We start from the raw sequence: 134228 nt of genomic DNA, 5'->3' as shown, positions 1-134228 counted from the left end.
ATCCATGTTCTCATTCTGTTTACGCCAAATTCTGACTCTACCATCTGAATGTCTCAACAGAAATCGAGACTCATCAGACCAGGCAACATTTTTCCAGTCTTCAACTGTCCAATTTTGGTGAGCTCTTGCAAATTGTAGCCTCTTTTTCCTATTTGTAGTGGAGATGAGTGGTACCCAGTGGGGTCTTCTGCTGTTGTAGCCCATCCGCCTCAAGGTTGTGCGTGTTGTGGCTTCACAAATGCTTTGCTGCATACCTCGGTTGTAACGAGTGGTTATTTCAGGCAAAGTTGCTCTTCTATCAGCTTGAATCAGTCGGCCCATTCTCCTCTGACCTCTAGCATCAACAAGGCATTTTCGCCACAGGACTGCCGCATACTGGATGTTTTTCCCTTTTCACACCATTCTTTGTAAACCCTAGAAATGGTTGTGCATGAAGATCCCAGTAACTGAGCAGATTGTGAAATACTCAGACCGGCCCGTCTGGCACCAACAACCATGCCACGCTCAAAATTGCTTAAATCACCTTTCTTTCCCATTCTGACATTCAGTTTGGAGTTCAGGAGATTGTCTTGACCAGGACCACACCCCTAAATGCATTGAAGCAACTGCCATGTGATTGGTTGATTAGATAATTGCATTAATTAGAAATTGAACAGGTGTTCCTAATAATCCTTTAGGTGAGTGTGTGTATATATATATATATATATATATATATATATATATATATATATATATATTAAATATTACTCAATTCAATTTGATGGAATTTTGTTTGTATGAAATTGAATGAATATTGAAATGTGTTTATTTAAATCTTAAAATTAATTTTGAGAGTGCTAAGGACAATCACCTGTAATACTTGTTAAGTACAACACAAGTCTGAACATTAATAGGCCTACTCTTGCTATAGGACACGGGTATTTTCACATGCCAATGTCTTGCATTATATCAAAATTATGACATTATGTCCTGCATCACAAAACAAAGTCTTTTAGCGTCCCCTGCTGTTCATGTTTACATGAAACCTTCATTAAGAAGTTATGCAGTTCCACGTTTTAACCACCATAAGATGTCAACTTTCTTTCTTTCTTCCTTGAGTTTCAAAGAGAAAGATGAGGAGTTGGTTGATAGTGAGGAGGAATATTAGCTTGGTAAGACTCGGCAAAATATGAATATTTTTCAAGCACGCCAGGTGTATATATATGTATATATATATATATCATAGCATATATATATATATTTTTTACTTATATATTTATATATATAGAGAGATTTTTTACTTTCATCTGTAATTTAATTTCACTTCAACAGACAGACAGAGAGACAGACCGACCGACCGACCGACCGACCGACCGACAGACAGACAGACAGACAGACAGACAGACAGACAGACAGACAGACAGACAGACAGACAGACAGACAGACAGATAGATAGATAGATAGATAGATAGATAGATAGATAGATAGATAGATAGATAGATAGATAGATAGATTGATTGATTTTATTTTATTTAACCTTTATTTAACCAGGAAGTCCCTTGAGACTAAAATCTCTTTTCCGAGGGAGACCTGGCCAAGACGGCACACCAGTTACAATTTAAATATATATACTACATAAATACAGCATACAAATAGCAAATACAAACAAACAAGCATCACACATAAAAGAAAGGAGCAGGTCACATATGACAGTTACATTATTGAGTTATATGGCATTTTAACATAGCCTTAAATTCATTTAATGGGACTAGATAATTTAGATGTAGCGAATTTAGCAAATTATTCCAAGACCATGGCGCAAATTAAGAGAAGGCTTTTTTCCCCAGCTCAGTAAAACCCCTTGGAACCTGGTAAGAGAGCCACCTGGTGGAGCAGAGATGAAAACTGGGGGAATTCTTCTTGAGGAGATTACATAAATATGCCGGCAATTTACCCAACATGGCCTTGTATAGAAAAATATGCAAATGTAAGCCTAGTTGTCTACGTAGACTTAGTGACGGCCAGCCTATCAGTTCATACAGCGTACAATGATGAGTATGGTAACCAGAGTTAGTAAAAAGCGTAGAGCACTATGATACACAGAATCTAATAGGTGAAGATTGCTAGAGGCAGCATGCATGTAGACAACATCACCATAGTCCAAAACACTTAAAAAAGTGGCATGCAAAAATTTTTTTTAGCTAACTAAAAGTTTTTTTTATAGATAGATAGACAGACAGATAGACAGAAAGATAGACAGACAGACAGACAGACAGAGAGAGAGATAGACAGACAGATAGAAAGATAGACAGACAGACAGACAGATAGATAGATAGACAGACAGATAGACAGACAGAGAGAAAGATAGACAGACAGACAGACAGAGAGACAGATAGATAGACATGCGTTCCTGTTCCTCCTAGTAAAATAATGTTGCTACACACTCTTCTTTTGCACAGAGAGCAGGATTACAACAACCTAGGGAGACATTTGTTGCATTCAGAGATCATTTACTGTAGTTTTGAGGCCTAAACTCTTCAGCTACTTGTAACTGTCCTTAGGTGATTGCCATTCCAGACTATACAGCAGATTTGAATCTGCCATTGGACGAAAAAGAGTAGGCATCATACTAAACTGAGAAAAGTTTTGGTAGCACACAATTGGATTGCGTGTACATTTGTCTTTAAAAAATCGTGGCAAGAAAGGACAAAGTTTGTGTAATTTTAAGTATAGGCCTACTTCTTTTTTGTGTGCTTTTGACAAACCTGTGTCGAAAAGATAAAATACGTTTTACGTGCTATACGTTTTGTTCTATTTTTTTTTTTTAATTTATTTATTTATTTTATTATATTGCCCTTTTCTCCCCAATTTGGAATGCCCATTTCCCAATGCGCTCTAAGTGTTCGTGGTGGCACCATGTCTGAGACGTCAATCCGTCGTTACCGTGGAGATGTAGAGTGTGTGGAGACTTCATGCTCTTCCCCGCGGCATCCACGCACAACTCACCACACACCCCACTGAGAGCGAACCACATTATAGCGACCACAAGCATACTAACCCATGTGACTCTACCCTCCCTATAGCAACCTGGCCAATTGGTTGTTTAGGAGACCTATCTGGAGTCACTCAGCATGCCCATGGATTCAAACTTGCTAAAACTGTCAAACTCTCTGACTTATCAGAGATATTTTTATGATTCATTTATTAAAACTGCTCAAATAACATCAAAAGAATCAGGTAAAACTTTACAATAAGCTTCATTCCTTAACATTAATTAATGCATTAGGTAGTTTTGTTCATTGTTAGTTCATGTTAAAGTGGTTCTATTATGCATTTTGGGATTTTATCTTTACTGATGTGTGTAATATAGCTGTCTGCGCATGTAAACAGTCTGCAAAGTTAAAAAGCACAGCCTATGCCAAAGGGAGTTACACTCTCCCACAGAAAACACTGCTCCTAAATGGCCTGAAACTCCTGATTTGCAGTCCAGTCATTACTTACATGACATAGCTACATCACTATGTAACACATTTGCATAATGCCCGCCTAATGCCCAGGAGCTGAAACTTGGTTATGGTAAGGGGCGTTACACAGTGGCAGTTCTGGGTTACTTGGTGCCCTAGCCGAGACCCAATGTGGTGCCTACCTTAATATAAACAACAACAACATGAGAAACATATCAATATTTAAGTCCTTTTTATCCTCTAAATCTCCACTTTCATATCTTAGTCACATTTGATTTGATTTTTTATATTTTTTCAAGAAGACAAACGAGCAAACAGGAACTGGTTACTCAAGGTATTCTGACTAGTGTAGTACACTTACATTTATGCATTTGGCAAACACTTTTATCCAAAGTGACTTACATTGAAGGATTTTTTTTTTATATTTATTTTTTTATCCGTTTCAATGAAATTTCAGTGCTTGTAGCCTTTTGACTTGTTATTTTAATGTGATTGTGGTTTAATACAGATAAGCCTAATACTGAGGGAAGTGGGAAAAAGAAAGAGACAGGGACAGAGACATCGATCTTCAGTGAGCAACAGGAGCCAGGCAGAGGGTCCCAGTGCCACAAGCAAATGCAAGTAGTATACAGCCAAAGTATACATGGCCAAAAGTATTGGCAGTGACATACATTTTGTGTTTTGCAAAGTTTGCTGCTTCAGTATTTGTAGATCATTTTTTCACATGTTTTTATGGTATACTGGAAAACAATGATAAGTGTTTCATAAGTTTTAAAAGCGTTTATTGGCAAAAACATTCAATATGTGCAACGAGTCAATATTTACAGTGTTGACCCTTGTTTTTCATAACCTCTGCAATTCGCTCTGGCATGCTGGATATCAGCTTCTGGGCCAAATCCTGACTGATGGCGAACCATTCTTCACTTACTAGTGCTCAGAGTTGATCTCAATTTGTGGGCTTCTGCTTGTCCACTCGCCTTTTGAGGATTGACCACAGGTTCTCTATGAGATTAAGATCCAGGGTGTTGCCTGGTCACAGATCCAAAATTTCAATCTAATGATCACCGTGCCACTTCATTATCACACTTGCCTTGAGACATGGTGCTCCATCATGCTGGAAAATGCACGGATCATCACCAAATTGCTCCTGGATCGTTGGGAGAAGTTGCTCTTGCAGGACGTTTTGATACCATTCTTTATTCATGGCAGTGTTTTTGTGCAGAATTGTGAGAGAGCCCACCCCCTTGGATGAAAAGCAACCCCACACATGGATGGTCTCAGGATTCTTCACTGTTGGCACTTCTCCGGACTATCGATTTTCCAGATGTCCCAAACAGTCGGAAGGGGGCTTCATCAGAGAAAATATCTTTGCACCAGTCTTCTGCTGTCCAATCCTTGTACTTCCTGCAGAATTTCAGTCTATCCTTGATGTTTTTTTACGTGGCTTCTTTGCTGCCCTTCTTGACACCAGGCCATTGTCCAAAAGTCTTCACCTCACTGTGCGTGCAAATACACTCACACCAACCTGCTGCCAGTATTGAGCAAGCTCTGCACTGGTGGTGACACGATTCCGTAGCTGACTCCTCAGAAGACGGTTCTGGCGCTTGCTGGACACTCTGGGTCGTACTGAAGTCTTCTTCACTGCAGTTGAACCTCTCTACTTGAAGTTCTTAGTGATCCGGTAAATGGTTCTTTCAGGTGCAATATTCGTTGCAGCAATTTTCTTGCATGTGAGGCCATTTTGATGCAAAGCGATGATGACTGCACATCTTTCTTTAGAGGTAAACATTGCGAAGAACAACACAATGATTGGAAGAACTTCTTCCCTCCTTTTATAGCAATCAGTCAGCTCTTATAATCCAATCAGAATGATAGAGTGATTTCACCAGACTAGTACTCGTTCACACTTTCCCAGGTGCTGCTGATATGATTAGTGAAATGATGATAGCTGGTAATTTGTGCCAGGGCCAAAAAACTGTGAAATTAGTTTTTTTTTGTGATAAAGTTCATTTTTTTGGCCAATGAAGATTTTTGCAATTATTTAAAATGCATCTGATCACTCTGCACAATAATCTAGAAACAATGTGAATCAACACCACAACATCTGAAGCAGAAAATTTGCGAAACACAAAATTTATGTCACTGCCAATATTTTTGGCCACGGCTTTAGATGAGAAGACTGATAAGTTTGATTATTTTGCTCATCCTCAGTCAAAGGACTGTCACATACTTTTTCAGTTATCATCCTCAACAGCCACCAAACATCACATAGCAAAAGTGTATCACAGAAAAGATGGAACCAACCGCAAGTGGTTGACATTCAATGAAAAAAATGAATTCTCTGTACTGTTCTGTGTGTTTGGCAATTGCACCTGTTGCAGGTGATAGTCTGTTCAGAAATGGAAATATGAATGCATGGAAACATGTTTATCAGAGGATTGAGGAGCATGGGAAAAGTCATGTCCACAGAGATAGTGTATATGCTTACTTTCTAATAGGCTAAAAAGGCAGATGTGAAAAGTCTATTGACTGGCAACCAAATGTCTTAACATTATGAACAAGTGAAGAAAAAGTGCCAGGTAATGGAGCACACAGTAGATGTCACAAAATGAATTGGCAAATGTGGACTTAGTTACAGAGGAGATAAAACAGAGGCTGCTTATACACTGGAAAACACTGCAGTCAATCATGGCAACTTCCGAGAGTTGATAATACTCTTAAATAAGTATGAAATGTGTCTTCAACAGCACTTGAACACCTGTATTGAACAAAGCAAGAAGCACTTTAAAGATTATGTTGTTTGAAAGGAAGTCACAAGAGAGCCTTTAAAGTTGTGGATGTCATCAGCCAAATTATAAATGGCACAATTGCAGATGTGGTTAAACAGACATCTGCACATGTTTTCAGTCCAAATAGATACTACCCAAGATATCAAAAGACCAATGTGCAGTAATTTTGAGATATGTTCCAGATGCCATTCGTGAGCGATTGGTTGCTGTGGTAGACTGGCATTAGACTCCCGGGTTGAAAATGGGTCCCAATCCGGCCCCGAACAGAAGTATATACCTTTCCCAAAATAAAACAACTCCTCTAATTAGCTGTACATTAATTGCCGTTATGTGTTGTGTTTTGGAATGATAGCCATAGGGGAATGTAGTGATGGGTAATTTATGTTTGATTTACATGTCACATAAATGTAAGGATGCATAAAACATAGTTATTAACTATTTAATTGAACTATTTTTTACCCAGCCTTTTATAACACGAAATGCACTTATTTAACAATAAAATCTTTAAATTAATTCAAATGTAGTGATAAAGTGAAAGTCAAAATCTGATCAAATTTAGTTTCTAACTGTCTCAAAGTCAGTGCCTGTGTTTTTTGGTTTGTTTACATGTTGTTCTGGGTTGTATGTTGTTGTCAGCGCTCTTAGAGCCGTTCACGTTAGAAGCTGGCGGGGTCGAGACAGGTCAGTTTTTTAAGTAGGGTTCAGGTTTGTAATTTATGAAAGAAAAAAAATAATTATATATATATATATATATATATATATATATATATATACACTCACCTAAAGGATTATTAGGAACACCTGTTCAATTTCTAATTAATGCAATTATCTAATCAACCAATCACATGGCAGTTGCTTCAATGCATTTAGGGGTGTGGTCCTGGTCAAGACAATCTCCTGAACCAAACTGAATGTCAGAATGGGAAAGAAAGGTGATTTAAGCCATTTTGAGCGTGGCATGGTTGTTGGTGCCAGACGGGCCGGTCTGAGTATTTCACAATCTGCTCAGTTACTGGGATTTTCACGCACAACCATTTCTAGGGTTTACAAAGAATGGTGTGAAAAGGGAAAAACATCCAGTATGCGGCAGTCCTGTGGGCAAAAATGCCTTGTTGATGCTAGAGGTCAGAGGAGAATGGGCCGACTGATTCAAGCTGATAGAAGAGCAACTTTGCCTGAAATAACCACTCGTTACAACCGAGGTATGCAGCAAAGCATTTGTGAAGCCACAACACGCACAACCTTGAGGCGGATGGGCTACAACAGCAGAAGACCCCACCGGGTACCACTCATCTTCACTACAAATAGGAAAAAGAGGCTACAATTTGCAAGAGCTCACCAAAATTGGACAGTTGAAGACTGGAAAAATGTTGCCTGGTCTGATGAGTCTCGATTTCTGTTGAGACATTCAGATGGTAGAGTCAGAATTTGGCGTAAACAGAATGAGAACGTGGATCCATCATGCCTTGTTACCACTGTGCAGGCTGGTGGTGGTGGTGTAATGGTGTAGGGGATGTTTTCTTGGCACACTTTAGGCCCCTTAGTGTCAATTGGGCACCGTTTAAATGCCACGGCCTACCTGAGCATTGTTTCTGACCATGTCCATCCCTTTATGGCCACCATGTACCCATCCTCTGATGGCTACTTCCAGCAGGATAATGCACCATGTCACAAAGCTCGAATCATAATGAGCTCACTGTACTAAAATGGCCCCCACAGTCACCAGATCTCAACCCAATAGAGCATCTTTGGGATGTGGTGGAATGGGAGCTTCGTGCCCTGGATGTGCATCCCACAAATCTCCATCAACTGCAAGATGCTATCCTATCAATATGGGCCAACATTTCTAAAGAATGCTTTCAGCACCTTGTTGAATCAATGCCACGTAGAATTAAGGCAGTTCTGAAGGCGAAAGGGGGTCAAACACAGTATTAGTATGGTGTTCCTATCCTTTAGGTGGGTGTATATAAACATATATGCCAGTCAAGGTACAATTATTTATATATTTACATTATATATATATATATATATATATATATATATATATATATATATATATATATATATATATATATATATATATAGGCCTGGCCATGCGTGTCTCAGCATGCATTTTTGAAACCTGAAGCTCTTATTAACTTGACACAGCGTCTAAAAATGTGCTAGTCCTCTGTGAGACACTGGTGGAACATCGAGACTCGGTGCAGCATGTATGGACGTTCATCCAGCGCGTTTACATAGAAAAGTAATGGCAAGACAGAGCAGACGCTGGCAAAAACACGTTCGGTGTGAACGGCCCCTAACTCATCCGTTCGTGCATATCTGTGAGTGAGAGCGTGTGCGCTCAGCAGAAGAAAGAAAGTCATAAATATCTGGGATGGCATGAGGGTGAGTAAATGATGAGAGAATTTTCATTTTTGTGGGAACTGTCCTTTTAAAGAAGATGATTTATAAAAAATAAATAAATAAATAAAAAATCTTTTGTCATCCATGGAAGAAATAAAGTCAGACAGGTCTGGAACAAGTGAGTAAATAATGACATAATTTTGGTGTGAACTATTCTTCTATGTAGATGTGCATTTTGAAACATATTTTAATAAATTGTTCTTTAATTTTGTCACTTTTTTCTATTTCTGCATTTCAATGCTGAAGATTCAGAAGAGCCAAATGTTGGATATTCACCAGTTGCCCTGTTAACAGCTGTCAGAGAACTCACAGATGCTGCAATTCACTACAATCTGGTCAGAAAGTTAATTGATCTTGAAAATGAAGTCTTTACAAACCTGCCCAGGCTTTTCAAATTTCTTTTTACATTTGGACTGATTTATGCATTGGATCTGAGTTACCCAAAATAGTTTTAAAGACAGGTGGCCTTATAAGGTTTTAACATTGAAGGATATGCAAAACGAATGCAGCTGTAAACAATGTATCCTGTTACTGACAAATGTGTTTTTTATCCAGTGTTGTGCCTCATGTTTTGTCAATAATTGTACCTAGTCTTTTTTATATTAAATATGTTTACTACATGCAGTTTGATTCTTTTTAATTTTTTTATCTAATTTGCAAAATTTTCACATTTAAGAAAACAAGGCAGTTGCAGATTTCAAAAACATATAACATTTTAAGTTGTGTAAATATATTAAGTTGGCAGAACTTTACATTTTGAAAAAACAAGTTATACATGCTTGAGACTTAAGTTTTGATACTTGTAAACGTAAAGGCAATCAGTTGCCTAAAAGGTTATTAGAACTTATATAATTTTACAGTTTTTAAACCCTATAAATTGGCCCCATTTACTTCCATTGTAAGTGACTCACTAAAAAAAGGAAGGACGAATTAAAGTAGTTTTGTGGTAATCAACACTGACACAAATGCTTTTGATTGATCTTAACTTGTATTGAACCTGTATTCCCTTTAGCTTTGAAAGTGGTCTGGACAACAGACTTCAGAAATGTTTCCAGTAAATGAGTTAGTTTCATACTGTCTGCTGCCTCTGTAGTCTCGTTTGACAGTCACTGAAGAATGAGAAAATAGAACTGACATTTAAAACTGGCATTATACCTTGTTCTAGTAACTTGACCTAATCGACTTCATCTAATGTGATAAACATGTAGGCTAAACAAGACAAGAAGGCTTAAATGTAGGAGAACATAAATGATTCAAATTAAATGAAAACCATTCATTCATATTAAACGAATACCATTCGTTCAAGTTAAAAAACACAATTTATTCAAGTTGAACTAACAACATTTATTCAAGTTAAACAAACACCACTTATTCAAGTTAAACTAACACAGTTTATTCAAGTTAAACAAACACCATTCATTCATGTTAAACGAACACCATTCATTAATTTGTGTTAAACTAACACCAATTATGCAAGTTAAATGAACGCCATTCATTCAGGATAAATTAACATCATTCATTCAAGTTAAACTAACACCGTTTATTCAAGTTAAACAAACACCATTCACTAAAGTTAAACTAACATGATTTATTCAAGTTAAACGAACAACATTCATTCATGTTAAACGAACAACATTCAATCAAGTTCAAAGAACACCATTCATTAATGTTACACAAACACAATTCATTCATGCTATACGAACACCATTCATTCAAGTTAAACAAACACCATTCATTCAAGTTAAACAAACACCATTCATTCATTTGTGTTAAACTAACACCAATTATGCAAATTAAATGGATGCCATTCATTCAGGATAAAATGAACATCATTCATTCAAGTTAAACTAACACCATTTATTCAAGTTAAACAAACACCATTCATTCATGTTAAACGAAAATCATTCATTAATTTGTGTTAAACTAACACCATTCATTCATTTGTGTTAAACTAACACCAATTATGCAAGTTAAATGAACGCCATTCATTCAGGATAAATTAACATCATTCATTCAAGTTACACGAACACCATTCAATCAAATTCAAAGAACACCATTCATTAATGTTACACTAACACCATTCATTCATGTTAAACTAAAACAATACATTCAAGTTAAACTAACACCATTCATTCATGTTAAATGAACAACATTCATTCATGTTAAACGAACAACATTCAATCAATTTCAAAGAACACCATTCATTAATGTTAGACTAACACAATTAATTAATGTTAAACAAACACCATTCATTCATGTTAAACTAACACCATTCATTCAAGTTAAATGAACACCATGCATTCATGTTAAACTAACACCATTCATTCAAGTTAAATGAACACCATGCATTCATGTTAAACTAACACCATTCATTCATTTTAGTTTCACATCATCTTGGGTTTTTACATGGTTGGGTAAGTGGGTTTAAACTGATTCAGTTTTGTTAAGAGATCTTGTTTCAATCACGTGGAACCACTGTCCATGATTGAATCATGTTCAGCCAAAGTGCTATTTTGTGTGTGCATGTGTGTAATTTGTAATGTTTAAATGTTCAAACGTTCCATCGCAGGTTCATTCTGTTTTTAATATATGAACGTGTGTGTGTGTGTGTGTGTGTGTGTGTGTGTGAGTGAGTGTGTGTGTGTGTGTGTGTGTGTGTGTGAGTGTGTGTGTGTGTGTGTGTGTGTGTGTGTGTGTGTGTGTGTGTGTGTGTGTGTGTGTGTGTGTGTGTGTGAGACCATGTTTATACTACATTGTGGGGGAACAAATGTCCCCACAAGGGTAGTAAAACCTGAGAAAAACTACCTTGTGGGGACCAGCCAGCGGTTGTCACGGATCCACCTGACCTTCCCACCACAAACACTCAACCTTCCCGCTCCCCTGAATATTAATCACCCTCACCTGCTTCCAATCACCGTGTCAAGCAGCTCTTCTATATACCTCTCCACTCTCACTTCATTCTTCGTCTGGTATCATCGCAATATGCAGACTTACTTACCGCCTACTTACCTGACTCTTCAGACGCCATTCCAGCGTGCTCCCTCGACGATTCCTCTCCAGCGATATTCCTACGTGCAACACCATCTTCGAGTCTGGGTTAGGCCTACTGTCACAGCGGTTCCCATGAGGGAAATGGATTATTAAACAAACTAAACTAGTTTTTTTTTTTTTTTATGGTAATGGTAATTTAAACCTGGGCTTTTGCAAAGTAAAGTTACATGTTTTTTGTGTTTTATATATAAATGGTCTTAGATTTACATTAGGCCTATATTTTTGTAATAACAATAGTAATTATCTGTACTTTTCTAGGTCATTATTTTTAAGAAATGATTCTGTGTTTTAGAGGTGTAGGACTCTTCTAACAATTAATATATGTTAAAAGTAAAACATTTCATGGAATTATAGGGAGATTTCTTGTAGAATTACAGTAATTGGATGTTAATTATGGTAATGCTAATTATTGTGTTGTTATTATTTTATTAATTTTTTTATACAGTTCTTCTATGTTTTTAATCCAACAGTACTTGTCTGTTTGACAACAGACATTTTTTTTTATTAATAGTGCAAAGAATGTTTTAAGAGAGCTTATTTTCTAGAAGTCCATGGGGCCAAAATTGCCCAGAGTTAAAGAAACTCCAAGACAAATTCTGTGAGCATATAAACAACACATATTCTGGTTGAGGGAAGGCAAATCATTCTACAGGGCAACATTAATGTATGCAATCCAAAATGTTTCAATTAGATCTGACAAGAAAGGCACATTTAAATTGCCATGAACGGAACAGTGATGCAGTAAGTGTTGGAATAATATAAATAAATAGCATTTAAAAAAGCTTTTCTTATTAATAAATCACCAGAAATTATTCTTAAAATGTAAAACAGTCTGTGAAGTTGCGAAGGGCTCTGTATAGGCTATTTAATTTTAAACAGAATAATGAGCAGTCTGATACATTCATGACGTGTTCCAAAAACAGTGTTTGTGGTGGTCATAGTTTTCAATGGGTGTTCACTGTCTGAATTCTATGATAAACGGTGATAAAACCAGAATAAAATATCTCATGATCCCCATCTGGCCATTTCATCATTTGAAAAAATGATCTCCAAGAATTTAATTAGAAAAACGGTTCAAAATATAGATTAGAGTAGCCTACATGACACACAATATTTGATCAAACTTTACAATAAGGTTGTAGTCGTTAATATCATGAACTAACAATGAACAATATACTTTTACAGCATTTCTTAATCTTGATTAACGTTCATTTCAACAGCCCACTATTAGCCTACATATTTTTACTTCAAAAGCTGTGTACAGTAGGCCAATGTAAGAATTCGTTTATGCATTATGAACTAGCATTAACGCATAACATTGGTATTTTCATCAATTAACTTAAAATAAGATTAATAAATGCTGTAAAAAGTCATTATTAGTTCCTTATACGTAATGCATCAAGTAACCAATGTTCATGAATAGAATCTTATTGTGAAGTGTAAACCAATAATTTCATGCCTTATTTTCACTGGTTCAAAATCAAATGTGTTCGTCTCCACAGAACGTACAATGATTAGCTATAGCAAGACATATCCGTGAGATTCATTGACCTTACATTTACCCGGATAAAAGGGTCTGCCAACAATGAACATTATAGACAAAAAACAAAACACGACCAAATAATGTAGTTCTGTGACGTTTATTGAGAAATTGTATTCAGACATCACACATGAGTTGGTTAGGGTGAGGTGCCGCACAGTGTTGCATGCTGAAGATACTCTCCTCTGGACGTTTAGCGGTATTTCTCAGCGAGAGCCAGGGCCAAGTTCTGGAAAAACTTGTCAACTGACACATGAACCTCTGGGGGGAAGTCCGCAGGGAAGAGCATGCCAATGACAACTATGAGGTTGTGTGCGAGGATCTAGAAAAGGATGAAAGAGAAAAGAGTCATGACCTAACTGGGCTATCAAAGTGATACCAGATGTAGAGCACTTGGGTTGTTTTGGTGTACCTTGAAGTTGGACGGGTCAACACGCAGCTTAAACGCGTGAAGTTCGCTGAGGGCCGCCAGACCTCCAACAAGGTCGTCTAGTTTTCCAATGGCCTCGCCGACTGCACCCATGATCGTCTTGCCGTGCTTCTTCACAGGAGCAGAGCCAGGGCTCAGGTCAGCCCAGTGAGCGAAGTAGGTCTTGGTCTGGGGGTAGACGTTGAGCATTCTGACCAAAACAAAAATGTTGAAAATATTAGAAATGACCAGCAAGATAATAAGAGCACTTTAGAGGAAAGTGAGTTTGGACATAAGAAATACTAAAACATTTAATTTAGCATTTCACTATGATTTCTTTGATAAAGTATTGTTCGTATGAAATGCATTTTACAAGTTTCAATATAGTTTTGTCTTTTAGAGATCCTCGTGAAGAATATAAATCATTAGGCCTACCTGCCGAGGGCTTCAGCACCGATTTCATCAGCCCTGGGGCTGATCTTGCTCCAGAGAGCCTTGATATTGGCCTTGTCCTTACTAGAGAGACTCATCGCTGCGTCTTCTTTTTCTCAAGTTCAATTGTCCTCAGAAAAAGATGTTGACGAAAACAGAAATTTGTCCCACTTTTTATATTAAACTATAGAGCGACACACCCAGGTAATCGGTGCAAACCACACCTCTTAGACGCATGACTGCTGATGTCCAACTTCTTGTGTCCAATCAAATACTTGCCAATTTCGTGCTTCGTGTTTAATAAAGATAACTAAAGTTTTCCACCCAAATCCTTGACGCGCTTCGAGTAAATGTCATCATTAATACCATGATCCATCAATTTTGCCAAATTTAAAACAACGACTAAGTCCCCTTAGCCTATAACAAAAAATTAATTATAACACATATTATTCAGATATAATACTGCATGCATTGTTCAAGTACACACAAAAACATACAAACAAATATTTTAGCCTAAGATTTACGCATTTTAATTTGATTGCAAAATTAAATCAAACAGAATTGTGTAATGTTAAATTAAACATTAATAAAACTTCAGATATTTAATTTATTAATGATTAATACATTTAATTAGATGGACTTTTGTAGAAAGATATGGGCTGAAATATTTGCATGTCTGTTTTTTAACGTTGAACTTTTTCACTTTGTAAGTTTAAATATATTATAAAATATTGGCTATATCTTTTTCCAGTCTGACTGTCATTCAGTGTGCGGACAGCAGCTTCTGTGATTTTTGACTGTAACAGAAGTTTTGTTTCAGAAAATCTCTCTACCTCACATGATATTTTGTTAAAAAATATTAAATGCTTATATTTTTTTTGTGTGTAAACCAAAATACGTAGGCTATTTGTGTCATGTTTCAAGATTCATGTTGCAAATGCCTAATCTAACTACTATTAATTTCAAAAGAATTTTATTAAATAAAAAAGATTGCACTTATTCTATCTGACTCCCATTTAATGAACTTAAAATCAATTGAATTTAAACAATTGATTTTAAAGCTCATTTAAAGGTGTGTAAATTTACATTCAATTTAATTCTTCTTTTGTCCTTTATTGACTTTTGTTTGTAGCCTACTTTACACTGAAATATATCATACTGATTACCTGAATTTGGGGGAAACTTAAAACATTAACTCGGTGGGGCACATTTTTGGAAAGCAATGTCATGGAGATCAAAACAAAAGTTGGAGCCACAAGAAAATTTCAACTTGTTGTTCAAGGTTTTTTTTTTTTTTAACGATCTTGTTGAAGCTTTAAAAAAAAAAAAACGTTGAACAACAAGTTGAAATTTTTGGACGGGATCCGATCAGTGAGGTCCAGACACGTATGCACGTCCTGCTGAGAAAAATCATCCAATAAGACATTGAATTTTGATATGGGCGGAGACATCACACATCAATAAATTGTGCTCCGGTTTCTTTATTTTTTACAAGCGATTCCTACTGAATAGCAAGTACCTGTGGACATCCTAAAGCGTCAACATGGTTGAGTGGACAGATTCTGAGCGCAGTGCCATCCTTGGCCTTTGGGGAAAACTCAATCCCGATGAAATCGGACCACTGGCGCTGGCCAGGTATCACTGCATCACTCTCGTTATAGACACATAACTGATGATACCAACCGAGTTTATTCATTGTCTTTGCAAATGCTTCTGTTTATTTAGGTGTCTGATCGTGTATCCCTGGACTCAGAGATATTTTGCCAACTTTGGCAACCTGTCAAGCCCCGCTGCCATCATGGGTAACCCCAAAGTGGCAGCTCATGGAAGGACCGTGATGGGAGGTCTGGAGAGAGCCATTAAGAACATGGATAACATCAAGGCCACCTTTGCCCCGTTGAGTGTAATGCACTCCGAGAAACTGCACGTGGATCCCGACAACTTCAGGGTAAGTTGTGCCAAACCCGGCGTGCGCAGGAATAACAAATTACCTCAAACAAAAAGACGGATGTATAGACAAATGCAGGGTAAAATCAGTATCAAAATGGTGTAAATTAAAGAAAACTGTTGAGTTGTGCTCAGATTACGCTGAATGTTGTATTTTTTGTTATAATTATTTATTTATTGTCATTGGAGGACAACCGCCTAATAGATCTATATCTTCTACAGCTCCTCGCGGATTGCATCACTGTGGTCGCAGCCATGAAGTTCGGACCCGCAGGTTTCAACCCTGACATCCAGGAGGCTTGGCAGAAGTTTCTGATGGTCGTCGTGTCCGCCCTGGGCAGACAGTACCACTAGAGTCTCATCCCAAGTGAACACCAGCTGTATTGCAGAAGATCGCACAGCGACGAGCTATTAACTCAAAGAGCTCATTCTTATAACATAACATAACATAAATACATTTGTGTTAAAAGCACTTTCTTGTTGTTTGTTCCAATTTATTCCGCAAAACACACTGAAAATTAGCTACAGGCTACTAAAATTGAATTGTATGGTTCGGGGCAACTTAGGTTCTGCAAAGAACCCTGTTATATCCACACATTTAGACTATTTTTCTTTGTAGGAGTTCTTGAATTAAGGGATCTTTGGAGATTAAAAAAAGTATTAAATCGACAAGACCCAACTGTTACTGAGCTTTTCTAAAGCCAAACTTATACTGTGTTGGACACATTTGCAGACTATGTTGTGTTAACAGCATGAAGTCATATAGTAGTTCCAGTTAAAGAAATGCTAAAAAATGACCACTGTTTTTCTTACTTACTCAAAAGAAAGAAAATGCGTATTCTACACAATATCTGTTGCAAATGTAACACTTCCGAAATAAGAAATAATTAATCGATCAAAATAAATAATTAGATCTTTTACCATGACTGAATGCACATAAATAAATACAAATTACATCACATAGGAATATCACGTAAGCTTATGACACTCTTTCAGGGAGCTTAATAGGTCAAATTTTACAATAAGGTTGTATTCATTAACATTATTTAATTACATTGGTTAAGATAAACTAAGATTGAATAAATGCTTTTACAGTATTTATTATTCTTTATTAATGTTGTCAATTTCAACATATATAATATATTATATTATACCATGTTAACATGGTAATTGCATTATGAACTAATAATTAACAATTGCACTTTTATAAATGAACATTCACCAAGGTTAATAAATGCTGTTAAATATGTTGTTCATTGCAAGTTTATATATATATATATATATATATATATATATATATATATATATATACAACCTCACTCTCATGCCAAGTAAATGGAGCCTCACACTGACTGTCCAACCATAGATGCACAACTGTAAATGACAACTGCAGACTTACACTGAGCACATCTCATCACAAAAATGCATTTATCATGGACATCATGCACATTTCTTTTTAATAAAAAATGTCTAATTTTAATTTGGTTATGAAATTGACATCTGTTTCTAAATCAGCATGCAGAAGGCTCATTATTACACATAGAACTTAAGTGCCCCAAGCCCCGCCCCTTCCCCTGCCTCAACATATGTACCATGATGGGACAGACTTACATAACAAGCCTCCCTTAAATTTAATGTAGACATTGATGTATAATGGTTGGTCATTGCTCAGTTATATACGCAGTGTTAATAACATGCAGTGACACAGACAAAGCCGTGCCTATGGGACAGGCAAGGCAGGCAATTGCCTGGGGCCACAAGCTGGGAAAGGGCCCCAGACAGGTGGCAATTACAGTAGTTCACAGCAAGGACACTTAAAACCAAGATTGGCAATGCTTAGTAGACTGAAATGACATTTTCGAAAACACCCCTAGGGGCCCCCATCCATTTAGCTATGATAAAATTAAAGTAATAGCGGGATGCAGGGATCATGAAGAGGATGTCCGATGAACCAATCTGGGAGTCAAGAGAGGGAAAAAAAAGAGGCAGAGAAGAAGCATGACTGGTACATATTCTGTAATATTTACTGAATTATGCCTTCTTACAAAAATATATCCAACGGTCGTGTCGTGATGGTTATTGTTTACAGCAGGAGCACACATCTGACATGCAAATTCACAATGAGAGTTATGGACATACAGTAAACATGTAATAAAGACACATGTCCATTAAAGTGAGCTCTCATCTTTTTGTAATTGTGAGGCTTTAGCAAACAACATTCATTAGAAGTTATAGTCCAAATATGTGTGCATTTAGAGACAATTTTATGGATTCTCATGATTTCCATTCAGGGACAGATTCACTAAGAATGAATTGCGCCTGATAAAAGCGCCGTTTTTTTGCATGTGCTCTTAGCACTTGTTTAGCTCCCGATTTACAAAATAAAATCATGCCCACAAAATCACTGCTAAACACAATTTGCATGTGCAAATCTGGTCTTGTACAGATACTGAGCACTATACAGCTGATGATAACGCAGACCACCTTATATGACCCACCCTGTACATCATCACTGTGATTCAGGTTTGCAGAAGGGGGTTGCAAAGGGCCCACCTTTGCATCTTAAAACAAGCCATAATACAGACAATTAAATCATTACAATCATCACAAATAATTTGTACGACAATTAAGCCAAATTTCCTAATCATGATAAGCCCAACTTCAACTCAAAATATAACAGATACTACTGAAACATGATACTTGTACATCAACTAAAGCAAAGACAGCACAACATTTTAAAAACAGATATTAGCATCCAACTGTCTCTTATTTTATTTTTACATTTTGTAAAAAAGTGACCATTTTGACTTTTCCTGCTTTTGCTTTCCTTTTGGATGCACCACTACATCAGCGTTTGTGAACCATTTACTATATTTATTTACTATATATATTTTACTCTGTGAAATGTAAGCGCAGTGTATTTCTAGCGGGAAGACTAGCAGCTGTACATCATAACACCATTAGCTAGGTAACTCCTAGCCAATCACATGTAAGCCGTTGCTTTATAAGTCTGCTCACAATCTATCACACTGCTGTTTCAGTGTGCTAACACAGCAACCTCCACCACTCCACCACCACCAGTTGAGTCCCATCCTGCATGGGGGTATGCTCCTCGCCCCTGCCTCCTATCTCCAGCAGGATATGACGGTTCCAAGTACAACTCCCTCGGACCACCAGACAGGGCCTACGCCAAAGAGAGACATTACTTTTCTGTTTTATATTCATCAATTGTGCTCTTATTGGCTTTTGGAAACTTTAAGATATTGTAACATATAATTTAATCAATTTATATTAATTCATGAACACTTAAGGGGAGCCATATATGACCAAAACACACACAGGCACACACTCATTCATGTGAAGAGATAGATGCTTAGTGTAGATATGCTAAAATACATAATTGTTTGTAATATATGATTTATACAGTTCATATAGTTTTTATTATAGTATTAAATAAAGTAAATTTTTGTTAGGGCCAGTGATTATGGTTTACAATCCTCTGGAGGCATGGTGTTGCCCTGAGGATGGGCCCAGGGAACTGTGTGGTACACATTCAAGCTGTTTGTCTATCTATTAATTTTGCATTTGCAGTGCCTTGTTTCTTAGTGTCATGCCTCCACTGGCCTCTCAGCCTGAGGCCCACAAGGTCCCAGATAGTCCACATGAAAATATTGTGAAAATACAGCCAAACATGGAAATGACAGGTAATTTTGTCATAGCACTGAAAGTTAGGCCATTAAATATCACATACTGTTCACACATGCTTTTGATTTAACTTAACTCAGAATATTCCTTAAAGCCATGTTCATAAACCACTGGCATGCCCCTGTGTTTTATTCTATGAGCAGGCAGTTATAAGACTTGTGTATCATGGAAGACAAAATGCATCTTTTTCATTCTAAATTTGAGCTGTTGCTTTTGGGAGTGTTAGATATTTTACCAACCACTTCAAATTCATATTCGTTGACCTATATAATATAATAATTGTACTAGTGTAACTGGTGTAGTCTGCATTTTGAGTTATTATGAGGAATTTAAGTAGATACTGAACATCTGTGGTTGGGTCAACTCATGAATTATTCTGATGAAAATAAAAGACCCGTTTTAAAACAGTGTGCAAACTCGCCCTTTGTAACTTTTTCTCCCATAAAGAGGAGAGAGAGACAGAGAGAGAGAGAGAGAGAGAGAGCAAGAGAGAGAGACAGAGAGAGAGAGAGACAGAGAGAGAGAGAGAGAGAGAGAGAGAGAGACAGAGATAGAGAGAGACAGAGAGAGAGAGAGAGAGAGAGAGAGAGAGAGAGAGAGAGAGAGAGAGCGTTGGAGTCATGAAATGATTTAACAAAGTTAAAATGGGAGAAAGAAAGAAACATACCTGATGCAAATAAAATTAGTCTGGTCTTAAAACCATATACAAGTTTCCCTTTGTAACATTCTGTACAATTAAAATGGTGTGTTTCAATGTGCATGTGTTTCAAGTTCATATGAGAGACAGAAAATAAAATATAGCTGTAATGTATGTGGAAATAATGTCACAAACAAATACATTTTATTTTATTATTTTTAAAGCAAAGATGAAAACAGAAATGCCTGCCTCTTCATTTCAACAAAGCTGAAAAGGAAAAGGAGGAGTTAAGACAAGGAATTGTTCTGCACAGTATTGCAGTCAAAATTAAACCAACAGAGACACAAATACAGGCACACACGGTACACATGAACATTCTGTGTAATTCTACAAATGACAAATACATGTGTAAGTAAGAGATACTTTCATACCGGTTACATTAACTTCTTTTTATTTAGACCATTTATTTAATCACTGTTTTCACTGCATTTTATCCAGAAGTTTTTATAGTAATGGGTTTGTTATTGTATTTTTCTTGAATTTAGTTTTTGTTCTCTGTGTAAAGCATCTTGTAAACCTATACTGTCAATTGCCCTATATAGGTGGGGATCATTAACGTTGTAAACTCATAGGCCTACTGATTTGGTTAATGTTGTCTGAACACACACAGAGAAGAGACATTCTAGGTTGATATAGATTTTATTCATTGCAATTGACATTTTACCTTTATGCTTTTAAGTGGCTCACTATGCAGATACACGCAGAGCTGCAAGAGTGGCAGAGAGAGCTGCAAGGAACTTGCCCACGACCACGTGCACTTCTGCAGGGAAATTACCTGCAAGAGTAACGAGGATGTTATGGACAAAGCACGTAGTTAATGAACTATCAATACTTAATGAATTCATAACTTCAGTATTTCTTATTTGGATGTCTCCACCTCAACAGCCTCTTGAGCATAGTGCTCCATAACAAGAATTGGGTGAGTCAGAGATTGGCGAAACACTAAAGTGAGATGGGAGAATGATATGTAAACACTGCACTAAAATACATTAGCACAATTTTGCACAGAACCTCTCACCTTGAAGTTTCCAGGATCTACTTGGAGCTTAGCAGAATGCAGTACACTCAGGGAATTCCATCCTTCAACAAGATCATCAACAATTATACCCGCAGCATCAGTATGGCTGCCAGAACAGTTTTTCTATCAGGAAGACTCACAGACTTGAGTGAAATAAAACAGAAAAGTAATGTCTATCTTTGGCGTAAGCCCCATCTGGCGGTCCGAAGAAGTTGTACTCGGAACTGTCATATCCTGCCGGAGATAGGAGGCAGGGGGGGAGGAGCCTACCCCAGCAGGACAGGTCTCAACTGGTGGTGGTGGGGTGGTGGAGGTTGCCGTGTTAGCACACTGAAACTGCAATGTGATAGATTGTGAGCAGACTTATAAAGCAATGGCTTACATGTGATTGGCTAGGAGTTACCTAGCTAATGGTATGATGATGTACAGCTGCTAGTCTTCCCACTAGAACTATGCTGCACTTACATTACCATGCTTCTTCACTGGGGCAGAGCCGAGAGAGATCGGGTCAATAAAAAAAAAATATGTTTTGGTCTGAGGGTAGACAACAAGCATTCTACAGAAAGAACAAAAAATCTATTTGTAGTATCCTACATAACTGTGATGAAAAATGTTTCAGAAGACCAAGACGGTCCAGAAGACCAGAGTGAAGATGAGGCAGCAGGAGACCCATATGAGAGCGAAGTCAAAGCAGTTCTTATATGGCCACTGGGATAGGGAATGACCAAGCGGTGTCTAGAGAGTTAATCCGTTTTGGTATTCAGTTGCCCTCAAGTTCAGGTGTCCTAATCTCAGATGTCGTTCACTTATAAAGTGTTAACTTCGTACCTAAAATGATTATTTTTTTTTTTTTAATGTTTTGCTTAAAAGTTTTTTGTGCTATTGTTCTACCCGCTCTGTAAGAGACTCGAACCAACGTGTCTGGCGTGGGAGGCAGGTGCTCTAACAAGGATGCTAAAGGCTAAAGCCTCTAGCATCAGTCGCTAGTGCACCTCTTTGAGGTCAGGAGAGTGAGGTTTACACACTGCACAGCTATCTACCAGCTGGCTCCCGTTACACTTATCTTTCTATTACAATTGACACTAGGTTTGATATTTTCTTTTCTAATGCACTGACGTTCATACATTTTTAAGTGTGGCATAAGTGTCCAAATACATTTTGGGGCTCAAACACTGGTGAGCAAAACGTTGAAAGTCATTAAGTAAACTGTAAAACACATTAGCTGTAATCATTAAATAAAATATTTAAGGTTGTTCACTTTTTCTGGGTCACTACTCAAAAAAGAAAAATTATTACACTTGCCATGTTAACTCCTCTAAGGTCAGATTTTCTTGATAACATTAAAACACACACAAGATTGGAACATTCTCAAAAAACACCAAAAATATTTTAGCCTATTTTTAAGATTTTTTAATTTCAGAACAAATCTCCATCATATCAATATCAAATTAAATAAAACTTCAATATTAAGTTGTTTTTATTTACTTTTGTTAAATACAGCTCAATTAAATCATGTTTTGTTTTTTTTGTGAACACTGGGACAATATTAAGTATAACATTTTTTGCTCAAACTTGTCCATGCCAGCTTAAGTGCATGTTTTATTGAAGTATTTTCCTCTTACCCTTAATGCAAAAACAACACTAAACAGGATCATGGTGGGCAGCTCTCTTTTGGGAGAGGTGTCAGTTTTGGAGACCTGGGGGAAAGGAATATCATTAGTAAATAGAATTAAATTCTATTCATTGCTTTTCCAAACTCTCATTCAGGAAGGAGACACATATGAGGAAGATGAATAATTCTAAAGCAATAATAAAAATATCTTTAAATATAGGAAAATTAATAAATGTTGTACAAAGAGTACTGAGTAATCTTACAAGAAACTTGGTAATATTTCTTACATAAATGTATTAAAGCTTAACTATTAAGTACGTGGACATAGATTATCTTTCCATTATATGTAAAACAGTACAAGCTTTGTGTTGAGCTTTTGTGTTGATAACATCATGATATTCATCCTTATTTATTTAGCCAATTCATACAAGGCATGGTGAATTAGAAACTGTAACATTTCTCCCTGTAGCTTGACTGCTTGTTATGAATCGGTGTTGGCAATTCAAGTAAATAAAAAAAGTCAGCAAGTGCAATGCATTTGTCAATAGGTGGAGTATTTCTTTAGACCTAGTGGTAGCCCAACATTATTTTCTCTGTAACAGAAGGTGGAGCTCTTAGACTGTGTTCACGTTATTCATGGTATCTAGATGACTTTTAACCTTTTGAGATGTTTATGAATAAAACAATAAACTAACATCAAGCCAGAAACAGATATCTAGGGTCTAGGAACACTTCATATGCCTTTCTAACTGGTGCTCACCATTCTTACCTATTCACTGTGGCAGCAGTGGTGTCATTCAGGTTCCTGGGCACTACCATCTCACAGGACCTGTAGTGGGAGACCCACATTGCCTCCACTGTGAAAAAGGCCCAGCAGAGATTGTCCTTTCTTCGCCAGTTGAGAAAGTTCAACCTGCCACAGGCGCTGCTGATACAGTTCTACTCACATTCACCGAGTCTGTCCTCTGCTCTTCAATAACTGTCTGGTTTGAGTCAGCTGCTGAGAGGATTATTGGTTGCCCCCTGCCCTCACTTCAAGAACTGTACACTTCCAATGTGAGGAAAAGGGCTAGAAAAATCACCCTGGACCCCACACACCCAGCCCACTTACTTTTTTAACTGTCGCTTTTGAAAGGTGCCATAGAGCACTGAGCACCAGAACCATCAGGCACAAGAACAGTTTTTGCCCTCAGGCTATCCATCTCATGAACATTTAAAACTGCCCCATTGAGCAATAATTATGTGCAATACACAGCTTAGTCTATTTAAATATATCTAACACATCTACCTCTTCTGCCATTACATTGCCTTGCACTGTATACAACAGATTTGTATTTGTGAGTATATATATATATATATATATACACTTATACTTTCTATTTGTGTTTTACTTTTATTCTATTTTTGTATTATTACCTCTGTCTTATTGCTGTATTGTATAGTTGTGCACTGGAAGCTTCTGTCACCAAGACCAATTCCTTGAATGTGTAAGCACACTTGGAAATAAAGTTAATTCTGATTCTGATTTATATGGACCAGTTGGTTAAAAGTAATTGAAAAAATGGCTCAGAAATGTTAACTTTACAAATGTGGCATTATTTGTTTGCAGACACTACTTGGTTTAATATTTTCTTATTTAATACAATGATATTCATATTTAAATTTTAAAGTTGGGGTCTACCTTATAGTGAGTCAATTTCTCAGAAAGGGCACTGATGGTGATAAGCCTTGAGCATGCTGTCTATCAGACAGACTGACGGGGGCAGGACCATACTGTCTGCACAATCAGACAGTCCATGAGCAGACCCACCCATGTACAACCATGACTTAGCATGACAAAGTGCTGAGTCACAGCTCATGCTCCTGAAAATGCGTGCTCACACTCTTTATCAGTGCCCAGCATGCCCACTCCCTTTCCCTGGTACACTACCCCTGGCAGTAAGCCCCTCATTACTCTGCAAATTTACCAGATGTGGACATACAAAAATGTTTATAAAACATTTTATAGTAGTATTTTGAATGTCAGTGAACACCAAAAAGTAAAAGTTAAATGTATGAAAAAAATATGAAACCAAATGGCACTTTATTTAAAGAAATGTAGCACAAAAACACTTTTCAAGCAAAATGTCTTGCTATAGGATGTTTAAAATGATAAAACTATAGATTTGTATAACTTTCTGGTTGTCAAACTAACTGGAACGTGTCCATAGTTAACGTGATGAAATACACTGGGGTTTATCCTGCTAAGACTTGTGAACTTGAGAGGAACTGACTTCATGCATCTATTGAAAATCACCTTGGAAGTTGGGACCTTTCAATTAAAAATAAAGTAATTGATAATGGCAAAGAAAAGGGAAGTTAGTCCTATGTAAACTCACCTGCTTTGATATTGTATGTCTAATGCAATTTCCAGACAATTTACCAGTGACTTATAAGTCCAAATACTACTTTTTTGATTAATTATATTACACATTATAAATTAAAGTGTAGAACTCTTGACAGGGTCTCGATTAGTAGTTCTCGCTCTCATTGGGGCGTGTGGTAAGTTGTGCGTCCACATGCTGCAAGTATCCGCAGTCTATCACAGTGAGCCACGTGATAAGATGCGTGGATTGACTGTCTCAGAAGCAGGTAACTGATACTTGTCCTCTGCCACCCGGACTGATGTGAGTAACCGTGCCACCACGAGGACCAAGTAGTGGGAATAGGGCATTCCAAATTAGGAGAAAAGGGGATTTATAAAAAAAAAAAAACACCTCCGATTCTAATAGTTGATTAGGAGATTTAACGTTTCATGCCCTTTGTGTAATGCACATTACATTGCTTTTGGAGATTTAAAACTACAAGAAAATTATTCGAATACAAAGCAAGACAAACAAAATTGAAGTAATTCAGATTGCCAAAAAAGTAATAGCTTTTTGGCCTGAGCCGAGCTATACTCATCAATTGAACATGAACTGTTTGTCTGTCTCTTTCATTTATGTTCTGTTACTGCCTCTTACATGACAATGCAGATGCTTCAGTCATCAACTGTATGTATAAACTGTGTCGCCGAATTGCCATAGCCCTGCAGCATGAGGAGCATATCAGTACCTCACCAGAGAAGCCAAGCTCATGCTGGCAGTGCAGGATGAGATCACTACCATGACTGAGAGTAATGATCTTATTTCTCTTAAGATCTATGTTAATATTTACCAAAGCTGTAACATGATTTTCACCATGCTGTTTACATGTTACTGCAGCGGATGGTACCCAACAGTCCCCTTTTTGCAAGATCCTTCCCAAGTGTAAATTAGCAAGAGATCTGAAAGAGGCCTATGACAGGTGTTACCCTTAAAGTAATATTCCAGGTTCAATACAAGTTAAACTCAATTTACAAAATTTGTGACATAATGTTGATTTTTGCAAAAAAAAAAAAAAGACTCGTCCATCTTTTCTTTCAAAAAAGCTAAAATCTGGGTTACAGGGAGGCACTTAAAATGGAAGTCAATACTCGCTTTTTTCAAATTATAACCACAAGACACAAACATATGCGTGTTAAATGAAGTTAACAAGTTAACTAAAGTTTGGGAGCAGGCCACGCCACAACCAATCAGTTACTTCCCGTCAACACACTTATACTGAACCAAATTCCTCAGCTTCGTATGTCTCAGTTTCTCGACGGACTCACCTACCATGGATCCCGAGCTTCAGATCAACCCTTCTGACTCTTCTGATTTATTTAGAATAAATTCTCATTCACCCAGGAAATCATCTCAACATCCTTATCAATGGGTTTCCATCCAGGTATAGAAATAAATCCTGACATTTATTGTTACCCCATAACCTCCAGTCTGCCCTCTCTGAGCCAGGCACCGTTGACACACCGTTCCCCTTTCAAAAGAGAAAACCTCAGGGCCATGCACTTCTATCGAGTTTCTAGGTATCAACTTAGACTCCGTATTTTTCCAATCATCTCTGCCTCCCAAAAAAATACATCGCATATCACTGCTCTTATCAAATTATCTTCTAGCAGTCAGGTGTTACAAAGTAACAACTGTTAGCGCTCCTCTGTCACCTTAACTACACCATCAGAATTGTCCTTTCCAACCTCCTAACAAAAGCAGCAACAATCCCCTTCCTCCACGACAAAATCTCTTCATGGAATGGCATATCCTTCTTTTATAACGACTACATCACTCAACCCGAAGTCATTCAGCTGTAGACAGATGCAGCGCCTGCCACCGGCTTCGGGGGACACTAAAGCGGTTGTTGGTTCGCTTCTGCAGCTCACATTCCTGGCTACCACAATACTGTAGCTGACTCTTTGTCTCGTTATTCCTTCCAGAAGTTCAGAACCTTGGATCCAGAATCAGACATCCACCCCACGCCAGTTCCACCATTTTCAGCCTCCATCTTCAACTAAATCCACAGTTGGATTTCAAATGCTTCACGAGAAGCGATCCTCGATGGCCTCACCCAGAGTACCCTCTCCGCTTACCTGACTGGTTGGAACTGTTTCAAGGCATACCACTCCTTCTACAGACTCCCTTTTACCAGATGTTTGGTCCATTTGAAACTTCGTCACTCATGCCATTCCATTAAAAACAATCTGTGCATCCTCCATTCAGACCTACATATCCGGAATCAACTTTACTCACAAACTCGCTACCAGTAACCCATGCCACTCCATTTCTCATTCTCACATGTCGATGCTCATTAAAGGTCTACGGAAACATGAACCAGTCCCCATCACTAAACGCTTGCCATTAACTTCCGACCTTCTTTGTCAATGCATCCTCATGTTACACTCAGGCTACTTGAGTCCTTCAGTCGACAAAACACTGGAGTCCATGTACCTCCTCGCATTCTTTGGCTTCCTGAGGTGCTCGGAATTCGCCCCATCTACTTACGACATCAACCACGCCAATCATCCCAGCCTTTCAGTCATCACAGCTCATACTTCGGATTCTCTCATATACACACTGAAGAAAAGTAAAACTGACCAACTTGGAGAGTCATTTTCCATCTACATTTTTCACCTCAACTCCTTCTTCAGTCCATACAAGCCACTTTCGGAATACATACTTTCCAGATATGCCAACCATTCATCACCTCAAGAACCACTCTTTCTTGCAGAAAAAGAAAAAAAAAATGGCTACAAGATTCTGGTTTAACAAACATTTTCAAAATATCCTCAGCACCTCCGGCATATCTCCCGAACACTACTCCATCCATTCTTTCTGGATCGGAGCAGCCACCATGGCCGCCAGCACAGGTATCTCGGATGAATCAATCAGAGTCCTAGGTCACAGGTCATCCGAAATATATCGTTCATACATCCGCAATAATCTCAATGATCTCCGTCAAGCTCAAGTCCGTATCTGCTCATTCAAAACCTTGGGGGTCTTCTAGTCACCTGGCTTGCTACCTTCCAAAACGAAGCCCCCACACTGAGTCTCCCTGACCAAGACTCCCGATCAGCCGAATCAACGACCTCAACATCCTTTCCCTTCCTATTTCATCCAAACATGACCATTTCAATAAAATCCTTTACCTTCATCGTTGTGGCGTGGTCCTTGCTAGTGAACATGATTTTAGTGTGACAATGTAATGCTGTAAACCCTAAAACGCCTGCAATATCGACGATTTAAATAACTTTACAGCTCAAATAATGCATGAGTTTTAACAAAATAATTAATGTAAATAATTTAATAAACTTTAAGCTTCACCTTTCTGCCTTAAAACCCTCCAAAAATTGGCCCCATTTACTTCCATTGAGGGGAAATTCAAAATAAGTTTTTGTGGTAATCAACATTAAGCCACAAATTCTGTCAATTGAGCTTAAATTGTATTGAATATTCCATTAATATTATTTACCTAAGTAGGACATGTTCCTATGTCAAAATCCCTATCGGTCATATTATCATATAGAAGGGTTAGGGCTGGAGATATGGGCTTAAACAACATTCTTAACTAATAAATTCTCCCTTATTTTTACTGGTAAATTATGGTTAGGGTTAGTGATATAATTGTTGAATAAGAAAGGTGATACAGCAACATATGCTATAAACATGATATGATATAGCAAATTGGTGTAACTTCAATCCTTAAATCTTGAAACAGTTTTTTTTTTAGTGTTCATATATTAATCTAAACGTGTTGAAGACAAGTTTGCTTTTGTCCATATTCTAGACTAGACAGAGGACTGAGGCCTATTAAATAGCATTATTACATTAAATAACACTAATGATAATCAGATCGTTAGTGTAGGCCCAAACATCCGAATCGCCGTGGTCCCGTTGTGCACACATTATTTGCGCTTTTGCGTTGCTCTGGCGGTAACAAACCTCGGACCACAAGGGGGCGAAAGAGTTTTTAGGCGCCACGAAACCATATTATGGTGGGGTCAACATGTTGACAGTAGAGGAATGTGTGCTTTTGTATTTGCTAAAAAGACGACAGAAAAATATCTTTATATAGGCCTAGTCTAACTTGTTCGGCAAGACTCTCACAGAAAGGAATTTTAAAATTGTGCTTTCCGTGTCTAAAATATATATATATATATATATATATATATATATATATATATATATATATATATATATATATATATATATATATATATAGTCTATAGTATGTATATATGAAGTAACATAAATTAGTTTATGCTAGGAACTGTGATTGAATTCCCTGTAGTAATAATAATAATAATAATAATAATAATAATAATAATAATAATAATAATAATAATAATAAGTCCTTATCCAGTAATCACAAATGACTGGAAAAAAATCATGGAAATTCTTTTGTCAGAAGGTGTGGTCACCTTGCTGTGAGCTTTGGCACTGCATTCTTCCCTCTCTCAGTCTCTCCTGCTTCCCTGCATTATCAAGCGTGTTGTTCTTTCCTGAAAGTAATTTGGACTGCAAGTAGAGTTTACACATTGTGCCCCCTAGAGGCCATATCATGCACTGCTTCAGCTCCCTCTGGACTGCTCTCCTGCTCTCCTGCTCTAGTGTGTTTCATCAAAACCTGCTCCGCCGTGAAGAACCTGCAGCAGATGGCTCAAGACGCTCACCTAGCTCTCCTTCAGGTGAAAGACTATATTCCACTGTTCACTTGTCCATGTTTGATCATACACAGAAAATAGTTAGTTGGTTTGACAAGGACAAGCTGCATTTTACATCTTCAAAAGGCTGTTCTTTCAAATGTGATGCTGCACTGACACTTACAGGACATACGTTTAATAGCATCTTTTGTATAATTAATAGTTATTTTTACAGCATAATTTGTAAGTAATTGTGGTGGCTTTACAAAGTTTTTTTTTTTTTTAAACCCTTTAACGAAGACCAAAATGTCTGACTTTAGCTCCACGAAAATTTTAAACCACATCCAACAAACTTGGTACAGATCTTCAGACTGTTCTGAAATAGTGTGCTATGTCTTTTATGACTGCTCAGATTTACAGTTTTTGCACAGCTGATGATCAAAAATCTAAGAAAAAAAAAATCCATAGACTTATATTGATGGAATGTTCCAATGGAGCAACGGAATGCTTATTAATTCAAACTCCAACAGTCAAAGTTCAAATGTAAACAAACTCGCAAAAAGGCTTTTGAACTGTCTGATGCTTTATCTGACTAATTTTGTGACAGTCTGTCTATCTATCCAGCTAGCTTGCTGGCTGTTTGTCTTACTATAATTTCTGTATAACCATCAAACTTGAAACTTCTAAAACTATTTCAAACTTTCAGGCAAGAATTTGTCTAACCAGCACTAAAGTTTGTGTTGACAAATTTAACCTATCAAGTACAATTTTGTTTACATTTCATTTTTGTCTCTAAAGTCCAAAATGCAATGCTTATAACAATATACATTTATTCATATAAAGTATAAAATTATATTTAAGCATTCATCTTTCACTGTTGAGTTGTTTGTCCAAGACAATGATAATAATTAGCCTCACACTACCATCTAGTGGACAGATTTGATTAAATCCAAACAGTATTGTATTAGAAGGATGTTTTGGGTTCAGTACAAGTTAAACTATAGCAACAGCATCTGTGGCATAATATCAGTTAACACAGAAAATTATTTTGACTTGTCCCTCAAATATTGCAGTTACATTAAAGCACTTACAACTGAATTAAGGCCAGGTGATAAATATTACAAAACACAGTTTCAATTTATAGCCGCAAGACTGTACACATGGAACAAACTCCACTCACTAGAATGCATGAGCAGGCCTTCATTCATCTAGAAAAGTATTCTCACTTCAAAAAGGACGATTTAGACAACTTTACAACTGTCAATCATTACAAGTTTATAACAGAATACTTTACATTTCTATTTAAGCATGTCAAAATTATTTTCTGTGCAATCAACATTATGCCACAAATGCTGCACTTTAAACCCTAATAACTTTGAGGTAATAAGTAACTATGTTTTTTAAGTTAATAAACTCCCCTGTTTACGTTAATAGAATTTACAGATTTTAACTTTGTACAACACATTCATGTTTATTACTCTTAACTTAAAACACTGTCTAAGTTAACTCGTACATTTTTAAGGCATTTAACATTACATTTAACTCTTTGGCTGAGTGTAAAATTAAATTGTAATCTCAATTTAAGTAATTCAAGTAGTGGGAACCTAACTTGGTAGTACTAGTTAGTACATGAAATATTAGCATATTAAATGCATGCTAAACAGTAACACTAGTCATTTCAAATATTTTTAAAAGGAACTTGTCCTCAGCCTAAGCTCAAGCTCCACTCTTCACTATTATGGTAACCCCAAAAACTACAACATTACAGAAACTCTTGTAAATAACACAACAAAACATTAACCACTAACAAGTCTTCACTTGTCTCCATGTCGAACAAGGAGACAAGTAAACCAGGGTATCTATATCCACAGTAAAAACGAGTCCAATATTGACATAACCTGCAAGGAAGAAGCCACTTGTCTAACTGCCATAAAAAAGCCAGACTACAGTTTGCAAGTGCACATGGGGACAAAGTTCTTACTTTTTGGAGAAATTTCCTCTGGTCTTATGAAACAAATTACAACTTTTGATTGAATTATGATGGTCATGATTGAAATGACCATCATAATATTTGGAGGAAAAAGGGTGAGGCTTGCAAGCTGAAGAACACCATCCCAAAAATGATCCCAATCATGTTGTGGGGGGGCTTTGCTGCATGAGGGACTGGTGCGCTTCACAAAATAGATGGCATCATGAGGAAGGAAAATTATGTGGAATTACTGAAGCAACATTCCAAGACATCAGCCATGAGGTTAAAGCTTGGTCACAAATGGGTCTTTCAAATGGGCAATGACCCAAAGCATTCCTCCAAATTTGTGGCAGAATGTATTGGAGTGGCCATCAAAAAGCCCTGACCTCAATCTGATAGAACATTTGTTGGCAGAACTGAAAAAGTGTGTGCAAGCCAGGAGGCCTACAAACCTGACTCAGTTACACCAGTTCTGTCTGAATGGGCCAAAATTCCAGCAACTTATTGTGAGAAGCTTGAGGAAGGCCTCCCAAAACACTTGACCCAAGTTAAACAATTTAAAGGCAATGCTACCAAATACTAACAAAGTGTGTGTAAACGTCTGACCCACTGGGAATGTGATGAAAGAAAAAAAAGCTGAAATAAATAATTCTCTCTACTATTATTCTGACATTTCACATTCTTAAAATAAACTAGTGATCCTAACTGACCTAAAACAGGGAATGTTATCTACGATTAAATGTTAGGAATTGTGAAATAGGTTGAATGTATTTGGCTAAGATGTATATAAACTTCTGACTTCAACTGTATGTTGGTGAAAATAATGAATTCATGCACTTGCATCCAGGGGCATGGGAAGATGTTTTGGTGCGGAGGCGGTGGGGCGTTTGGGGCATGTCATATTTACCACATTGTAAAAAACATATAAAACACAGCAAAACCCCATGAAGAAGAACAAACAATCATATCGCACAGAACACTCATTTAAAGTGGAGCACACATGCATGTATATTTGACTATATATACATTTTTGACAGAAAATATTGAGACAGCTAGCACTTGAAACGTAATGGTCCACCGTAACACGGGAAGTCAACACAAATTGCTCTGTTTCATAATGGCTGGTGGGCTATTTTACACTTTCATGTAAAAAACCAAGCCTGTACAGCAAAAGGGAATAAACAAAAATACACAAAAAGAAATGAACTCTTGTGCCTACCTTGCAGTACACAGAAAGTAGACTTGCACTCCGGAATTATCTCATTTTTGAGAAAGAAATCATAAATAAGTAAAACGATAATAAAAGCATGTGTTTATAGCCTGCTTAAGTTATATTTGAAGCCTTCCTGAAAGTGTTCCTTTGAAAAGACAATTGAGGGAATGCACACCTAATAAATGTAGAAGCTATTGCATAAATATATGAAGGAATCACATTTAAAACACAACTCAAAATGCAAGCATATTTATTGAAACGTTGGCGAGTAAATAAGCTTGTATTTTCAGTTGTGTAGTTATTACATTTTATCAAGGTGTTTTTGTATTATTTTCTTATTTGTGAACCTGCAGAGTTGCGTTCACAATGCATGTTACATAGATAATTTACCCAAAAATGAAAATTCTCTCAATTCTCTTTACACACCCTCATGCCATCCCAGATGTGTATGACTTTCTTTCTTCTGCTGAACACAAAGATTTTTAGAAGAATATTTCAGCTGTGTAGGTTCATACAATGCAAGTGAATGGTGACCAGAATTTTGAATCTCCAAAAAGCACATAAAGGTAGTTTAAAAATAAACCATATGACTCCAGTGGTTTAATCCATGTCTTCAGAAGTGAAATGATAAGTTAATAAGTATTTAAGTGCTTTTGTTTTTACTATAAATCTCCACCTCTGTCCAGCCCGACCAGAATGTTGCAAATTGTTCATACAATGCAAGTAAATGGGTGCCATCAGGCTGCTGGCTGTTTGATGGTCCAAAAGGCATATTTAGGCAGCATAAAAGTAATCCACATGACTCCAGTCAATCAATTAATGTCTTCTGAAGCAAATCGATTGGTTTGTGTAAAAATATCATTTGATAATTAAAACTTTATTAACTTCAAAATATCATAATCCGTGCCATAAGAGAGTTAGTTCATTTCAAACAGAAATACAGCGCTGGGTGGAAGAAATGATTGAAAGTTAAAGATGCAGAAAGGCTCAAATGCCAGTTTTGTTACCTTGTAGACACTAATTCATGCAAATAATTCCAGGCGCATTCTGCACGTTCAAAGACACACAGTTTTAAAAATCGGTCTGCACACACTCAGTGCTCGAGCACTTTGCGCTCAGTGTAAGGTAAACATAATGTCAAATTTCATTACATTTACAGGAAAATCATACTTTTTACATCTAAATTATTTTTAAATTTTATTGTAAAAAATGCTTTTCTTTTAAAATATATAAAAAAAAATGTTACTGTGTATTTTACAGTAAATACTCGTTAATCAATTAACTTTTTTTCTGCTGCAGTTTTACAGTCTTCTACCGTTTGTGTGTGTGAATGTGTGTGTGTGAACAGGCCCAGCTGATTCAGATGGTGGTGTGGATGCTCCAGCACCAACATCTAATTCAACTCATACATATATTTGTCTGCTTGTTCCACCTATTGAGGAGGAGCCTGGTCTGCGGGAGGAAGAGCCATCCCATAGTCACAGGTCGAAGTCTGAGCACACCCAGCACCCTGAGTTTTGGTTCTCCCAGTATGTAGCTGTAAAGGGTTTAATGGAAAGGAGGAGGTGAGAACCGGCTTGACAATATAAATAATAGTTTGATATAAAACTGAAACAAAAAGACAAACACACAAAGGTGACAGACAGCTGTCCGTAAATCTCTCTCTCTATCTCACACTGCAGTCTCCAGTTGGCCTTTATCCCTCTCTGAGGCTTCATTAGTCTGATTAGGGGCCGGGTGTGTGGAATCCCGACCCGGCCCTGCCCTCCGCCCTGCCACAGTAGCCCAATCAACTCCAAGTTGGATCAGAGTAACATTTTACACACAAGTGAATATGAAATGAATTCTCAGGAGTTTCTCTCCATTTCTCTCTGCAGCAAGCAGCGATGACATGACTCTGACGAGTCCCAGTATGGATAACTCAAGTGCTGAGCTATAGACTGGCAGAGACTCTCCTCTCAACAAGAGGATGACAGAAACTCTGCTGGCCAGCCTGACTGAACACGAGCAGCAGGCCTTCCTCCGTGTCCCAGCTGCACAGAACCCAGAGGTCCTGCGCTTGTTTGCCAGGTGACGGAAATCTGACAGAAAGGCTCTCTTATAGTTTGTGCACTTAACTAATCTAGGGCAAACAAGTAAGAGTTGGTAAATTCAATTCATGTCTGTGAATCAAACTGTCCATTTTAACGATTTGACATGAATAACGAATTTCAGCTATTTGATGGCTATATCACTCAAAACTGATCAAGTCCCTGTGTGGCATTTTTCATGTATTAAAAAGTTGAGTAAAAAATTAATTGTATGTAATTAAATATTGCTGTTTATTACTTTTAGTGTTAGAATGGTGCATATACAGCACCAGTCAAAAGTTTGGAGACACTTACATATTCTTGGCTTCTTTTCCTTCATGGAACCCATTTACATCCACAGCAATATGCTGATTACTCCCAAAAATCAGCTTATTTAAAAAGCAGACAAAGTAATAAAACCACATTTACATTAGATTTGAAATAATTGCGTTATCTGCTGCTTTTGACGTCAAACGATGAAGAGGTATGCACACACCACTTGCGTAGATTTGATAAGCCAGTAAGAATGCTGGTTAAGTTGTTTACAATAACGCAAAATCAGGGTAATGGGCAAAAATCAACCCGTGTCTATTGATTTATTCTTATGCCAGTAATGACTTACACACTTTTTGGCATAATGTTGATTACCACAAAATTTAATTTAGACTTTAATTTGTATTTATTTTTTTAAATCAAGGTTACAGTGAGGCACTTACAATGGAAGTCAATGGGGCCAAATTTAGAGGGTTTTTAAGACAGAAATTTGAAGCTTATCATTTTATTAAAGCACTTACTTTAATTATTCTGTTAAAACTCATGTATTATTTGAGCTGTAAAGTTTAAATTTACATTTTTCAGTCATTTTAAAATAAATTTAGATAAATATCAAAATGTATATTAAAATCATCAAGAAGGGTGAAAAATAAAGACTTTACAACAGAAAGACTTCTATCTGAATGACTGTCGCCTCTATTCTGTAATAATATTTGAATGTGTAGGTTTGCAGTACAGCTGAACACTCTCGTGTTCTCTCCCTTTAGGCTGCTGCATTTCTTCAGAAGTCATCATTATCTGGAAGAGATCATGTACAAGGAGAACATGCGTCGCTCCCAGCTAAAGACATTATTTGACAAGTTTCACAGTGTTTTAGTCATCACCAACCACAAGGATCCCATAATCTCTTTGTTCCAATTCCCACCGGAGTAAAAGTTTAATTCTGCTTGCTGTGGGAGTGCTGAACCTAGACCAGATGACTGTGTGATGTGTTTGCTAATCTTCTGTGGGTTTATGGCTGATTTAGGCTTAAATAATTTGTTTAACCTACTTCAGTGAAATGGCTTAGGCTACCACAACATTAAAACCACCTGCCTAATATCGTGCCACCAAAACAGTGCCAACCTGCATCACAGAAAAGCGTTCTGATTTGATCTCAGTGATTTGGACTGTGTCATGATTGTTGGTGCCAGATTTGAGTATTTCTGTAACTGCTGATCTCCTGGGATTTTCACACACAACAGTCTCTAGAATTTACTCAGAATGGTGCCAAAACAAAAAACAAGCGGCAGTTCTGTGGTCTGAAATGCCTTGTTGATGAGAGAGGTCAACAGAGAATGGCCAGACTGGTTCGAACTGACAGAGTCTATGGTAACTCAGATAACCGTTTGTACAATTGTGGTGAGCAGAACATCATCTCAGAATGCTGCTCTGAGATGCGAGTTGGTGCTGTTTGGCGGCACGAGGTGGACATACACAATATTAGGCAGGTAGTTTTAATGTTGCGGCTGATCGGTGTAACTTTTTTGACCAAAGATTTGCCTAATGTCACAAAATGATCATTTTTACCTCTTGCAAAGTTTATTTTAATAAATTATTCAAGGGTTGTGCTGTGCGGTAAATCCTTGGACAACCATAAAATGGATCGTTTAAGTATTCACCAAAGCGTCTCCTATTTGGAGACTGTTCTCCAAAGAGATAGATCATTTCCTCAGACAAACAAGATCATGCCGTGATGATAACTCCAGACCAATAGACTGTTTGGCCTGAAGGCTTCAGAGCAGAGAAACAAGGATAGGGAAGGGAAAGTGAAAGAGGTAAGGATACAAGATTCCAAAGGCTGAACGGAGGTTGTAATTTCCTCAAAGGGTTTTCCAAACATCTGTAAAACCAATGAGCTCCAGGAAAAATATTATTATATGTTGAAGTTTTAAATTGTTACAAAAACCCACATGCTCATTATACATGTTAAAGGAATAGTTTACCCAAACATTCTCACAAAAAACATCTCTCATACTTTACTCACCCTCATGCCATCCCAGATGTATAAGACTTTCTTTCTTCTGCTGAACACAAATGAAGATTTGTAGAAGAATATTTCAGCCCAGTTGGTCCAAACAATACAAGTGAATGGTGACCAGAACTTTGAAGCTGAAAAAAGCACTTAAAGGAAACATAAAAGTAATCCATAAGACTCCAGTGTTTTAATCCGTCTTCTGAAGCGATCCAATCGGTTTTGGGTGAGAACAGATTTTTCACTGTACGTCTTGCCATTGCAGTCTCTAGCAATCATTATTTCCAGCTTGATTACAATTTGTAGTGCTTGATGTATGTGCAGAGCATTAGATGGCGCTATAGGAAGTGTAAATAAGCTTGAAATCATGATAGCCAAAGAGACTGCTGTCTTTATATACAGAGAAAAAGGAGTTACATTTTGGTCTGTTCTCACTCAAAATCGATTAGATCGCTTCAGAAGACACAGATTAAAACAATTATGGATTACTTTTATGCTGCCTTTTATGGGTTTTTTGTAGCTTCAAAGTTCTGACCATCATTCACTTGCATTGTATGGACATACAGAGCTGAAATATTCTTCTAAAAATCTTAATTTGTGTTCTGCAGAAGAAAGAAAGTCATACACATCTGGGATGGCATGAGGGTGAGTAAATGATGAGAGAATTTTCATTTCTGGGTGAATTTTTCCTTTAAAAGGTGTAGTTCACCCAAAAATGATAATTCTGTTATCATTTACACAAGCTTGTGTGTTCCAAACCTATATGTCTGACTTTCTTCCATGAAACAAAAATTAGATGTTAGGCACAATGTTTGGGACTTACAGCCTTAGTCAGAATTCATCTTTTTTTTATAAAATGAAAGTGAATGGTGACTGAGTCTGTTGCTGTTCAGTCCCTAACATTCTGCCTAACATCTCCATTTGTGTACCACGAAAGAAAGCCAGTCATTCAGGTTTGGATCGACTTAATGGTGAGTAAATTATGACAGAATAAAATTATTTCTTAAATATTTAATCACTGAACAGCAAAGAATTTGCTATTTCAGCAGACTGTACTTTCTGTCTCCTTCGGACGAGGGTGTGCAGGGTTGTCAGTACATCTGGCGCTATGCGTCTCTGTTCACCAAACTCACACATGGGTGGCCTTTGAGGTAAAAGTGCAGGGGTTTGAAGGCCCATTCCCCATGAGAATCAACTCTGATCCGAGGGGCCGACATCACCTATCAAGCATTAACAGCGTATCTCTCTCTGTGTCTCTTTCAACCCACACCTCAGTATCAGTGGCCAGATCCCTGCGGTCAAAGCAATGTTTTATATCTAGTGCTTGGCACAACTTGGGCGGGCCATTGCAAAGTTCTTTGTCCTTAAGTATTTTTGCTCCTTCCTTGCATTTGGCTGCTTGCAGCTCCCTCATGACATCCTGACCACTCAAAAGTTCAAATAAGCGTAAAAGCACTGCCGCCCCCTCCCCTGCACACACTGGCATACATTTTCGACCAAAAGTTTGAAATAATGTACAGATTTTGCTTTTATGGGAAGAAATTGGTACTTTTTTCACCAAAGTGGCATTCAACTGATCACAATGTATATTCAAGACATTAATAATGTGAAAAATTACTATTACAATTTGAAAAAAAATTCAGAACTTCTTAAACTACTTCAAAAAATTCTCATGAAAAAAATCCTCCATGTGCAGCAATGACAGCTTTGCAGATCTTGTTATTCTAGCTGTCAGTTTATCCAGATACTCGGGTGATATTTCACCCCACACTTCCTGTAGCCCTTGCCATAGATGTGACTGTCTTGTCTGGCACTTCTCACACACCTTACAGTCTAGCTGATCTCACAAAAGCTCAATGGGGTTAAGATCCATAACACTCTTTTCCAATTATCTGTTGTCCAATGTCTGTTTCTTTGCCCACTCTAACCTTTTCTTTAATTTTTCTGTTTCAAAAGTGGGTTTTTCTTTGCAATTCTTCCCATAAGACCTGCACCCCTGAGTCTTCTCTTTACTGTTGTACATGAAACTGGTGTTGAGCGGGTAGAATTCAATGAAGCTGTCAGCTGAGGACATGTGAGGCGTCTATTTCTCAAACAAGAGACTCTGATGTACTTATCCTCTTGTTTAGTTGTACATCTGGTCTTCCACATCTCTTTTTGTCCTTTGAAGATTGTAGTGTGCACCTTTGTATGAAATCTTCAGTTTTTTGGCAATTTCAAGCATTGTATAGCCTTCATTCCTAAAAGCAATGATTGACTGATGAGTTTCTAGAAAAAGCTGTTTCTTTTTTCCCATTTTTGACCTAATATTGACCTTAAGACATGCCAGTCTATTGCATACTGTGGCAACTCAAAAACAAACACAATGTTAAGCTTCATTTAACGAACCAAATAACTTTCAGCTGTGTTTGATATAATGGCAAGTGATTTTCTAGTACGAAATGATCAATTTATCATGATTACTCAAGGATAAGGTGTTGGAGTGATGGCTGCTGGAAATGGCGTCTGTCTAGATTTGATCAAAAATGACTTTTTTCAAATAGTGATGGGCTGTTTTTTACATCAGTAATGTCCTGACTATACTTTGTGACCAGTTGAATGCCACTTTGGTGAATTAAAGTACCAATTCCCTTCTGACACAGCTAAATCTGTACATCATTCCAAAATATTGGCCACCAGTATATATATATATATATATATATATATATATATATATATATATATATATTTATGGTAGTTAGCAAGGCTCCACGCTGTCTCCTTCTTGTCGGCTTTTGTATGTGTTCTTTATATTTGAAAAAAGGAGTTCATGTAAAGCGCCAACTTGCAACTTAATGAGAAACAGTTGGAGAGAAAAAAACACCACAACAAAACATTTTCTTGTAAAGCTAGCGGTAGGAAATTGTGGTTACACTCTTCCGGCTCGATCTCCTGTAAACCTCTTAGTTATTTATGTGAATGTGATTTAGAGTGGTTTCTGGACTTTTATCTTGGCTTGGGACGTTCAAGCTGAGGTAGATGCTGTAGATGTGATAGACGTAGATGGTTCCATATTCCAAGAACATAGCAGTGTTCCTCTCTGTGCGTTTACCCCCTGCTGAGTGGGACGGGTTGTCCTCCCCACCTAAAATGCCTCGGTTTCCTTCCTTTGAGCTTAGTGCCATCAGATAGCTTCCTCACCAACACCTAATGAAAACAGAAATCTGAAATACAAAAACAAATAATTGACCACAAAATTTGTCCATCTTTTTTTTTTCTTACTTCCAGCAGGTGGTGCAAATGTGCCAATAGATAGAGATTCAAATCCACTAAATCACAAATGCTAAGGCAAGGGTCATCATTACTGTTTGAGCAAACCATTATTTGAACCAAACCATTAAGTATTAAGATTTGAAGCATAACTTCCCCACACCTGAATGTAGGGTTGTCAACTGTCTTGTATTAGTCGGGATGTCCAGTATTTTTTTAATTCTTTATTTATAATAAAACAAAAACAAATATATCCAGAAAAAGTACACATATGCCACAGTTACTGTACCACCGAACAGTTCAAAACATAAATAATTAATAAATATATTTTTGGCTTGGATAAAAGATATAAGGGTGTTTCTTAACCTTGGGGCACTTTCATGTCCCAGGGTTTGATTTATATTGAAACAAACAGTTTTAAAATATTTTGTCTTTTTGGTATGTGAAGGTCATGTTACAATTCACTTGGAAAACATTTTCCAGGCCTTCGTCATTTATTTTTAGTACTTTTCAAATGCCTTTTATGTACATGTTTTAGTGTTTTCACCTTCTCCCAAACCCAGACTTTCAATATTGAAATATAATATGAAAATCCATTATTAAATACAAATTAATACATGTTTAAAACTATGATAATCTTAAAAAAAAAAAAAAAGAGTGAAATAAACCCTTTCAATATTTACTTTGTGAAAATAATTTCTATATATTTTTTACAAATTATGACTGTCCCACAGTGTTGTAATTTTCACCACACCAAATAATCTTATGCCTTATTATTAATATTGTTATTATTTTCAAAAGTTAGTGTACTTGTTTACCAATAAAATTCAAGGTAAATATCACTTGTGATCAAATAATTTTATAAGGAGTCATTTCCAATCAAGTATATCCAGAAACAAATATATCCAGAAAAAGTACACATATGCCAGTTACTGTACCACCGAACAGTTCAAAACATAAATAATTAATAAACATTTCCAATCAAGTTTTAAAATTTTGCCAAATTTTATGTCTAATATTATTTAATTGTGTATTTAGATTATGTCAAATGTTAGCTATGGAAGTATCCTCAGCAAGTCAAAGGAGTTGGTCATATTATTTAAAAAAAATTATAAATCTAATTTCCATCACTGTAACATCCACCACATACAGAATATTATATGTAAGGACACTGTCGTGAAGATTTTCATGACTTTCATAAAAAATGAAAAAAAAAATGCATGTGATGCATGTACTTACACAGCTGAACATTGTTGAAATGTGTGTGTTTGCTTCACATCATTTAACCTTTCAGAGGATGCTCTAAGATGGTACAAACAATCGTGCAGGGAAGTAGAGCAAATACCAGGCTGCTGTGAATGATGTTTGTGTTATGAGTTCAACAGAGTGTGAAAGCCACAAGTTTCACCTCCTCCATACTGACTGAAGGCCGACATGCTGGAGGAATGCTTGGTCATACAGAGGGGGGGAAACTGCCAGGCCAAATGCCCTTCAACAAGATAATTGCATTCATGCTTCTCATTACACCCATTCTTCTCACAGACCCTATATTGCAAACAAACAATGGCAAACTGAACCTGAAATGGAAACTCTGCAGTGTCATACAACGGTTTGGCAAATTTTCTGGTATTTTGGTGGTTTTAATGTTTTCAAAAGCCTTCTTTCCATTTAAAAGCTCATTAACATAGAAATTAGGCCTCCCAGTGTCCAGTTGAGTGTAGTCTATTCAAAACTTGCTGTGTTTAGCTCCGGTCATTCACACTGTTCAATGGGGCTCTGCATTACTTGGGATTATCGTGACTTTCCTACAGTGTGTTCACATTACTGAAGTGATATGTGATCTACATTGAAAATGCAGGTAATTTAAAAACTTTAGAAGCCAAACTGATTCACATATATATATTTTATTAAATAGAGCGCCACATGAACACATTACAATTCATCAGCATTACTTCACTAGCTCCAACAATATTTTGTAGCATTACAGTATATTCAGAGACATTTTCTTCAGAACTGGGGTGCAGAACACTGTTTCTCTTGCCAAAGAATGAGTATATGCTTGGGCTGTTACTCATTTCTGGGTGTCACTTGATGACTTCAACACACAATTATTCCTGCTGTGAATAATGTTTTAGTCACAGGGTAATTTTTGTTTCTTTTCACCAGCTGGATTGCACTCTCAACCCTTTTTCTTCAGACACTACGACAGAAATGAAAATACATAATTTCATCAAAATTAATAATTTAAATGAAAATATAACAACTTCTTGTCATTTCTAACCATGATTACATGGCCCTCTGGAATACTTGACTCTAATTGGTTAAATTAGATGTCCGTTCAATGGACCTCATTCATTCAAATTTAGTAAATATTCTAAATAACTGGGTGCAATTTCAGCATTAATGGAGCTTCCTGAAAACTTAACATGAAACGTGCGAGGACGTGCTTTAAGTGCTACTTAAGAGAGTTGCTGTCTGTGTGACAGTGCTGAAATGTGACCGTATAGTTCTGCTCATCATTGTAACTTTATTATATATATGCAATAACTTCACAATTTATACTTTTCCTTGCTAAAATTTGTTGTACAATTTTTTTTTCCTCCCCTTTTCTCCCCAATTTGGAATGCCCAATTCCCAATGTGCTCTAAGTCCTTGTGGTGGCATAATGACCTCAATCCGGGTGGCAGAGGATGAATCCCAGTTACCTCCGCATCTGAGACCGTCAATCCACTCATCTTATCAAGTGGCTTGTTGAGCGCATTACCACGGAGACATAGTGCGTGTGGAGGCTCCACGCTATTCTCCGCAGCATCCATGCACAACTCAGCGAGAGAGCGAAAACCACACATTATAGCGACCACAAGGAGGTTACCCCATGTGACTCTACCCTACCTAGCAACCGGGCCAATTTGGTTGCTTAGGAGACCTGGTTGGAGTCACTCAGCACACCCTGCATTCGAACTCGCGACTCCAGGGGTGGTAGTCAGTGTCAATACTGAGCTACCCAGGACCCTACAAATGTTTCTTAAATATTCAACCTAATTAACTGCACACAATCTGCTTACATAATCAGGAGTGCATTTGAAATATTTCGTTTTCAGAATATAAAAGATATAAAAGCTTCCAGGATTAGGGAAGACAGTGGAGGTCCTGTGTGTTGATCCTGCTAAATACAAGCATTCACTGAATGTTATTACGTGTTATTGTGGAACGCAAAATAAGGAGACGTTTCGAAGAACATTTTTCACGAAGGGAGAAATGAAAGAAAACATCACTTCCTCTTGTTACTGTAACTGTAGCCAGCTGGTAGGCAGCTGTGCAGTTTGTAAACCTCACTCCCCTGGCCTAAAGAGGCACACTAGCGACAGACGCTAGAGGCTGTAGCTTTTAGTGCTCGCCTGCCAAGAAGAAGGTTGAATAAAAAACAATGCATCGCTGCCTCCTGGAAATGCCGCCAGCTGGACGGCCTCCTCCAACAACGCCGGCCGGTGGCACTGAATCCACTCGGACATTCCTTGAGGAAGCTGGGAGACAAACTGCTCCAGTACCACCAGATCGATGACATCTATGGTGCCGTGGGTTCCCTCGGCCAGCAACCATTTCCGGGTGGGATCTGGGGGGGGGGGTCGCAGCACCAGCTCCCTCTCTGATGATCAGGCTCTGGAAAACCTGCTGGTCCTCTGCTTGTGCCTGGAGCAGGGCTTGGAATCGTAAATTACGATATGTGTGCAACATTTTTAAATTGCAGCATCTGGTTTTTATTATAAAGGGGCATAGCTTTCGCAAATCAGTACTCAATACTCACTACTCATGAGTACTTTTAAATGAGCTACTCTTTTACTCTTACTTGAGCAGTTTTTAGGACAGGTACTTTTACTCAACTCAAACAAAAATTTTTAAGAAGTAACAATACTTTTACTTAAGCATTATTTTTCAGATCTCTTTCCATCTCTGCTCACAACCCACAATTCTTTGCTTCAGCGGAAATGTCTAAAAAGATTGACGCCAATTTGCCCAAAAATATGATGTTAAAATTTAAGTAATGTTAATTCCCAAGTTGAAGATCCTCAGTAGATGGGTGTAGTCAGAGTATTTAATATGTATAATTATAGTAATATGTAATTAAAATAAAGTATTATAGACTTTATATTTATAATATAAAGTATATTTCTTTTCTCTCTACATCATTATACATTTCCTTCCAAAGGGACTTTGCTCCCTTCTCACTCAAAGTGCTTGCACTTGTTAAAGAGTGGCATGCTGTCATAGCAACCATGATAAATGCTGTTTCTGTTTGTCCTACAAAGGCCATCTCCTTTAAATGAGGCTTGTTTAAAGAGCATGCTCGGTATACTGCAGCCTTTAAACGATGCATCCTAGCTACAGCGCTGTACTGTACAAGGGTGAAAATGTATTTGGTTTTTATTTTTCACAAACTCTGTGTGTTTCATTGGGTGTTCGTCTTGCAAAATTGTTGCGGATTTGGTGTGAACAGGCCTTTAGTGTGGGCCAAACATTTGTCTCTCACAGGCCAAATGTGGCCCGCAGGCCGCCTATTGAGGAACCCTATGGTAGGGTGTTACCTTAAAGAGTTTGTTCTGTACTATATATTTCCTAACTGATAAGAATTATTCCTATGGATCAACCACATTATTTTGACTCAATGTTAAGTGGCAACTCCAATCATACATTTTTGCATCGGCTCCAGCGTATTTACCTTCCCTTATGGCATGACCAGAAGCGTTAAAGGGGCTCAAACCAGGAAGTAATCGTGTTTGCATAATCATTGATGAATGCGATTCAGAGGTTGCATTTTTCTTCACTTATGGTTAAGTTTAGGTTTGGGGTTTATATTTGGGGGTGCAGTTTATTGAATATGCATTCTTCTTCAACAGCTGCAGCTGAAATCAACTTGCTTCACAACCTGCTTTTGGCACTCCATGGATATTACACTCAGAAAATGGAGCTCATATGTGTCCATACCTCCAACAGCACTTACCACTTTGGCCACCGGGGGCAGTGTTTAGAATTTCCATCAGCACAGACCAATTTTAGCTAAAGAAATAGTTACTGTTTCCACTTTATTGTGCCTTCAATCTATTTCATTATAGTCAGTGTTACCGCTTTCTTTGATCTTCAGTGTTCTGCAAAAGTTAATTTCTGTACAGCAGTAAATTATTTTGCTGTCATTATTAACAAAACCTCACATAAATACATTTTGACAAATGAACATTGCCATAGAAAATAATAAATTCTGATTCAGAGAGCATGAAAAGCTCAAAGTAGATTTGCTGAATTGTCAGCTTGTAATTGCAGTAAGACATTCTGAGACTTTATGAACACAGTAGAAGGCTCCAGTCATACTGTATGACTGGTCTGGAAAAGCTTTTAATCTATAAACAGCTGGTCCACTTTCATGCTGTTCACAATCTTGAGATGAAATGAGTTAATAAATACCAACTTAAGACAAACTCACCTCAAACTCTGACAATTCCAGATAGTGGTTTATTATATGCACTCTTTAAAAATACTTTCCAAACTCTCCATTTCTCAAAATGATTTGTGTCAGACCTCCAAGTGAGTGTCTGTGGTGAGGAAGCACTTAGAATACAAAGTCTAATGTGGAACCACATGAGGAGGCATTACATTGCTTAACACGATTTAGCAACATTGGATTTTTTTTCAGGATCAACGTTGTTTTTGGTCCTGGAACAACATTTCTGTCAACAATCAGTTTTAAGGGTTAGTCTTAGAGTTAGGCTAATGGACTTTCTTATCAGTCAATAATTTCCCTTTGATTAATAGGGTAGGTAATGTTTTTTTCGTAAGGCTATGATTGTTGAATTATGTTCCTGACCAAAAAAAGATTGTGCCTTTCAGACATGCACAAAGTTTTCAATAAGTGTGAAATATTGATCCCATACTTGTATCCTTATCCAATATTAAATCAAAAGTGCATTTTCAATGAATGGATGGGAGAGTTGGCATGACTTTAAAGGGACAGCATGATACACAGTGGCTTTAATGGGACTTAAAGACTCTATCTCCACAGTCCCAGCTCGTCTGTCATCGGTAACAGCAGGCTGACTCCTGAACACCTGGCTGCATGCCTTTGGCCGCTCCCAGAGGACATGACCACCAGCTGTAAAGTTCAGTAAGATTGAAAAATAGAGGACATCATTGACAAAAGCCTGTCCCAAGTCTTTGAAGCACTCCCAATATGTTACTGTGCTTCAGTGAGGTAGAGGAGAGTGCAGAGTATGACATTATTTCATATTGTTTTACAGCTCTCTGGGATACTTGATTCTGATTGGTCAATGGTGCCATCTAGCGGTCTGATATTTCTGAGTAACAACCGCACATTCACATATAAAACCGCTCATCCAGGTATTGCAAATTTGCAAGTCTTATTTCAAATTTCTCTGATCACTGTGCAATCTCTACAGGTAAGCAATTAAAATACTTTCAATTCTAATCAATGTTTAATGTCCATTTATTTGTTTATTTGGCAAGTAGTCTTGTAATAGGCTGTATAATGAGTCAGATGGCTATTTTCACTGAATAAACACCAACAGAACTACGATGCAAACCAGAAGTGGAATTTAGCTTTTCAGCTATTTCTTTTTTTCTCATAATTTCATTATTTCAATGCAAATCAATCTGGTAAATCCATGTATTTATGTATTTGGTTAGTAGCCGTGAAATAAGCAGGATAATGGTTATCACAAATTCTCTTCAGGGTGATACAAAAACCCTCTGCTTTAGAGATGACTGGCTGACTGTACATTATCTCTTACTTATTACTGTATACTGAGGCCCAGAGTACTCGATTCAGATTTGTCAATGGCGCCATCTAGCGGTCTTGATATTGGTCTGTAACAACCGCACATCCACTTATCAGACCGCTCATCCAGGTTCTGCGAGCCGTCTCCCCTGCTTCACGTAGCACTCTGTGATCCCCCCTAGTAAGCTAATTAAATAATGTGCATTTATTTATAACATATGAACGGTTTTCTTCTGTAAGGTCAGAAACGTTTAAGCAAAAAAATATTGGCACACACAGATGTTTGCCTATTAGCCTGATTTTGCGTTGAATCTAAACAATTTACCAGCATTCTTGTTAGATTATCCAAAGTTTGCACGTGTTGTGCGCATGACTGTTTAGATTTTAAAATCACAAGCTGATGATTTCATGTCCCATCTAAACTCTTTGTTTGTGTAAGTACATTAGGGTTGCCTGATTGTATGGTTAGGGTTACTCTCACTGCAGGTCACCGTTCTGGAAGCCACTGAGAGCTGCGTGCCCAAACATTGCTGCTCTGATGTGTAATGGTAGCAGAAATAGCAAGGGGTTCACTGTTGGCTGGCAATGTGTAAATGAATATGTTTAAGTAACTCAAGAATGCCATAAACATTCCAAGGAGAAATATGCTCATGGATAATGTTTATGGTGCTATGGCAATTGTCCAACAGTAACCTTCACCAGCTCCACCTCTGCTCTTGTACAACACTGCACTTCAGAATAATTCTGCTCAACCTGCTCTGTTCCTTGAGGCACCCAAACCTAAAAAATCACTAGAAGGCACTTTAGAGGATAAATATCATATCTTTTTATTGCTGCTGTGTATTATGTTGCCATTTTTGTGTATTTTTCCCATGTTGTTTCGGTTCCTGAAAACACAACCTGTGTGTTGTGTGTACTGTATGTATTTTGTGATTTAATTAGGGATGTCAAGCGATACAAAATTTAATGAAATGAATACCATGAAATGCTGATTTATTAATATAGCAATATTAGCTTAGCTGAGCATTTGTGAAAGACATTTTGAAAGATTCAGAGACATAATTGAGGCACACAATTAAAATGACGGTCATTGTGGCAGATGAGTAAGCAATGAATAGACATATTCATTAGATAAAAAGTGGCTTTAGAAGTCTATGTGAGTGATTATCACAAAACTTGTCAAGAACATTTCCTAGTCCTATTTTACTCCAAAATTGAAAGAAACAAATGAGATATTAGTGTATATTTTGCATATAAAAAATAAGCCTAATATTTTCATTACAGTTGCGGTCATTTTAGCCCCCAATTTTCATTACCGCAAATGCAAATAAAGAATGCTCATTATGATATTGGTCATAAATTACGGCAAAATGTAAAAAAGTGTTAAGCTATTATTTGAATTGTAAAGTACTAATACAGAGTAGTTCTCCCTTAGTACTGCCATTCATTTTTGCTAATAATTATTTTTTTTTTAAATCATAGAATAACAATAGCATCTTTTTTTATTGTAATACAGTAAAAACATGACTGTGTTGCGGTATTGACTGTTCACATCGAAAAAATGGGAATAATAAAACTTAGATATAACATATATATAACATAGCATCTGCTGCACAGATGGATGAAGTTTGTTCTGATTCATTCATTGTCATCCATAATCTGTGAACATAAATGTGTATTATTTTGCTGATTTCACCTCTGGTAGTTCATAAAGAAAAGGAACTGATGAATGTGTTATATTATGAACTAATCTAGCCTACATTTGTTTAGCAGGAATTAGCATGAATAAAAGATACAGCACTTTTTCTATTGAGATCGGTAACATTCAGCCAAAGGTTACTATGTATTACATTGTACATCTATTTAGAGAACAATGAGAAGGCTACTTGTTACACAGTATCTCATTATATACTGAAGTGTGCTGGGGTGCATGCTGTCTGCGGTGGATCATTGAGAATGTACAACGATGGCCAGACAGATACAAATCTGAGTCTCAGACTCAGAATCAGACTCTACACAGATGTCTGAATTAGAGCTAAATGAATGGACAGCATTTCAAATGGAGTCCATCCACATTTATTTTCAATATAGAACTGATGCAGTTTTATTTGCAAGATAATAAATAATCTTCGAGCAGGACAGAGATCTCAAGTTAAAAAGTGCACCAAAGGTAAATTAACTAGTGTTTTTAAATCTGCAGAAGCCATGCAATTAAAAGCATTTTTGATTTTCTATTTTCTTTTCTTAAGATCATGACTATTTTTTATCATATATTTATAGAATTATCATCAGAAAAGAAGAAATGCACAGCAAGAATGAATACAAGCAACAGTAAAACATGTCTTTTCCCATACAGATATCACAGAAATGGCCATGTATGAACATATAATTAAAATTATAGTTCATATTTTGTACATATTCAAATTCCACAAGTATTGTGAAAATGTATGCTACATACAGTATGTATATGAAAATGGCAATTTTAGAAATACTCCATATGTTGCATATATGTACAATTATGTGAACTTTTATGTTAGTGAAAACCATATATTAACAATGAAAGGCAATGGGGGTCCAAAACAACACTGGACCCCATTGACTTTCATTGTATGGACAAAAACAAAACATTGAGACATTCTGAAATGCTTTTGTGTTCCACAGAAGAGAGAAATGCATACAGGTTTGAAGCGACATGAAGGTGAGTAAATGATGACAGAATTTTCATTTTTGGGTGAATATCCCTTTAAAGAATGAAAGTGGTCTACCAAAATGTGATAAACACATAATAAAGAAATGAACTGTTCTGCATTATTATACTGTTTCTCTGTAAGAAATGGCACTGGCTGCACGGGTCTGATGCATGGGGTGTTTCTGTTCAGGTGTAGTAACAGGTTTTGCACAGCAAGAACCAAAATTAGGAACACTGCTGAGATGAATGTTTAACGATATGTGTTCGCACTCTTAAAGATGTTAAGGCAGTCCAATATATTTATGACTCATTTTAGGGAAGTAAAACTTGAACTTGTTGGTGCAGGAGTCTTTTTACGTGACATTCATATAAAGATTTACCCACTAAATATTTAAACAGGCAGATTGTTCCGCTCTCTAGTATCAGAACAGCACCTGCTTAGTGCAGTGGTTTACAGTGGGACAGTATAGGCAGGAATATTTGGTATAAGTCATAAATCATGCATACCTTGCATCCTGCTATTCCACACGTCTGCCTCTTTGTTCTGTGCACCATCCTGCCTTTGTCCATCAGGACTTAAAGTGATAGTTGAGATAGTGCCACTGTGTTTAGGGAAATCAACCTATTCAATGGCTTACTTATAGCTGTCTCTGGTTATTAAGGTGGGATAGGAGGAAGTAACTTCACTCTTAAAGCGCAAGATTTACAAATTCCTTCTGTGTTGATACAAATGCAAAGAATGAATTAAAAATAAATAAATGAACAGCTTCAAGGTCTTTTGCTGCTTTAATGAGTCTCGTTGAAACAAAACACTTGACATCCTGCCTATAAAGTAACATAGATGCATCCACCAGACGTTATTTCCTTTAGGCAATCCCCTCACTTCTGTGTCAAATGGAAATGGTTATCAATGTTAAGCAGTGTGGGAAAGCTTTTCTAGTCTGTGGCTAAATTATCTCAAACAAATGCTGTGCAATATATGAGTTCAGATAATAGAGACTGTGGGAGTGTTGTTTTCTCTGGCATACTCTGTTTGCCTTACTGAACCTCTGCTAAATTTAACCTGATATCTTTGTCAGCTGATGTGGATCCTGCCGTTACTAATCACCGCCTCCATAGTTTATATAGCTCAGTTTCTTCATACACTCTCTCTCTCACTCACTCACTCTCTCACTCTCTCTCTCTCTCTCTCTCTCTCTCTCTCACTTTCTTTATGACAGCTCATATTGTGTTTTCTATATCACAGAATCATGAAATAATATATTATACATCAATTTCTTACATCCTTGGTTGAGCCCAGCATATCCGGAATTCCCCTTCTGTCGCTCTCTTACGTTGTGTCAGAGAACGACACTAGGGGTCTCTCTTGAGCGCCGATATTCACCTCTGTACTATGAAAAAAGGCCAATGAGAGTTGGCAGCCAGTATTTGCATGTCCGCCCCGGACATACGGGTATTTAAGCGGCGCAAATACGGGAGTTCATTCAGAAAATTTCTTCGAGCCGATGGTCGTGTTTGCAGTCTGCTGCGTTACTACACACCGAGTTCCTGCTATCCTCTGCTGCATGCTGTTGGATTCTGCGGCGCACAACAGTGGCTTTCTCCTGGTTGCACGGCTGTGCACTTCCTGCCCCTGAGCGCATCGACAGTTGCAGATAGAAAGATCTCTCACGCAGTCTTTCATTCATAAAAGAGTGATTTTATTTAAAAGAGTAATTTCCTCTAAAAGAGCAAAAACACAGCGGCGTTGAACGTCCTTTTCAGGACGCGTCTTTTTAAAGATGCCCTTCCGCCCCTGTGTTGTTTCTGGATGCGGTAGAGTACTCTCCGCTTCCGACGGCCACAGGCGTTGTCTCGTGTGTCTGGGCAGCGATCACACCGAGGCTGCGTTTGTGGATGGTTCATGTTGTCATTGCGAGAACATGACCATGACAACGTTGCGGTCACGGCTCGCTTACAACCGTAAGCAAGCCACTCCAGCCGCCCCCCGTGTCGCTCCTTCTTCCCACGGGATTGAGGACGATGCGGCTGGCGATGGAGGTGATTTGGGGATGGCAGCGGGTGCAGCTCCGCCGGTACGCCCCTCGGACCACCCGCGCCCCAGCACGCTCGTTGACTCCGTCCCCGCTCGAGGTGGCGGCGACTCGCCTCACAGCCAGTCTGCCTACCCTCTTGCGATGGAAGCAGATGAGTTCGCCGCGACATCGGAGGGCGTGGGCTCTGACGCTGAGGGCTCCTCTGGGCTGCCGCCGGGCTTGCACGCCCAGCAGGAGGCCGACACGCAGATGTCCGATATGCTTTCCGGGCAGCCAATAGCGTGGGCCTGGATTGGAACCCTCCATCCTCCCCGCAGCCATCACGGCTAGACGATTGGTTTTTGGCGTGAGCGCGCCACAGCCTCGCCCCCAGTACCTTTCTTCCCGGAGGTGCATGATGAGCTGACGTCTTTGTGGAGAGCACCCTCTCCACTCGTCGTGCCACCTGCTCATCCGCCCTCGCCACCCTCGACGGCGGAGCGCCACGGGTACACGGAGATCCCCCAGGTGGATAGAGCTGTTGCGATCCATCTATGCCCCGGAAGCACTACCACCTGGCGGGGCCGCCCTGTACTCCCTTCCCGGTCCTGTAGAGCAACATCCTCGCTTTGCCCAGCAGTTCTCCCTGGTGAAGAAGCAGACGGAGGCCATTTCTCACATCATGCCGCGCCGCAAGCCTGCCGCCACGGCCCAGGCCCCATCTGCTCGCCGAGGGCGTCCTCCTGCGGCCAGAAGACCTTCTGCTCCGCCCCAACCTGGGCCCAGCTCTCAGCCCCAGCGTCGAGCAAACCGCAGGAAGCGTACGCCCCCTGCCTCACGGACCCCGTCGAGGACCCGGAAGGCTCCCAAACGTCCCTGAGACAGCGGACCCAGAGGACGAGAAGTTAGCTCCGGAGATGGTGAGACCGCTCCGTCCCCCGGTGGAGGGCCGGGAGGAGAATCTTGTGTTTTTTCATTTGCCGCAGCCCCCGTCAAATTCTCAATAAAAGAGCTATTTCCTTTACCTCTGGGTCACATGGCCCGCAAATGCCGTTCTCACGGCACTTGTGTTTCAGGCCTCAACAGTCCCGGCGCCCAGGATGCGGTGCTCCCGCCCTCAGCCCCACGACTGTTCCCCGGCCGGCCGGTTCAGACGAGTCCAGAGGACGCCGACATCAGACCTCCTCCTCTGTCACGAACCCGCCCCTGCCGGGTGCGCTGAACAAGGTAAGTGCTTTGAGCTTATTCTCAGCACCAGAGCCTCGACGCCACAGAGCCTCCGACGCTCGTTACCTGTTCCGCACCGCTGCGAAGCCCCGCCGGTACGTCCAAAATACTTGTCCCCTTGGTGCCCCTAGCACAGAGCGCAGAGGCATGGCTTTCTCTGCCCAGCTCGTCACGCTGGCTGCACCGAACATTCGACTCGGTTACGCAATTCAGTTTGCCAGGTCTCCGCCCTCTTCCTGGGCGTTCGTTCCTCCGCAGTGCACGGCGAACATGCCCTCTCCCTGCGCGAGGAAATCGCCTCCCTTCTAATCAAGGACGCGATAGAGCCTGTCCCTCCAACCGAAACGAAGAAGGGTTTCTACAGCCCTTACCGTTGTACCCAAGAAAGGCGGTGGCATACGACCGATCTTGGACCTGCGAAGTTTTCAATCGGACCCTGTCCAAACTCCCGTTCAAAATGCTCACCCAGAAACAAATTCTATCTGGCGTTCGGCATCTAGATTGGTTCGCAGCGGTAGACCTGAAGGACGCGTACTTTCACGTCTCAATTCGCCCTCGACACCGACCCTTTCTACGGTTCGCGATTCGACGGCCAGGCGTATCAGTACAAGGTCCTCCCCTTCGGCCTGTCTCTGTCCCTCGCGTCTTCACGAAGGTCGCAGAGGCGGCTCATGCCCCGCTACGAGGAGCGGGCATACGATACTCAATTACCTCGACGATTGGCTCATTCTGGCCCCCTCGCAGGAATTACTATGCGCACACAGAGACCAGGTGCTCGAGCACCTCCGCCGCTTGGGGCTTCAGGTCAACTGGGAGAAGAGCAAGCTCACCCCAGTCCAGAGCATCTCTTTTCCCGGTTTGGAGTTAGACTCAGTCTCAATGACAGCACGTCTCTCCAACAAACGTGCTCAGTCAGTGCTGGAATGCCTCGCTTCCTTCAAGCCAGGCACTGTGGTCCCATTGAAACGTTTCCAACAGCTCCTGGGGCATATGGCATCCTCCGCGGCGGTCGCGCCACTGGGGTTAATGCATATGAGACCACTTCAGCATTGGCTCCAGACTCGAGTCCCGAGACGAGCATGGCGCCACGGCACGCACGGCATGGAAATTACCACTGCCTGCCTCCAAACCTTCAAACCCTGGACAGACCTCTGCTTTCTTCGGGCAGGGGTACCCTTGCAGCAGGTGTCCCGTCGCGTTCTGGTTACAACCGACGCCTCCAAATTGGGTTGGGCGCCGTGTGCAACGGGCGCAGCAGCCGCAGGCCGGTGGAACCAAGGCCGCTGCGCTGGCACATCAACTGCCTAGAGCTGCTGGCCGTTCGTCTTGCCCTGAAGAAATTTCTTCCGATGATTCGTGGCAAACATGTCCTGGTCAGGACAGACAGCACCACGGTGGTGGCTTACATAAACCGCCAAGGCGAGTACGCTCCCCACATGTCACAGCTCGCCCGTCGTCTCCTCCTTTGGAGTCAGCAGCGACTGGAGTCGCTGCGCGCCACTCACATCCCCGACAACCTCAATGTGATAGCGGACGCGCTGTCAAGACAAACCTTGCCTGGCGGAGAGTGGAGGCTCCACCCCCAATCGGTCCAGCTGATTTGGGACAGGTTCAGCAAGGCCCAGGTAGACCTGTTTGCCTCCCAGGAAACCTCCCACTGTCCGCTCTGGTATGCCCTCACAGAGGCTCCCCTGGGGACAGATGCTCTGGCTCACAGCTGGCCCGTGGGGCTGTGCAAGTACGCTTTTCCCTCAGTGAGCCTTCTTGCACAGGTGCTATGCAAGGTCAGGGAGGACACGGAGCAAGTCACTCTGGTGGCCCCCTGACTCCGGAGACCCCCCTTCGAGCCGCTTGACTCAGTAGGACTCAGGGCCCTCTCTCTCAAGACTGCCCTGCTGATCGCGCTCGCCTCCATCAAGAGGGTCGGGGACCTGCATGCGTTCTCTGTTAGCGACGCCTGCCTGGAGTTCGGTCCGGCAGACACTTTCGTGATCCTAAGACCGCGACCGGGCTACGTGCCCAAGGTTCCTACCACACCCTTCAGGGATCAGGTGGTGAACCTGCAAGCGCTGCCCCGGGAGGAGGCAGACCCAGCCCTCTCACTGCTGTGTCCGGTACGTGCCTTACGTATTTACCTGGACCGCACACAGAGCACCAGATGCTCTGAGCAGCTCTTCGTCTGCTTTGGGGGACATCAGAAAGGGAACGCTGTCTCCAAGCAGAGACTCGCCCACTGGGTTGTCGATGCCATTTCCCTGGCTTATCACACCCAGGCCGTGCCCCCCTTTGCGGGTCCGAGCCCACTCCACCAGGAGTGTTAGCGTCCTCATGGGCACTGGCTAGGGGCACTGCCCTAGCAGACATTTGTAGAGCTGCGGGCTGGGCAACACCTAACACTTTTGCGAGATTCTACAATCTCCGAGTTGAGTCAGTTTCGTCCCGTGTTCTCTCAGGTACCGAGCCCGTGAGAACTCGGTGACACGCCGACGATCTGACCGGGTGGATCGCTTGCACCCAGCCCTTCCCCTAACCAGGGGAAACAGTGCGCCTTCTTCCCAGGAGATCCCAGGCTTGGGACACTGGTTGGCTCCTCCCCTAGCCCTTGCGGGTCGCAGTTCTGCTGGAGGGACTCGCCGACCCAAACCACTGCGGGTACCGCTAGCTACCCTGTACTGGTATAGGGGCCCCACAGGTAAGGCCTCCTGCTCGGACTCCCCTGTGTGTAAAACCACGGTTCTGTCCCCTCACGTGAGTTGACGCCATGTTTCCATTAGGCAGTCACAGCTGCCCCAGGTGCCGTGCTGTATGCTCCCCTCTTTGAGGCTGGTGCTACCACCAGCACTACTGTTCCAGCATAAGGCCTAGGTATAGGCCATGCGATGTATGTGCCACTCAAATTTGCCTCCCCTCGGGTAGGTGTGGCCTCCACGAGGGTCTTCCCCGCCCTACCAAGGGCTAAGACCCCCTTCCCTCAATGCGTGTAAGGGCCCCGGCCGTAGTTGCTCTATGCGAGAAACATAGAGAGAAAGAGGCCCAGCCAGGCTGGCCCGCTCCCATGTTGGTGGCCGTCACCTTGTTCCTCCTCGGGTAACGATAAGGAATCCTGATGGCTTAAATGGGGCATTGGGGAAGGGTACGTGCGGCTGATACAGTTGGTCGTTCTGCACGTAGGAATACCTGCTCGCTCCTGTATCAGCGGATCACGATATACGGCTCAGCGCATGGCGCTTTTAAGTGGACCCCTAGTGTCGTTCTCTGACACAACGTAAAGAGCGACAGAAGGGGAACGTCTAGGTTACGTATGTAAACTCAGTTCCCCGATGGAGGGAACGAGACGCTGTGTCCCCCTTGCCACGTCGCTGAGCCGAGCCCCTGTTGTGGTCGGACCATTTCCGGCTCCTCAGAAAAATCCTGAATGAACTCCCGTATTTGCGCCGCTTAAATACCCGTATGTCCGGGGGCGGGACATGCAAATACTGGCTGCCAACTCTCATTGGCCTTTTTTCATAGTACAGAGGTGAATATCGGCGCTCAAGAGAGACCCCTAGTGTCGTTCTCTGACACAACGTCTCGTTCCCTCCATCGGGGAACTGAGGTTACATACGTAACCTAGACGTTTTAGGGGGAAAGCTTATATTAACGTTAGAGCAGTATTTAAAGGTGAAGTGTGTAATGTATTTTATTTTAAAGCATTAAAGTGATGTCATGTCATAAAGAATCTAAATTTCCTCATTAAAGAAATCATTTAAATGTGAAAACATACTGTAATCCATTAAAAAGACTCTATTGAAACTACATTTATATTAACATTTATTTATTTGGCAGATGCTTTTATCAAAAGTGACTTACAAAGAGGAATAATACAATATAAGGGATTCATCATAAGGAAACATTAGTGCAAAATGTACTGCATTATAGAGATTAATTTGCATCAGAAAAATGCTATCCAAGACAGATTAAAGGGCAACAAGAATAATATATTTATATACGTATACAGCTTTTCTGTACCTCTGCAACTTATTGCTATCAGACAGATGTAGGTGGGGCAGAAGGGGTGATAAACAAGTTAGAAACATGTTTAAAAACGACCATTATTTTTCCAATTCCCATTTGGACAACATGATCACATGGGAAATAACATGCTGCTTCCGAAAGTTTATGTACCCTGATATCAATCCCATTCTCCCGAAACACAAACTAGTCTCATGTCATCCCCCATCAGACATTTCTGCATCAAGTTGGATGTGTTTCCTTTCCCTGTGGTGCGTGATAGCAACTTCTGAGTCACTGGTTCAGGTCCAATGGAAATCAGAAAGTAATCATGCTCACTTGAACATTGGTGAGTGTGTCTCTGGGGTTGCATTTCTCCACTAAAATTAAATTTTTACTCCACTGACATTTAGGTTTAGGGTTGGGGTTTGAGTTATGGTTAAAAAAAAGATACATTCCTGTTTACTTTATTACCTCAATGTGGCGGAGGGTGGGGCCGGGTCGTGATTCTACATGCCAGGCCCCTTATCAGGCTAATCAAGCCTCCGAGAGGGATAAAGGCCAACTGCGGATGGTGGTGCGACAGAGAGAGCTTACGGGCAGCTGTCCGACACCTTTGTGTATTTTCGTTTAAGCTCTTTATTAAAAATATTATTTACATTGTCAAGCCGGTTCTAGCCTCCTCCTTGCCCATCTAAATTCCTTTACAATCATTTACTAAAAATGCAACTCGCTTTTGGCGCCATGCTGTGTATATTTTCGATCACTGGGGGCAGTGGTTCAGATTTGGGTAAGCACAGAGTGATTGAAGCAGACATTGTTGACACACTGTACCATCCTGGTGTAGTTTGTATCTATTTTCCTTTTTAAAGTTCATACTAACTGATTCACTGTGCCTTTAGAGGATCTGCTCTCCAATTTGATGGGTTGGGTGGGAAATTAATTTGGCTTTTGAGATTAGAATAGGGGCTACAATGAATTCAGCCAGTGCTAAAACTTCAGCTTCACTGTTGCTTCAATAAGCACTCAATTACATTCTCCTCTACTCCCAGCAGCTTCATCACAGCTGCATGCATTTTTGTTGCACTGTAATAAATTGGAGGCAGATTTAGGATCTATGTTGATTGTTGCAAAACACTCCACTGTCCACTGCCATAATATTCTTGCTTTGTTCCAGGTCATCATGCCAAAATATATTTTTATTCTTTCTCACTCTCACCACCTGGCATTGTGGCATAATTGCACTTTGCAAACACTCTCTATTGAAAGCCAGTTAAGAAAGCACTATAAGAAGCCCCTCAAGGGAAATATATCTCCCATATCAACTGAATTTAATTAAACCCATCCTAATTCAAAGCTCATTAATGCATAAAAGGACTCTGGCAGTGTTGTGTGGGAAGCTGTCAGATGTTGTGCGGATAGGCGGGCAGCTCTGCGGTAGGGAGAGGTCGGGATTACACAGGGTGGGATTTGCAGCTCATGTGGTCCTACTCTGAACCCAAAACATCTGGCAGACACAGAATGCAGCTTATTCATGGTGTGGGGGGCTCTTAATGGATAGGAGATCCAAAAAAAAAAGAAAACATCACAAGAATGTGGGGTCATATATTACAGGCAGAAATATGAGGTGAACATGACCAGAGAGTTGAGCTTTGAGGAGTAGCCTTGAAAGGAATAGTTTGAAGTTCTTGTCATTTTTTACTCATGTTCTCATCATTCCAAACCCATATGCTGCTGTCCCTCTGTGGCAAACCAGAGGATACAAAGAATTTTCATGTCATGACTGTCAAATTCCAAAGAGGATTTTTCAGTGAATGACGTCCTAAATTTCTGACGGTTCCTTACAAAAAGCTTACGTATGACTTCAAAAGACTTGAAATACAATGCATGAGTTGTATGGCCAAATTCTATGGTTCTTTTATTGTGTGTTTATAATTTCGGAGTTTGACAGCCATGTTAACTATGAACTGTTGTAAAGCTGCTAGATTCTGGATACATTTAGAATCATGTTTTTTTGCTTAGGATAAAGATCACACGATTCTGAAGAAAAAATGCTTATTTCAGTGATTTACAAAACCTGGACATAAGGGTATTAGCGATTCTAGCTTGTTTGGTGTCCTGGGGGAAAACCACTTCAACATGCCCCCAAAGTTGTTGACGTTGGGGTGTATGGGTGGTGCCTTGTGCAAACCTAACAAAGTTGAGTTAAAACTACTAAAGGATGTTGGCCCAATGAAACTGATTTAATTTGTATGAACAAAATTAAATTGCATGTAATGACTTAATTGAGTGTGTGGACATTTTCAGAATTTCCATTTTTTGGGTGAACTACTGCTTTAATACTCCTGAAGTCTCCTGACATGCAGCTGGAGAAGATTATTTGTAGACTGTATTGATTGAAATAGACCACAGTATGCACACTGACACAACAAGGCCTTTCTATCTGACCATGCTGTGTTATGTTTCTGATAACAGCCTCCTTGGCCGCAGTCACATCTGAAGCTGCAATTAAACTGGAAGGCAGAGCAGTCTGGAGTTTACTGATCCTACTCTTATCTCAGAAAGGAACTGGAGGTTTGTTTAACTGACACATCAGTCACACCTTAATCTTTAACCTGTTGTTTGCCAAGTTCCCTATCCTACACACATTGTGCAACTTTTTAACTATTACTATTGTTCTTAGGGTTAGAGTAAGAGCGAAGTATTAAACTTCAGCACATAACTCAATCTGTTTGACTCATTGTGGAGAGAAGTACTTTTAATTTTCTTGGTGATCAGACGTACGATTTTTGATTTGCGGACAATAAAATGGGTGAGAAAATCCCATAGACTTACATTGAAGGAGGAACTTGAGCCTTTCAACCATACAACCATCTGGCAACACCTTAGCAACCACATAGAATCACTCTATAAATCACAAAACACACATTAGCTACTGTATAGCAATACACATGCAACAACCTGCAAAGCACTTGCATCATGGTGGCAAGTTTTAAAGCCCCACTAGCATTTTCCTCAGAAAAATTACAAATCCATTTTTTCTAGGTGTCTTGGTTGTCCTTTGCCTACAAATTGAGACTTATTCCCTTGTTCTACAGAAATTGTACAAGACATAAGATTTATTATTCATGACAATAGATTGTTAAATATGACAACTAGGTTCGGGTTACAATGGGGGTTAATCTCGTAAGAGTTTTACAGCATGATGGTTTGTTCGCACAAATGCCAAGTGACCATAGAAATAGTTCATCACATTAACTTTGGACATATTTAATTATGTTTGACAACCAGAAAATGTCGAAATAGGCCTAAGTTTTTTCTTAAATTGATCAAATATTATTTTATCATTTAAAGCCTATATGCGTTAACAGTGTTCTTGTGCTCTCTTCCTTAAATGGATAGTTCACCCAAAAATTTTAATTCTCTCAACATTTAATCATCCTCATGATATCCCAGATGTGTATGACTTTCTTTCTTCTGTAGAACACAAATTAATATTTTTGGAAGCATATTTCAGCTCTGTAGGTCCACACAATGCAAGTAAATGGTGGCCAGAACTTTGTAGAAATCACATAAAGGAAACAGAAGTAATCCAAAAGGCTCTAGTGGTACAATAAATGTCTTCAGAAGCAATCTTCAGTCAATCTCCACTGTAAACTTTCACATTCTTCTTCTGGTAATTTTGGTGATTTGCTTTATTCCTGCATATCGCCCCTACTGGGCAGGGAGGAGAATTTATGTTAAAAATTGTCTTAAATATTGATATGTTTTTCACCCACACCTATCATATCACTTCTGAAGATGTGGATTAAACAACTAGAGTCATATGGATTACATTTATGCTGCCTTTATGTAGATTTTGGAGCTTCAATATTCTGGCCACCATTCACTTGCATTGTATGGACCAACAGAGCAGAGACATTCTGTTAGACAGATGAAAGAAAGTTAAACACATCTGGGATGGCATGATTGTGAGTAAATGATGAGAGAATTTTCAATTTTGGGTGAACTATCCTTTAAACTAAATCCACTAGATTTGAAATTTTGTCACATAATGCAATAGCATTTGTTCTGTTTAGTTTGTGACTTTAGTGTCCATATACGTTTTGAGGTCAGTGGAAGTAGGGCACCAAAATATACTACATTGGTGCTTGTGAATTAATGGCAGATCATTAAACTTCACTTTGTCGCTCCTTGAGGAAAAGTGCTGAGATGCTGTACTGTGTTAACTAAATCCAGGTTTTCTCATTTTGCATCAATTTGTTTTTAATGTCTTTAATGCAGAGCAGGGTCTGATTGAAATTACAGCTGTAAGATTTATTTTTGATTATTCTTTTTTATGAAATTACCATTTTATGATGTGAATAATTGCAAATTTTTCTATGAATCCTTTTCATTTTAATATTATTCAGATTTCATGATAATTGCATTGTAAATGTGACTGAATTAGCACAGTGGCCCACGCACAGAGAGGAAATGGAGATAGAGGGTTGTTATGAAAAGAAAATGGAAAAATGGAAAAAATGAATTACTTTAATGTCTCATTTTCTGAATGCAAAATACTGTAAATTACTTTATTTGTATTTATAATTAAGGGGGGGCCTAGACTTTGATTTTGACTTTGATTTGCCCTCATGTTCTGTGACTGCACATGCACACTTTTTTTCTGTGCTATGACAGTAAATTCTTCATGTCTGCATGCATGACTCAAACCCTTCGGAGGTCTGGAGCCCTTCATCTTACTCTTTCACCTTTTTCACAACTCTTTTCTTCAATATCTAAGTGCCACATGGATGTCTGATTAATACTGAGTTGTCACTCTTCATGCCTCCTTCCTTTGTAAACCAAGACCAACAGTAACTTTAGTAGGACCATGTTCTTTATGTACACTTCAGAACAGAGATTTGCTCCTGCAGTTTTCAGGACAGTTAAAACCAGAGGAAATACTTTATGGCTCGTCTGACTCTGTTCCTTGTGTTCTTGTGTTCAAGCCTTTTATCTGGGACTGATTGATGGGGTTTCAGCAGAGCTTGAGTGCTCTCCCAGCTTTGCTACTGGAGTCTAATCTGATCCCATGCCCTGGTCTGATCCCTCCCTCTGCATCTTGTGCGACCCATGGGAGTATTTCAGAATCTATTCATAACTGCTGGCCCATGGTAGAGCAATCAGATATTCCCTGTGAGCCACCAAACACAATGCATGTTTATAAGGGGCACATGTACTCTATTTTGTTAAATATCTGTTCACACAAAAACTTTCATTTTCAAAAATTCTAAATTCATCATTTTCTCCCCCTCACACTGTTCCAAACCCATATTTTTCTTTCTAACATGGAACAGGAGATGGTTCAGAGAAAGCCTGAGCTGCTCTTGTGTGCTATATTCTAAGTATTCTGAAGCAATATGATAGCTTTGTGTCAACAACACACTAAAATGTAGGTCTTTAGTAGATGAAAATCTCCCCTTTCGCTATAAAGATTTGAGGTGAAATTTCCACTGTGTGGAGCTAAAAGCAAGTGAAATGTTCTTACAAATTAGTTTCAAATCAACAACACTGACCTCCCTATCTAAAACCTAAACCAAACCGATAGTGTCATAAAAAGCAAATGTGAGGTGAAAAACGCAATCGCTGAAGGGCTTCTATATGAATCTTTTGGCTAACATGGCGACTTGGGTGCTCTTCTGGATTTGTACCCTGGCCAAAATCAGTTGGGCTCCTGTGCAAGTTGATCACACTCAAATAAGCTTGTAAATTATTTGGTTATTGTAACAGGTAAGGACGGGAAAGGAGGATGAGGTAACCAGCTGACCAGTCAACATAAAGTTTTAAACCAAAACTCAAAATAAAACAAACATACACATGCAGCACAGCCGTGTGCGTCTCTCTCTCTCTCTCTCGAACTGGCATCTTCGGCTCTCCTTTATCTCACTCTCCCGCTGATCAGCTGATTCAGTGCCAGCCATGCACCCTCATGGCCCGGCCACGCCCTCCTCCAGCACACGATTCAGGCTTTGGCGCCACCAGACTGACCTACTCCGTCCCATATCTGGAGGGGAGACGCTGCCCTTCTGGCCGTCTGAGATGAGGGAAGGCATGGGGAGAGGGAAAGGGCGAACAAGAGACACAAAGAGAGAGAGAGGAGAGACAACTTGCCTGCCAGTTCCCGGACAAGCAATCGTCCAGTACTCAACTGCTCCTCCGCCCTCTGGCGGACGAAAGCTTGCTCCTGTCCTGGTGGACGAAACCGCTCCTCCCATTCTCAGTGGATGACAGCAGTTCATCCGGCTCTCTGCGGCCGGCAGCGACCCCACCGTCCCCAGGCAGACAGCCGTGGCTGCTCATCCCTGACATCCCTCCTCCCTCCCAGGTTTTGGCACCACTGCAACAGTTAAAGAACTGGTGGGAACCGACTGATCAGTCAACATAAAGGTTTAATGTACAACTTAAGACAACATAAAACAAACATGGACACACACAACGCATGCAGCGCAGCCGCGTGCAACTCTCTCTCGAACTTGCATCTCCAGCTCCCCTTTATCTCGCTCTCCCACTGATCAGCTGATTCCGTGCCGGCCGTGCACCCTTACAACCTGGCCACACCCTCCCCCTCGTCACAGTTATGTAATGCAATTAAAATATATCACCTTACAAGTCATGTGCTAAAGTAAAAGTGTTTAGAAGTCTGTGACACCCTCACAGGAAGGAGGACAAGAAACGGAGGATACAACGTAAGGTAAGGAATTTTTATTCGTCTGTCTGACAACCACTTTATATATACACACACACACAAGCGCACTCAGTTGGCTTGCTCTGTTCCCCTCTGTCTCTGCTCTCCGGCTGTTGGCTTTTTAACCGCTCTCCTCACTCTACTGAAATTAGAGACAGGTGTTAGTCATAATTTGGCCCAGGTGTGAGCGCCCTTACCGCTTCTCTCTCCCGGACGGGCGCTTGACCACGCCCCCGCTGCCACAAAGTCATAACAGAACATTGTTTGAACAGTGCACAAAGTGTTTATGAATCTGCCGTTTTACTCGTGATTTGTGTGAAAGTGTCATTGTTATAGCGTCTCTAGTGGTTATTTCACCAGGAAATTGTTGCCATGCATGCAAGGACCCATGCAAAAATAATTTGTCAAAATTGTAACATGATTCTACGAGACCAGGTTGGATGTTTAATATCATTGACATCAAACCTGACAGAACGCTAATTCTCAAAATGGCCAAATATAGTAGAATTTTCCGAATAATAAACCCTCACTAGATATATATATATAAAAATATTTTAAGATGTACTCCTGCTATTGCTCTCGCACTGATTGGAGTGAGGCAGCATGTACCCCTGAGGCTTTGAGTAATGGCAAACATGCTGATCAGCTCATACTCTCTGGCATAAAGTACAGGTACATGCAGCTCCTCATAAGACTTTGAAACTTGTCTCCTGCTATGAATGTAACTGCATCCTGTAATGTAGTCGTGTAGTAGTGAATGACCTGTCACCCACTGGCAGTACAACAAAAGTTACATGTGGGATATTTGCCCTTGTAGTGCCAAAGCCACAGTGCATTAACCTGCTTGTCACACTGACTGGCCCAAACCCAAATCTAGACTTTCAGTGACACATGGAAAACTCCTGCTGTATGTCCCTCTGAGGTTTAGTGTTTGTTGATGGACTTGCTGTTACCTTGCAGAGTCCCTGTGGTCTCGGTTAGAGGGTATTCTTCAGCCAGGAGCAGAATAGAAATGTGTGCCAAACTGCAATATCCTGAGAAACCTACCTGAATGCCGCATTTGTCATCACCCTTTGAATCCGAAGCATTTCAATAATTTAACCTTTCTACTCAAAGGCCCCTTTGTGAATATGAACTTGCACAGAAAGTATTCTACACCCTAAAGAAGCTTTTTGTGCTGTAAAATCTCAGATTCAGAGCCCTTCACATAAGCACTAATCTAAAATGACATTCATTATTATTGTTTAGTAGTTGTGTAGATTGTAGAGGTGAAATCAGCAGGAACAAGGTGACGCAATATAATAACTAGACAGGTCACGATAAAACAATATTGTGCTTTTTTTTATGTTTAGTGTATTTCTATTCAAAATTGTGATATAATTGTGGCCTTTTACTCACTTATTTCTCATTCATCTTCTGTCAACTCTGGTGCTCTCTGCAGTATTTCATTGTAAAGCTATAGTACCAACGTTGCGTAGTGCAGTCAAGCTGTTTGAAGGATCTCTCATTCAAAATGAAACAAGTTATAGACTTTTTATTGACGAATAGAAATAACTGAGTGACCATTGACCTAATGCCACATTGTCTCTCTTTTTCCTCCAAAAGTATTAATCTTAAAAAAATTAATGAATTGCACAATAAACTGTATGAGCAATAAAGGTTCTGATGGCAGGCACTGATCATGATAAGATACAGATTTCAAATGTCACGTACAATCTGAGCACAATCTTTTCTCATTTCGAACTAGATTTAAAATGGATGAACAATCAGGTCATGAGGCCATGTGGATAAACTGATCACGCAAGCTTTATAGCCATTCTGGAAAGTCCCCGGAGGCAAATACAGGAAGAATGGCAACAATGTCCAATGAGAAAATGAAATGCTATGCATGTCAATACAATCTCTGTTTCTTGAATTTGAACTCTGAACTTGAGGAGCACATCCTCCTGCTCAGAAACTCAACATTAGGGAAGTGATATCAGAATGGATCTTTTCTAAGAAGTCAATAAACTTGAACAACCACAATTGCTTCTTTACTTTGTGTTTAGTCAGTACTCATTGCAGTCATGAAGAACTGAAGGTAACAAAAGCCAGTCTGTGAATTTCATTAATGCTGCCCTGATTAATCATTTACTAAAACATTTTACAACAGCAGTGACGTGTGTGGCTTTGTTAATGTTAGTTAAATTTCAATGCGTCCTTTTAAATACAGACCATACTTTTTAAATCAGTGAATCTCTCTGGTGACTTTGATCATTTAATGTCATATTTTAACTACAGTTTGACAACTGCAGTAATAAGTGCTGCTAGCCAGTGTATGTTGTTACATTGCACTTTAACAATGCTGTAAGTACAGCATTTTTCAAAACGACTTTGTTTTCAAAACAGCCTTCTGTATATGCCCCATCTGCTGTTGGTCAAACAAAAGAGCTAGTACCACACCGGCATTGGTCAACTCACGGCATTGGTCAAGTCAATGTAATTATGTTTGTATTAGGGGTGCACCGATTGATTGGCCACCGATCTAAATCAGCCAATCTTCATCTTAAGTCTGTGATCAGTGATCGGATGCTCGTGCCTAGATTCAGGGTCAATCTTTTTTGCAGCGCACAGGGACTCTATTGAATGAGCGCTTGCTCAGCCCTGGAAGCCTACAGTGTGGCCTAAGGGTGAGTTGTTCTCTAAGCATTTGCTATTTGTGTGCAAATGTAAACTTTCAGATTTGCTGTAATTTAGATGAATGTGCTGGTTTGTTTTAAAACGTGTAAGAATAACATGCGTATGAATATTAAGTTGCCCATTTTCTAGAGTCATTTTGGTAGTAATTCTGACTCGCTGCACAGTGAGCACGGAGCGGATAAAGAGACTGCAAACGGACATAAAAATTAATTAAACAACATATAAACATTCAAATACAAATTTCTGTGTACGTGACGTAATGTCAGTTGTAACAATCAGATGTGTCAGGAAGGTATAGCAGCAGGTCAGTGATCTCCAAATGGGGGGCAAAATCTCCAAAATAGGTCATGGGTTCCCAAAATGGGTGGGGTTACTCAAAGGGTTGTGCAAAAACTCCAAAAGTGGGTGCCACCTCCAAAGACGGTTGGGGTTAGGAAAGGGGTTAGGTGAGGCTCCCTATATCTTTGCTGGCAGTTTGGAGCTTCCACCCCTTTTTGGAGCTCTGTCTGCAGTTATACCCTACTCCACTGTTTGGAGCGATAGAGACTGTTTGAGCGATCATGAGCACTTTCAGCTTCTTTCCCTTCAGCATGAGGGCTCTTGGTGTCAATCAAACAAGTGTGCTCTCCTGGTGCTTCCAGATGCACCTTTTCGATACAGACATCGCCTGCCAGTCCACTCAAAAACACACATTAGCCTATCCAGCCTGAAAAAAAAATTTTTTTTTACTGCGATCTGAGCTAAAGAAGCACAATTTATGATACCATTGTTGTCCGATTTCTCTGCTGATCTGAAATATGTTCTTTGATCGTAATCTTCGCAAACCGTTTTGGAGATTTTGGTGTTTACCTAATCAAGTATGCAGGTGCTGTATTTTTATGCCGCTTGTTTAAATTGAAAATAGCTGCCCGGTACTAGTGTTCCAAAGATGGCCGCCGAGTGCACAAACCTCCCTTTAAAGGGTCTTTGGTTAATAAAGTCAATAAAGGCTATTTATAGCAACCTACCAGAATAATAAAATATTCAGTTTAAAAGATAGTTCACCCAAAGATGAAAATTCACTCAGCATTTACTCACCCTCATGCCATCCTGGATGTGTATGACTTACACAAACAAAAGTTTTTAAACCTCTGTAGGTCAACACAATGCAAGTGAATGATGATTAGCAATTTAAAGCTCCAAAAAGCACAGACAGTTATAATAAAAGTAATCCATATGACTCCATTGTCTTCCACTTCGGGTGAGAAACAGATCAATATATTTAAGTCCTTTTTACTATAATTGTTTACTTCCGGTCGCTTTCCAATGTGCGTTCATGAGAGGACCGAGTTCACACAGTCTCACGTGTGACAAAGGCATGTTGCCATGTTCATGCATGAACTGACACGATACAACCGGAAGTGCAGCTCGTTTTGTTTACAAGAGAACGCTGTTCACAAACTTCATTGGTTTTGCTTTCATTTTTACATGCCGTCACGTGAGAGGCAGCGTATTGGAAAGTGACCAGAAGTAACCAATTATAGTGAAAAGAACTTAAATAATTACCTGTTTCTCACCCAAAGCGATCGTCTCTCTTTAGAAGACATTAACCACTGGAGTCGTATGGATTACTTTCATGCTGCCTTTATATGCTTTTTGGAGCTTTTAATTGCTAATCATAATCTACTTGCAATGTATGATCTACAAAGCCGAAATATTCTTCTGAAACTTCTGAAAGAAACTCTTACAGATTTGGGATGGCATAAGTAAATGATGAGAGAATTTTCATTTTTGGGTGAACTATCCCTTTAAGATGGAAAGAAATCACTTAAAAGTAACTCCTTTACTGAACGCCATTATTAGATAATTAAAGAATGTACACTCTTGTTGGATGGGTCAAATTAAAATAGCATGCTTTTTAGTGTGCTTGATGGAGTTATGGTACAATGTAATTTATTAAATTAATAAATGTAAATTCCTAGAAAAAAAGTGTTTCCATTAAAACCTGTTCCCTTACACAGTTTGATAGCTGAAACCTTTGTCTACAAATATATGCATTTCAAATTAATTTAGTCTAAATAAAATAAGAACGTTCCGGGTTTGGTACAATTTAAGCTCAATCGAGAGCATTTGTGGCATTATATTGATGTAATGAGTAATGATTGTATGGTGAGGTAGTTCTGTTTAGATTAGGTATTTGAGATTAATTGCACATAATGTAAGTACATATATGTACATATATATGGTCATAATAAATCCGCGCGGTGGGCACTGCCATTGAAACAGACTGCAGCGGAAGTGGTTTTACGCGAAGGCCTATTCACGCTGTCAGCTAATATTTTGGCAGTGCAAGACCACATTGAAATAAGTGGGTTTATTGTGAATTAATATAGCTGCCTGGTATTAAGGAAGAAAGAAGCATGTCGGTAATTTCACAAGTGTATCATGTGGTCTCTGAAATTCTGATCATGAGTTCATCCACGCCCCCTCAGCTGCTGACAATACACGCCTTATCTAAATCTAGGTAAATAAGTATCTTTGCATCCCTGTTTATGATCAACGTATTAAATATTAAACTCAGACAGTAACTAAAACCTCTCCGTAACAATATCTCGAAGATTGAAGAAAGCTGAGAGGAATTCCCGTGTGTTTTAACAGACCATCCTCGAGACTTCCCTGTGCTTAGTCACGCCTGTGCGGTCACACACACAGATACTGCCGACTCTCGGTCGACACGGGCGGGGCTCCCGGTCCATGAAACTGAATTACCGGCAGACCAAAACTTAACTTACCCCCCGAGCTGGTCTCTATCTGTGTGTCGTGCGTGGGAATGTACTCGCTGCTGCGTGGGAAATTCACATCGAACAATCACGCGAAGTACTCGAGAATGCCGTATCACTGGATTTTAGCACCGAAAGACTGAGATACTTTGACATCTGCGGCTGTATATTATTTTGCATTTGTTGGCCGCTTAATCGTTGGGCAAAATGAAATAAACATAAACGCCTTCGATTATTAACAGGCATCTGGAGATTTCAGCTGTTAGGCTTTTCACTTCAATTGAAGAGCTTGTGAATCGAATAAGGGTATGTAACATCTCTTTCATACCGTTTCATTTTCAGTTTTTGCTCTGTTGGTGATTAATGCATGCCAATGCAATGAACATACCGGCTTAATTCACCGCAGAGCGTCGTGATAGCAACGCATCTACAGTATCAGCATCAAAATAATGCATTTTTTTAGAGAGAATTTATTTTTATTTTTTTTCTATTTGGCACGCGTGTTATTATGCGTTTATCCGTCCGTCTCAACTCCAAATAATTTTACGGATTGGCTACTTACTGCATAAATCCTTGAACTTGAACTTGACGGTATTGGTGCTGTTTTTAATCACGAGACATCTCGTTGAGGCGCGCGCTGTTCCGTGTCTACATATGTGCAGTCCAGTTAACGTGAAATAAGCTACTCGGCCGAAGGGTATTTCATATAGCATGATTTTACATTACTGTTGGTGTTTTTGCTGCTCAGATATGCGTGTCAAAATGCTGTCATGGATGCATTTATTTATATATATATATATATATATATATTAGTCTCGAGTTACCTTGAGTAATAGCAAGTCACTTATTTTTTCAGCAGATATGTTATTACCAATATTTCAGATGCATGCAGTCTGTTAGCCTTTTAGGGCATCTCTGTGGCTTCGGGCCCTTCTTATGAGACATTTACTGGCCTGCATCTAAATCAGTACCACTGTGAAACATGATCTGTCATGTTTATGCATACATATTTAAAAGAGATAGTCAAAAATATATGCAGTCTTAGTTTATTTAGAGAGTGGGAGCTAATGTTCTGACTTATGCTGCATGTAGTTGTGAGAGGTGCCCCTGGCTCATTTCCATTTGCAATGCTTTCAAAACATTATCTCACTCTGGGTATCATCATTCATGGTGATGTAACAAGCCAGATTAAGCAGGCCTGGATTGACTGTCGTCATTATACATCGCAGGTGTGCTCCAACTGGGCTGTAGGTCGGCCCTGTGTTTCAGAAAGACAGGGGAGGTTGGTACTGTACGTGTTGCAGGTGCCTGGAAGAAATTGAGAAGAGTGACCATGTGTGGATGAGTCACAGGGCTGTGTGTCTGTCTGTCTGTCTGTCTGTCTTGCCAAGAGTGGATCACTTTCATTACATTTCTATCAAGCTTCCCCTTTTAAAGATATCTCTGGCATAGAAATAGTTTAAAGACCCCATGAAATCATGCAGTTTTGTGCATTTTAGTTAGGGGTGGGAAATGAGAACCAGCTCTTGATCAGACTTGGACCCATTGAAATTTAAAAAAAAAAATCTAGGAACCAGATGATGCTCATGACTTTGACAGTTGACTGTTCTCGAATGTGCGTTGTTCTGACGTTGTGGATGCAACACTGCTACCATTCAGCAGCACTGCAACACCGCTACTAAATCAGCAATGCAAAATATATAATACAGTGTACAGACTACATATGTTCTACAACTAATGTAGTCCGATTCACAAACAAATTAATATTATGAGTCATTCTTTTGAATTTAGCATGTGATTATACAGCGAGACCAGTGTAGACTGATTCCCAAACAAATTACTCTTAAAGCCTCGATATACCTCTGTAGAAGTTATTCTTCGTTCAGGGGTTCTAAACAGCCGAGCAATGGTATACTGTTTCCGAACATAGAGACACCCGCCACACCGATGTGGGAGACATTTAGAAGTACATTTAAATATGAGGAAGCTACATGTAAAACTTTAAAAATGTGTTATCAATGGCATGCCTCATTAGTAGAATTCACATGAGGTCGGTAAAAAAAGCTGTTTTAACCACTCAATGATGATTTAAAGTAATATAGTAGAAAATGTGTAATTTGCCTTGTTTACATTATGAATTCATGACACTAACGTGCTAACATGCTACACATGGCCATAATATGTGCCGTTTACACTCTGTTATTGTAAGTTGACCCTGATTAGGGATGCACCGATCCAATACCTAGATCGGTATCGGCACCGATACTTATGTTTTTAGATGGATCATTTATCCAAATCCGATAACATGTGTTAGTCATGTTCGTTACTGTTAAGCTCCAAAACTGACATAAAAGAACCATAAAGGCACCATTAAAATAGTTCATATGACTCGTGCATTTTATTCAATGCCACTCGAAGGCATGCAATAGCTTTATGAATTGCAAAAGGCTGTGTTTAATAGGTAAACATACACTGGTAGTATGCATGTGCAGCGCATTAGTGAATGGCGCTGCTCTTATGACACACAAAACAACACATGCAGGCGGGTGAGACGGTCGCGGCTATTTTCAGCCCTCAGAGCTCGCGGCTATTTTCATATGTGAGCGCTATTCACGGACATCATCTCACATGTAGATGCTCAATAGTTGGATTCGCTTAAAATATGCATTTCGAATGGCACCGGAGGAGCATTTTACCAGAATTTGAATAAAAAGTGAATGCCGGACTTGCTGGAGTGTTAGGATCGTCAAAATAAAAGCACAAGGTTTTTTAAAGTTAAAGGTGCACAACTGAAATATATTACTGTTGTATTTTAAAATTCTATAATAAATAAATAAATAATAAAAAATAACTGTGTGAATGAAAAGTGGACTGATATCTTACAACTAAAATGAACAAAAACATTTTTTAATGTAAAGATACAAATTGAAAAAAATTTGCAAAGAAAACTGGCTTCTTTTGTACTGAAGACTGGAATTACTGTTAATTTTACTGTAAAATTATCCAGTATACTAGTTAATAATAAAGTGTTTCTTAATAAACTATATAAAGATATTCTAAACTGATTATGCAAAAAAACAATTTTACAACATTGGTATCGGTCGATACTCAGATTTCAGACAGTGGAATTGGATCGGAAGAGAAAAAGTGGTATCGGTGCATCCATAACCCTGATACCATTGCTAAGATGAGTGTATAAAAGTGTTAATTGTGCAGAACAAAGATAAAGCAATGATGACTGAGGCAAATCTTACTTTAGACAGACGTGTGAATGGCTTTTGCTGCAGATGGCACGTGAATGAATTGGCTTGAGAAGATTTGATTCATTTAGTAGACTAAATATATATTTTTTGCATGACATGGTCTTGAAAAATGTCTATGTGAACGATTGTACAGATGTAGGTAAATTTGCAGCAGCTCGATAATAACTTGACACATCGATGTGTTAATGTTGACCCATTTTCACATACAATGTCAACAAAATTAGCCATTGGCCTCAATGTAGATGGAGCTCCAGATCACACCTACCAATAACAGTAAGAAGTTGTATAGCAGCCGATAAGAATTTTTCCTAAAAGTTTTTACAAACCACCAAAACGAACGGGAAAAAAAACAATATTCCGGTCAGATTTTCTAAATTACGTCAAACCTGTTCGTTTTTCGATTTCGTAGGAAGAATATTTAGGCCTTTTATAAGTTGGTTCTTTTAAATCTAAACAAAAACTTACAGCAAGACCTGTGGCCTGTTGTACAAAGCTAGTTGAAAAAACTCAGAGTAAGTTTCAGGTTAGCGGTTTTGACAAAACCAGATAGATCCAAACCTGTATAAAATGGGTTCTGCGATCGCAAGACACTTACTACAAATGTTCTCCGTAAACTCCGAGTTAGGGTTGTGGTTTGCCATGAACAGCCTAAGGGTGAAGTTTGAGAGAGTTTGCGCGATTTACTTCTCGCGAGACATTCAGCCTTTTCAGCGTGATTTATGTCTCCACTGAAGATCAAGAGATCATTATGAAAATACGAAGAATTAAAAATTTCCTCAACAAACGCAGCTTCTGCCGCTAAAGAAATGAAAAGCTAAATATGTGTAATTGAATTTATATGGTTCACAATAAGAACACACAAGCAGTGTAATGTAAAACCTTTTATATTCATTGAAGTTAAAAGCCTAATATAATTTAATTGATTGCAAGCCATGTCACTTTGTGTGATAGTCTACAATATAATTTTAACCAGTAGGTTTGTACTCACAATAAATACGAATCTACAGTGTGAGAATCACCTTGTGAACACTTTTGCAAACATTTTTTCCAAGGTTCTCAGCATCATGCACTGCATACAGGTATAGTTGTGGCAGGGCAGAGGGCGGGGCCGGGTCTTGATTTAGAATTCCCAATTCGTTCAAAGTCCTTGTTGTGGCGTATGTGACTTGCCTCAATCCGTGTGGCGGAGGACAAATCTCAGTTGCCTCTGCGTCTGAGCACGTTACCGTGGAGGCTTAACGCTCTTCTCCGTCGCATCCATGCACAACTCGCCACGCGCCCCACCGAGAGCAAGAACCGCATTATAGTGACCAAGAGGAGGTTACCCCAACATGACTCTACACTCCCTAGCAACTGGGCCAATTAGTTACTTAGGAAGGTGTGGTAGTCAGCATCTTTACTTGCTGAGCTACCCATGCCCCCTGTAATTTATGTAAGGAATAATTGACGACGGGCCGTTGAATTATTCGAAAAATAATGCACACCCGGGGTGGTAATGCGGTCACGACGCGAAGCGGCCCGGAGTCAATTATTCCGCTTATACTACAGTTACCACACCTCGAAACACAGATGATGTGATTCTAGACGTTTGTCAAGTTTTTGTCATTAAAACGCTCTTGTATGTAGGACTAATTTCTTACGCATCTAATCCCATACCTCCGTTGCTAATTCCAAAACATCATTTTAGAGTTAGTAACGGAGGTTTGAGCCACTGACAGCAGACTAATGCAGTTATTAGTGTAGTTATTAGAGAGACAGAGGTTGCAATAATGAGACAGAAAATCATAGTGCGTCATATTATTTAATTTATTTATTAATTCATACGTTATAATTCATTCGTTAATTCGAACGAATTTATTTATTAAAATTAAACTGCACGCTTCCATTGATGGTGAAGTCAGACATCGAAAATGGCAGATCAAGCGCATTGGGCTGACAGAATTCAAATCATCCAACGACGTATTGGGCTGCTGTGTCTGGTGACAAATCCTCTTGAAGTTGAAGTGGATTTGTCGCTGTCACTCTTGTTATGAATTGTATCCTATTTTCCGTTATTACAGTTGACTACGGCAGTGATATGGAACTGTAATGCGGTCAAGACCTGCCTGGAACTACTTTAGCCGTGCGTTTCCCTGAAAATAATTGCACACCTTAGAACGTTCTCAACCAATCAGAATCAAGCATTCAACAGCCCTGTAGTATAAATAAATCTAAATTAATTTAATTTACAGTTTACATTTCCCTGTAAAGGGCACTTTAATTTGGAGCGAGAGATTCGGGGGAGTGACTTCATTGCATCAGAGATGTCACATTACTCACAATTTATTCGTTCAGTATCAGTTTGCGATCTGTAATCCAGAATAAAACTTGCTCTGGAGCAGGTTAGCCATGTAGGTCGGGTAAAACTGACCCATCTTCTTGAGACCGAAAAACCAGTGTTTGCTCAAACTTACCTGGATAGCCACTTGGGGTGTACTCGCACTAGGCGATCTGTACTGTGCGCGTTTGACCCCCAATATCCAGTTCGTTTGACTAGTGTGATTGCTTGGTACCGGGTACGGAACTCGAAACATGACGTCAATGATGTGACCGTTCCATTTAACAAACATGCCAGCAAAGGGATCACTTTGGTCTATGGCATAGGTGCAGTGTTTACTGGAAATATGGGCTGACGAGAGTATACAGGAACAACTGGATACAACACTCAAGATCTCTTATCTTCGTGCCTGTGGAGACCAAAGAACCATTGAGCAATGTCGTGACAAGCTGAAAAAACTGCAAGTTCAATATCTGAAGGTAAATCTGGCTGCTCATGACAAAAAGGATAAATTCCTTGATTTGATGTTGTTGACAATTAGGCATGTGAGAAGGCCTTGTGTCACCATGCCCAAAACGTCTTAAATGTAAATTTAACATTCTGTTAAATGTTAATTATTTTAATATGAAATTATCTCATCATTTTTGAACAGGTTGGTGAGGGCAGTAAATCCAATAATAATTGTATTTATTGTTTCCAAATCTTCCTCAAAAGTAATAAAATAATTTGTACTTTTTAAAATAAGAATGCCACGTACCCCAATACTGAAAACCGACAAGAAAAATAAAGTATCGAATCATGGTTCTTTGCTGTATATTAATCTAATGACTATTGGCTACACGAAACAAGGGACAAGCCCTTCAGTATGTCCCGGCCAAACGTCCTGTTTCATTGGGAAATACGTACATTTTCTTACATTTGCATAGACACCGAAACGTACAATATTGACGTATTGACAGCATGTAAACGTCATCATTTTTGGTATTAACACCTATATAAATGTACAAAGGTTAATGTGTACTGTTTGAATGGATTAATATTGAATAATTCATTGAATGAATCAGTTAAATTTAATTTAAAAACAATTAGATTAGTTAAATGCGATCACATTTTTTTAACGCAGTTGACATTATAATATGGCATTTTATCATTTTAATTCAGTTCTGCTGCCCTATACAATGTTTTAAAGGATTATATCACTTTAACCAAGACTACACAAAATGTTCAAATGAATAAAAAATGTGTAATCATTTAATCATATGTTAATCATTTAATTAGAATTTTGTTTGCCGTGAGACACAAAAAACATCATTTAAATGTCACTCTCCACCTCAAGCAATGCTATTTAATGCAGTCACAGCACATCAGATGCAGCGCATCGCCCTTTGGACTACTTTTGTACTGAATTTTGCAATTTTTCTGAATAAATTATTGTGATTTAAATGTATCTGCCTGTTATATGTCTATGTGCTTAATAAATGTTTATGGTTGGGTTTAGGAGTAGGTGTATGATTGGCGGCTGTAAAATATATATATCTAAATGAATATATTTTAACTAAAATGATTGCTCATATACATTAATCTACTTGTTACATGCTTTTATATTGTTGAAATATGGTTATGCTTAGAGGTTGGGGTAGAGTAAAGGGATATAAAATATCTATAAAAATGTACAAATATTTTTATAATCGATTCGTGTATTCAAATACATTTGTAATAGAGTTGTCAGTATTCTAAATTTCTAAACCTGTAAATTCGTAAACATGGATGCTTTCAAATGTCCATATTGTACGTTTTAGTGTCTATTAAAACATGTACGTTTAATGTTACAAATATTAACGTACAAATAGCTGCTACGTATGCTAATTGGATCAGGCTGGCACTGCTGCTTGCACCTGACTGAGGAGAGGAATAATTACACAGTTCACAGTCCAGATGCACTCTAAACTTTCCAAACAGCTTCAGGTGATGTAGATCGCAAAATATGAGGGAATTATAATGCAAAAACACAAAATAAGTTAATCCAGAAGAACTCTCGTTGTGGAATAAGCAAAGCTGGAGCTGCCACTTCGCTCCGCTGAAGCACCCTGACGTTACATCAATTTTAAATGGAAAACAAGACAAAAAAACTTGATAACAATAGGATATTTTGCAGTCTTTACTTTATTAAATTTATACAAATATTTTTTCCCTTTAATTCAGTGAATGTCATTTAGAGGTAATTTAAAAAGATTATTTTGTCCTCTTTACTGTTAGTAAACACGTTTAATACAACCTGAACTCCAGCCGGGCACAAACTGAATAATCGGTTTAGAACTAATGATTAATTGTTGCAACAGTCACCGCATAGTCTAATAATCGTTAAATTAATGGCTTATCAAAATAATTGTTAGTTGCAGCCCTAGTCTCAAGTCAAGCTGTATAGTTTCTTCTAAACAAAGTGTTTTTAATCAGTGGATCACCTTGCGGGTTTGAAAGACCTTGAGATCTGAATAACTCCCTGTAGAGTTTAACACACTGATATTCAAATATAGCAGCTCTCTGATATAAATACTAAATTCTTCCTTATCATTTGTGGTTGGACACATTACGTTACAGTAACATTCAGTGCAACAGTAACGTTTAGAGTAAGACATGCTAACTAACTTGTTTTGCAGCTTTTTAAACAAAAGAATCTCTTGCTAAAAATGGGTCAATATTTTCCCCCACAGTTTCAGTGCTTCAAGATTGCATTACATATTTTCAAAGAAGTTCAACTCACTTCAACAATTGGAAGAATTTCATACAAAATTATCTCTCAGTAGCAATCTGTTCCTCTTTTATCTGAAAGTACCATTTCAAGGAAACTGTGCTTCAGACAGCACTCAATTTTTGTTTCTGTGTAGCTGTGCTTTGCCTGGAATGTCATTTTCAGCCTGGTCTCTGGAACATTGTGGTTGTGGCAACATTTTTGCAAAAAGAAATTACGTGCCTGGCTTCAGATTCACAGTGAAATGTCCAGCAGAGAGCACCAGAAGCGAGTAAAATTATTTTGTTATTAGATATGTATTTTAATGTAAATATTAGATGGAGGTTTTAATGAGTAAAACGTTGTAGTGATCTAAACCAATAGTGATCTAAAATGAAATGAGTGGTAGACACAAAACAGATATCCTTTACCTTAACCAACACCTAACCGATAAGTGTCCAAAAACAAAATGAGAAAGGAAAAGTTAATTTTCTGAAGCAACCAAGTCATCTTTTGTTGTTTCTACTGTGGTGAATTCTCAGGGCCAGCAAAGCCTTCTCTGCTGGCCTAACATACCAAATACATTTTCTTTCATTCGCAATCACCATTTTGCCTATGATTTTTAGTCACATTCCACCTTTAATTAATTTACAAACACACAGAGAAAAACAAAGTTTATCCAGTCAGAATTTATTCCTTGATGCTTACAAGCAAAGTGTGACAACTGTATCACAAATCACATGCTCGAAGCGGCACGTGAGTCTGAAGCCCAACACTCTAGTATGTGAACTACCATGCAAGCTAATCATTTGGAATACATTTATAAATGTAGGTGAGTCTGTGATACATGCGTTCAAATGTATAGTTTTTCATATAATGTGTTGCATTACAGTAAAAGTGTTTCGATATCATAACATAATATAGCAGTGTGTTAGTAATAGTGCGAAAAATATGTGTTTATAAAGGCATAATCAGCTGTCGTCGGGATTTGTGTGAAAATGAAAAAAATGCACAGTTGTTGTAGCACCTCTAGTGCTCATTTCACCAAGAAACTGTGAAAACGCACAATTGGACACGTGAAGCCAGTTTGCAAAAATGTTGTTATAGTAACGTTCATTCTACGAGACTAGGTTGGTCATTTTAGTAGACTATTAAGACACAAATACATTAAGAAATTAGTTAAAAGAGGCCATGCTAGCTAAAGGGTGTTGAAGTTTTATAAAATTACTACATAAATAAAATATTTCAACTATTTTTCAACATTGTTTTATTAATCAAATTTATGTTTCCACTAGAAGATACTGTCCCAAACATGTACATAATGTATATAATATTCATAATATAGAGTCTCATAGCTGATACTGTTCTGTGTATTTTAGCTTGGCTAAAAGTTTTACTGACCAATCAGCATCCAGGACCAGAACTATTCTTTTCTAATGTACTTTTCAAAGACTTAATGCACCAAGGCAAAGTCCTATGCTTATTCTGGGTGTAACGTTTTAGGGTTATCACATATCCATTTCTTTTGTTTGTGCGTAAATCTTAGTTCTCTAAAAAATAAGTAACTTCATCTGTGTGTCTTCTCAGTTTCAACTGACTGTGGATTGATTTTATGAGATCCGACAGATTGTGGGTCACCGCATCCATTGCATTTTTGAGAAGACATGTTGTTGAGCATTACTCTGTTGCAGAGTGTGCAAATATGATGTAATCCTGCAGGCCTATTTTAGCTTAACCACTAGCTTCTACAGGAGTCTCAAGAGACACCTTTGCATCTGCTGACAGTCTTGTCCTATGCAAACTACTAAGTGACTACAGGTTCAACAACAAAAGGGTTTTAGAATTTCACATCTGGAGCACTGTTTTCTAAATGTATTTTGAGAGGGTAGTTTTTCTACAGTGCTTCTGTCTTTGGGAGAGTGGTGCAAAAACAAACCGTGCAATCTTTGGTGTAGAGTTTTATTAAATCCAGAAGCATTGTTGGTGGTGTGAAATGACGTCTAAATGTGGGGTGTGTGTAATTTGGAGGGCTTTGGGAATGTTTTGGGTGTTTCCACAGGAAGGGCTTTAATAACTCTTGCATTGGGTTTGGTTTGCCCTCTAATGAGACTGCAAATCACTCTATTAAAAGCTGCAATTGTTGGGGAGAGTAGTCACATATTTTTAGGTTTACAGACCTGTTTCAGCATGCTTTTTGAATATTGGCTTTTGCGTCTATCATACATTTTTGCATTGATGGTTACTGTCTGAGATGTTTCTGGTTACATTAGTTTAGTTTCTTAATAGTTAACGTATATTTCTTTGCTCATTGCATAATCTTATTGCTTCAGAGGCATGTGAAGCATTAAGTAAAAATGCAATGATTTAAAGGAATATTCTTGGTTCAATACAGGTTTAGCTCAATCGATAGCATTCATGGCATTTTAAAAAAAGTCTGGATTACAGCGAGGCACTTACAATGGAAGTGAATTGGGGCCAATCTGTAAATGTTAAAATAGTCACAGTTTAAAAAGTATAGCTACAAGATGTAAATAACATGTGTGTTATCATGATGTTATTGTGATAAAAATCACTTACAAACCACATTTGTGTTAAGTTTTATCCAAATTTACATCTTTGTTGCCATGACGATGAAAGACTATAAACCCTAAAATGACATGAATCGAAGATATAAATACATTTGAATCTAAATAAATTAAGTATTAAGACTAAGTATTAACAGTCAAATTAATGTATATGCTTTTGTAAAATTAGTAACCCTTTATGCCTTTTTAAACATTGCCATTGTCAGTGTCTCACTATAACCTTTTTTTTGTGGTAATCAACATTATGCAACAAATGCTTTTGATTAAGCTTAACTTGTATTAAACCCAGAGCATTCCTTTTAATAGAGATGTATTGTATATTGTAGTTTTATTTGATTGCCTTTGGCTATCTCATGTGTTAGATGTGTGAACTGTGAACTAGAGAAGGCAACAGCATCAGTTTCCAGGCTGTTTTTTAGTCCCAGTCCAATCCTGGGTAGGCCTGCGTGCTAATATTATTGCAGTGAGGATGAAGGATGGGTTTTAAATAGGTCAGCAAGCTCCTCTATCTTTAGTATATAATATGGCATCAGTCTAAGGAGGCTGCAGACCCTGTTTGTCTACTGTCGACAGAAACTTGATGTCATGTGCAGCCTTGGGGGCAAATGAAACTAGTCTAGACTTTTAGCCAAAACACTTTCCAAAAACTGAGTGTGTTTTGTGCCACTGTGTGTGGCTTGGCCTTTAATGGCCTTTTGGCTGTAGGTGGCTGCATGATGACTAATAATAACTGTATTAAAAGGAAATCCTTTTAAGGTCAGTTTGAATGCATTTCACAATCTGTGCAGTTACATGTTTTGTTCTTTGAAAGAGAGTCTAAAACATGCTAGGTAATATCCAGTGAAATATTATTTTCCCTTTATTCTGTTCAACATGATGTCACCATACAGTTGAAGATGTGTTGAATGTGATGTGTTTAGCATACTTTGCGGATGCCACAGAGCAGCAAGCAGCAACTCTCCCTTTTATTAGTCAGAACTTGGCATTGCAGTCTGCCTGCCAAATGATGCAGATTTGGGAGATGAACACAGAAAATATCAGTCGAATGCTTGCCATGTTGACCGTGAGAATCATGATGCACAATAGAAACAAATCGATAATGGAGGCTGTTAAGATAGCTGCTCTGGGATGCAGCGCATTCGCACACTCTTGGAGAAATGTGGCACGCACAACTGCAGACTCATCAAAGCGCGTTCCCTGCTTCCATGTGGAGAGCTGACGAGAGCGCTTTAATTTTGCTATTGCCTGTCTGTCGAAGCCATTGGTGTGTGGAGTGTCCCATTTGCTGACTCGAAACAACTGGTTGTGGGAGGTCACGCCTACCAAATATTTTGCTGAAATCTGCGCTCTTCTATCAGAGGTCTGTCACTCACTGATTTTATATATAGGAATAGTTAATATTTTTGTAAACATTTATTTAATTAAAAATCTTAAGTGGTTTAATTATAATACTGCGAGTGTGCACAACTTATTTAATAAAAAATAAGTAAATAAAAAAAATGTCAAGGTAAAGCTATATATATATATATATATATATAATATAATATAATATAATATAATATATATATATATATATATATATATATATATATATATATATATATATATATATATATTACACACACACACATACACTGGCGGCCAAAAGTTTGGAATAATGTACAGATTTTGCTCTTATGGAAAGAAATGGGTACTTTTTTCTCACCAAAGTGGCATTCAACTAATCACAATGTAAAGTCAGGACATTTCTGATGTGAAAAATTACTATTACAATTTGGAAAAAAAAAAATCAGAACATCTTAAACTACTTTCAAAACAAAGAGTTCTCGTCAAAAAATTATCCACATGCATCAATGACAGCTTTGCAGATCTTGTTATTCTAACTGTCAGTCTGTCCAGATACTCATGTGACATTTCACCCCACACTTCCTGTAGCACTCGCCATAGATGTGGCCGTCTTGTCTGGCACTTCTCATGCACCTTACAGTCTAGCTGATCTCACAAAAGCTCAATGGAGTTAAGATCCATAACACTCTTTTCCAATTATCTGTTGTCCAATATCTGTGTTTCTTTGCCCTTTCTCACCTTTTCTTTTTCTGTTTCAAAAATGGCTTTTTCTTTGCAATTCTTCCCATAAGACCTGCACCCCTGAGTCTTCTCTTTACTGTTGTACATGAAACTGGTGTTGAGCGGGTAGAATTCAATGAAGCTGTCAGCTGAGGACATGTGAGGCGTCTATTTCTCAAACTAGAGACTCTGATGTACTTATCCTCTTGTTTAGTTGCACATCTGGTCTTCCACATCTCTTTCTGTCCCTTTGTCTTTGAAGACTGTAGTGTACACTTTTGTATGAAATCGTTATTTTGGCAATTTCAAGCATTGTATAGCCTTCATTCCTAAAAGCAATGATTGACTGATGAGTTTTTAGAGAAAGCTGTTTCTTTTTTGCCATTTTTGACCTAATATTGACCTTAAGACATGTCAGTCTATTGCATACTGTGGCAACTCAAAAACAAAGACAATGTTAAGCTTCATTTAATGAACTAAATAGCTTTCAACTGTGTTTGATATAATGGCAAGTGATTTTCTAGTAAAAAATTATCGATTTATCATGATTACTCAAGGATAAGGTGTTTGAGTGATGGCTGCTGGAAATGGGGCCTGTCTAGATTTGATCAAAAATTACTTTTTTCAAATAGTGATGGGGCTGTTTTTTACATCAGTAATGTCGTGACTGTACGTTGTGATCAGTTGAATGCCACTTTGGTGAATTAATTTGCCAATTTCCTTCCGAAACAGCAAAATCTTTATATTATTCCAAACCTTTGGCCGCCAGTATATTTCTATAATGATTTTTTTTGGTCACAAATATCAAGGGTTCTTAGGGTTATTCCAGTTGGCCTGAACAAAATATGTCTTTTCATTAAATCATCAAATTATTTGATTGAGAAAAAAGAAAGAAAAAAACTTGCATTAAGGTAAAGTGTTTCTCTCTGTTTTATGTTTTTCTTTTCACATGACAAAATTACTACTTGCATGTTGGTGACACCACCTGACTTTGTTGTTGTGGAAGTTTTTTCGAATAATATTTTAACCTCCTGAGATGCAGAAGAGATTGCTGTGTGCATTTTCCACTTCCCTTTATTATTTGAAACTAGAAGCACCTAATAACCATGCTTGGAACAGAAAATAGTTTGCATAAAAATGTATGTCCTTATATGGAGACATTGCATCTATGATTTTGTAATACCAATTTTATTAATACCAAGCTATAGAAAGTCAGGTTTGTGTATATATATAAAAAAAATTGTATTACAATGTTTTCTCTATTTCTGCTTTCTCTACAAAGTCTGAATGTACTTTGTCTGCATTGTCAAACATGCCAATCATGTTGAAATAATAACTACCTTCATCAATTCTGAATCTATGTACTGATAAACCTAGCTCAATGTCTGCCAATCATGTCGATGTTTTTATACCCGTTAGCAGCTTCTTTATCCTTTTCCTGCTTGCTGTGCAATGAGTCAGAATTACTACCGTAACGATTGTAAAAAATGGGCAACACAATATTCATACACATGTAATTGTTACACATTTTTAAAAACAAAATGGCATATTCATGTAAATTACATCATGTTTGAAAGTTTAAATTCGTGAATGCTTAGTATTGCCAACATAGGCCATTCTGTCATGCTTCAAGGGCTGAGGATTGTGAGGAAGCGCACATTCATAAGAGGAGCAGTGTATGTGTGATTCACTGTGTGCTGCAAATAAAGATCGGCCCTAAATCTAGGCACTATTGAAGCACCCCTCAAAATAATTGTTCTGCCTCCACTTATTTTAGTAATTTAAATTTAGTAGAACCACAAACAATCATATGGGTAACAATCTGCATTTGTGATGTTTCTTTGTGCTCAGAAAGGAAGACGTTTGGATCAGATACTAGAAGGATGTGTCAGATTGATTTTGAGTCAGCAGGGCCATTAATTCCACTGGGAGTCGAGTCGTGTTGTTACTGTTTTCATACTGAGAGACGTGATCGCTTTCTTCATTGTTTACCAGAGCCGCATGGAGATTTTCTGACCAGGGGCCCAATGGTCGTCTCTTGCTGTTTTCTTGATGGTTCTCTCCCAACCCAACCACTATTTTAGTCCCCCTCCATAATTGTATGTTGTCAACACATTCAAGCTCACTTTCAGCTATTCACGCTGAGCGCTCCCAAAATCAGTAGAAATCATTCTTACATGGAAGTGATCGCTTGCTCAGACCACACTAATGTGAGTGTGGGACTGGAAATGAACAATCTTGCCAAGATACCATCAGCTTTTGAAACTGGACGACTATAAAAGAGATGACTGACTTAATGGAAGCCGTGTGGCTCCTGTAGTATTCTGTATGCAATTTTAATAGTCTAATGGACCAGAAAATCACCCATTTACTGAAGGCAGAGACTGAAATCGGGTCAAGTCTTGCTACTGCTTGGCAACAAGTATACACGATTTAAAATCTGACTACATCTGAAAATGTAGACCTGATTTGAAATATTCAAAGGACTTCTGTCACCCACTGATGGTCATTAAATTGCAAATGTGTTTGATATTTCAAAGATATCTCATCTGCAGAAAGGTTTAGATGTAAAAACCATTCTACTCTTTTCATGTTAAATCCTTTTAAGAGGCCCTGAGGTTTTATTCCATGAGGGTTAGAAACTTCTTCAAATGGGATCAGTGGATGGCTGTTTAGCCTTGCACGAAGCAAACTTTCACCTCCATAAACTCGATTTGTGGTAGAATTGAAACAGTGTAAATTACCCACATGCTAGTGTCTCAAAATAGACCGCCTGTCTTTTAACCACAAGAACCAGATAGATAGTCAAGCCCTGCTGCCTTCCCAGAGTTTCACTTTCATGATAACGAGTTTCACCTGTGCAGGCGTCATGTACTTATCACTGTGCATTAGCAAAGTGCCCATGAAAAGGATTGCCTTGACTCTGATAAGATCATTCCCTTTCCCATGATCTCTGCCATCAGTAGGGGGGAGGGAGGAAGGGGGTGGGTCTACATTCAAAAGAGAGTAGAGGTTTTGGTTGATTAAGAAAACTGCAGGAAGTGAAAATAAGGGCCATCGTCTTGTGGGCCCAGATGTAATGTTTCAGCAACCCTACCCACACACATATTTCGAAGGACTAGGATCACATGTTTCATACTAGAACATTTGTTATAAACTAGTAAAATAACAACCTTATGTCCTCAAAAGTGAAACAATATATAGCTACATGTACTGTTTGAAGTGGTGAGGCATAATGAAGTTGTCTAAAAGGTCTCAACTAGTAGAACACGATGCCTAGTTTGAAAGAAATTCCAGAAATTATGAGGAAAAGGTGATTTACATCAGTCTGTGAAGGGTTACAAAGCTATTTCAAAGGCTCTGGCACTCCAAAGAACCACAGTGAGAGTCATTATCTCCAAATGGAGAGAACTTGGCACAGTAATGAACCTTCCCAGAAGTGGCCGTCCTTCCAAAATTCCTCCAAGAGCACAGTGACAACTCATCCAGGAAGTCACAAAAAGGCTAAGGTCAACATCCAAGGAATTGCAGGCATCTTGCAATAAAGATCACTGTTCATGACTTCATTATCATGGAAGTGTGGCAAAAACCACTGCTAACCCAGAAGAACATTAAGGCTTGTCTGAATTTTGCCAAAACACCTTGATGATCCTCAAACCTTCTGTTGAAAGTGGAACTGTTTGGAAAACGGGTCCTGTTACATTTGACATAAAACACAGAATTCCACAAAAAGAACATCATATCTACGGTCAAGCATAGTGGTGTTGTGGGGATGCTTTGCTGCTTTAGGGACAGGGTGACTTGCAATAATTGAAGGAAACATGAATTCTGCTCTCTACCAGAAACTCCTAAAGGAGAACGTCCGGTCATCAGTCCGAGAGTTGAAGCTCAAGCGCAACTGGATTATGTAGCAAGACAATGATCCAGATCATAGGAGTAAGTCCAACTCTGAATGGCTCAAAATAAGCTAAATTAATGTTTTGGAGTAGGCTTGTCAATATTCTGACTTGAACCCGATTGAGATGCTGTGGCAGGAACTTAAAAGGGCAGTTCATGCTCAAACCCTCCAATGTGGCTGAACTAAAGATGTTCTGCAAAGAATAGTAAGCCAATATGTCACCACAGCGTTGTGAACGACTAATCTCCAGTTATAGGATACGTTTGGTTGGTTGTTGCTGCTAAAGGTGGCACAACCAGCTATTAAGTGTGTAAGTTAGCTTTTCATATAGTTGTTGAATCACTTTTTTCGTTCAATAAAATAAATTGTATTTTGTGTTTACTCAGATTGCCTTTTGTTTTATGTTATATCTCGTTTGAAGATCTAAAACAATTTAGTATGAAAAGTAGAAGAAATTATGAAGGGGGCAAGTACGTTTTCACAGCACTGTACTTATGTACCACATATAACGAACATGCCATTTAACATATTTAATTTCATATTGGATGACATTACTAGTGTATTACCAGTTTAATTATATAGCATACCATAGTGAATGCATACAATAAAACTAGGGGTAGTGACGCAAACTCTCTTGTAATTAAAAAAAATTCAACTAAATATTAATTGAATGTTCCCAGTTCAGTACTAGTTGAGCTCAATTGACCGCATCTGTGGCATAATGTTGAGAGAGATATATATAAATATATATAAATAATCTGGTTTACATTGAGGCATTTGCAATGGAAGTGAATGTGACCAATTCATAAATGTTAAAATACTAACTATTTTAAAAAACTATAGTCACAAGTATTAAACAATATGATGTTAACATGATTTTAGTGTAATAAAATCAATTACTAACCTATTCTGTGTAAAGTTATCAAATTTTACAACTTCATTGCCATGATGATTTAACAGTTAACCCTGTAATCCTGATTACAGGGGGGGAAAATGTAAGATTTAAATGACGTAAGAGCTCATAGTGCACAAGTTTTAATAAGAATTAATGTAAGTGCTTTTACAAATTTATAAGCTTTGCATTTCTGCCTTTAAGCCCTCAAAAATTGGCCACATTCGCTTCCATTGTAAGTGCCTCACGTAACCTTTATTTTTATATTTTTAAGAAAAAAAGAAATTAAGATACATTTTTATGGTAATCAACATTATGCCACAAATGTTGTTGATTGAGCTTCACTTATTTAACACTGAAGGATCAGGTTTTTCAATGCAATGAGAGAGAGCACATTGTAGCAGTGCGTGTTTGAATATTGCCACTTAGTACCAGTTCACTGATACCAAGCTATCAGTGAACCAAGCATAATAATATTATTAAAGTTGCATTCTATTCAAACATTTATCAAACATAAGAAATTCAAATTGCATACCTGGCAGATAAAAAACCACACACAATGTTTTCTGTGTGGGTCTTTTCTCTATCAGGGTCTGTGTGGGTCTTGACCCTGATAGAGAAAAATTACACACAACAATTGTGTAGGATATCTGAATACAGACTCCCCGAGCTCCTCTGCCATCCTTCCTTAAGTACGAAACAATTCTATTTTATTTCATATGTGTATGTTTGATGTTATTTAGGATTCAGTTTACAATTTAGGGAGATGTGAGTAGACCTTTGAAACTTGTGATTGAGTAGGTAATTTGATGTTTACAAATAATGCACCTAACCTGCATACAACTGGTGTCTGGGAGGGGTCATACCCCTGATTGAATATTTGACTTTGCTGAAAGGGAATGAGACAGTTTTACCAGTTGCACTGAGACCTCTTGAATGATAACAAACATGTATCATCAGAAAACCTTTTACATTACAGAACAGGATGAGTCATAACTTAGTTGTTGGTGTCCTTAAAGTTCTAAGATTCAATACACATTTATATGCAGCAGAGACTTGCACAAGGTATTTTGCAGTGTAAAGTGGGCAGATGTGGTATTTGCTGCTGCTCAGCGTGCTGAGCACTGCTTCACTGGAGTCAGGTGAGGGCTTGAGGCCAAAGCCATACCCATACCCAGCCCTGAGTCTGAAAACTCCTTTTTTATGACTTACATACAGCTCATGTTGTTTCCGTGGATGTGGCTGATGGCAACAGAGAAGAGTTCTAGACATGAGTGCATTTCCTTCTATTTGGATCTCATCAGCTTCTCTGCTCTGCACTTCCTTCCCTCATTTCTCAAAAAAGCAGAACGCTGACCTCTGGCCCTCAGCTCACTTGAGGAAGATGTGATGTGATGGAATTTTAGCTGTCCTTTGTGGACTATTGTTTAGTTTGTTGCTTTTTTGGAGGCAGATAAGATCAACTCTGAAGTTCAGAGGCTTATACAGTCCAGAATCTTCTGTTTATTTTTAACCCAACCGTTTTTAGCATAAAGCTCACAAAATGCAAATCTGTTTGTTAATATTGTAGTTTAATATAATGTAATTAGTGCTGTCAGTAGATAATTTTATTTTTTTTAATCGTGATTAATCTAATGATTTTTCATAGTTAATCAAGATTAATCTCAGATTTTGAAAGTTCTTAAATTTGAGTATGCGTTTATATACTCATTTCCTGTCAAAACATTTCTTTATTCTTTGGAAAGAACAACACAATAGAACAAAACAATATGTAACTAATGCTTTATTATCATTTTCTGAACTCAAAACAAAGACAGAAATGCACTAAAATAGCACCAATTCAAGTGACATTAAACATTTACCAAAGACTAAGTGGGATGTTGATTGCTGGAACTACTATTCATTGCAGTGTGCATTAAATCTCTTAAACCTCTACAATATTTTATGTCATCAGGCTGACTTTTCACTTTGGGTATGAATGCGCATGATTTGTTTAAGGGCAGTAACCACCACGTTGAATATGAAAAGTGTGTCTTATTCTGCTTTTAGCGCTGGCATTTCTAATATAAAGATAATTCATCCGAATTGTCTGGTAACCATTAGCTGACACTTCAGAAGCTCAGCGGCAATGGGTACAAAGTTGAAATTGTGTTAAATTTGAGCTGAGAGTGAACAGACCCTCCAAGCTGTGCAGCAGGCTTTTTAGAAGTCGCATGCTTATGTGGTAAAATGCTAACTTACAAAGGCCAAATAACTTAAGGTTTGTCACAAGTCCCATCAGCATTTATTTTATATGTTGTCCTTTTTCCCAGCACGGACTCACTGTTTGTTTGTTTGTTTGTAGAGACTAACTACAAGTCCTACTAACTACAAAAAACTTCAGTTACTGATCCATGTATCGTATCCGTGCATCTTTCTATCAATTTGGATCTTGGCAGTTGAGATTACCATTATCTTTTGCTGTTTAGAAAAGAGTAGCCAGAAGATTCTGCTAAATGACTCCACAGAATAAAATTATACAAGTTTTGAACAACATGAGGTTGAATAGATGATGACAGAATTAAAGATTTTGAGTGAACTATCCCATTCATTTCTTTCATGTTTTTTTTTTTTTCTCCTTGCAATGATGGTCTGTCCCATGCAATGCTGACCTTCTGTTCTGCTTGATGCTCATCAGACTCTTCCAGAGAGCACAATAAGAGCTTGTGTGGCCCAATTCATGCTGATATCATGCTGGAAACTATTAAATGGGAATCGCATGTTTTTAGGCACGTTGAGACTGAGAGTCCCTTCTTAGCTCACTTAACAGTAAAGCGTCTGACACACCAACACAATCAGGCACTTGTTAGGCAGGTTAGAGATGGAGTTTAGAGCCGCTCTGTCAGGGATCTGGTTGAAATGTGCCTTGTTTTCTTGTTTGTGAAGCTGCTCTCCTGAGAGGAAACTCAGCACAGCGGATGAATCAAATGGAATGGTAAGAGGTCAGACCTTCTGTCGAAATCCTGACACAAACTGAAATGTTAGTGCTATTGAATTGATCCATTTGACACCATAGTGAGAGCTCCAGCTCTAAGATGTGAGGTAGGCAGTACAGTTTGCACTAACAAAAATGAACCAGGATATTTCCCTTGGTTCTTTGGACATGGTGCCATGTTAATATTTTGGTGTTCTTCAAAGCATCTTGAAGTACCTTGTAAATACCATGATACATGAGTGATATTACAATTTGGTTCCATCATTGTATAATAGTACCATCCCAGTATTGTATCCCCTGTAATAATGGACCAATATCTCAATATCTCAAATATCATGTATGAGTGATCCCTGCAATATATGCGGGGGTATATTTGAATTGATTTATTTTGATAAATCTTAAATTGCTGTATGGCTTTCTTTCTGCCAGAGAACTCAGAGGAAGACATTTAGCAGAATGTCCTGGCTGCTTTCTTGATACTGTGAAAGTGATTGCGTACATGGGCTTTCAAAAAATTACAACATACATAACAGTATTGATACAGTAAACATACAAGGCATGGTGGCCCCCCTAAGCACACTTGAGCATAAGGGGGGGGCATTGGCCTACCATTAATCAAGTGCTGAATCTTTGCTTGGTACAGGACAATTTTGAATAATGTGAATCAATGTATTGGTCACAAAGTCCTCTTTTTGGCTTGAACTTGTTCCGCACATTGAATGTGACACCTACACTAAAAACAAGCTTGAACAACAAATTAAACGGTCATGCTTGGACCTGTTTGAACCAGTGGTGGACGAAGTACACATACCATGTACTTGAGTTAAAGTAAAGATACTCAAGGTAAAATATTACTCAAGTAAAAGTAGAAGTGCTGCCTTTAAACATTCACTTGAGTAAAAGTACAAAAGTATTTGCCTTCAAATGTACTTAAGTATCCAAGTACTATGATTTTTTATGGCCATAATTTCCTATTATAATTTGTCACAAGACTCTTGCTTAACTCAGTCTACATGAAGACTAATGTCACTCTTGGCACACCAATCTATTAATAAAATGTCATTAATTAGTCAGATGTGTGTGTGTGTGTATATATATATATATATATATATATTTTTTTTTTGAATTGAATAAATTTTTTGTGTGTTTAATTTTGGAGGGAAGGGGACTGTTCCCATAAGGTATAATACATTTACAGTATTTACTGTATATATTTTTCTCGAGTGTCTATGGTCATAATTATTAACATCCTAATGTTATGATACATTCACATAAACCTGCACAACGGCATTAAATATATATACCGGTATATATATACACACACGCGCACGCATACATAGAATATATATATATATATATATATATATTCTATGTTATGGGAGCAGCCAATTTCCCTCCAAAATTAAAGGGAATTTAATTTTGGAGGGAAAATTACTCTCAGAAAAAAAATGCTATTATATGCAAGTCATTTTAGTGTCAACATAATAAGCAATGTACATTATGCGTCAATATTTACCGATAATTGCTGCAATAATAGCTGCTGCTCTCTGCCCCGCTTAAAATCATTGGCAACGCAATTTGTTTGGAACTATTTGAGAGCTACACGAATCATGTGACCGCACGGCGGCGAGATCACCGTCGCAACCGTCTATGTTCGCAACTCTCATATTTAACGGCTCTGGGGTGCGTTTCTCGTATAATGACGTAACTTGCTGCTCCACTACCGTAGTACGATGCACTGTTGAAGAAATCAACTTGCTAGTCACGACTGTTTCCCGAAACCGTATTGTCGCAAATTGGTTGTTCAACCACGTTGGTTAATGATGTCACACATTTGGTGGAGTAAAAACTACTTTTAATGAATCTGTTTGCGATCGAATTAATGCTAGATGTTTTGCTATAAATTACGGACATGTCATCTGAGGACTATCACATATTTTTCTCAGTTATTTGCTTTATTTCCAGATTCAATCATAGGCTCGTTCTTACGCACTAGAGCACGTTTACACATGCGCACTCTTCAAAAACGGTGCTTTAAATCTATTGACAAACTAAAAGACATAAAGGACATTTGTATGTCTTCTAAATAAAAGATACTGATTGTACGTCATCTCGCTTATTTGGCTCAATATAATAATTTATTAAGCCCACATGTTATAATAACAAGAAACTCTGCTTCTAACCACACAACTCTACGATGCTGTTTGCGAATGTTTGTTAGAACGATGGTTTCGGGAAACACCGACTCGTTGAACTATGATGATAACGACGGAACTTGCGACCATAGTTGGCTAACGATGCTTTAGGGAAATGCACCCCTGGTTCGCGCTTAGTAGATGCCGCCAAGGCAAGTTCAAAACAAAGCGCGCACGTGCTGTACTGTGATTGGTGGCTCGTTTGACCAGTTACGTTTTTATCCACTTATAAATAAAAAGGAACGACTGATTTTGAAAATGTAGTAGAGTAAAAAGTAAGATATGTGACTTTGAAATGTAGTGGAGTTTAAGTAAAAGTCTCCCCAAATTTAAATACTTCAGTAAAGTACAGATACGCAAAAAAGCTACTTAAGTACAGTAACAAATTACATTTACTTCGTTACTGTCCACCACTGGTTTGAACTGACCTGAACCTGGCCCGCAACTCAAAGGTTTCTTAGGTTCCTTCAGGCCCGTGTCGGGTTGCTGACCTTGACGGTTTACTTTCATCAATAAAAAAGAGCAGCCAGGTCATTCTTTAAAATATACATTTTTGAGTTCCACGGTACAAAGAAAGTCAAAGAGGTTTGGAATGGCATGAGGGTGAGTAAATGATGAAAGAATTGTCATTTTTGGGCAAACTATTCCATTAACCACAATGTGCACCACAAATGTGTATATACTATCTGATAAGGTGTATTAGTATGTACTGTAAACTGAGTGTAATGGGATTCTGATCTAACGACAATGGAGGTCGCCTGCCCTGTTATATCTCTGACAAGTTGAGCTGCAACAGTGGAGGAACTCTGGTGGAGCTCATGCTTCAGACCCTCTCTAGTCGAGTACACCCAATGTCTTTAAGAAAGGAAGACAGTCTAGACACTGAAATGGAAGATGAGACCTTTAAAATGTCAACGTTGAACTCCCTCTCTCTCATCTTGAGGGGGTTTTCCAAAACAATGCTCTGATGTCTAACTTCTGCTACTGGATTTCTTTGCATCATTCCATATCTGAGAATAATAGTAAAGTCATCCAAAATTGTAAAATTACAAACAGGATTATGGGATATATTCTAATAGAAATCTGGGTTAACCCTAATGTTATCCATCTCAAATCAGCCTTAATTTCAAAAGGTGCATCCTGGAATGCTTTTTCTAACAAGTTCTCATGTATGCTGACCACCTGTTGACTGCTTTTCCTTCACTTTCCAATCAACCCATTTATTTTCCATTTAAAATCATTTTTATTAAATTTTAGTTTTGCAAAAATACTCTGTTCACAGTTTAAGAGCATAAGAAAAAAATTAAGTCAAATGTGTCCATACTGTGACTTAAACTTAAATTTCTTTGAGTTAGTTCTGCAAACACTGGCAGTGATCCAGACGAGATTTGTTTTTCCATCAGAGTGAACAGTTGTCTAAATCTGTGCTGTAAGTTCCTAGAGGAAGCAGACTCTTAGGTTGAGTGTACTCTGCTTATATAGTCACCAGAGGGAAGGCTTGTATATAGAAGATCAAGAAGAAAAAAAGGTGGTTAACTTTTCAAGGATTTTGAGTCACTAAATAATTGATCAATTTGATTATTCGCCCTGTCCTGCAGTAGTTTCAAATTTGAACCAAATTCCAAAACACTTGACATCTTCGATTAACCTTAATCTTACACCTACCATGCATAGAAGGCTAGAAGGAACATGTTTGGAAAAACATTAGAGTGATTAAAGAAAAAGTTTTAATTATTGGGTGAACTAATATTCTTAATCAGGTAATTACTTTTGCAAATTTATTGATATTGTTCTCTGGAGTCTTTTACATTAATTACTGAAGTGCTGTGACATTTATATGTGGTTTTGAGGTGAAGCCGAACAGTATGATGTTGAGTGGCACTTATGCAGGGAGTCATGCCTGTTACTGCAGTTTAAGGCCTCCTGAGTGATTGTTAAATATATATGAGGCTATTTCTGGAAGGGAGTGTTGAGAACTTTAAGTCTGCACAATGCTGCGAGCAGTAAAGGTCACTGAACAATATGGACTCGAGTCTCACAAAACCAGAGGAGGATGTTTCAGTAGTGACTCTGGATTGGATCATAGTGAGTAACAGCTGATGATGCTTAGTATGTGAGTAATTTGCTTGTGATAATGGAATCAGTCCTGCACAAGCCTAATGCAGCCATCGTGGCATCGCTTCAGTGGAGCGTGAGATATTGAGACAGAATGTGGGTGTTTACGGGGGTTAGCTATAGTCAGTATGAAATCAGAATTGACCATGTGTCTTATTGTTCCTTGTCTTATTGTGTTCAATTCTTGTTTTGGTGATTCTTGATCTTTAATCAAAATGTAATATCTTGCTTTTTCTCTGAAACAAATTTCCTTTTTTGCTGATGTTATCGAGGCTGCCCTCACTATAGGATAATAACTTTATAGCCAAATAGCTATTGGTGTGTGTGGCTTTATCAAATTTGCTTTCAGTCAGGCTTCAGTTTGTTATGGAACTCCACAACCTAATCTCATAGAAGCACGTTACTATACCTACATTTTTGCAACTTTTACATGGCACGTTCCTAGTGACATGAACACTATAGGAGCCTCAACAAAAATGTATTTTATTCCCTTTTTATACACATCATGAGTAAAACAAGAGATCGGGCTGGAAATATATCACATTACAAAAGTAAAATGGGTTGTGTACAGGCTTTCATATTGACTTTAAATGCAGATGATTATACAATTAACTGACCATTTGGTATTTTTGAATGTTGTTTTAGATTAGAATTATTTGAATGTTCCTTATGCATGCTTTAATTCCTATTGTGGTGCCTGCTGTCACTTTGAAGGAGGCTAAGCATGCCGTGCCTATTGCACACACATGTGCTCTTCATAAATCACAGTCGAACACTTTGAAGTGTTTACTTTCTCCTGTAAAGAGACTGATGTGCTGGTAAGGCACGCTGAGCAAACTTGGGCAACGGCAGAAGCTCTGCTCAGCCCAGAGACACAGACAGTCCTGCCCACCCCTGCCCTGATACATGATCAGTGGGTCAGCTGCAAAGGATATTCTAGTGCGTGTTTGTTTTTTGTGTAAGATTAAATGGTTTGGGCCGACAGACTGTCACATGTCATAGTGTCAGTCTGCTGTGGTTGCATGCAGAATTGTAATGGGCTTGAGCAGCTTGGGAGTGTGCAGCCTGATGGGTGGACTATGTGGAGTATTTCCACCCATTGAGACGGAGTGCTGTGTGCTGAAGTCTTGCTGTGCAGACCCTGGATGGATGAGTAATCAGCCTTGCCCTTTTCCTTTAAAGGTTGCAATTAAATATGTCTTTGATATAAATTGTGCTTGCAAAGGCGAGTATCACTATTATTATTGCTTATACTTAGGATTAGGGATTTAAACAAACCCCTATGTGCTATTAATTTTCAAAGCGATTGAACTTATGATTTTAGCCTGGTGGATAGAAAGAAGTTAAAGAATCGCTAAAAAAGGGTGGAAAAAAATAAATAAATGTTTTTTGCTTGATGAGATGTACTTAGGGGTTGGCTTTTGTGACATGGGATGGTAAGTAATTACCTTGCAAACACTTAACACCCTAGCAAGCACAGCAATGGCCTAGCAACCACTATAAACATCCTTTTCTGACTTTAGCTAGATACTAATCCAATAGAACACTTTATTGACCACTTAGCAATGCCCTAGCTACCACCAAAATCACCCTTTTTGGCTTGGGACAGTAAGTAACACTTAACACCCTAGCAAGCACAGCAATGGCCTAGCAACCACTATAAACATCCTTTTCTGACTTTAGCCAGATACTAATCCCCTAGCAACCATTTAGAACATTTTACTGACCAATTAGCAATGAAGAAACCACCAAAACACCCTTTTTGATTTGGACAGTAAGTAATTACATAGCAAACACTTAGAACACCCTAGCAACTAAACAACCACATAGCTTTGTGCTAACAAACTCTCAGGACACTATATCAACCTTAGAGCAATGCCCTGGTAACCACCCTCAAAAATCATTTGCATAGCACAAAGCATTAAATTAAAACGTTTTTTTTTTTTTTACGCTTTAGAATAACATTCCAAGTAAATCATTAAGAAAGTAAATGGGGTCCATTTTGACTTTAAACAAATTCTTATTTCTGCTGTGTGTCTGAGTTGAATGTGTCACTTGTTTATCCATCACAAGAAGAGACAACATGAGCAGAAGCTTGAGTGAGCTCAACGTGGCAATGTACCCTTGATTATGTCATTCTGGCAGCAGTGTGCAGTAGCGGCAGAGTCACCTGGCTCCATTTCGCTTTCTCTCCTTGCAGAAGATGGTCTTTATTTTTAGACTCTGTTTCAAAACTTGTCCACAATCCTCCAGCAAGCTCCTCTTCTGTTTTCAGCCTCATAATTGGTGAGCTATAAACAGATGAAAAAGCCTGAATCTGCACTTTATGCAGAGAAACACTGCCTCAAGATGAGCTGTAGTTACACAAGGAGAGACATTTTATTGCTCAGAGGTTACTCTTTCATAGTGCAGGAGACTTAAAGGAATTTTCTGGGTGCATAACATGTTGACATAATTTTTTGGCATAATGTTGATTACCACAAAAAATACTTTTACTCCTCTTCCATCATTTCTTTTAAAAAATTGAGGTTACAGTGAGGCACTTACAATGAACGTGCACATAGAATCTGTGTTCCCACACCAAAAAGTGCTTCTATTATAGTTTAACTATAACAACTGTCTGTCTCGTAGCAGTCATGATTACTTTTAATTGTACATGCAGAGATGTTTGAACAGTAGATGTTTACCTTACACAGAATTCCAAGCAGTCTTATTCAGATTTCTAGAAACTGGAATGTAGGACAATAATACTCTAACATGACAACTGCATAATCCGTATATGACTCAAATCTTTTATTAATCACAATGGTCATGTTCATGTCAATATAGTCATTGTTGAAACTCTAAAGAGATTCCTAAGGAGAAAACTCTTGAGCAACAGACTTGAACAACATCTCTTTTTGTTCACCCTTCAGTCCCATTGCTGTCTTGTAGAAACAATTGGAATATTAAAGTGATCTCATTATCACTGTATGTTCTTTCATACAGGACTGTTAGGACCATTGATTTTGTAAGGTCTCTATACAAAATATTTTCGAAGCGCTAAAGTACAACTGTCAGTCTTGTTTGGGTGTACAGGGGGAATTCCTTGATTTGTGGTTGTGTTGAGACTAGGCAGATCCACTCGACACTGCTGGTAGTGTGTGAGAGGAAAGGAGTAGTCAGCCTGGCATGGGCGGAAATAACAGCGCTGTTAAAATGTGTGAGTTTTAATTCTCTGTGACTGGGGGGAAAAAGACATTACATTATAAATGTTGCTGCATTTGAATGTGGAGGAACTATGGGTCTAAGAAATTCAGCAGGAATGGGGAGTGAGGAGCTTTGGGCCAGGATGTGCTGCCTTTAGGAAGGAAGTGTCCAGCATTTCAAAAACAAAAATAAATTAGGTCATCATCACTGTGTTCACTTGTTCCCACTCGTTTAACCTCTTCCTTCTACCCCCAGGGCTCTCTCACCAAACCCTGCTATCCCACGCAAACACACACGGTTGCAAAACTTGAGCATGTGCACGCACACCTGTATCGATTAAAATCAATGCTCAGTTGGCAGCCCCTGTTTAAAAATTCCAGCCTAGACCCGCAGTAATTTCTATGCTGCTCTAGCTGATGGACCAGTATTGCCTTGCTGTTCACCAGCAAACTTGGTTAACCAGCGTGATCGTTCTCGTGAAGCTGGCTGACCTAGAAAGTCTTGCTGGTTAAGCTAGTTGAAAATCCCATTGGGTGCACCAGCACACTATCATCCAGAACATTACATAATGTATGCTGGTAACAGTTTGCTTTCTAGAAATGTCTCGGTATTGTCTCATGGGTCTCATGACAGTTGCAAATATAAATGTAGATCAGGCTCTACATGGAGTATCAAGGAATACAAGCATTAGTTCAAAAGAGAGGATGGATATAAACTAGGTAGGTAATGTTTATCAAAACAAACGTTTAATGTTGGCTTGACAAAGCCTTGTTTGAAAGTTACATTTTGGAGTATTGACAGTTGAAATTTGAAATCATGAACATTCTGTGACAGAGTCTTGGCCTATTTGAATTTTCCATCAATGTAAGTCTTTGTTTTTTGGGGGGGATATTCGATTGTCTGCTATGAGAAAACATTAAGTCCAATTAGTTAGAAAAGATTTTAAGTTAATGGTAAATATGTTTTAATGTCTGTGATGTGTGGATAGAAAGCCTTAGATACATTTTCTGTCAGTTCGTGGTACAGATTTCTCCTTTATTCCTTTGCAATGCTTTTTAGAATGTGTGGGACATTTAGTACCATTTTAAACTAGTTTAATCATCAAAACAATGGGTTTTCATAGAGGTTTTAAACAAATAATCAATGCCGAATTCGCCTTGAGCCACACTGACTGATCAGGGTAGAGCTGTTTCCTTTCGTGTTTTGAACGTTTACGGTTACATTTTTCTCATGCACAACAAAAAACGAAATCAGGCATCAGTGCGACCTCTTGCAAAGTTTATTAACACTGTTAGGAAAAATGGTCGTCCACTTGCTCTTTGTGCTGGCAAGAAAATTGCACTCATAAGCGTTCCAAGAACATAGCTCTTAAATCTCTTTCACACTTGCATACATTCAAACGGGTCCTTCAAGACACATCACTCCAGTGGTGTAGTGGTGGCTGAACAGGTAGTGAATTTCACAATTCACTCAACGGTGCTGCGGCATTGTGTCAGTAGATTGAAAAGTACCGGACAATAGCCTACTTGTTTTTCTGGCGGCCATATATATCATCGCTCATTTTAGGTGAGCATATGCAAAATTTACAGAAAGATAGGTGGGCGTACGCTAAGTTGGATGTCAGCTATTTTTGGGTGAACTATTCTTTTAACTTTTCTGTTTTCTGTATATTTATTTAAAGAACAATTGTATCTGGTTTGCCAGGTTGTTCTATATTAGGCCCAAATGGCAGAAATTCTCAAAGGAAGTTTCTATTAGATAGACCTGCTGGTGTTGAGGGTCTGTCCTGAGATGTGGAAATGGAAGGACTACTGAAAAGTGCACAATGTGCAGTTCTCCACCTTCCCTCCCCCCTCAAAAAAACACCACACACAAACACAGTTTATGTGCTACATTGCATGCTACTGTTGCCCGCTTAAACCATGAGCTTTTTGTTACTACACAACCTGTCACGCATGACTATAAAGTGTCACTCATTCATTAAGTTATTGTATTGAATTATGGTGTGAGAAGATCCCAGACATTACAAAAGAGCATAAAGCCAAGTATACAAAAGACAGCTGTGTCGTATTGACAGACAACTCAACAGCCATTCTTTCTTCTTCTTGCTTGTTTACCTATATTGGATTACTTTTTTAATTAGGCAGACACAGCACCTGCAAATGCATTAGTCTGACCAAATGTTGAATAAAGGACCTTGGTCTTTTGGAAACACCAGTCAAGTTTAAAATGTATTTAGGCCTATACTTTTGTTTTTTTAATGGATCATGTCTCGCGACAGGAAGTTTTAGCTTGTGGCAGGCTTTCGCCAGTGCTAACGTAAGGGCAGGAAGCTAGTCATGAACAATGGAATGCTGAGAGATGAAAGCTGATATTTTCTTTCTCTTGACATAATTGGACAGTCAAAACAAATCACTCCTTGGCTATACATAAAAAGCTTGGATTTTAAAGAAAAACAGGTTTGCAACACCACATGTTGTTCATCAAGAAAGAGAGAATTGGAAAACTCTGATGATCCCTGCTTGAAAAACAACTTAAACCAGACTAAGCTGGTTTGCTTACCTTAGCTGGTTTAAGCTGTTCTCTGAGTCTGGTCATGCTGGTCTTCAGCTGGTCTAGTCTCCCAGCTTAAGCTTAAAAGTCCCCCAAAAAAACTCTAAAACCAGCCAACAGAGCTGATCATCCAGACCCGCTAAGACAATAAAACAATATTTTTTTTTAAGCAGGGATGTTATCAAAAGCTTTCTCGCCAGAGCAAATCATATATGAGTTGTCTCCAGACAAGTGTTCCCTTACAGCTCTCTTAAACGTTTGACATTGTAACATTCTCTACTTTCTTCTTAAACTTGATGCAAGTGACCTTTTTGAAGCTTTTGAGTATGGCAATTTCCTTTTTTGTTTGGGAGCATAAATCTGCCTGAGAACCTTCAAAGAAGTATTGTATCCTTTGGACGGCAGCCATGTGTAGAAATCAATATGCATAATCTCTCCACGAGGATATCAGTCTCATTTAAGGAAATCCTACCCATGACCTGCCAAACCTCCTCAGTTGTAGAGGATATTGAAAAATCCTTTATAAGTTGTTTTAATTAATCCAAGTATTAACTAGCAATACAGTATATCTCCCATGGTTTAGATCTGTGGTCTTCAACCTTATTTAGGCTAAGTACCCCTTGGTGGATAGAGAGACAGAGCAGGGTGTAAGTGTCCATATCATACTGTATCATACTGCATTAAGGACAATAAGGTGTATAAGAACATATTTTGCATCGAAATAAGGAACTGAAATCTGTTAATTCTTCAGAGTGAACTTAATGCTGTTTTCCTTAGTATGATCATAATGTGAAGGAAATTCTTCATAAAGAGATTTATTTTGCGCATCATACAGACAAGCTAGTATCAATATTTGTAACTCTGCTTTATTAGACAGCCTTTTTTGTAGCTTTCAAACTACAGGACTGCAACTGAAATTGTTTGACATGTTCAAAACTTCATTGGAGGCTATGATTTATGGCAAAGGCAATTAATTGCCCATCAATGAGCATGTCACACTTAGCAACCCAAGACTTGGCTTGTAGCAATGTAGATCAAGATTTAGCCCAAAAATGTATTTCATTCAATTCCCAAAATGTGTCTCAGACAGCAAAATTGTGACCGAAACCGTTCCGTGTGGGATGAAAGCTCTTGATGGTGTTTGATGCAGAATTCAGATATGAGAAGCAGATGTGTTATACGATAGCCCGCAAAGGCCTCGGGCACAAAACATGAAATCTTCCTGTCAGTCCTTGAGCGAGAACAGACCACCATGACCGTTTAATGTCTGTTTCAGTATCCACATTCACCTCATTAATATAGCCACTAAATCAAACAACAGGGCTCCTGCAGGCTGAATGAAGCCCACCAGCCCCAGGTCTGCACATTGCATTGTGGAATTGTGATAATTATCTTCTACACCCCTGTTATTTGACTCCAGCCCCTGCAGCAGTGCTTCTTGAGAAGTTAACATGCAGAATATGCCACTGACTCTCCCACCAGCTGGATTTATGTTGCAGATGCCTAAAGTCAGTGTGAAAAGAGGATGATGTTACATTGCTAGCAATTAATTCCCTTGGTTTCTCTGTCACATCTTAAACATTATAGCATTTGCCTATTAAAGAAGCATGCTTTTAGGCAAGACTTAATGTCAGTTTCTCTAGCCTATGCGTGCATTGACACTATGGCATCCGTCACAAGGCTACTGCATATGTCTGATATCCCCAGGAGAATACAGTGGGCAGAAGCTCAACAAGGCCAGCTGTGGGTTATGGAACACTCTACAGTGTTCGCCTCTTCTCCCATAAATACAGTCACACACTTTTTAGCTGTGTAAACAAACTGCAAACTTGATGAAATGTTTACATTTATGAATTTAGCTTATGCTTTTACCCAAAGTGCACTTACTGTATTACGGGATAGAGCCTGCAGAGAAACCCAGATTTAAAGAGTATTTAATTGTCCCTTCCACATGTTCCAGTAAAATTTCAATCTAAAGTACATAACTGTACATCAATAATAATTAATTTAATGGTTTTCAATGTAAGCTTCTTAAAGTACTGTATGTACATACAATAATATAGTACTATATCGACTCCAGACACTCAAATTGGCGCTGTCAACAGGGCTTGGAAACTAAATTAAAAATTGTTACTTAAATATTACCAATTTCAAATTAAATTAGAATTTTAAAGGCATTATTTCAACTTTGGGGAAAAAGTCACAAGACATTTATTGTTTGTATTGCAAAGAACATACCTGGCTGTTAACAAATCTGTACTACATTTTAACTCAAATTTAAGGTATACAACCTTATACAACCCAGGGGGCCTGGGTAGCTCAGCGAGTAAAGACCACCCCTGGAGTTCGCTAGTTCGAATTCCAGGGCGTGCTGTGTGACTCCAGCTGGGTCTCTAAGCAAACAAATTGGCCTGGTTACTAGGGAGGGTAGAGTCACACGGGGTAACCTCCTTGTGATTGCTGTAATTTGCTCTCGATGTGGCGTGTGGTGAGTTGTGCTGGATGTCGTGAAGCCTCCACATGCACTGTCTCTGGGGTAACGTGCTCAACAAGGCACGTGATAAGATGTGCTGGAGGCACAGAGGCAGCTGAGATTTGTCCTCCGCCACCCGGATTGAGTCACTACGAGCACATTGGGAATTGGGCATTCCAAATTGGGAGAAAAAAAAGAAAGAAAAAAAGAATGAACCACTCCAAAAAAAGTTAAATGGGAATTGCATTGTTATCCTAAATTCAATGAATTTTAGAATTTTAATTTGACTGCTTTAACTCCCAACTTTTTTCTCCTGGCAAAAGTTTACACATTAGTACATGGGTTTGCTCAAGTTTGTGTGATACAATTAAAATTGTGCATATAAATGAGGATGTCAGAACGTGACACCATTGATCAAAGTCCATTGATTTGGCACAATCTGCCTTGGCTTTTTCATAAAATCTCACAAGGGTCATATCATACAATCTGACAAGCAACCATTATAAAAGATCTCTTTTAACAATCGTACACAGCTTAAGGCAATTTGGGTTCTGAAGTACTTGAATGTTAGGATTAGATATCTTTAATGGTTCTGTTGGGATATTGAACCTGGCATGTGGTTCCTTTAAGTTCTCCACTCAGCTCTGTGGTGGCAAACCATTGGCATGACCCAACAGGGGTGCCCTTAAAGCTGAGGCTTTGTTCCTGTCTGCTCTGTAATCCCGCAATCATCACAGTGAATGCAGAATGAAAGGAGAGCGTTTAACCACGGCACAGATGCAGGAGTTCTTTCTTGACTGGGGGCTGGTTGATCAGCAACTAATAAATTATACAGTAAATTTACAGTTTAAATTTAGACTCTGGTTCAACGAGATTCAGGGTTTATGAACTTCTGTGTAACTGTTAATTTCTGTGATTTATTTGTTTCGCAGTGGCTTCCATCATCGCTCCATCATGAGGGCTAAAAAGATTTGTCTTGTGTTAAATCTGTTTTGCTAAGTGTAACCAAGAACAGATTTAGAGGCCATTCTGAGGGGTGAACATATAGCTCAGAAAGCCTTTGCTTCTAGATAACTCCCTTGACATACATATATATATATATATATATATATATTATAAATGGGTTTCATAATACTAAGTTGTGTTTTCAGTATCTACACAGTTAATTATGATGGTTCTAACAGTCGTTAATCATTCTCTCCATTCTTCTTTTTAATAAAGGCAATTAAATCTTGCAATCCAAAGACTTGCTGCACTGCAAATGATCCCCACTAGACAAAATGAGTTCTGAAAAAGAACTCCAGATGTTTTCAAGAACTTTAAATATCTGTAGTGGAGCCCAAATCTAGCAGACCTCTTTGAGCCACCTATGTAGGCAGCATTTCAACACGATATGTGCTGTCTCAATGCAATGACTATTCCAAATGGTGAGCAGCATACAGAAGTTCTTTGTATATATGTAATTGTATATGCCCCATTAACTTAGTAATGTTCCAAATCAGTCATCTATGAGATTGTATTTACGATGCATGCCCACACTAATTGGATTTCTTTTGATGGCTTTGTTTTCAGTTTCCTAACATCATCAAATATGCAGTTATGAAGAGAGTTTTCGAAAGTCTAGATTTTCGTTGGAGGAAAATGCATTTCGTATCACTGTGGATGAGAGGCATAAAAAAACTGTGGCAGTTTTCTCAAGCTTTTATTGACAGTTTCTCTACCAATTGCACATGGTGGTGTTCGCAAAAGCTCTGTAAACTAAAGCATGGGAAAATGCTGCAGGAACAGAAAAATGGTGGCCTTTCCCATATTTCCTGCTCAGCCACAAAGCAGCACTTTTAATGAGAGGGTGGTATAAAGTCAGTAGCTTTAAACTTAATCTACTGACAGTAAACTGTTCTACCCCCACAATAGAAACATTTACTCGTCAGTTAAGTGGCTCTGAGTGTGTTGAGTAAAAGCAAACATATGAGAAGACTGTTATTTTTACAGTTTGTGGTTTCCTCAGCAGCAAAATGGTTTAAATTGTTTGTCTCAAACTTTATCTTGTGGTGAATTCAGACTGCCATCTTGTGGCATAGCAAGTACCTTTACTGTAATTAGACAGTTGACTATTAGTAGAGATTACAATTAGACATTTACTGTAGTAGGCAGTGTGTGTAATGTTACTAGTATGACAATTTTCACTATGCATGCATGCCCTGGTTGTACACTTGGAAAATGTAGTAAGTCATCTGTGTTACTTGCAACATGCAAAAAGATTTAAAAATTGTATTATTATTTGACTGTCAAAAGATAAGGTTATTCTACACAGCAACATTTCTGTCCTGACTGCTAAAAGTTTACAAGTTTACACTGAATTGGATTAAAATAGCAAAATGACCATTTAACTGGACACCACTCATTGTATTAAACATGCAACGCAATGATACCATATGGCAACAATGTAGCATAAATGTTAATCATTCATATCATATACAGGTACATACTGCATACTGTCACATTCTGTTTAAAACAAATAGTTGGCAGTATACAGCATATGCTATGCAGTAAGCAGTATGGTAATATATTATTTACATACATGTAACCATAGACTCTCATAGGCTTAACTTTGACAGATTAACTGGTTGAACTTTTGAGAATTCACATCTCTGTCTTTATCTCTTTCTTTATCTCTGTGTCTGTCATGTAGCTGGCAGGTGTAAGGAGAGGTAGGCAGCATGGCTGAACCCAGACGAGACAGCACCAGTAGCTTGCAACGCAAGAAGCCGCCTTGGCTTAAACTGGACATTCCTGCCGCTCAGGTGTCCCTGGACGAACCACACCCTTTTGTCCAGGTACAAGAGGTGTTGTATACCTCCACCTTCTTTTTATCTCGCACTCCATTCTGTCCTTTCCTAGCCTAAGCTGGTTTGCTGGTCTTAGCTGGTTTTAGCTTGTCTCCCAATGTGGACAAACTTGTCTTGCATTTGTGAGCTGCTCAGGCTGGGAGACCAGCTAGTCTAGCTTAAACCAGACTGACAAACCACACTTTTTTATGCTGAGTTAAGCTCTGGTTTCCAATCCTGTCAATGTCCCTCTGTTGCAGCCAGTGAAGAGGCAAGGTTTCCTTCGCAGTGTCAGTATGCCTGTGGAGACGTCCCATCTCCCCTCCCCTCCACGTGACCTCTTTGACCCCCGGCGAGCTGCTTTCCAGCGTCAATCTTCAATCACTCAAACCATCAAGAGGTAAGGGAGGTATTACGTCTGGTTGTTGTGGCCCGTAATATACTCTTTCACAAGTTTTAGAGGTTACGTTGTTATGGCACTGTTCGAAAACCTTAAGAAGTTCCTACTGTCTACTAACTGGCATTTTAAGGCATGATGGTGAATGCCGTTCCAAAAGGTAGCTGCCTTCTAAGATACCCATTTCCATTCAAGGTACAAAGTATGAAGCAAGAGAAAAGTCAGTGATATAAATACAATTTGCTCAGTATATATTAATAAAAAGGATCTAATGCGTTTAAATCTCATTAAGTTAATTACAAATATACTATTTTACCTAATGATGGTGTGTGCTGTTTACTTATGTTATCAGAGTATTGCGTTGTTAGCTTTGCATTATGAGCCAAACTCTAATGAAGTCAATTGTTGAGTCTCCCATTCACTTGAATGATGCTTATGAGTTGCTGCCTATGCAGGGCATTCCAATTCTGATATTGAAAATGTTCCTCGTAATTTAAGGTAGGACAATGTCTTAGAAGGCAGCTGTATATGTAGGTGGGAAACAGAATGGCAGCTCGCTACACTAAAAAAATAAATGACCATGTCATTTCAACTTAATACTTCAAGTAGAGGGAACCTAACTGAATTAAATAACCAAAATGTAACATAATAACTTGAATCAAACTCTTTTAGTGATATGCTAGCTAGTGACGGTAAATGTTGGCATGCTAAATACATACGAGTAGGGAACCACTACTAAGTACAGAACAAGTGTGCCGCACAAGCCCTCAAAAGTGAAGCCAAAACATCTCTATCGCCCCCCGGTGACTGGTCCTAGTATATGTCATAAACCCCGCCTCCCCATGTTATTCAAGGGGACGTGAGACCAACTAAACAATTAAATTACACTTCACATATCTTTTTCCAAAGATAGTTTCTGTCATTTACTGTAGTTTCTATCACGTTGATGTAATTTCAAGTGTTTGTTTTCAAAATAAGTTTGTTTTTAGTTAGTTATTTGATGCTATAAAAACGGTGCCGTGACATCATGATTGACAGCTGTGATTGACAGGTTCTCTGAGCGAAGTAGTCACTGAAGCACCAGATGACATTTTTTCAGGATTTTCGGAGGACTGAGGAGATTGGAGCTTTAAATTTAATATCTAAATTATTTAATAACATAATTATTTCACACCGTCAAAAGTCAAAAGTGCAGGGGCGTGTGCTTGCGATTGATTCAGCGAGAGTGAGGGCGGGGCCTTGATTTCGCGGCTTTACTTCCTGCTCACTACTGCGCAGGTCTGGTCCCGAAATCGCAACTGCGCAGACTCAAGTCCCAATATGTCAGTGCCATATCCGGACACTGGCAGCTTCAGTTCTCACCAATGGAAAAGAGCGAAGGGGCGTTGTCCATCTTTTTTTTTTTTACAGTCTATGGTACAGAATTGTGATGATGCTACGGTTAGCACAGTAATTGCTTAATGGATAAAGGAATATGTCAAATACAAATACTTTTACCATGATGGTAACACCCAAAACAACAACATATCAGAAAGTCTTCTGTTATGTTCTGTTGTAACAAAGCATAAAAAGCTAAGTCTCCCCGTCATGTTCATCTTGCACAAAGACATAAAATAACACTTAATTTTAACATTTACTCTCCCTGTTGAGTCTCATACAAAGCATTGTGGGAATTAGAAATCCTCTGCCCATTTTCAGTAAACCAAAAAATATATATATTCATGCTGCCCCAACCCAAATAGATTAAGTAAATCTGGCAAGTACATTTTTTATTTAATGAACTCTGGTAATTTCCCTTTACTAACTTTGTTTTAACCTTGTTACAAGAGTTGTACTTGGTGAAATGTGCATAAACTTAGCCAATTATCTTACGTTCTTTGTTTTTCTGTCAGTGATTTGTGTGTGTATTTTGATTCTGTAGTGTTAGAGAATGATGTGGCCCTTTTTTGGTTGTAAGCTGATATTCCCTCTTCTGATTTGTTTGCTGGGATTGTTTTGGCCTGAGATGTAATGAATGTGCATGTGAGTCCATGTGCTGGAGGGTTTGAAATTCCTCATTCCATGGCTCCATTCTTCATGATAAACCAAATCTGAATAGAACCTGTGTCTGTGTACTTCCTGTTTACATGGTTTCTTTTTCAGCCTTGTCGTGTGTGTGTGTGTGTGTGTGTGTGTGTGTGTGTGTGTGTGTGTGTGTGTGTGTGTGTGTCACTTATACAGTATGCTGCTTATCATCTCCGCAGACTCTAATTAAAGGGATAGTTCACCACAAAAATGTAAATTCTGTCATTGTTAACTCACTATCATGCCATTCTTAATGTGCATGGATTTCTTTCTTCCGTTGACGCAAAAGGATAACTTTCTAAGAATATCCTGACTGCTCATTTTCATATAATGAAAGTGAAGTAGACATGAAATGGTTTCATTGAAACTACAGCATCATTGAAACTCAGTCCCCCTTTGCTTTCATTATGTAGAAAAGAGTGTCCAGTATAATCTTAAATTCTCTTTTCGTGTTCCACGAATGAAAGAATGTCATATGCGTTTGCAACGATGAGTAAATGATGACAGAAATTATATTTTTGGGTGACCTATCCCTTCAGGTCTGCACGCTCTAAATAATAAGCCCCATTGTGGACCGATAACCCTCCAGCTAGAATGCTCTGTTTGTGCAAATCTTGCTTTCTGGCTCTGTTAATCTGTCTTCCAGCTGTTCTCACACTCCTTCACTCTTTTCTTTTTCTCTCCTTTCTTTCATTGTCCTGTTCTTCCTCTTCTCCCACCTTCCGTCCTCTCACCTGTCCATAGCAGCAAGAGGGTGCACTTTGAGAGGATTAACACTGTGCCCATTAAGGGTCACCGTGCAGGCCGCCATGGGTTCAGAAGGCATCAGTCCCTCTCCAGAACCCTGCTCAGGTACAGACTGCAGGAGGCCTGGCGAGGAACCTCGCACACACAGGACACACAATGAGGGGGAATATAATTCACACGTCACAGAATGGTACTTTGTTTGGTTTCGTTTTTGAAGTTGTTGTAGAAGTGGTTGTCATCTGGAAAAGTATGGCCCACTAGGGGACCTCAACACACTTCCAAAGAGACATCGAGTTTGAAAAATATTATTAAATAATTACATTCAAATATGATAAGCTAATTTAAATGGTGAAATTAGTTAAAACCATGGTGTAGGCCTACATGCTGTATAAACATATGAACTAAAATTCATGAAATGTCTGAAATCATAAGTATTTTAATCTATTGACTCATAGTTTCTGGGACTTCAAAAGAGTCAAAAGTGTTGAGAACCACATATTTAGAAGATGTTCTTTTCTGTAGCCACTTACATTACACTTATTTTAGCAGAGCTTGCATGGATATTGTATCGTAAATTTCGGCATGTATGGTTCCATGAAGAACATTCCCATTGCACAAAAAGTTCTTTAGACTATAAAACGGTTCTTAATAAATTGTTCTTTGAAAAACTTTTCTCTGAAAGTTTCTTTGTAGAACCGTAAATGGTTATTTTATGGCATTGCTGTAAAAACCTCTTATTGGAGCATTAATTTTTAAAAGTGTGGAAAGTCATGGACATCCAATGGTCAAAAGATATGTCGAAAGGAAAGTCACCCTTGACTAAAAATCTGGGTAGGGTTGCACCAGCTGTGTGAAAGGTCTCACTTAAATTTGGCATAAAGTTCAAACTAGAGCTTAGGAATTACTAGTTACTTGGTAACTAATTCAGTACTTAATTTGGTTGCACCACCTCTTCTTAATGAAAGACTTGACTAGTAGGTCCTAAGCTCTTTATTGAGCCAATAAGCAGCCTTCACATTTCTAAACAGAAGTGTTGAAAAGACGTGCTTTTCGGATTTATCTTGTCACAGTTTATTGATGTCATTTAATCAGGCTTCCATAAATTATTACTTTATATGGAGGGTTAAGTTTCACATATGTTTCATGGTGCAACACTCAAATATATTGTTGTGCATAAATTGTAGCTCAGTACCCATTTAAGCTACAACTAGGCTAAGTTGTATTTTGTGCATTGGTGCTGCCACCTGCCCCTGCTACCCGACATGAACTCCAGTGGGACCCGACAATCTCTTGCTAATTTTGGTCCATTTTTGAATAATGCACTGGTTCAGGCTTGTTATTAATGAAAAAAAAATAATAAAATAAAAATCACATCCCCTCAAGCATTAAATATGGGAGAAGAGGCATCCCATATGGAACATCTTCATTTTGGCCCAAATATGGGACTTTCTGCCAGTATGGAAAAGTTGCCAACCCTAATTTCACCATAGCACAGAAAGACCCATCAAATTAAACTTTTTCTAGCATTATATATCAATGGATGATTGGTACAGTAGGGACAAGGATGTACCCAAATATTCAAGACTGGGGTTACAAATGTAAACGTTTAAGAACCGGCAATTGCTCCATTCAGCAACCACTTTACTGAATATTGAAGGGAATGTGTTTCCCTCAATTGACTACAGTGATTACAGCTCTGGGAAGGGTTCATTTTGCGGCATTGTCCAAAATCATTGAACAAATGATTTCAAATGTTTTTTCGCATGGTTTGAAATCATTTGTCATGCCTTACATAGCTCCAATCTTCTCTCTTTTGTTTGAGAGGAATTAGGATTCTTCTCTTGACTGTTGCAAACTGACAGGCTTTCAGTCTCTCTGACCATTAAAACAAAACATTTCAGCTCAGCTCATTGTAGCCATTCTTCTCAAGTGAACGGAGCTTATCACAGAAACATCCCAAGCCTGTCAATAAAACCTACATACTTCAAATTTCTTTATGAGCCCACGGCACATTCATCTATATTTTTACACACTTTGACACTGTGCCCGGACTGGCAGGGTTTATTTGTTTTCCTTCAGATGAAATGGAGTAAGCCGCAATTTGAGTTGTGTTTGTTGGCAGAGTGTCACAGCTCCAGTGAGTCAGAGAGAGGGAGATTAGATTCCAGGTGTTCCAGTGAGTTCTATTTATAGCCACTCAAACATAATGTGAAAACACACTGGTAATGTTCCTGGAAAATGGTAAGCATTGGGAATCTTAATTATACAAACATTAAGACCACATTCACATTTACAAAATGGGAAATGCATCAAATGGGGAACATCATACTGTACTCAACCACTCTGGAGGTTGTTGTGACTTTCATTGCACTTGTGGGTCTAAAATATGATTTGTCTACAATATGGTTTGTAAGCATTTACTAAATATGTACCATAGTTACTTTGTTATAAACCCTTAACTGTAATAAATTTAGTGCTACATGAATGATGCCTCAAATTATGTGGCTTGTTGAGAATTGTCATAGTGATTGAAAAATGCCAAATCATGGTCATTATAAAATTACTCACTATTTACTCTAGTGTCACATTATTTTGTAATGTGTCATAAGATATGAGTTAAAAACACGTGTTTTTTGAGCAGGAGGCTGTATTTACTGAACCTCTAGCCCAGTGGAAGTACATTATGATTGCAACAATTTATCTGTTTGACTGGAACATGAATCATATTTAACTTGTAAAATGTGTCTGCTGTTAAAGCATGAAGCTGTGCATCAGATATTAACCTAGTTTATGTAATGGCAGCGCCAAATAGCTGTGCAGAAAGGTTGGGCATTAGTCTAGCTGAAGCATTAGTTTGCAATGAAACATGTCTGGGCATGTCCCTACCCTGTTTCCTTAGAAGTTTCTCACACTTACATCACCCAACTTTCCTAAATGTCATTTATGCACAGCTGGGAGGAAACTACCATTGCAGTGCATACAGTTATTGTGAAAGGACACGTTTGAGTGTATACAAGTACAGCAGCAGGGATGAAAGCGAGTCAGGAATCACATGCGTGTGTGGTCTCTGCCTTCGGATCAGTGTACTGAAGCTAAACGCATTGTGTTGGTTGCTCTCAGAGGCACGGCTGACTGGTTCGGGGTCAGTAAGGACGGCGACGCCACACAGAAATGGCAGAGGAAGAGCCTGCGGCACTGCAGCCTCCGATATGGCAAGCTGAAACCTCAGGTGATCCGTGAGATGGAGCTGCCCAGCCAGGACAACATCTCTCTGACCAGCACAGAAACACCACCACCTTTATATGTACCCTCATCTCAGCATGGCATGCAGAAGGTACAGATTGCTACAAATCATTAGGATTTGAGTACCAGTCAATAGTTTGGACACACCTACTTACTCTTATGTGATTTATATTATTATTGTCCACATTTCTGAATAATAGTTAAGTCATTGTAAGCATGAAATAACACAAATGGAAGGATGGGAATGTGAAATGATCACTCTAGAGCTGCAGGAAAATGATGTCCTGACAGTGCTGACTATCCTGGGCTGTGACTTGATTTCACTAACTACGTTTTGTGATTAATTTAATCATGATAGACATTCATTTATTTATTAATGTTGCTTTTCCACACCATTCAAACACTAACATGGAGCCCAATTCTATAAATTTATTGTTTAGTTTACTTTTGTAAAAATGCCGGCAAAATTCCCTGTATTAAATTAAATAAATTACCAAAAGAATAAAGCATAAAATAAAATTAATTACCGAACCTACATTTTTATATATATATATATATATATATATATATATATATATATATAATGCCTTTTCTTTACACACTTAAATTAGCTTTACCCTGTTCTGTAGATGAAAATCAGCTGAATGTCATTCTCAGAATGTTCTACACTTTTCAAGACTAAACAATCAGAACTATTTTTCCAATGTTGAGTTCAACATTTTTAATATTTTAAATTTAATATTTTAAATTGCATTATGACTCTAAAATTAATTTTACATGACAATCAAGTTCAGTTGTCATTAAAAGTTGCTGGAGAAATATACAGGATATAATGCAGTTGTGATGGTGATACTTCAGAGGACAAAAATGAGGGACATCTGGGAGGCGAAATGTACACAATTAGCTTTTTCTCTATGGAAACGCAGATTCCTTTTGTACCTGTAAAAATTCCATATACCTTTAAGGTGCTCTGCTGTGGGATATGACCAAAGCCTCCTGCAGGAGTTAAAAGTAGCTCTTACATTTATGCAAACAGGATCAACGCAGAGGTTTTGTAATTTTGTGAACAAATCAGACCAGAATACAACACAAAACATTTGTAACATCTGAACGAGAGATGTTTATTTTGACGTACCAGTGGTTTTTCCCCATTCATCGGCATAGTTTCCTCCCACTGATGGTCACAAATATGGCGGCTGCATATATATAAATATAATTATTTATTTATTATTAATTTTTTTTAAACGGTGTATCAAGGCACATACAATGAAAGTAAATTGGTCCAATACACAAAACATTATATAAACACTATTTCAAAAGTATAGCCACAATACTTGCATAATACGTGTTAACATGACCTTAGTGTGATAAAATGTTTTACTAACCTTGTTTGTGTAAAGATATCCAGTATTTCAACTCCAATTTTATGTTGATTAAATAGCGGTAAATGTTGGTGTAAATCCCGGAAACTTTTGCATGATGTAAAGGATCCCAAAAAGAGAGCTAACATGAATTTGAGTTTTCTATTTACATAATTTTCTTCTGTATTTGAACAAATGATTGGATGGAACAGTTCCCTCTCATGAACAATGTGGACAAATGCTCAGAATGTGCACTGGCCTACCAATCATAGACATTACTTCAACTTTTATTTTTACGAACAAAATGGCTCAATAAAACGGAAAAAAAAGCACACTTTCTTCTTATCAATATACATAATGAGTGATTTCATTTTTTTCAGTGATGTGTAACCAATCTGTTAACATTTATAAAAAAAATGGGGTTTGGGGTTTCATGATACTTTAAAGATTGTGAGAAACATAAATTCAGTCATGTGTGTCCAAACTCAACTTGTTTGTGTGCACCGTGTTTTTAGTGTCTTATGTTTGATTGTGATCAATCATCCAAGATTTTCCAATTCTTTTGAGAAGGGATTCTTTCAATCATAATTCCTCTGTCAAACAATGCGTTGAAATGCTTCTTTTCAGATTGTGGACCCACTGGCACGAGGGCGTGCATTTCGCATGGTTGAAGAAGTGGATGGCTACAGTGTCCCTCAAACCCCCATCACACCCGGCGCTGCGTCCATCTGCTCCTTTACTAGCTCGCGATCAGGCCTGAACCGGGTCCTTTGCAGACGCAAACGTGAGTCTGTGGCTAAGATGAGCTTCAGAGCAGCTGCAGCACTGGTTAAGGTGAGCACGGCCCTGGGTAGGTTATGCTCAATTAAGTTATTCATTTACCTTGGAGCAAATGTCCGTATGAAATAATATATTGTAGTTTAATCCACAGAAAAAATATATATCCTCTCTGGGTTCCTAAAGTAATCCTGCAAGAGCATTTTACCATATTTTAGTTCATTTCTGTAAAGGCACAGGATGTCCATAGACTTGCTTTACATTAGAAAATAGCAACGCTTGATCAGTAACGCTTTAATGCAGGGCTTAGTGAAGGGTCAACTGAGGAAATTCAAGTTTAAGAGAACCTTTAACAGAGGTCGGAGACGGAGCTGGTATTCAAGTTATCACAAAACAAAGTTTCTCTTTGCATTCCTCATAATTTTAGTGATTTATTCCAAGTAAATCGTTTAATTCTGATTGATTATGTGGTTGTTTATGTGTATTTTCTAGGGTCGCTCACTGCGAGACAGCACAATAAGGCGTGCTCATAGACGCAGCTTCACTCCTGCTAGCTTCATTGAGGAGGATGTTGTGGACTTCCCTGATGAACTGGATACATCTTTCTTTGCTAGGGTAATCAAACCATGCTAAACACATCCGTATATATTCACACACATTACTATGTGGCCAAAAGTATGTAGACACCCAAACATCTCATCCATATGTGCTTGTTGCGTCTGTTTTGGCATTAAGAATAGCAGCTTTAAGCAGCTTTCACTTTTCATGGAAGGCTTTCCACTAGATGTAGGAACATGGCTCAAAATCTGTGTTGCAATTCAAGCCAAAGGTGTTCAGTGGTGTTTTCATGGGGAGGCTGAACTCCTAAACACTAGTCTCCACATTAGAAATCATTTATAGACCTCGATTTTGTCATACTGGAACAGAAAAGGGCACTTCCCAAACTGGTATTAACTGTTGGTAATTAGAAGTGGGTGTTCATATACGTTTGGTCATGAGGTGTTTATTTTTTGTAATTATTAACAAGCCTTATATTTTATTATTCTGTGTGGCCACAGGACATCCTGATGCAGGAGGAGATGTCCACCTTTCATGATGAGGTGTTTGAGTCTCCATCAGACTCCACCATGAAGGACATAGATAGCAAACAGCTGGACGAGTCTGAGCTCACTGGCAGTGTGCTGGACAAAAGCGAATTAGAGAAAAGTCACTTAATGCTGTGAGTTTCACACCACAAGGCATTGGAAGACCTGTAGAAAGAGAGCTATTTTGTTTATACTGCAATTTATGTGGGACAATTTTAAAGGGATAGTTCACCCAAAAATGAAATTCTTTTGTCATTTGCTCACCCTCATGCCTTCCTAGATATGTATGACTTTATTTATTATACAGAACACAAATGAAGGTTTTTAGAAGAATATCTCAACTCTGTAGGTCCATACAATGCAAATGAATGGTGGCCAGAAATTTGAAGCTCAAAAAAGCACACAAAGGCAGCATAAAAGTAATCTATAGGACTCCAGTGATTAAATCCATGTCTTCAGAAGCGATATGACTGGTGTGGGTGAGAAACAGATCAATACTTAAGTCCTTTTTACTATAAATCATATATTTCAGAATGTGAAATAATGCGAAAGGTGAGATTTATAGTAAAAAGGACTAAGTATTGATCTGTTTCTCACCCACTCCAGTCATAACACTTCCATTTTTGGATGAACTATTCCTTTAAATAATCCGACATCAAGCAGAAAATTGTAGTCATGGATTGTAGATGTTGTATGTCTGACACAAGGTGGCGCTAACAGTTCTGTTAAGTGGCCTGGTGGTTTGGCAAATCTCCGAACGGCAAATCGTAAAATATCGGCCTATTAATTGGCTTGACCGAGATATTAGTCTAGAACTATATACAGTACAGATATGGTATATACAGTCTATAATTCTGTCCGTATTCTTCAAACAGGCCTCTAGAGCGTGGCTGGCGGAAGGTTAAAGAAGGAACATTGGCATCCCCTAAAATCAGACTGAAGCAGGAGGTGGTGAGTGTGAATGGTCAGCGGAGAGGACAGCGCATTGCCGTACCGGTCAAGAAGCTCTTTGCTCGAGAAAAAAGGCCGTATGGATTGGGCATGGTGGGAAAGCTGACCAACCGTACATATCGCAAGCGCATTGACAGCTATGTGAAACAACAGATAGAGGACATGGATGACCACAGGCATGAATAATCACATACATTCAATCTCTAACACTTTACAATAAGGTTAATTTGTTAACAGTAGTTAATGCATTAGGTATTAAGAACTAATCATGACATTTTTTTTTTACAGCATTTATTAATATTTGTTAATGTTAGTTAATAAAAATAAAAATTGTCATTGTTAGTTCATAGTGAATTAAATAATGTTAAAAAAATACATTTTTAACCAAGACTAATAAATGATGTAAAAGGATTGTCCATTGGTATTTCCTGTTAACTAATGTTAACAAATTGAACTTTATTGAAAAATGGCAAAATATCGGCCAATAAATTGGCTTGGCCGAGATATTAGTCTAGATGATTATAAATAGGTAGATTTGTTATACAGTATGCTGTCTATAATATGTGTTACCATTTTTTAAAACACTGACAATGATGATAATTTGTGTTGCTTTGTTTTCTCTTGTTTTTCAGGCCTTTCTTTACATATTGGATGACGTTCGTTCACATACTGATCACTATTTTGGCGTTGTGTATTTATGGCATTGCACCAGTGGGCTTCTCTCAACATGAAACTGTTGATTCTGTGAGTACTGCTATGCTTCCTACATTTTCATTGTGTCCCTTGTTCTATTCCTGTTTATAACCATCCGCTGTTTGTTTTTTCTCTCTAAGGTTCTTAGAAATAAAGGTGTTTATGAAAATGTCAAATTTGTGCAGCAAGAAAACTTCTGGATTGGACCAAGTTCGGTAAGTGGTTTCGTGCAAAAGACAGTGGGCATAGAGTTTGAGGAGTGCCTCCAACAGGGTCAGAAATTAAGGGGGGCTCAGGGCAAAAATTCAGCAGAAATACACATTATATATATTCAAAATGTAAGTGAAAAAATGCCGTTGTAATGAATTCTGCTGTTTTTTTATTTATAACATCTGGTAATATTTTCTAATATCCTCCTGATACCCAGCATGATTGCATGTGAGCATTTTCCATTTCCCTTTATGATTTGTAACTAGTAGCACTTAGAATATTATTGTATTTTTTTTGCATGTTTATTGAGCAAATAGTTTTCCTAAAAATGTATGTCCTCATATGGGGACAGAGGGACTAATCTGTGAAATATTAAAGAATACCAAGCTATAGAAAATCTGGTTTTGTTTTCATCAAATTGTTTATGTTTCCAGGAGTGTTGGTTATTCCTGTTTTTTGAGACATTACAGCTGATTTTCTGTGAAGCTGCTTTGGAACTTTGTTTATTGGGAAAATGCACAAATAAAAATTATTTTACTTTATTTGAAAAGTTTTTTCAACTTTGGCAACAAAATCTCTGTGTTCTCTCTTTGCACTGTCAATGTATAAAATTATACAATATAAATTCAGAATCTAAGGAATTGTTATCATTGTCCCATGTTTGAGTGGTCCAAACATCATCTGCAGCCTGAAAGTGTGTGTGTGTGTGTGTGTGTGTGTGTGTGTGTGTGTGTGCACTTGTGAATATACTTTGCTTGATAGTAAAGGTATAGGATGCTCCCTATTTAGTGTGTGACTTAACCTCCAGTGTGCTGTTTGTCTGCACTGATCTCAGAACAGTTCAAAATGCATCTTATTTTCATCTTAACTCCATGTAAAGCCTCTGAAGACAATATTTTCCATCTTTTAAATGTACCCATTGATTCTCAATGGTTTGCATTTGATTCTCAATGTGATAATGCACAGTAAATATAGGTTCTCTTTCATGAAACTCGAGCTACGCATGATCACTATGGGACACCGTCCGAGTGTCACGTGGTATGAAGCCCTTATAAAGTTACAGCAATTTATTAGTTGATGTCGCTTAAGTGACTCTCCCTAGGCAGCTACGTCACGGGCTCCATAAAGGCGCTCGCGTTTACGCAATTGAGTCAGATTTTCTGTTCTTCTGTGCACAAATTGTCTAAGCCCTTGTTTGCCTTTATGGATTCCATGATGTAGCTCCCTAGGGGACGTCGCTTAAAGGGTTAGTTCACCCAAAAATGAAAATGATTCCATAATTTACTCACCCTCAAGCCATCCTAGTTGGATGACAATCGGAGTTATATAAAAAAATATCCTGGATCTTCCAAGCTTCATAATGGGAGTCAATGGTACCTTAGATTTTGAAACCCAAAACATCACATCATCCATCAAAAAAGTAATCCATACGGCTCCAGGGTGTTAATAAAGGCCTTCTGAAGTGAAGCGATGCATTTTTGTAAGGCAAATATCCATCTTTATAAACTATAATCACTGGCTTCCTTGAATGTATAACAGCTTCAGACCACTTGTCCCATAGAGATCATACGCAGCATCTCGTTTCCCTCAGGAAACCAAGATTATGTACGTAACATAGACAATTTTTAAGGGGAAAATAGCCCTATAGTCCACTATAGTGGTCATTGGGTCTAACAGTTTGCTGTTTAGCAATAAATCTACCACATTTTTTAAATGACATATCGGATGAAACTAGAGACTTATGCTTGACTCAAACAGGTTTCAGTGTATTAACTTAGTGAGGTTTCTTACCAGATGTAATTTTGTTGACGTTTCTCCCCAAGACAAACTCTGAAGTGATTGGTGCCATGTTGTTTTGTCACATGACTCCTTTGTAAGTTTAACCCTTTATATCCAGCCTATAGTGTCCTGAATGGTTGGAACAAAATATGTCCCTGAAAATAAAATCCAGGGGCAAAAATTGCCCCTTAATTAAAAAGTTAATTTCTGACACTGGCGCCCACCCAGTAGCTACAGCTGAAATTGTTTTATTACTGTTTGAACATGAGAATAAAACAAATAAAATGTATGATTTTTTTTTATTGTTTATTGTAGTTATATGTTACAAATAGAATAGTGTAGTTATGATTAAAGTAATATCTGATTACTTTTTAAAAACACTGGATGTTATCTTGATTTTTGGAATTTCCATGATCTACCCTTCTCGCTGCATTTTTACATGCTGTATCAGAATACTTTTCCGGTTTTCATGACTATCAGTGTGCATCTTCTTTTCTAAGGTGTTCAAGTGCCAGCAATCAACTTTCAAACTTTCCCATGATATGTAAAAATTGAAATTGACATTGCATTAATTGTGTAACCCCACCCCCCAAGCACAAAAGTGAAACTCTCCCTATGTCTTTAGGCAATTATTAAATATTTCATTAGCATGAATTTCCTAGTGCATAATATAGCATTATCATTGTTATCTTCTTATCAGGAGTCCCTGATTCACCTGGGAGCCAAATTCTCACCTTGTATGCGAAGGGACAGTCAGGTACATGAACTGATAAAACAAAAACAGGATCTGGAGCGAAATTCTGCTTGCTGTGTGCGCAACGACCGCTCTGGCTGTCTTCAGACCTCAGAGGATGAGTGCTCTGTATGTACAAGAGCCATAAACTAGATAAAATCTAGATTTTACATTTGTTCACCCAACCGAGAAGCTGTCAGGCCACTTACCATTCTACGTCTTTCTCCCTCTTGTTCAGAGCACTTTGGCTGTGTGGGTAAAATGGCCCCAGCATCCCAGCGTACCCCAGCTGGAGGGGAAGCACCGGCAATATGGCTCTGTGTGTCATCAAGACCCCAGGTGAGGAAATACTGCAAAATCAGTCAATACTCCTATTAATCATTTTCATATAGCAATCATGTCTAACAAAAGTGCTTACTGTGTTTTTGGTAGGACGTGTATAGAGCCAGCCTCAGTTTCACCTCACGAGTGGCCTGATGACATCACCAAGTGGCCGGTAATTATTGCATCAAAGTGTTGATAGTTTTGTGAAACATAGCTTATCTGCTACTAAAGGAGTACCATGGTATTACAGTTTTGTTTTTGTTTTTTTTATGCACCGTGATGGTTAACTTTGTACCCCTTCTCCACTGTCGTGATGCGATGCAACATGAATTCAGATGAATGGCATCCCGTTCCTACTGTATAATTATTACAATACACAATTACTTCAGACACTGAAATAATATGATTTTATTTATTATTATCACAGGAGTGAATTCATTTAATGAATTAATTACTGGTATGTAATTAAACAAAAGACTTTCACATTTCGTGATGACATAAAGATGCTACATTAAATTCCTGCGGATGTTAAAATATGTTATCAAGACATGTAAATAAAGACTGTGATACAGCTGTTTGTTTGTGGGAACTTTATGCAGTAACATAGTTTATATTTCAAAGAACCATGGTATTACCATTACTGTGCTGTGGTACTGGCCCAGTACTTTTTTGTAAGGGTCTGTTTGCTATACGTTGCCCTAACATTAAACAAAATATTACAGATCTGCACCAAATATAATACGGGGAACCACACCAATCTGCCTCATATTGACTGTACTATCACCGGCCGGCCCTGTTGCATCGGCACTAAAGGGAGGTGAGGACAACTGCCAGTACTGCATCAAACCCTTCAAACAAATGATCATTAAGCAGCCCTTTTACCTGGACTTGTTTAGTTGACATGAATATATACAGATAGTTTTCTGTATTTTCAGAGGGAATGTGGTTTTTTTTATTATCTTTGCAGGTGTGAAATCACCTCGAGAGAGTACTGTGACTTCATGAATGGATACTTCCATGAAGAGGCAACGCTCTGTTCCCAAGTAAGCATCAGTTACCAGAGAAGTTTAGTAATGAATATAAAATGTGTTATGAGTTGGTTTGCATGGAATCTGTTCCTGCAGAATTCCTCAGAAGGTTTCATAGATTTCTGCAGAATCTGTTTATTTGTACCCCCACTCCTTGTGTCTTTTATATTATATTTATACTTTTGATTTTCTTTCTTCTGCAGAACACAAATAAAGATTTTGGAAGAATATTTCTGCTCTGTAGGTCCACACAATGCAAGTGAATGGTGGCCAGAACTTTGAAGCTCCAAAAAGCACAGAAAGGTAGCATAAAAGTAATCCATAAGAGTCCAGTATTAAATGTTATGTCTTCAGAAGTGATATGATAGGTGTGGGTGATAAACAGATCATATTTAAGCCCTTTTTTAGAATAAATCTCCACCTTTGACCAGCCCTGACCAGTATACCGAAATGCATGAAGAATGCGAATTGCAAAAAAAAAAAAAACGTTTGTGCTTTATGGAGCTTCAAAGGTCTGATCACCAATCACTTGGATTGTATGGACCTACAGAGTTGAGATACTACAAATTTTCATCTTCATTTGTGTTCAACAGATTTTTGCCTGGTGTCTATCAACATCAGAGACAATAATGTTGAAAGAAATATCTAATAGAGTATGAAAGTAAATCAAATGCACCAAAAATACAGGAAGATTTATTTTACATTTACTTATTAACATTTACTCTAATATTGTTCCAATCTCACTTTTGAAATTGTTCATTATCTATTGACAAATTGATTATGAAACTGACTAGGGCAACTACCACTAATATACTAATCGGCAAAGTGGGCATGGTTATATGATCTCAAAATGGCCAAATATCGGCCAATTAATTGTCTTGATTATATCGATCTCTCATCACTAAATAAATTGCTCAGCTTAACAAACAAAGCTTAAGTTTACATTAAGTATCATGTAAACATATAAGATGGATGGCCATTTATTTTGCTAAAATTAATCATAAAGAAAACAGTTAATTGTACTATATTTAGCTGATATAGGGAACAATAATGATTATGATATATGATAATAATGATAAAGTCTTGCACATTTGTCAATGCACATGGATTCATTCTTTGCCAGGTCTTTACAGATCTAACCCTCCAATATCAGTTCAGGTCACAAACGAGTGTTCAGCTCTCTGGCCTGTTTTTATGACTCACTCCACACAAGGCTAATGAGGCTACATGAATAGTACTGGAAGATAATTCTACCTTCCCTTAAGTGCTCCGTAATCACCATGAAGGTTGCGATGCTAATCTCTTCGGTATTGGCAAAATCCGTTTTTCATCTGAGAGGGCACACTTTGATTGCCTGTGTCTGAACCATGTGCCAGCATTCAGGGTTTTAACTAGGGCTGCACGAGTTGGACAAAAAGTCATATTGCGGTTATTTTGAAAAATATTGCGATTTGAACTGTTATTACGATGGTAATGTTTTCCACATGTTCTATTGCGAAAAGGCTTCTGGGGATTTCACACTTGAGCCCTCTTAAAAAGAACCAAACTGAGACCTTTTCTCAGTTCAACCACAAACAAATAAATATATAAACGGTGAAAAAAGTCGTCTTCATATTCAAATGTTACCATCCACCGTGTACCCGTTTTTGTCCATTTTGTGATCGGGTCTCAGCCCACTAATCATCATCATTAGTTTTTGAAACACAGTCAACTTGAATATTAGGGAGGCTCCAATCAGGATTTTAACATCCGATACAATCTCCAATTTTCTTAGTAAGCAAATGGAACCGAACTCCGATCACTTCTGTTACTCTAAGCATGAGAGGGAGTTGTGGAGCACAGAACCGCTCTGATTTAATAGACTGGACAGAGCAGCGCAAATAAACTTTGAAGAGAGCAGAATATTTAATTAAATCGCAGCCCTTAAAGACTGTAAGTCTGTAAAAATGTTCATCATAAATCATAAAGTGTTACATGCCAAAGTCTCAAGGCTGAAATCGCAATTCAGTTTATCTTTGGCAATATTTCAGGGTGTTTGCTTAAGATGTTTCTATTTTGGAGATGTTTTCTAATCTAAAGAAATGTCTGCCAGGTGCACTGTATGGATGATGTGTGTGGCCTCCTTCCATTCCTGAACCCAGAGGTCCCAGATCAGTTCTACCGCCTCTGGCTCTCTCTCTTCCTACATGCTGGGTGAGTGACTGGAGGTCTTACAGCTCGTTCACACCAAGAACGAAACGAATCGTTGACATAAAGTTCCATTCACAACAAGAACGAAATGAAAGGAGCACACTGATCATTCGCATGATTTAATGAAAGATACAGTGCAGATTTTACTTGTTTTAATACAAAATAAAACTCATTGACAAGAACAGACTTCACACACTTTAAGGGAGTGATATGATGATACTGTGAATTATGGTATAATAATAAAAACTATTTAGCCTGTACTATTATATCAAAAGAGCCCACCCCTTGTCTGTGTAAGGGTGATTTTTACAAAACCTGATAAGAAAATGTCCTGGTCATATTTAACCCCAAATCTTAATTTTTATTCCCATTGCTTTCAATGATGATTCTCATTACCATAAAATGTTATTACAGTAAAATAAGATGCTGTTGTACTGTTTTTAGTTTATTATTATTAAAATCAGCAAAAATGAAAGGCAGCTGTGAGGGAGTACTACTAAGATGTATAAATAAATAAATACAAAAAATCTAAATTTTGTAATAAGAATATCATAACCATTTTCTTTTGCATTGCCATAATGAAAAAATCTTAATTGCCCCCAAAAAATTGGCTTTATTTTCTTAAAGCAAAATTAACAATTAAAATGTTTTAATCAAATTAATTACATGACATGCTGATTGATTCATCACAATAATCACAATTGCATATGTAATTATTTGCTGAGAGAGGCCCCCAAATAAGCATAGATTAATAAATAAAAAAAAGTATAATAATTCAAATAAATATAATATGTAGGGCCTATATTAAATATAATCATTTATATATTTAGATTTGAATTATATAGCAGTATTGTGAAATATAAACAGATGAGAAAAGCATTGATTAGACAATAAAAACAGCAGCTTTAGAAGTAAATTTATTGTTTGTTTTATTATTTGTTTGTTCTCACAGGATGCATTCTTGCATTCCGTCTGCAATATTTTTAATTGTCGCTCTCTGTAAATGTGAATCAGACGGATGCGTCTCACTGGTTTTCAGCATAGTAAACGCTGCATTTATAGGACATTGTGTCAAAAGTATTTGAAACTTTGAAAATTGCATTTCGAGATCCAGCTCTCAAGAACACGTCCTGTGTGACCAGCTCTCGATCTGTGGCTGTGCTGCTTGTGAGGTTTTTTAAGGTGCGCTGACTGCCCCCTGCTTACTTGGCTTGTAAAAATACATGTACTTCTATGATAGAAAAATACATATTTGACTACAGAATTTACGTAAGGGTCAGGGGGCATTACAATGAACACATTTTGTTTTTATATGATTGATTGCTCTAATGTGTTAAATTAACAGCACTAATATTTTTTGTTTTTTTTTGTTTTGAAGTAAAATAGGACCAGGACATTTCCGTGTCAGGTTTTGTGAGAATCACCCATAATACTGTGGTGCTGAGATATAGCTGGGCTTTCCCAGGGCCCCCTACTCAAAAGAAATCTGAGACAAAGTTAAAACTTGAACTTTTACTTTGAAACGAAACAACTGAGAACTGACAATTCATTGTCCTGAGCTATAAAAAGGGCAACATGTGAGCAATACTATTTCAGTATATACCAGATGCTGTACAAGCTGACACATATGATCAGATAATCTGCTTTAAGAAACAGCTGACACGTGGAGATGCTTCTATTTTGCCTTATGTGATCTCTAGTACCAATTTAAAAGAGTGCTGCTCTTCTGAGAGAGCTGCACTTTGGCTCTTTGCCTTTCTTAAGAAGGCTCAGTAGATTAACGCTCCTGCACGTGCCACAGTCACACACCTTGACAAGCTCTTAGCACCCTGTCATCACACTCTTGAAATGTCCTTGAACATTCTGAGGTTGGAATTTTAGTGGTGTGTGCTGACGCAAGCATCACTATTACTGTTGCTCATACCATTTGAAACATCATGTCACCTATATTGACATGTTGAAGCTGTGATCGCAGAGACTTAAAATATAAAAAAAATAGAAAATGTACCAGACCACGTGTCCTACTGTTACATCCACCATGAGCAGGAAGTGGGAAAAGGGTCCTCTGAGATATAGCTGACCATGACATTATAAAAAAATCTGATGGGGATGATGCAAAGTGAGGACACAACTTTGAAAGACCTTTTTTTTTTTTTTTGACATTGTGACCTCTGCTGAGGACATGTTAAGTTATGTGCTTCCAAGTATAGAGCATGCACCTACAACGTTCTAATGAAATTATACACATTTCCTTTGGATTAAACTTTCCAGTATTTTTATTATTATGAATTTCTTGATTTTTAAAATAAAGTTGACATTTTTTAAGATTGTTTTGTCCCTTATTTCAAGAATCAGTGAAAAATATGCATTCAAATTCATTTAAGGTATCAGAGCAGTTTATAAACAACATGCTTGAAATGTTTTTTCTGTCCCCATCTGTGTTTAAAACAGGATTCTGCATTGCCTGGTGTCAGTATGTTTTCAGATGACGATTCTTCGAGACCTGGAGAAGTTGGCTGGGTGGCTTCGGATATCTATCATCTATATCCTGAGTGGTATCACAGGAAACCTGGCTAGTGCCATCTTCCTTCCCTACAGAGCTGAGGTGCAGACTGCTTCCACACTTTTACACTCTGGATTCAGGGTTGAACAATTCACAATTAAATTGAGAATCCCTTTTAAATTCGATCTAAGGTAGCAAACAATATGCAGAATTGTAATTCGATTTTAAGTTGATTTTAAGAGAATATAATTAAATTGGAATGAAATTCAAAATTCATGTAACTGCTGTATCTTTAAGTTCTAATGCATTTTATTTTTCAGTATTTATAGATGTTTCTAAAATTTTGGACACTTTTAACACTGCGGATATCTAGAAAGTAAATTTTTCCATCTCTCCAGTAGTACATGCATCACACAAGTTTATGTCAGTTTTGTCATTTTCAAAATTCCCACCACAGTGTCTTTTCCGACACATCTCAAATTCGTTTTTTTATAGAATTGCTTTGTGGAAATTTACATTTTGGAAATAATCATACTTGCAAAGGCTAATTCTATAGCTAACATTTTAGGGATCATAAATACACTTAAAAAATATCACTGTTGTTGTGTAATTTGGAAAGATTTATACAAAATATTCCAACAATATAAAAAAGAAATCCAGTAATATATTATTAATAATATATTTCAATATATATATTCCAATAAATATTCCCGCCCAATAAAAACATTCTGCTCACAAGTGATATTTCACTTGAATTTTCTTTTGCTTTCTTCAATCATCACTTGTCTAAAATTTCATCTCTAGCATGCTCTTCACTAAACAAAACAAAAAATGGGGCCAAAATTGTTTGGTGTGGTGGAAATGATGCCTCGATTGTGGGACAGTCGTAATATTCAAAAATGCTATAGGAATGATTTGCGCATAAATATTGAAATGGTTTGTTTATTTCACTCTCGGTTTAGATGATCATAGTTTTAACCATTTAATCATTTGTATGTTATAATGGATTTTCATAGTTTTGAGTCTGGGACATGCAAGGCATTTGAAAAGTACTAAAAGTAAAAAGTGATGGCCTGCCAAGTCGGTTTTAATGAGACCTTTAAATAACAAAAAAGAAAAAGTTGTAAACTTGTTCTGAATTTTGCCCAACCCTGTTTTGTACAGTGATGTATCTACCTATGGCACTGATGGTGTCTATATGTTCACTGTAACCTTGCCTCAACCCCCTTTCACCATCTCTCTGTCTCTCTAGGTGGGTCCAGCTGGCTCTCAGTTTGGCATCCTGGCCTGTCTGTTTGTGGAGCTTTTTCAGAGTTGGCAGATTCTTGCTCAGCCCTGGCGGGCCTTCACTAAGCTACTGTGTGTGGTGCTCTTTCTGTTTGCCTTCGGCCTGCTGCCCTGGATCGACAATTTTGCCCACATCTGCGGCTTCATCTCGGGTTTCTTCCTCTCCTTCACCTTCCTGCCCTACATCAGCTTCGGCCGCATGGACATGTATCGCAAACGCTTTCAGATCATCATCTTCTTGGTGGTGTTTGTGGGTCTGTTCGCCGGACTCGTGGTGCTCTTCTACGTGTATCCCATAAAGTGTGAGTGGTGCGAGCTGCTCACCTGCATTCCTTTCACCGACAAGTTCTGTGAGAAGTACGACCTTAACGCGCACCTCCATTGAGGGAGGAGAGGCGGGGCTTCAAAGACAGAGGGAATTGATTGGTTGATGATCTGCATCTTCCAATCCCCTGTGTATCCACATGAGTTGCACTTTGTCTCTCCCAAATGAAGCCCTTTCTGTGAGCTCGGACAGTATGCTTGTTATTTTTTTTTACTCTTTGCAAGTTTGAACACAATGTTGACCATTATAAGGACTGAGAATGAAGAAGAATGGTTTTAATGCACCCAAAACGTTTTATGTAGTCTGTTGTTAAGGGTGTCTGATAATCATACAAAAACAGGGTCACCCTCGCCCCAAAAACTTTCTTTACACTACAGTGTCATAATAAAAGCACTGGTATAGCAGATGGAGAACACATCTTCTCCAGTTTGGTCGTTGTACTTTTCATGTCAGGGGTAGGTTTTGCCTCAGAATCCAGGGACGAAAAAAACATCTGTACCTTTGGTGCCTTGATAAATGTACCTACTACTGCCATATTTTCATTACACGTTGAGTACTCAAATTATATTCTTTTATTTGTAAGTTACTTCAAATGAAGTAATGGTTTATGATGAAGTAGTGTTTTAGCTACTCAAATTACTCACTTGTTACAAAATACAACTAAAAACAACCTGCACCTCTGATGTCTGTCTTTATTTATATATATAAAAAAATAAAAATCATGCCTACCATGCACTTTCCGCTCTAAACACACAGTAAAAAAAATTGCGAGGTAACCTAAAAAAAATTTTTTTTACCTGTCTAGATTTACCCTAACAAATTAGGTTACACCATGAAAGTAACATTTATGGTTTAAATGAAGTAGAAAATGATTCTTTATATAACTATTGCAGGTTACTAATTTTACATCGCAGTTTGGAGGTAAGTACAGGGTTTCCACAGTTATAGAAAACCTGGAAAAATCTGGGAATATTTAAAGAGTTGTTTTTTGTTTTGTTTGGGGTTTTTTTAATCATGAAAATTAATTGGAAAAATGGTATGAGATCCCATTGTTAGGATGGATACCATGGAGAACATAAAAAGGTTCCCGCATCCTGGAAATCCTGGAAAACCTGGAATTTTGCTTTGCAGTTTTCCAGTCATGGAAAATGAGAATAATACCTTGAAAATAATTATTTAACAAGTATTGATATGGTGCACATTTTTCCCGTTCCAACACTGCTGTAATGTTAACTACAAGTTGTTAAGTTCAGATAACGATGATGGCTGGAACGCAGAATTTTTTAGAAAATGAATTCACACCTGGAGGTGGTAGCGTTATGATGTGGCCTTTACACATTGGTATGGAAATAAATTTTTAATAAAAAAAAATAATACAAATTAAACAATCCGAGTCCGCTTATACCTACGTTACCACATATAGGGCCCTATGATTTCCTCGATGCGGAAAACGTGGATGTAATCACTGAATCCAGTAATAAAAATTGCATTGGTTATAAAATGCAGAATGTCACAGAATTGGACATTTTTGGGATGATAATTAATGGCTGTGTCTCATTTGGAAGGATGCTTCCTCCGGAGGTCCCATTTATCGGCCGCATACGTCATCCAAGCTGTCACGTTTCAGTTTTCTTTTTCTTATTTTTTATCTATTACCAATGCCTTTTATGTATATGCACTTTTGTTAAACTTTTTGCATTCCCAATAAAAAAATATTAATAATAATTTAAATGAAACGAGACAGCCTCGATGACGTATGCGGCCGACAAATGGATCCTTCCAAAGAGACACAGCCAATGTTTGTGAACTAATTAAATAAATCTACAGTGTACTCTGCATGTGCTACGTACTTCAAAATGAATGTGTGAAGCTGGCTGCTCATATGCTGAAAACACCTCATCAGGAGCTTCACGCTGTGTGTGTGTGTGTGTGTATGTGTGTGTGTGTGTGTGTGTGTGTGTGTGTGTGTGTGTGTGGAAGATGACAGTAAGCAGAGCACTCTAAAGCATGCAGCACATTCAGACTATATATTTATTTTAATGAAATCATAGATTTTTTGGGTTTAATAATCACAGTGGGCCATGTAGCAAACTGAGAAACAACCGTCAAAAACACACAAAAGGCTAAATAAAAGCTTTATTTAAATGAGAGAAATGGGGAAAAAAAGATCATGTTTAATGCAATTAAATAATACTAATGTGTTAAAGCAATATCTCACATCTGTGATGTTCCGTTGTGCAGCACTTCATTTGACAAAAATATATCCAGTGTTGTTTTGGATTGTGCTGTGAGGACTTTGAAACATAATTGGATAAAAATAATGCAGTGTTATGTTGGAAAATGTCATTTATTAAAATAATTGTATTTTCATTTATTTGAAAATTAAAGTTTTAAGAAATTCATTTTATTAGACACCATTTTGATGATGACATTTAATTAAACTGGCAAGTACAGAATTAAAAAAAAAAATCACCCTCAAATAACCACAATTTTAATGTCCTCTCTTGTGTTTTTGCCTAAATATTACAACCATATGGAACATCAAATATCCTGGAAAAAGGTGCCTTGAAAAGAGTGGAAACCCTGATGAAATTATAAAGTTTGCTTGTATCCAAAACCCCACAGAAATGAAGCCATCCCACTGCTGTGCATTTAAAATGCACATTGAAAGACTATTGATTTGTAATTGAATAATTGTTTATTGATTAGATACATATGATATGATTAATGCCACGTAGAACGTTTATGGATATTCTAACTGAAGTTTACATTGCATGAAACAAAGTTCAAATGATGTACAGAGAAACTGCATTACAAAACACATTGTCACATGATTTTATTCTAGAGATTACTCAACAGTCCACTGACTACTACTATCCAAGGGTTTATACAGTTATAAAAAAAAATACAAATATTTGACAAAATATCAATTTTAATAGGAATGATATAAGATCCTGATTGCTTTTGAATGGTTGAATTTGTGCCTGAAGAATATTTTTAAGTTCACCTAACAAATAGCTTTTTGGTGATTATGGTATATATTAAAAATAACTACTGTTTTTCAACCAGTCAATCATGAAATGCATCTTGGGCAGTACACAAGAAAAAACATTCCTGAACATTAGTGCTTTGACCTCTTAAAATGAGTGCATAGATAAGTCTCTGGTTCCTTGCTCAGATGGTTGTAGGGCTTTGAGTCCTTAACTATGGGTAGACCTCCAGTCCAGAATCTAAGCGTGATGTCCTTTAACAAGATCTGATGTGCCTTAACCTAAAGCATCTAACATCCGCTGTTCCGTCGTGCATAGGCTTGACCTCCCAGTTGATACTCCATCTCTGTAAAGGCTAAGGTCCCCACAGTGATGGCGGAGGGACCCTTCTCCTTGAAGCCAGCTTTCTGGTAGAAGGGCACCAGGAACTCCTCGCAGACCAGTAGGGCCCTGCGCAGGCCCGGCAGACAGCGCAGGTACTGCAGATAGCGCCAAAGCAGGATGGAGCCCTTGCCCTGCTGCCGACAGTGGCGATGCACAGACAACACGTGGATGTGTACTGCTTGAGAGTCAGGGACATGTGTAGTCAAGGCCTCCTGGATCAGAGGGTCAAATGAAGATTAGAATCTAAGTACATTATAAGACCACTGAACTGCAAAACGTGTGCCTGTTATCTGCTTTGGATGGGTGGTGTGATGTGTTTTAATAAGCTTTATTAGCCTTATATATATCAGCTATATAAAGCTTAACAGTAATGACATTAAAACTATTCAATAACACAAATATGGGCATTATGTTGTGACCAACAATGTTATAGCTTCTTCAAATTGTGGCCCTGTACAAACTCTCAACCAACTTCATGAGGTTTCACTTCGTTAATGGTTGAATTCCTCCATTTCAATCAATGTTTTTATTAATATTATAATTAAAATGTTTGTTTTGTAAGGATGTTGTCACAATGAATATTTGTCTGCAAATTTAATTTCAAGCTTTTACGCATTATTATGAGAAATAAATGCAGTAAAGTCTATAAGGTATCTATTTATTGTGTGCATTTACCACAACTTGTGGGTATCGTTCATATGAGATGTGTGTTTAAATATTTTCAAATGATGCAATATAATTTCTCACCTGTTCAAGTTTCTCTTTGTCCCAGCCAGATCCAATGATGAAGGCCACCAGCTGGCCCTCTTCAAACCACCCAAGAGAAAGTTCAGGACACTGGCCCAGGAAACTGAGTACCTCGTCAAGGGTGAGTGGACATTCTCCGGAAACAGAGACAAAAGCTGCAGAGAGAGAGAGATGGGAGAAATACAGGGGTGAGTCAACCCTCCTTTATCATACGACACAATGTGATAATCCGTAGATCAGCACGGTTTATCTGTGTCACTGCAATCAAATAAGCCTGATGACTAAAATCTACTCTATTAGTGTTCATACCGGAGAACTTGGAAGCGCTTTAGGGAGATTAGTGTCAATTACTAACTCGAATTACCAGTGGTCAAAGTAATCATAATTATATTAAAATGATAAAAGTAATTAAAAAACTATTACTCAAAATGTATACTATTATTATATTATCATATAAATAGTATCTTATTATGCTCTAGATGTGTGTGTGTGTGTGTGTACTATGCTTTATGGGGCACCAAATGTACAATAATGTGTGCTGCAAACAAATACACCATTTTGCCAAATTTAGCCAATCCATCTTTAAAAACGTCACATACTTTATACATAAAACTTATGTAGATCTTATGTCTTGGCCACTAATGTTGAATGTGGTTGCAGAATTAATGAGTGTAGAATATGTTGAAATTAACATTAACCAAGATTAAAAAGTGTTGTAAAAGAATTGTTCATTGATACTTTATGTGAACTAATGTAGTTAACTAATGTATTGTTCTTTGCTGGCTCATAAGTCCAAATGTGCAAAATAAAAGTGCTCTGAGCATAATAAAATAAATAAATAAAAAAAGACAAATGTTTTGGTGTCTTTATACTCTAGTAAATGTAAATCAAAAAATGTTTATGTAAACTTGAATTTTAAATCTAGCTACTAAAAATGTAATCTGGTTGCTATGACAGCAAGCCACTCTTTAACAAGCGCGAGCGCTTTGAATGAGAAGGAAAAGTCCCTAGGGAATGTATGAGGTACATTTTAGGAGAGTTATAATTATGTAAATAGAAAAGAAAATAGATTTTAAAGGTGTACATTTAGTCTAAAACTTTAAATTATATATTAATATAATTATTCATATCATATACTCTGCACCCATCTACTGAGGTACTTCAACTTGGGAATTATCATTCCTTGCGTTTGAACATCACATTTACGGGCAAATTGGCCTCATTTTATTATTATTTTTACATTTCCGTTGAAGCAAAGAATTGTGGGCTGTGAGTGCCCACGAAGGATAGGCCTACGCCTCATGCATCCTCCGAATTCCCGTTAAAGAGGGTCACGTTCAACCCGCTTTTATGAAACGAGACAGCCTCGGTGACGTATGCAGCCGACAAATGCAACCTCCGGAGGATGCATCCTTCCAAACGAGACACAGCCCAAGTTAAACTAATGAGCTAAATACACCTATTTCCTCGAGACATTGTGCCTTCTTCACTGATGGATCAAGTGGGTAAAGTTCAGCAAGCTGTGAGAGCTGCTTAAACTAAATTCAGCACTGAGCTTCTACAGTTTTCTTTGACCCATTCCAAACACACTAGGTTTGCTGACACTCAGACATTTTCAAAGAAACGGCTTACCTTCTCTTTCTATCTCAAATACGCTGATGGCGTCCTGTGGCGTGAGATTACGGAACTCGCTGGCAGGTAATGTGTGTCGTCGCTGGCGTTGAGGGCTGGCAACGCTTAGTGGTGTCTTCAGAAAGAAAGGCTTCAGGAAGGGTGAGCTGACGACCTGCGATGCCATCACACTTTATAACTTAAGTTTTGTATGACAATACTTTTCACAATACGTTTAGCCTCTTTACTGCTGATTTTCCTGTTGTCCCTCACTTTCAAGTTTCAAAGTCACTGTTGTCGTTCCGTTTGTAGATTTGTCCTCCTGCTGTCTTCTGTTTGAATCTTATCGTTCTACCTTGACACGGTCACCTCTCCTCTTCTTTAACCCACCGGAGAGAGAGAGAGGGAGGGCTTGCAAGAGATTTGCTCTCAGGCAGTTTTTTACACAACCAGGGTTACCCAGACATCTAATTAAATAGGAAAGTGATGCTTTGACACCTGGCTGTTGTCCTTAGCAAATCCATTAAAGGGATAGTTCACCCAAAAATGAAAATTCTCTCATCATTTACTCATCCACAAATGAAGATTTTTAGACGAATATTTCAGCTCTTTAGGTTCATACAATATAAGTGAATGATAGGTGTGGGTGAGAATATTTAAGTCAGTTTTCACTATAAATCTCCTCTTTCACTTTCACATTTTTCATCTTTTTGTTTTTTGTCGATTCGCATTCTTAGTGCATATCGCCACCTACTGGTCGGGCTGGTCAAATGCAGAGAGTTATAGTAAAAAATGACTTGACTACTGTTTTGTTTCTCACCCACAACTATCATATCACTTCTGAAGACATGGATTTAACCACTAGAGTCTTATGGATTACTTTTATGCTGCCTTTATTTGATTTTTGGAGCCTCGAAGTTCTGGTCACCATTCATTTGCATTGTATGGACCTACAGAGCAGAGACATTCTTTTAAACATCTTAATT

The 134228-nt window shown here is 38.3% G+C and overlaps 4 protein-coding genes, 1 long non-coding RNA gene and 2 pseudogenes across 7 annotated transcripts; 3 read left to right on the top strand and 4 right to left on the bottom strand.

Moving 5' to 3' along the window:
• Positions 1 to 13310: 13310 nt before the first annotated feature.
• Positions 13311 to 14236, bottom strand: LOC127648055 (hemoglobin subunit alpha). The gene is made up of 3 exons (XM_052132646.1): positions 14074 to 14236; positions 13642 to 13849; positions 13311 to 13551 (listed from the first exon to the last, which is right to left on the bottom strand). Exons 1-3 carry the CDS (start codon positions 14166 to 14168, stop codon positions 13423 to 13425), a joined length of 432 nt encoding a protein of 143 aa, XP_051988606.1. The 5' UTR covers positions 14169 to 14236; the 3' UTR covers positions 13311 to 13422.
• Positions 14237 to 15537: 1301 nt separating this feature from the next.
• On the top strand, positions 15538 to 16489 carry LOC127648053 (hemoglobin subunit beta). The gene is made up of 3 exons (XM_052132643.1): positions 15538 to 15705; positions 15796 to 16018; positions 16240 to 16489. Exons 1-3 carry the CDS (start codon positions 15614 to 15616, stop codon positions 16369 to 16371), a joined length of 447 nt encoding a protein of 148 aa, XP_051988603.1. The 5' UTR covers positions 15538 to 15613; the 3' UTR covers positions 16372 to 16489.
• Positions 16490 to 20535: 4046 nt separating this feature from the next.
• On the bottom strand, positions 20536 to 24314 carry LOC127648061 (uncharacterized). Its single transcript, XR_007971132.1, has 4 exons — positions 23819 to 24314; positions 21438 to 23134; positions 21084 to 21194; positions 20536 to 20626 (listed from the first exon to the last, which is right to left on the bottom strand). It is a non-coding gene; the product is annotated as an uncharacterized LOC127648061 (long non-coding RNA).
• A 3420-nt stretch (positions 24315 to 27734) lies between these two features.
• LOC127647529 (GATOR complex protein NPRL3-like) lies at positions 27735 to 37117 on the top strand (annotated as a pseudogene).
• Positions 37118 to 38723: 1606 nt separating this feature from the next.
• On the bottom strand, positions 38724 to 88350 carry LOC127647528 (DNA-3-methyladenine glycosylase-like; annotated as a pseudogene).
• LOC127648030 (inactive rhomboid protein 1-like) lies at positions 69652 to 128180 on the top strand. 3 transcript variants are annotated; one of them, XM_052132596.1, is made up of 19 exons: positions 69652 to 70042; positions 105678 to 105822; positions 106074 to 106213; positions 109022 to 109126; positions 112142 to 112355; positions 114253 to 114459; positions 114895 to 115017; positions 115461 to 115621; positions 116363 to 116614; positions 117071 to 117182; positions 117272 to 117346; positions 119821 to 119982; positions 120092 to 120192; positions 120286 to 120349; positions 120900 to 120994; positions 121145 to 121220; positions 123298 to 123398; positions 125847 to 126000; positions 127151 to 128180. In XM_052132596.1, exons 2-19 carry the CDS (start codon positions 105706 to 105708, stop codon positions 127568 to 127570), a joined length of 2679 nt encoding a protein of 892 aa, XP_051988556.1. In that variant the 5' UTR covers positions 69652 to 70042; positions 105678 to 105705; the 3' UTR covers positions 127571 to 128180. The 3 variants fall into 3 exon arrangements, with proteins under 3 accessions (XP_051988556.1, XP_051988555.1, XP_051988557.1); XM_052132595.1 differs by having other exon boundaries at positions 109019 to 109126; XM_052132597.1 differs by lacking the exon at positions 109022 to 109126 and having other exon boundaries at positions 69653 to 70042.
• A 1935-nt stretch (positions 128181 to 130115) lies between these two features.
• aanat2 (arylalkylamine N-acetyltransferase 2) lies at positions 130116 to 133577 on the bottom strand. The gene is made up of 3 exons (XM_052132636.1): positions 133264 to 133577; positions 131632 to 131786; positions 130116 to 131096 (listed from the first exon to the last, which is right to left on the bottom strand). Exons 1-3 carry the CDS (start codon positions 133427 to 133429, stop codon positions 130791 to 130793), a joined length of 627 nt encoding a protein of 208 aa, XP_051988596.1. The 5' UTR covers positions 133430 to 133577; the 3' UTR covers positions 130116 to 130790.
• Positions 133578 to 134228: the final 651 nt, after the last annotated feature.

This window comes from Xyrauchen texanus, chromosome 8, assembly GCF_025860055.1.
Source record: "Xyrauchen texanus isolate HMW12.3.18 chromosome 8, RBS_HiC_50CHRs, whole genome shotgun sequence".
Taxonomy (NCBI): domain Eukaryota; kingdom Metazoa; phylum Chordata; class Actinopteri; order Cypriniformes; family Catostomidae; genus Xyrauchen; species Xyrauchen texanus.
This window is presented reverse-complemented; position numbering and strand designations above follow the sequence as displayed.

What these genes read in the sequence shown, in the direction of transcription:
- LOC127648055 (XM_052132646.1), bottom strand. Translation starts at nt 14,168, where the DNA reads ATGAGTCTCTCTAGTAAGGACAAGGCCAATATCAAGGCTCTCTGGAGC. An exon ending in GGTGCTGAAGCCCTCGGCAG is followed by an intron (nt 13,850 to 14,073) that starts GTAGGCCTAATG and finishes TGTTTTGGTCAG; the next exon opens with AATGCTCAACGTCTACCCCC. An exon ending in TTGACCCGTCCAACTTCAAG is followed by an intron (nt 13,552 to 13,641) that starts GTACACCAAAAC and finishes ATCCTTTTCTAG; the next exon opens with ATCCTCGCACACAACCTCAT.
- LOC127648053 (XM_052132643.1), top strand. Translation starts at nt 15,614, where the DNA reads ATGGTTGAGTGGACAGATTCTGAGCGCAGTGCCATCCTTGGCCTTTGG. An exon ending in GGACCACTGGCGCTGGCCAG is followed by an intron (nt 15,706 to 15,795) that starts GTATCACTGCAT and finishes CTGTTTATTTAG; the next exon opens with GTGTCTGATCGTGTATCCCT. An exon ending in TGGATCCCGACAACTTCAGG is followed by an intron (nt 16,019 to 16,239) that starts GTAAGTTGTGCC and finishes TATCTTCTACAG; the next exon opens with CTCCTCGCGGATTGCATCAC.
- LOC127648030 (XM_052132595.1), top strand. Translation starts at nt 105,706, where the DNA reads ATGGCTGAACCCAGACGAGACAGCACCAGTAGCTTGCAACGCAAGAAG. An exon ending in TGCATCGGCACTAAAGGGAG is followed by an intron (nt 120,995 to 121,144) that starts GTGAGGACAACT and finishes TTATCTTTGCAG; the next exon opens with GTGTGAAATCACCTCGAGAG. An exon ending in TCCTTCCCTACAGAGCTGAG is followed by an intron (nt 126,001 to 127,150) that starts GTGCAGACTGCT and finishes CTGTCTCTCTAG; the next exon opens with GTGGGTCCAGCTGGCTCTCA.
- aanat2 (XM_052132636.1), bottom strand. Translation starts at nt 133,429, where the DNA reads ATGGCATCGCAGGTCGTCAGCTCACCCTTCCTGAAGCCTTTCTTTCTG. An exon ending in ATTTGAGATAGAAAGAGAAG is followed by an intron (nt 131,787 to 133,263) that starts GTAAGCCGTTTC and finishes CTCTCTCTGCAG; the next exon opens with CTTTTGTCTCTGTTTCCGGA. An exon ending in ACAAAGAGAAACTTGAACAG is followed by an intron (nt 131,097 to 131,631) that starts GTGAGAAATTAT and finishes CCTCTGATCCAG; the next exon opens with GAGGCCTTGACTACACATGT.